This window comes from Sceloporus undulatus, chromosome 2, assembly GCF_019175285.1.
Source record: "Sceloporus undulatus isolate JIND9_A2432 ecotype Alabama chromosome 2, SceUnd_v1.1, whole genome shotgun sequence".
Taxonomy (NCBI): domain Eukaryota; kingdom Metazoa; phylum Chordata; class Lepidosauria; order Squamata; family Phrynosomatidae; genus Sceloporus; species Sceloporus undulatus.
The window spans coordinates 22,833,100-22,977,278 of NC_056523.1; the positions used below are offsets into that span (position 1 = coordinate 22,833,100).

At 43.2% G+C, this 144,179-nt stretch overlaps 2 protein-coding genes across 6 annotated transcripts in view; both read left to right on the forward strand.

Moving 5' to 3' along the window:
* Window positions 1-16,402: 16,402 nt before the first annotated feature.
* Window positions 16,403-114,040, forward strand: MTMR14 (myotubularin related protein 14). Of its 4 annotated transcripts, none has more exons than XM_042451509.1 (19): window positions 16,403-16,742; window positions 20,549-20,697; window positions 32,028-32,139; window positions 32,725-32,800; window positions 33,582-33,642; window positions 35,928-36,050; window positions 38,037-38,110; window positions 41,288-41,358; window positions 45,122-45,196; window positions 53,200-53,266; window positions 56,585-56,670; window positions 58,032-58,108; window positions 59,597-59,633; window positions 61,023-61,093; window positions 63,272-63,318; window positions 69,892-70,030; window positions 74,897-75,073; window positions 94,355-94,498; window positions 113,545-114,040. In XM_042451509.1, the coding sequence occupies exons 1-19, from the start codon at window positions 16,452-16,454 to the stop codon at window positions 113,720-113,722; spliced, it is 2,055 nt and encodes a 684-aa protein (XP_042307443.1). In that variant the 5' UTR covers window positions 16,403-16,451; the 3' UTR covers window positions 113,723-114,040. The 4 variants fall into 4 exon arrangements, with proteins under 4 accessions (XP_042307443.1, XP_042307446.1, XP_042307444.1 ...); XM_042451510.1 differs by having other exon boundaries at window positions 16,404-16,742; window positions 32,031-32,139; XM_042451512.1 differs by lacking the exon at window positions 94,355-94,498 and having other exon boundaries at window positions 32,031-32,139.
* A 4,088-nt stretch (window positions 114,041-118,128) lies between these two features.
* Window positions 118,129-144,179, forward strand: part of CPNE9 (copine family member 9) — an 86,410-nt gene continuing 60,359 nt past the window's right edge. For both annotated transcript variants that reach the window (XM_042454770.1, XM_042454771.1), the window contains exons 1-2: window positions 118,129-118,299; window positions 134,389-134,429. In XM_042454770.1, the coding sequence (XP_042310704.1) occupies window positions 118,211-118,299; window positions 134,389-134,429 (130 nt within the window). In that variant the 5' untranslated portion in view covers window positions 118,129-118,210. The remainder of the gene's footprint in view (window positions 118,300-134,388; window positions 134,430-144,179) is intronic.

The following is a 144,179-nucleotide window of genomic DNA, read 5'->3' on the forward strand; positions in this document are numbered from 1 at the left end:
TCATTTGAGATGAGGTGCTGGAGAAGAGTGCTGAGGATCCCATGGACAGCTAAAAGGACAAACAAATGGGTCCTGGAACAGATCAAGCCAGAAATCTCCCTAGAAGCCAAGCTGACAAGACTTAGACTAGGGGTAGGCAACCTGCGGCCCGCGGACCAGATGTGGCCCGGCAAGGCCTTGGGACCAGCCCCAGCCCGGTCCTGCTGCTGATTGCCGCCGGAGCCTTTGGCTTCTCGCATGAGGGTGTGGGGCCTTTGGCCTATCAGGAGGAGGCGGGCAAGGGGGGCAAGCAGCAGGCAAGGGGGGCAAGTGGCAGGCAAGGGGGGCAATTGTCTATAGAAGCCTCCAAAACATGCGTTTATATTAACTTTTTTTTTAAATCAGCAATTTTTTTGCGTGTCCTCCATGTTTTTAAAAAGTGTCCTCCATTTTAAAATTTTGCCCTACATTTGTCCCGGTTTATTTATTTATTTAATTTATTTAATTATTTATTTTTTTGCTTCAGCCCCCCAGTTGTCTGAGGGACAGCAACCCAGCCCCCGGCTCAAAAAGGTTGCCTACCCCTGATTTAGACTGTCATACTTTGGACACATCAGGAGAAGCTATGAATTGCTGGAAAAGACAGGAAGTCTTGAAGATGCCTCATCCATTGGGTTGCCATGGTTCAAGATCAATTCAAAGGTGGATAACAACAAAAAAGAAGCATGAATATATATTTATAGGAATGCTTTACCCTTTTATTTGGCCATGACCATTTTTTCCTTTAAGGTTCTAAATTTTCTGGTGCCTTGTTCTCCTTTGCAGTGAAGACATCTGGTCGCCCTGGCTCTGGTGCCTCACCAAACTACAAATCCTAGGGTTCTATAGGCTGGAGTCAATGGCAGTTAAAGTGGTGTCAAACCAGGCATCCTCCTTTTCCAAGACCTGCCCTCCATTTCAACCTTCTGTCCAGGGAAGCATTCCAAAATGTCCTCCATCTTAAGCATGACTAAGAAGCAGGAATTTACATTTATATTAGTGTTTTTGAGCTTTTATTTTTGTAATATCCTTGTTTTTCCCCTTGAATGTCCTAAATTTGGTGGTGCCTTGTCCTCCTTTGGTGATAGGACATCTGGTCACCCTGGGGTTGATGGCACTAGGGTGACCAGATGTCATAAAATTCTTCCAGGAGGAACAGGCATCTCAAATGTAGGATAGTCAAGGAAAAAAAGTAGGACAGGACCAAATAAAAGCTGCACTTATGTAACTATAAATTCATTTCATAGGGTTTATTTATAGCTCTATTTGTTGATGTTGTTGTGTGCCTTCAAGTCCTTTCTGACTTATGGTGACCCCATGGCAAACCTATCATAGGGATTTCTTGGCAAGATTTGTTCAGAGGAGGCTTGCCATGGTCTTCTCCTGAGGCTGAGATCCTCTGCCAGTGCCACTCTCCACTACTGCTGCTGTTTGGCCCATTTAGTCTGGCCCCTGAGCAAAAGCCTGTCTGACACAGAGACCCTACCAGCAGCACTGGTCATCATAGCCTCCTGCCTCATAGAAGCATGCAATCTCAGTGCCATGATGAGTCTCAATACAAATGAATAAATCATCATCATCAATGGCTTTCTCCATTGTCTTTCTTATGAGCTTCTTAAAGGCAATTGTCTGGCCACTGCTGATTAGTGATTGTTGGTGCATTACAAGCAAGTGAGGTGGTGAATTGGCTCCAGGGTTTAGTCTCCAGGTTTGAATGAACTATCCAAGAAGCTTAATCTTGGGTGAATATAGAGTTCAGTACCCTGCAGAGCTCCTTTAGGTGAGAGGGCAAATTGGCTTCCAGGTGTAAACTGAGGTTTAAATGAGCTATGTGCTGAACATATTGTGCAGGCTGGGGTTTAGCATCTTAGCTAGCTCCTTTAAAGTTTGCATTACAAGCTGAAGGGGATTCACTGTCCCATTGCTTTTGGGGAGTGGGAAATCATAGAGCCACCAGGTACCAGGGGTGCTGGAGTGGGGTAGGGGGACTTGGCCTGAGACTGAAGTTGTATGCACTCACATATGCCTGAAAGCAAGCCATAACAAGCTGCTTCCTATCAGGTCAGACCACTGGTCCACCTAGGCCAGTGGTACTCAAATTGTTTATCCTTGGGACCCCCCTTTGCATCCACACATGGATGTTATACACACACCCTACTCGACGTAGTATATGAATGCAAATATTTTGTTTGTTTAGTGTGCATATTTTCATTCCCACATTCATGCATGTTCATATGTTAACTTTTTATAAGGAAAGACTATCATTTCAATTAGAACAGTTTTATTTAAGTAAATTCAATAAATTTTACGCATTAAAAAGTTTGGGGAGAAGAAGAAGGGGAGGAGAGATCAGAGCCTCCAAGACTTGTGCCCCCTTTGAGCAACTCTCACATCTCCCTGGGGAGTCCCACCCCACCATTTTGAGAACCACTGATCTAGTCAATATCATCTACTCTGACTGGGAGTCTTTCACATTAATGCTAAGGTCTGTGACCTCCTAAATACAAAGCAGGTGTCTATCCATGAGTTACAGCTCCCATAAGGGCTGGCCCTGGCTTGAGGTGGAGGGAGGTGTCAAATCTGGGGTACCATGAAAGAACACCCAAATTGCTAGTTAATAATTTATTACAATGGGTCTTTCTTATCTGTGGGCTTGCCATCCACAGATTTTAAGCATCCACAGAATATGGCCACATAGCCCAAAAAACCCACAAAAACCCATCGACAGATGGCAAGCCCCCTTTGCCCCCAATGGTGGCATATGCATGCAGCTGCACTAGCAACCATGCACACATTGCGCTGCCATTAGGGAGAATGGAACTTGAAGTCCCACGTTTTTTGGTGTCTGTGAGGTGGTCCAGAACAGATCCCCCAGGGATACCAAGGTTTGACTGGATTATCATTTTGCCATGGAAATGGAGAGATATGGGACATTTATCACATGAAGCCTGTTCTCACCACGATCATGCTAGTAATGGGAACCAGATACATACTGGTTTGGAAGCATTCCCTCTCACACATCTTTGCAATAGCACAACTGCGATCTCATGCTCTCCTCCACATTCCTCCTTAACTGCTCCTTCCTGACTTATGCCCTACCCAGCATATATTTGGTTTTTTATTTTTGTTTTTTAATGCAATTCTAGAGGTATGCTAAAACAAAATTTTAAGAATAAAAGAAAAGAAAAAGAAAGGATTTTTTAAAAAAAAAGAAAAGGAAAAAGCTTGCTTGGGAATAGTGAGGGGGAGAGGAGGAGACACTGACACCATGTGACTACCAATATTATAACTGCCGCAGGAAGAACTTCACACTCGAGGACTAATGGAACAGCAGGGCATTTGGGGCTTATTGACAGGTTTTCCCATCAATTACAAGGAGCACTCTAACAATGCTTAGAGAGTAAGGCAGCAACGGAGACGGTGTTGTGTAATAAGTATCATCAAAGGTGACATTTTCAAACTTTAATGGCAGTTCAAACACTGCATGTGATAAAACCCTTGCTCTGCCTCAAATGCTAAAATAAATGGTTCAGACTTTGGATTTCAGGGGATGGACAACCATTTGCTCTCCTGCCTCAGGCAGCGAAATGATTTCAGCCACCCTGGAATCACTTTAAATTCTGTAGTACTTCACACAGTTCTGAGTAAGGAGACATACGATTGCGCTTGCATTGGACTTTCAGCCAGACCCCATAATGCAATCTTTATTATAATAAAGTCTCAGAATAATTCTTTTTTAAAAGAAAAGAACAAAGAGACAAATGTAATTTTTGCATTAGCTATTTCCATCTCCTGTTCTGAAAGGGAAAGATAAGATGGTTCAGGATTAACATATGTACACAAGAAAGGGGGGAGGGGGAAGAGTATTTAATTTATTAATCAATTATAATTTTATCCCGCTTTCTAGAGGGAAAAAAATGCCTCCCAAAGAGGCTCACAACAATTAGAATTCAATACGCAAAGCAAGCAGCAGACGCTATACATAACTGGGTGGAGGGGAGACACAAGCCTTGCCCTCAGCCTTACAAAATGAATGACAAGATACGTAAGGGTAGGCAAAAGAGCAAAGCAAAAGGAGGAGGAAGATCAGTCTGACAAACCCAAACTAAAGAGATTAGTTGTCAAATGGCATATTTGCATCCTACTCTTCCCTCAAGGAGTTCAAAGTGGTTTTATTTGGTTTACACCCATGACCCCATCTGTATTTTATTTTCACAAAAAATGCACAGTGCACTGTTTTTGCTGGTTTTAGGGGGAAAGTTCCTCCAAGCGTTAACTCTCTGTAGGACTATACAGGATGAAAATTTTAAAACTGGACAATTAACCAGAGTGACTCCAAATGATGTAAATGAACAAGCTTCTTTTGCAGCAAAAATAATTTCTTTATTATAAAGTCAGACAAAAGAGAGCAGTAGAACTCAACAGCTGCATACCATTGGACAGCATGAGGCAGTTGCTCTGGTGGCTGATCCTGGCAGTGTGTTGGAGAAGATTGCTGTATGACTGTCCAGCACTTTTAGGGGTGGGAGTGCAGGACAGCGTTCAGGTGTGGTTTTTCAGAATGATTCAACTGCCAGCCCAGTTGGCTTCTGTGCATGAAAGATTGGGGGATGCCATCTTGTTCTTTCCCCCAGACAGCAACATGTCTTAGGTTGGCCACAGGCAGTTGTAGCAGTGTTATTTCTGGTGGGGAGCAGGGAAGGCAGCTCATTTCTTACTCTCTTGCCAGTGCGTAGGAACATGGAGTCTGGAAGGGCTTCTCAGCATTGTCTATGTAGTTTGGCAAACCCCATTGCCACTAGCCAGAACATGCAGTTGGAATCTCACCTCAGTCTCATCTGTGAGCTGAATAGGAGAAAACACAAAATGAAACCCAGTGGGATCCTGCATATATGAAGTCTGAAGTTATCAGTCACCGGCACCTGGGATCTTCCTGTTAAAGATGAACCGGACTATCCTACCCTTGGAATGGCATCAGATCCCTGTGTTGGGTCAACAACACTTGGGCTGCAATCCAGCCTTCTCTAGACTTTCCCTCCCAGGTGTGTTGGACTGTATAGTTCCAAGCCACTAGGTTGGTGGGCTAGCAGTGAGGAATGTTGTAGTTGCACACAATTGGAGGGTACCAGGTTGGAGAAGGCTGCTATGCATATTTGGTTACTGCTATTTCCCATCAAGTCTTATGTCAACCCTATGAACAAAAGCTTTTCAAGAACCCCTGTCTTGCTCCACTTAGATCTTACAAATTTATAACTATGGCTTTCTTGATTAAATCAAACCACCTATAGCATGGTCTCCCTGCTATCCTACTGCCTTCCACTTTGCCAAGCATTATTGTCTTCTCCAGTGAGTAATGTCTTCTCATGATATGCCCGAAGTATGGCAGACTCATTTAGTCATCTTGGCTTCTTACATGGGAGAAATTCCTACTGAAACATTGCGTGATTATCATTTGCTATTTGATGTTCTTTTTTGTTGCCTGTTTTACTGAACCATTTCCTGTATTGCTATGTATTTTATATGTATTATCCTATTATTTCTTAGATTGTATGCCATAGGCAGGTTTGCTCTTATCTATTTATTGTTTGTATGTACAGCCCTGTGCAAATCTAAGGTGCTATATAAATAATAATAATAATAATAATAATAATAATAATAATCTCTCAATGGAAGTTATTTCTGAGCCGATATGCACTGTTAAACATCCTTCAGCTAGTGTGATTCCTGCAGTTGTAGCCCAAAAAGTTTAGCTTTTGTATACTGTACTCTACAACCCAGTGATGTGCAGAAGTGCCCCTCCCAATTACCCTAAAGGAAGACATTTCACCTCCCACTGCCAAACACCCTAATCAAGATAAAGCATGTTCAGTGGCCTTGTAGAATAACAGGATATTGGGAAAGGGGAACCTAAGTTCACAATTATGCAATGCCTTTATGTTATTGTTGTTTTTAGCTGCCCTCAAGTCAATCTCGACTCATGGCAACCCTATGTATGAGACGTCTCCGAGCCCCTCTGTCCTCCACTGCTCTGCTCAGGTCTTGTAGATTCAGGCCCGTGGCCTCTCTGATTGAGTCTAGCCATCTGGTATGTGGTCTTCCTTTCTTTCTGCTGCCTTCTACCTTCCCTAGTATTATTGTCTTTTCTAATGAGTCACATCCTCTCATGATGTGGCCAAAGCATGGCAGCGTCAGTTTAATAATCTTGACTTTCTCAGAATGTTCTGGCTTGATCTGTTCAAGGTCCCATTTGTTTGTCTTTTTGTCTGTCCACCGTATCCTCAGCACTCTTCTCCAGCCTTTATGAGGACCTTTATGAGGACCAGTCAAAAGAAAAGAAAAGAAAAGTGCACTAGCTTTCAAGATCTCCAGAATTCTTTTATGGGCTACATGGCACACACACAAAAAGAGCAGAGATTGAAGGAAAGGAACAGAACAAAACCCAAATTTGGCCAGATGTTTTGGCCATGAGTTCATTACTTTTAGATTCAGTCCCAATAATGGGATTGCAGACTGAATAGTGACCCACTGGTGGATCTAAGTATCTGAGCAGACATAACAACTCTCTATGGGATAGGAAAACAGTTGCTGAGATCCATTTCTCAAAACTTTAAACTTGGGACTGTAACTCAATAGTAGCAGCAGTACAATATAAATTTTGAACATCACCGCTAGTTGCAGCTGCTGCTCAGATCTGTCTCTTGCTTTGGGTAAAAGGCAGAGGTTTCTGACTCAGCCAAGAGCAAAAATACCCTAAAACATAACTATGTGTTCATTAGCAAACTGGAAAAGGAAAGCAGAAAATCAGGGAAGGAGAGAATGAATTAACCTATTAGAATTCTGTCTGATTGATAATATTCTGGCTGCCCCTTTCCATATATAGTGTGGCTTCAAGAGGAATACACCTGGTAGGAAACAGGGATACACACTGCAACATTTTGTTGCAATTCCCACTTATGAGCCATAACAATCCATTTCATTACTAAAATGAACAAATAATCAAAACTAACAAAATCACAAGAAAAACAATGTTAACAATCAACATTTGAGTCCCAATAATTCATTATGCCAAACAGAACAACAACAATTAACCATTAGTCATCATTCATTTACCCAGTCTAGCATTCTAAATAGTTTTAGACCAATATACTTAAACTCCCTAAGCATTCAGCGCTTAATGCCACCACTCAGAAATAAACGTTCGGAAACGATTACAAGTTTGGCCCCAGCAAACATTCACATCTGATTAATTCATATTTGCTTGAAGTACAAACACAGGTAGTTATTAGGATGCACAAAGATGAGTGCAAATAGTTGCTTGGCGTTTGTTAGGTCGAGGGCAAACAGCTATATGATTCAGTGCTCAACAAAACACTCAGGTTCTTAAAAAAACAGCTGGTGGCATAAGTTAGGAAGAATTTACAGTTCTCTCCTACTTCCTTCAGTGTACTTTAATAGTGTAATAGAAGAACACAATGAGGCTAATACATTCAGTGTTGGCTCCAGCTTTTAGGACCCTTGAGCAAGGATGCATCTACACTGTAGAAATAATGCAACTTGCTATCCCACAAAACTACAAATTCCAGGATTCTGTAGGATGGAGCCATGGCAGTAAAGTGGTGAGCCTGCATCATGTAATAGTTTGAGCACTTGGAACTATGACTCTGGAAACCTTAGTCTGAATCCCGGCTCAGCCACGTAAACCCCCTGAGTGACCTTGGGCAAGTCACACTCTCTCAGCCTCAAATGTTGGCAATGGCAAACCAACTCTGAAGAAACTTGCCAAGAAAAGCCCATTTTAATAAGCTTTAGGTTTGTCATAAGTTGGAAATGTCTTGAAAACACACAACAACAACAACAACAACAACAACAACAGACTGCATTATTTTAAACAGTGCACATGCGTCTCCAAACTGCTTACGCAAATTTTGACAAGATCTAGAAATATAATGCTATAAACTGGCATGGTCTAAAATCCATCACCAATATACCCAGGTGAAGGTATGACTCAGTCAGTGTGGTACAGTGGTTTGGATGTCACAGTTCAAATCCCCACTTCACCTGGAGACCCTTGAGACCACACTCTCTCAGCCTCAGAAGAAAGCAATGGCAAACCTGAACAAATCTTGCCAAGAAAACCTTGTGGTAAGTTTTCTTCACCATAAAGTGAACCTTATCAATGCCATAAGTCAGAAATGACTTGAAAGCACAACAACAAGCCATGACTAAGAGATTGAATTGTACTAATCCTGCAAAGTAGTGTAGATTTTTCCCCAATACTAATTACAATACTCTGTGGTACATGTTAGTTAAGACGTTGGTGGTAATTATATAGAGTGAAGGTGATTTGGGGTGGGAATGAGGGTATCAGCTGCCAGTGGCAATACGTATTTTGAACAACAAGCCAAGGCACTGGGAAAGAATAAGGAAGCAATTCTAAGCATTCTGGGGGTTTTAAAGTGTATGGTTTTTAAGGGCTTTTCTCTTTTTAAATTGTATTCTGTTTTTATACAGATTGTATGTTTTAATATTGTAATAGCTTAATTCCATTTTAATTGTCATTTTTCTAAGTTTTTAATTGTACTGTGTTTTTAGACTCTAAGCCACTTTGAGTCTCAAATTTGAGGGGAAAGTGGGGTAATAATAATAATAATAATAATAATAATAATATAGAGTTCTCACAGACCAGGTCTTCTTATTTTGGTGGCCAACTACCAGGATCTACCAGAAATGATAGCCTTATACTCTGAAACTATTAGGTCTTCTTTTCATATGCAAAATGTACACAGAGAACATCTCTATACAGTTTAAAAATCAGGCAAAGAAATACTACTACTACTACTACTAATACTAATAATAATAATAATAATTGTATGATAGCTGATATTAAAAATGGCTGATAACAGTATGAAAAGTAAAACAAGCATCCCGGGGGCCTTTAGAAGCCCTAACTATGATCAAGTATATAGTCATTTCTCTCTCTGTACTATCAAATATAATCTCTGCAGAACCCCTGCTATTCTGTAGTAGTCTGTTTACCAGTGTTTCCGAGATGAAAGAAATAATGCTAAATAATTGGATTATTTTCCCTTACAATCCTTGTGAAGTTGTCAGTGTTCGATAAAAGCAACAACACTCCCATATCCTCCAACATTTAATAGATGAAAAAGCAGGGCAAAATCAGAGTATGGTCAAGAAGGCAAGAGTTATTACAGAGGAAGAACAGACAAAGTAGGATAGGCTGCAGCAGCTGGCTTTGGCCTAAACCTACAGGGAAGGGCAAGACTCTGCCTACTCCTTTCCTCTCCCTGCAAACTACTTTATCTCTTTGAACTCACTTTGCAACAACTGAAGTAAGCTGAGGACAAAGGGAGAAAGGGGAAGGAGTAGAGACAAACTGGGATATTTTAAATGCAACTGAAAAAGTGGGACAAGAGGAGTAATCGGGATTGCCTCTATCAAATCAGGATAGTTGGAGAGTATGCACTCCTCAGTACAGTCTGAGTATCTCTTATCTGAAATGCTTGTTTTGGATTTTTTTTCCAGGTTTGTGAATATTTGCATATTCATAATGAGATATCTTGGAGATGGGACCCAATTCAAACATAAACTTAATCTATGTTTCACTTTATACACATAACCTGAAGGTAATTTTATACAATGTTTTAAATAATTTTGTGCATCAAAGTTTGTGTACATCGTATGACCTGAAACCAAGGAACTATCTCAGCCACCATGAAAAAAAGTTTAGGTTTTTGGAGTATTTTGGATTTTAGAATTCCACACAAGGGAGACTCAACCAGCACTGTGTTTGTTCATTAGGTTACTCCTTCTCTTTTAACTTCTTAGTTGCTACTCACAGAGCCTGAGGCTGCTAAAAAATCACAGTGGCCCTATCACATCCAGATGTCTGGAAATGAGGGAGGTTCCTTCCTCAGAGCCAGTACTGGGATAGATGACCTAGGAGATTGCTTGTGTCGCAAAGTAAGGCAGAAGGCAGGTGGCTTCTGGCTTACTCTGGGGAGATTCTCAGAGCTGTTACTCCAGGATCCAGCCCTTGTCACCCCTCATTGATTTAAGTCAAAAAGGGATGTTTTAGGCAGATATCACAAAAGGGGGCACCCCAGCACAGTAAACCAGCCATATCATATTAGGAATATGAATGGCTCAGCATGGGAGAAGGCAGGCACCTGGCTATGATGAGATCACCCAAGATCAGAATCCACATAATGCCTTTACCAAGGAGTGTGATGGTGGGTACTGGACCTGGAAATGGTTTGCATCCTATAGATAAAGGGAGTTTCCTTATGGGAATTAAACTCTTTTTGTTCGAGGACATGCATACCAATTGTCTGGTGGTTCTTGCATATCTCATTCCATTCTTCCCTCCTGGAAAAGTCATTTAACATCTGAAACACTGCTCCAGGACCCATTTCTTGCTATAAATACATGTGCCTAGATATTCGCAATTTAGTCTAGTTTGAAGCTGAACAAAATCTTTCTTCAATTTCAGCTTGACATCTCAGTAGCCAACCAGCTCATAAACTGCAGGCAGTTACTGAGCCATCTTCATTCCAGTAACCTTGGGAGTGGAGCTACTCAGGTTTGGTACAGTATTGTCTCTTTGCAACCTTGCAACTCGCTATTTTCTACTGCCTTTGCATCGTTAACTCTTGTGTATATGTGACAGAGTATATATACAGTTGGCCCTCCACATTTGCAGCTTTGACTTCTGCAGATGTGATTATTTGCAGTTTTGATTTATATGTTCTATCTAGGAATCTCTAGGTCCTCCAGCACAACTTTGCCAGAAGTTGACCATAGAGTTGTGCTGGAGAATATATTAATGCCTAGATAAAACATTTCCCTAGGCATTTGTAGGTCCTCCAACATGACTCTATGATCAATCTCTGGCGGATGTTGACCATAGAATTGCACTGGAGGACCTGGAGTTGCCTAGATAGCTAAAAATATAAATATTTTCTGTTTTCCCACATTCATGGGGGTCCTTCACCCCTAACCCCAGCAAATGTGGAGTGACCATTGTAGTGTGTGTGTTGATTCCCCTTTTTATAAATAAACTAAAACTAATTTAGAACCTGCTTCTTGAATTCTTTGGGTTCGGAAATGGTACACAAAGGCCTAAGATTCCAGCAAAATTGGAGAGAAGTGGCTACTCCAAGAAGCAGCTTCCAGCCACTCTCCTGTGGAGACAGTAAAAAAGCAGTCAGTGGTTTCTACTGCTCCTCTTTTTCACCATTAACCAGTGTCGAGGGCATGGTCCGGATATAGTCCTGCCAGGCTTAATCGCCATATCTGAGTATATGTTAATGCAGAATGCTGGGGTATGCTATCTTATTGGTGATGCTGAGAAAAGATTGTGTATCTATCCTGATCTGGGATAATGAAGAGATGTGTGGGGTTGGAAGTATGAGCTGCAAACTACCAATGTCATTCTTGTGGGAAGCTGTAGCTTGGGGAGGAGGGAGAAGGAGGAGGGATAAATCTGAGAAGGCAGCATATTTTGAGTTGCGGACAAATGGGATGAAGACTTCTGTAATGGTTGAATTGTTTGTAAACTGCCCAACTGGAAAAATTCTTCAGTCCTGACAACAACCATGTAAAGTGGTCTACTCTGCTTACTCAATAAAGCTTTTCTGAATCTGCTGATGTCAGTAAGATGTCTGCATTTTGTTGTTTCTGCCCTTAGTTAAGATGATATGGGGAGGGTACTTTAGCAGGCTGGCCTCTCTTCCTCTGGCCATGTGGCAACTGGGAAAAGTCCAGGAAATTTAAAGTCCATTTGCATCTCAATAAGGACTCCCCTTTTGCAATCCAGTATGTCTCCATTCCTGGGGTAAATAGCTGTGAGAATCTCCCCAGAGAAATGGAGGACAGGAAAAGGAGGAAGACACCTGGTCAGACTGTCCTAACCACAAATGAGGATAAGGTACAGTCAAACGTAGGACATTATAGGAAAACGGAGGACATAACCCAATAAAAGCTAACACACCCCTAGAAATGCTTCTTAGCCATGCTTAAAATAAAGGACCTTTTGGAATTTCTCCAGTACAGAAAACAAAAGCTGAAAACAGTTAATATAAATATAAATTCGTGCTTCTTAGTGATGCTCCAAATGGAGGACCTTTTGGAATTCCTCCTGGACAGAAGGCTGGAATGGAGGACGTGCCCTGGAAAAGGAGGACGCCTGGTGACCCTGCCTTGAGCGTGCACAAGAGGATGCATTTCGAGTGTGCCAATGAATAGTAGTTTCCAACAGCCTTGCAAAGGAGGAGGGCCAGCTAAAGAAGCCCACTGGATGTGTGCCAGGCGATGCCTTTTTCCCTGACCCAGGGAACTGCCTCTGGCTCAGCCTGCCTTGCTGCATCAGCCCTTCCTTCTGCAGCTAAACGCTCCAAGGAAACTATTGACAGAGCTGCGTCTTACAACCAGTAGTAAACCAAGCTTTCTGTTCCTGCCACTTTCTTAATTCTGCTGGAGCCAAGAGGCAAAGCAGGAAGAAAGCGGAGCTCCAGCGCCACCTGGTGGCTGCACAGCCCACAAACTTAGGCTGCAGCCACACTGCAGAAATAAACCAGGTTGACACCATATAGTAAAATCCAATCACATCCAAACAACAATACCTTTATCGGCCCAACCAAAATGCACAATTACCTGTTGCAAGCTTTCAAAGTCACTCTGGCTTCGAAAGCTTGCAATACTGTATGCAATTGTGCATTTTGGTTGGTCCAAGAAAGATATTGTTTGGATGTTACAGGTTGACACCTCTTTAACTCGGTGCTATGGGGATGCTGGGATTTGTAGTTTTGTGAGACATTTCGCCTTCTCGATCAGAGTGCTCTGGGACCACAAACAAACTACAAACCCCAGGAGCCCATAGCATTGGGCTATGGCAGCTAAAGTGGAATAACACTGGATTATCTCTACAGTGTGGATGCAGACTTGGGTGATTTGCAAAGGGACCTTTGAGACTTGGAGGTCAAAACACACTGCAGAAATAATCCAGTTTGAGACTGCTTTAAGTGCCCCAGCTCAATGCTAGGGAATTCTGGGGACTGTAATTTTGTGAGACATTCAGCCTTCTCTTGTCAGAAAGCTCTGGTGCAACGATCTACAGTTCCCAGGATTCCCTAGCACTGAGCGACGACAGTTAAAGCAGTCTCAAAATAGCTTGTTTTTGCAGTGTGTTTTGGACCTTAGCTCTTGCCTTGCCTTGCATTAAGGGCCCCTGGCTAGAACATAAAGTTGGCCAGGCATGAAAAAGGTTGACAAAATGGCTCCTGGTACTCTGCCTCCCTATGGGACCCTCTGGGAAGTTTTCTTGCTGCTAGATAGCCCTTCTGCATGTAGTGAAAAGGAAAAAACAGCTGGAACTGTCAAGTCACTGAGAATAGCTCAAGAGCACAATGTGTCAAAAGCTAGCTGCAGCTACTTGGGGAAGCACTGAGAGCATCCTGGCACTACAACCACCACTGTGCCAGGCTCAGGCGGTCAGGATAGCAAGGTGTCCCCTGGCTGCTGAGCCCCTTAGCTTGTAAACTGCTCCTTACAAGATGCCCTTTGGTATCAGCCACCAGTGGAGTAAAAGATGAGAAGGCTCTGTGCCAGGGATGGATACCAGCATCCTTCCAGATATTGCTGAAATCTGGCCCTTGTTGGTCTTCCCTTGCAAAGACAATGATTGAAGATGTTGGGAGCTGCAGAGCAATATGTCCTCATGTTGCTGAGTCATCTCTTTCCATGCATTCCCAGACCTTCCCTTTGCAGGGTCAACTTTTTCAGGAGGAATGAGAGAACGTAAGGAAGAGCAGACAAGGCTAAGTGTGCCTGTTTGGTGGTTATTTGTCTTTCAGCATCAGTCTTGAAAAAGCTGCTTATTTTTTTGGAATGCAACTCCCAGAATCCCCAGTTAGCACAGGCACTGGCCAGGCAGACTGGCAACGGAGTGGTTCTGGGAGGTACAGCAAACTCTGTTCTTTGCCCAGCATGTGATTCAGAGGCACAGGGTGCATTAGCACTGTAGAAATAATGCACTTTGACAGCGCTGACACTACATCCTATGGAATTCTGGGATCTGTAGTTTTACAAACTTCTGACAAAGAGTACTGTTGCCCCACAAAACTACAAATCCCAGGACTCAGTAGGATGGAATCATGGCAGTTCAAATAGTATCAAACTGCATTATTTCTACAGTGTAGATATATCCATAGTGCCTGTGCATTCGTTTTAATGTGTGCCTACTTTGCAGCTCTTCGTTAGTTGGTTGTATCTCAAATGTCTGGTTCATTTGCAGCAGGCTGGGAAATGTATGGTCTTCAGCTCTCATTAGACTGCAGTTCACCTCAGCCTGGTCAGTAGAATCTCTGCTGGGGGTGATGGGAACTGCAATATAACCACACATAGAAGCACATCCATGAAAAGCCCCAGGTTTTACAACTTGTTCTGAAACCCATTAGGCTGAGCTAAGCATATCAAGAGCCAATGTGGAATAGTGGTTTGAGCATTGGATGATGATTGTGTCCAGGGTTCAATTTCCGCTCAGCCATGAAACCCACTGGGTGACCCTGGGCAAATCACACACTCCCACACTCAAGGGAAGGCAATTGTAAACCTCCTCTGAACAAATCTTGCAAAGAAAACCCCATGAGTTGGAAACGACTTGAATGTGTGTAACACACAAGCCTATAAAGGGAGTCAGTGAATCCTGCTGTTGCTGGACTGCAAAAACTATGGGATTGTCAGGCACCTGGAAGGTTAGCATGCACTGAGCATGACAAGATGTTACAAATTTTGCAGACCTGCCTACTTGTATCTGGGTTGAGTTGCCTCTTTGGAAGTTGTCAGTGCAGCTGTGCTTTATCAGCAGCATAATGCTGCTCAGATGTCATTAGCTCTCTCTTCATGATGTTAACAGTCTCACCTGCTGGTTACTATACTTCAATGTGCTTTTAAAGGCACACCGATGTGGTGAGATGGAAACCCTCTCACTTGGCCATCATGGATTTTTGCATGCACTGGGCCCCACTGATTAAACTTTCCCCCTTGTATACCTGTGTCTAGATGTTCATATGTACACACATGCACATTTCATCTCATGGCGCTGGCAGAATCTTATAATTAAAAAACAAACTTTAAAGTCGTGACAGGAGTTTGTATAATTCTCCTGCAACAGAGGAGCATGTTATGCTCACATATACATGTATGTATGTGGCTCAATGCTAGGGAATTCTGGGAACTGTAATTTTGTCAGACATTGTCTGAAAAGTTTAGTGCCACAATAAAGTACAGTTAAAGCGGTCTCAAACTGGGCTACTTCTGCAGTGTGTTTTGGACCCGTAAGTCAGAAACGACTTGAAGGCACACAACAATGGTTCAGAACACACTGCAGAAATGATCCAGTTTGAGACCGCTTTAACTGTATTTTATTGTGGCACCAGACCTTTCAGACCATGTCTGACAAAATTATAGTTCCCAGAATTCCCTAGCATTAAGCCAGGGTAGTTAAAGCGGTCTCAAATCGGATAATCTCTGCAGTGTAGATGCAGCCCATAGTGACCTTAAAAGGTATATCTATAATGAGGTCGTTGTTGGCAAGATTTGTTCAGAAGTGGTCTGAGGTTAAGAGAGTGTGGCTCAGTGCTATGGAATCCTGGGAATTGTAGTTCATTGTGACCCCAGAGCGCTCACTCTCTCTCTGACAGAGAAATGTCAATGTCTCACAGAACTACAGTTTCCCAGAACTAGGGCCAAAACTGCAGAAACAATCCATCTTGACACTGCTTTAACTACCCTGGCTCAGTGCTATTAGGGAATCCTGGGAACTGTAGTTTGTTGTGGCACCAGAGCTCTCTCTCTCTCTCTTTCTCTGACAGAGAGAAGGCTCAATGTCTCTCACAAAACTACAGTTCCCAGAATTCCCTAGCATTGAGCCAGGGCAGTTAAAGCAGCCTCAAAGTGGATTATTCCTGCAGTGTGTTTTGAAGCAACAATCTCCTCAGCCCAGCTGTTGGTTATACTCAATATTATTATTATTGTTATTGTTATTATTATTATATTTAATTATCATTATATTTATTATTATCAATGATAAATATGTTTTATGCTTCTTGATAAGCTCATTTTGTCATGGCCTTTGGCTAATACAATAAACGTTAACTTGAACTATTATCAATTACAATTATAGTTTATTATTAATATTATTTATTGCTCAACAATCCCCTCAGCTTTGCTCAGAGGCTCCTGGCCCCGCCCACACAGTAGCCCCGCCCACCATCTCTCTCTCACACACACAGGCGCCCCCTCCCTCTCCTTTGGCGCATGCGCACTTCCCCATCCTTTTCCCTGCAAAGCCGGGAGGGGTTCCCTCCGGAGGGCGCTGCCTTGGGGAAGGGGTGGAAAAGCCGCGTCGCGCCCTGATGACGACATCGCCCGCCGCCTTTCCCGGAAGCGGAAGGCGCTGGGGATGGCGCTGCTGGGGAAAGCAGTGGAGGGCTCGGGCTTGCCCTGATTCGCGGCGGGCGGGGATGGCGGGCGCCCGGGGCCTCCAAGCAGCCGGCGCTGGGGAGCGGGCTTTGGCGGAGCTGCTGCTGGAGTTCTCCAGGGCCCAGTACCGCGCCAGGGATGGAGGAGGAGGAGGAGGCAGCGGTGCAGGAGGAGGAGGAGGCGGCGTCCCAGGAGGAGGAGGGGGGCCTGGCAGCAACACCAAGGTGAGCCTCAGCCTCTCTCTCTGGGTTTGTTGTTGCTTCCGGCCCTAACAACATTAGGAACCCTGTCATTGGGTTTCCTTGGCCAAGTTTCTTCTTCAGAGGCATTTTGAGGCTGAGAGAGTGTGACCTGCCCAAGGCCACTTAGTGGGTTTACATGGCTGAGCCGGGATTCGAAACCTGGTCTCAAGTCCAATTGCGGCTGTTGTGCTTTGGCCACATCATGAGAAAACAGGACTCATTAGAGAAGTCAGTAATGCTGGGAAAGGTAGAAGGTGGTGGAAAGAGAGGAAGACCAGGCGCCAGATGGCTGGACTCCATCAGGGAGGTCATGGGCCTGGATCTACAAGACCTGAGCAGATGGATGGAAAATAGGGAATCATGGAGATGCCCCACGAATCAGGGATGACTCCAGGGCAGTTAACAGCAGCTCCAGAGTCACAGTGAGAGGGGAATGGCCTTCATCCTGCCTTGGTCATCCCAGCTTTGCTGCACCAGGGAGCTGCCTCGGAGCCCCTCTCGCTATCCTTTTGCGCTGCTGCTCTTTTCTTGGTGGGGCCCCTATTGAATAACAGGCACAAGCCAACAAGGGAGGAATCTTTCCCTTGCGGTAGTGTTATTGTTGTTAGCTGCCTTCAAGTCAACCTCACTTCATGGTGACCCTGTGGATGAGAGATTTCCAAGCCCTCTTATCTCTCGTTGCTCTGCCCAGGTCCTGTAGATTCAGGTCCATGGCCTCCCTGATTGAGTCTGTCTATCTAGCATGTGGTCTTCCTCTATTTCTTTCATACTTATCTTCCCGATTCTCGTCTTTGTATGCCATGCTTTATCATGACAATGTGGTTATCCAAGTTAAGTCTTCCTTCTCTGAAATGCTTGGAACCAGATGTGTTTTTTGGAATACCTGTATTTGCCTGTAACAGAAATCCCCGTAATGAGATATTTTGGAGATGGAACCCAAGCCTATACAAGAAATTCATTTATGTTTCATAGACACTTTCTACATATATTATTTATTACATAGTCCAAAGGTACTTTTATACACAAGATTTAATTTTGTGCATCTGTTTATTTACATTGAACTATCAGAAAGCAAAGGTGTAATTATTTCAGTCACCCATGAAAAAAGTGTTATGTTTTGAAATATTTCAGGGTTGTGGACGTGGGAAACTTAACCTGTAGTTAAAGGCTGAGACCATCAGAGGGAATGGAGGGGATTGCAGCCACATACATCCACCTTGTGCTTAGAAACCCTTATTAGAGTTGTCAGCATGAAAATTGGAAAGGCTTCCTGTAGCTATCATGGTTGTTTACAAGAAGGGGTTTCAGCAGGTGCTGCTTTGTTATCTGATGGCCTGACAAGCAACACCTGTTGAAATTCCTTTTTATGCAGCCATTAAAAGTACAAGAGCCCTCTCCAATTGTCACTCTAGCAACCCAAACCCAGACTTCCAGCTGAGAATCTAAGCAGGGTTTTGTGTTTCATTAATTGACTTACAGAGGGGAGAGCATGCTGTTAGTCTGTTGTCCTGAAACACATGTATACACCCAACAAAAAGAGGCCTGTGGCATCAATGATACATCGCATACACTTTTGAAGACCAGAGTTTGCATTATCAAACGAGCAAAATCTTTTCCTTCGTTGGTGTATAGATTTTGATTGTTGCGAGCGACTTCATCAGTCAGCTTTTGCACAAATAAAGGAATAAAGAATAAGAGTGACATCCCTGTTTTCAGCGCTACCGATTACTGCTACTTCTGCAAAACTCCTGTCTTATTCTGGGGCAGTTTTTAAAAAGCTTGTTCTTGTTTTGTACTTGACTGCCAGAGTAGGAACACCAGGGAAGAATAGGGAAGTGGGTTTCAGATGAGAGGAAGATACATTATTCTGTAAAGAAATAGATATTTTCCTCTAATGTGGTCAGAAATACCCAATGAAGACATCCTAGTTCATGGGAAAATTCCAGATGTATCATCTGAGCATCTGCACTGCATAATTAATGCAGTTTGACACTGCTTTAATTGCTATGGCCCAATGCTATGGAATTTTAGGATTTGGAGTTTTGTGTGATATTTAGCTTTCTCAGTTGGAGGGCACAACGAACTACATTGATTCCATAACATTGAGCCATGACATTTAGAGCGGTGTCACACTGCATTATTTCTGCAGTGCAGACTGGACCTTATGGAGACTGTATAGGATAATAATAATAATAATAATAATAATAATAATAATAATAATAATAATAATAATAATATTAATAATAACTTTATTTTTAGCCCACCTTTCCGGAGATCAAGGATAACGTAATGCTAATGGTAAACACTTCTGGTTATATATCTTTCTTGTACAAAGATTACCAAACAATCAGTATTCAAGAGACGTAGAGCAGAAAATTTTCCAATGCTATATTTTTCCATGGTTTTTATTTTCACAGCATGTCTGTCAGTTTGTGTTTGTATTTAGTCCTAGTTTTCTGGGTTGTTGTACTGTAACCAATCCATGTTAGAAAGACTAAATAAGTGACCAGAAGTTCTAATTATTTCTATAAGGATACAGGCACTGGCAAACCTGCAAAACCCTGAACACACTGCAAAGCTTGTTTCATTTTCACAGTTTGACACTTCTTTAATTGCCATGACTCAGTGCTATGGAATTCTGGGGACTGTAGTTCATTGTGGCACCAGAGCGCTCTGACAGAGAAAGCTAAATATAACACAAAACTCCAGTTCTCAGATTTCCATAGCTTTGAGCCATGGCAGTTAAACTGGTGTCAACCTGGATTATTTCTGCAGTACGGATGCAACCTGAGTGAAGCTGAAGGTACTCTCGGCAAAAGAAAGTTAAACAGCTGATATAAGATATATCAAAAGCAATACTCCTTATGTTTGTGAACTTTTAAAAAGTGTTCTTTCAGGTTTAGTCATTTTTCTTAAATATAAAGGAGGTATATACTATTTACTTTACACTTCTACAAATACCACAATAAACTAATTTCCACATAAAAGTTTTGAATGTGTTTGAATATATTTCCACCAAATATGCTAGATCAGATGACATTTAAAGCCCTGGAAAATGTTCCACTTCTGCTTTTCCTGGAAAACCCATATGACTGCAGTATTCTGATTGATAGCATTTTAAATGTGTGCTAGTCTATCAAATTGTATTAATAGATAGCTATAAGTAGATGCTACTTGTGTGGAGTGTTTTGAATTTTTGACTGGCAAAATTTTCCTTTATTTCAAAAATTTCCGTTATTCTCTATAGCTACAACAACAGTAAGGGCTATTTGACAGTGGAACACACTCCTTCCTCGGAGTGTAGTGGAGTCTCCCTCCTTGGAGGTCTTTAAGCAGAGGCTGGATGGGCATCTGTTGGGGATGCTTTGACTGAGAGTTCCTGCATGGCATGGGATTGGACTGGATGGCCCTTCCAACTCTATGATTCTAAGTTTTTTGTAATGGGGAAATGTATTTTCTGTTTAATGCAAAGAGAATCTTACTTCTCTGATATTTCTTGGGATTATGTAGTACAGTCTGCCCTCCCCAATTGTGGACTTGCTATCGGCGGATTTGAGCATCAGCAGAAAACAAGCCCCAATGCTCTTAATGGCCATGCGTGCATGCGGATGCGGCAAAGTGGTCATACATGCATGCCACCTTTGAAAACTGCAGGACTTGAGGTTCTGTGGTTTTTTTCATCTGGGCGGGGGTCCAGAACGGAAACCATGTGGATAATAAGGGCCGACTGTACTTATGCAAAAGTTCTGTAATAACTGCTGTAGTAACTTTTTTCCTTACACATATAGGTAGAATGCATTGAGAAATGCTGCCTTGAGCTGTTCAGCAGGGACTATTGCTACAGCCTAATCCACAACATGAATGGTGAAATCTGCAGCCACTACCCCCGACTGATTGTCTTCTTAGAATATGAGAGCACTGATCAAGAAAGACACACGTGAGTTGTAATTGTCTTTGAGAGAATCATGTCTGTTCTCTGTTAAACCAGAGGTGTGTGCATATATGTTCCTTTGAGGGATGCTATTAGCAAGTCATCAGTTAGTTATCTTTTTCTCTCACCTGTAGGTGTCTTCGTGGCTTTTGTTGATTTATCGTGACCCCGTGAATTTCATAGAGTTTGCTTAGGCAAGAAATTTTGACAGTTTCTTCCTCTGAAATATAGCTTACAGTGCCTAAGATCTGTTGGCGATTTCCCATCCAAGTACTAACAAGAGCTGACCCTGCTGAGCTTCCAAGATCAGGCAGGATCTGGTGCCTTTAGGATCTACTAACTCTAAAATGTGAATAGTGAATAATAATAGTGAATACTGTTATGTGTGGCTATGATGTTTTCTCAAGACCAAGGCCCCATTCTCACTGGCACTTTTGTACTGGAAGAAACTGGGAAGATTCAGTCCCCCCGAATTCCTCCGGAAGCAAGTGCCCACTATAAAATACCTCAGTCGGGGTATTTAGCCCCGGAAGCCATTGCAGCTCATTAAACCAGTTTAAAAGGAAGAGTCCTCTGCTGTCAATCAAATTAATTCTGCTTTCATAAAAGGTGACGTTTCTTGCAGCCATTGGCTAAGCAGATGGGGGCTTCCCTCCTCCTTTTTAAAAAAAATCTGGCGTGCAAGGTGTGCAAATGTTGTCAAATTTAAAAACCTCCGGTGTGTGTCTTGTGTGTAGCAAAAGCATTCAGTTATCAAGTATCAATTTCCCAAATTGAAAGGGAAACATTTGTACCATTGGCATTGTAGCATTCGCATTTTAAACAAATGATTCCAGGAGCAAGAAGAAATGAAAGGGAAATGTCTCTGGCATTGCAGCATCCGCATATAACACTAATAATAATGGGTCTTAAATTCCAGGAACAAGAGGAAATGAAAGGGAAATGTCGCACAGGCATTCTAATTGTAGCATCCTCATATAACACTAATAATAATAATAATAATAATAATAATGGCGGCTCTTATAAGGTGCTGTTCCAGGAGCAAGAAGAAATGAAAGTAGCACAAGCACACACACATGCTATGTCACCCAAAAAATCATGCACATAGACTGTCAAAAATAAAAAAAGAGGCTCTTTCCTCCTGGCTTCACAGTCCGATTTCCTTTGGCAATCCTCCTCCTCCTCTTTCCTTCCGACCCTCCCTGAAGCAAAAACCACTGTCACTCTGATTCCCCTTTTTTGCAGCCTGTCACCCTGATTCCCCCTTTTTTTTGCAGCTTGTCACCCTTTGCCTCCTCTCACCCCGATTCCCCTTTTTTGCCTCCTGTCACCCTGATTACCCTTTTTTCAATCCTGAGGCTCCGTCCTCCTCCTCCTCCGAAGAGGGGAGGGAATGCGCTTCCCTCTGCCCTCCCTCTGACCTAAATCCCTCCCCTGAACTTGACCTGATCATGATCGGGGGCAAGTTCATATTTTGTGGAACCTGGGTTTTTTCAAATGAGATGGCTTTTAACCTGATTTTGAATGCCCCGGGCTAAGAGGTATTTGCCACGAAACCCTTGTGCATGCCTTGAAATGGATTGTGACAGATTCGGGGCAAATATAAACTTCATGTGCAAGAATCGATTCCTGATCCGGGGTAAAGTGTAGTCTGAATGGCCCCCAAGAGTGTTCTCTACTATGTATGTGAGCATTTTCTCCACCTCATTTTCACATGGGGCTAGGTTTGATGAAGCCACATGGAAACATATGAAGTCCATTTCCTGTACAGCATTCAAGAAGAGTAATAGTTTTTCCATTGGTCAACAGAAACACCATAATTAAGTTTTTGAGCAGTTTGATGTGGGACACATGGGCTTGCCCTGTCATACAGTAGTGTGAAGTGACCTGCTTCAGATCATGTGGGGGCAAGGTGGATAGGTGAAGACATGGTTTAGTGTCTGAATGATTCAGCAGGACTTCCATAAAAAATAGGGTGTGGTGAGGTGTTATAATTTGGATTTCGCTTCAGGTAGGACAATGTCTTGACCAGCATTGTGAACACTAAAGGGCCACCTCTCATGTCAATAACTTACCACATAATAGTGGATTATTTGTAGGCCACCATGTATACCTTATATATACACATTCACATGAGATAAGCAAATGTGCTTCTTACTGTGTATGCATGTGTCATGAAATCACCAGTGTACACTAAATTACTATTGCATAATTATGTAAAGAATTAGATCTGTTCCTTAAATAAGCCCCTGACATTAACTAGCTAAAATGATGACTTCCTGCTACTTGTGTCACACTCAGAGCTGAAAGTAAGAGGCTATGCAGACTGCCCCTAAGAGGCAGCCTACAGCCGCTTCCAGCTGCGCCAGATAGGAGCTGTGGCAACTGCATGCCGCGGCCCTGATTTGCCCTTTCCAGGACACAGAAGGGAGGCATAGTGGCTTTAACACGCTCCTTTGGCATTGCGTTGTGTAAACTTAGTGCCAGAGGAGCACCATGATGCTGCGCGCCGTATGGAGTGGTGCATGATGTCACACCATCATGGGGGCGGAGTCGGGGTGTGCATCATATGGACACCATGCCTCAACTCCACCCCCAGGCTGGCCTTAATGGCTCCTAAGTGTTTTTCTTATGAATGATAGCTTTTATTTGTTCCTGCCTAGGAGAAATTCTTACAGTGCAATCCTATGTGAGAGTAATCGTAAGTAACTACCACTGAGTTAAACAAAGCTTACTGCTAGGTAAATGGATTGCAGTTTACTTGTGATCAGGCAAGTAACTCTTCAGTAATTTCAGGCAGACTTAGCATGCATCACATTATCATGTCAATATCAGTATCTATATGCTCCCACTTATGAGAGTGATAGCTTTGTAGAAAATTAGTCAGGTGGTGTTTAACACAGGGTGCTCTGCTGCAGAGATCATTAGATCAAATTTCCTGCTCCTCCACCATTTTTTATGAAACACCTGTGCTTTGAATCTTTTTAGGGATGCTTCATACAACTTAGTTCTTGTACAGAAGTACCTTCTATATAGAAACTGCACCATACAGTATTTGGAATTATTCCTTGATAGCATACATTTACAACCCTTGTTCCATATACTCACTTATGAAATTACAGTTGGCCCTTCTTATACACGGATTTTTTATACACTGATTCAAGCATACACAGTTTGAATTTTTTTTAAAAAAAAGTATAAATTTAAAATATCAAACCTTGATATTCCATTTTTTGTAAGGGACACCATTTGCTATGCCATTATATTTAATAATTGCTATACCACGGATTTTGTTATACATGGGGGATCTTGGAACCAAACCCCAGCGTATAACAAGGGTCCACTATATGTATGGAATGAGGGCCAATTACACCTATACATCCTAATCTTACAGTGTGCTCACTGATAGCACTAAAGTTCAGCTTCCATGGAAAATCACAGTGATTCAGGTTGCTGACATTAGTGTTTCCCTGTTGAGATGTTGATAGAACACAAATCTGTCCAAGTCAGGATTTGGACCCAAGTTCCTGCTCCATTACTCAGTCCACGTAACTACCGGTACATTTTTCCAGGATTCTATCTGTGTGGACCATCTATTTTATCTGACTTCATGCTTCAAATAGTTCTCCTTGTTTTTCATATGTGTCTGGGTGAATGTCAGCTGTATGCCTTTCCCTTCCTTTTTTGCCTTCTGTGAATAAAGCGTTTGTGGATATTCCTGTACAGCAGTGCACAGCTGTGCTTCCTTTTAGTGTGTCTACAAAATGGAAGGTGCTGTTTGTATGCTTTCTATGCTTGTTTGCTTCAGCTTGGAACACAATAAGTTGCGTGGCAGGGGTGTGATGTATGCACTTTATATCAGGTAGACAGACACACTCCTGGTGTCACTTGGCTTATGTGTGAAAGGAAGATACACACACTTACAGTTCTCTGTCCCTGCTTCTGGGAAATTAGCCAGCTTCAAATAATTTTGTCCTGGCTTCTTTCCCTAAACCTCAGAGCATCCACACAACATATGCAGCACTTCCAATTTATTCCTTGAAAGTAACTAGGGACAGGATAGAGTGGAGAGAGAGCAAAGAGTACGTGACACTAAACCATAGTTTTGCATCATATCTGAACCGAGCTTATGACTTATTCCAGGGTTGGACACAATACAGTATGTGTCCATAGTTTTTTGTGGGGTTTTCGGGCTATGTGGCCATGTTCTAGAAGAGTTTATTCCTGATGTTTGGCAGCATCTGTGGCTGACATCTTCAGTCTGAAGATGCCAGCCACAGATGCTGGTGAAATGTGAGGAATAAACTCTTCTAGAACATGGCCACATAGCCCGAAAACCCCACAAAAAACTACAGTACAGTATGCTGGCTGCATGTGGCCCTTATACCCCATGTTTATGGGTCTTGAAGGCCTCCACTAGCTCCCCAAGCCCTCAAATCACCAGATGGATTTTAAAAAATGCCAGAAAATTATACAAAAAAATCCCTCAAACACACTCACACTATTCAGCCAGCATCCTGCACATTTCCAAATACCTTTATTTCTCCGTATAGTCCCTCTCCGAATGGAGATAGGAGGTGACAGGATTACACTTCTGATCAACACTTTGAGAAGGACTACAGAAGAAAATTGAGGCATTTACATTTGTGGCCTGTATATATGTGTGGTCTGTCGGCATTTTGAAAGGGCGATTGGTCCTTGACTCCTGACAGTTTCCCACCCTGTAGTATTCCAAGTCTGCCTTCTTGTAACCTAAAAAAGTTTGGTTAGCCTGTGTTGTCACAAGGCACAAGAGCTCACTTTATGTCTTCCAGGATTCTGTTGAACATTTTGAAAACTGTTATGGTTTATCTGTTGTGAAAGAAGATGGTAACATTTTAGAAAGGGAATGCTTTGGAAAGTTTTTTTTTACACATTCCCCTTTAATGCTTTGCCATCACTTTTCAGCCTTTCCCAGTTTGTGTAGAACTTAATATTATTCTCCTTGTGGTCCCTTCCAACTCTAAGATTCTATTATGAGTCTATTACGCTATTTTTTTATTCTGAATCATGTTTCTCTAGTTCAGAATGCGGCACGCTTATTACACCTTATGAATATGATCTTCAGACAGTGGTATTTTAATCCATAGCAGTGGAGCTGTAGTTGTATTTGTGTGTTGCAGAAAAAATGAAGCATCTTGTGGCACGTTAAAGACTAACAAAATTTATAAGGGGCCCGTACAGACAGGTCAAAATAAAGCTGCTTCAGGTCACTTTGGAGGTATGCTGTTTAAATGACACACACATCTTAAGAGGCCAGAAGCTGTGCCAAAGCTGTGCTCCAGTAGACACACTAATTTAAATATTTTGCAAATTCCAGCCCACTTCATCAGATGCTGCCAAATAAAACCTTCTCGTTTTTAAGTTGCACTGAGTTTCTGGCATGTCTAGTGCTTAAGTTAATATAAATTGCAATCCATTAGCTGATGTGCTACAGACTACTCATTTATCTGCCAAAGCCATTCTTGCACTTGATGTTCACTTGTGTTGTATATAATACAACATCTGTCTTTACTAACTTCAAGGTTATGTTTCCCCCCCCCCCCAAGTCTTCCTAGCTTTACAGTAGTTAAAGGTTGAAGGTGTTTATATGTGAGTAGCCTGGTGGTAAAAAGGGATGGCTTCCAGTGCTTGCTGCTTTCATCTACAGTGCCTTGTAAAATCAATATTCTCTTCTTGCCAACTGTTATAGGTCCCACTCTCTTTTCCATAACAGGGAATTTCTCAAGGAGAAGCGGCTGAAAGAATTGCTAGGATGATAATTGTTCCAGACCGACCAAGAAGGTTTTCTCTGTGTCATACTAGGGTTACTGCAGAGATGTTGGGTGAAGGTCAGTTTAGTTTGGAGTGGGAGAGAGGACTGAAGTAGGTAGGGCTCTAAGCATAAGGCATTTTACTGATTCGAGTGTGTCAAATTCAGTTTGGCTTCTTTGTTCTCCAAATCTAGATTAAGTGAACTTAAATATTGTCATGGGCATTGGCAGTCTGACAGCAGACACTTGAAACCATGATCAAACTCCTGACAGGCCTGTGATGGTAGCTTTGTCATTACTGTTCAAGAATTGCAGGCATGGCTGTTTGAATTCAGAACTGTCCAGGTTGCATAAAAATTAGCTAGTGGATTTCTGCCTTCAAAGAGTCAAATTCTCCTTCAAAGCTGACCAGTTCACTGTCTCATCTAAAATTCCTTTCTGTTACAATAAGCACAGAAGAGTGTATTGAATCCAGAGAGGATGTGGTGAATATGGGATAAGATGGACCTTTGTCTATGCTGGTTAGGGCTTATGGAACTTGCAGTGTGGTAACATTAGTAGGTCTTCATTATTCTCACCTGTAGTATTTAGGTTTCTGTGAACAAGGCTTTATAATACCACAGTGAAGAGAAAAGCTCTACATTTCTGTGTTTACAGATATATTAAATGAATCAGCATAGCCCTCTTCCAAGGCTGACCCCACCATTAGACAGCTGCCTCAGGCAGCAGATGCTGGGGGAGTGGGGGACAGCGTAATGTTAGGGGTTTAGGGCTGCTTCTGCTTTACAATCTGTTCTACATCCCCCAAATTAGCTTGCTGTCCTCAGGTGATGCCATCTTGTTGGCAGCATTGCAATAAAATTCAACTGTCAGTCTGGCTGTATTCTCTGTGTGGAATGAAAATGGTTGACATCATATTTTGGGCCAGCTGTAAACCCTGTTCTCATGTTCAGCGTGTATGTGTGTGAATTGATATAGGTATGGGGATGCATTAAGTTCTCACTATACTGTTAAAATTGGCCCTGAAGATAGGGATTGCTCCTGTTAGCTCACCGGGTAAAATAACTTCTCACTAGACTGTGTTGCCATGCTGGTTATAAAAAATGCACAGAGACCTAGAATATTCTATGGCAATGGACCTAGCTAACATTACTTGCTCATGTCTCAGATTTTAAAAATGGGAACTGCTATAACTTGATGTATTTTTCATAAGCAGGGTCTCAGGTTGCCATGACAACCTCTGGGCTTACAAAAGCTTTTAAAAGTGCCTAGGAAGTTTAATGGAATTGGTGCAAAATCATTGCACTTCAGGCACGCTTCAGGTTGATAGAATAATGGCAGTCCCCTCTGTGTCTGAGGAAGCCACAGTTGTAAGCTCAAAGTATTAGATTCTCTAGTACCAGTTAGTGCGTGTATCCCTGGGACCCCTCAACTCTTGTTTGTGGAGACAAGGTTAAAAACTGCAGATGCTTTCTGTGAAGTGCTGTGTGCCCAAGATCACCCAATGGGTTTCCATGCCCGAGCAAGGAGTCGGACCCTGTTCGCCAAGTCCAACACTCAAACCACAACAGCACACTTGCTCTCACTCTATATACCTTACATTCTGCCAAATCTGAAGGTGGTTTCTGTGCAGCAACCTATCTGTCCTTTTAGCTGTTAATTCTTTGTTTTCTCACAAAAGAATTAACAGTGAAGAGGATAGTTTGCTTCTGAGAAACCACCTGTGAATTTAGCAGACCATAGGGATGATATGTATAAACCAGCACATATCCTGAGGATATAGAGTGAGAGACAGTGTGGTGTAGTGGATTGAGTGCTGTAAGCTAGGGTTCAAATCCCTGCTTGGCCATGGAAACCCACTGGGTAATGTTGGACAAATTACACTCTTTCAACCTCAGAGGATGGAACAAACTTTGCCAAGAAAACCCCATGATAAGTTTGCCACAAGCTGGAAATGACTTGAAGACACCCAACGGATATAGAATTTTGCCAAAGGTTATATGTGTAAATAGATGGTTTTAAGGATACTCTGAGAGACTGTAGCAGTGTAGCTTATCTGCCAAAAAGCTTTATTTTAGCATGTCAAGGCAGTGTCTGTGCTATTGGAAGGTGATCTGTTTTGAAAAGGGTTGGTTGACATGGAGGTTTTGAGCCAGAAGTGGTATCTTGGAGATGGATATCTCAACTGATCTTGGTAGGGATGTTTCTAAGTTCATTTGGGGTTACAGAAGATAGTGCTTCATATTCCAGTTACTTTTTCAGTTCAGAAGTGCAGCCTATTTAAGTAGAACTAGTGTCAACTTCAGCCTCATTAAGGAAATGAGGATAAGGAGAGCACAGGTGGGGGCAAAACTTCTGATCTGACTTACAGAATAGGTTTGAAACTAGCAAGTACTAATTGGTATCCCTTGGGAATTTGCTATGCCCATCTGTCCTTTCCTCCTATCTCTGAGGCTTCAGATAGCTTCTCTCCTCCAAGCCACCCTATCTTGTTTCTCTTTCCACTTTTCTCTTCCAATTTTGCTTGTCCATTTAAGAAACTTAAGTATTTCCTGAGAGGAGATTTCAAGACTCTCTTGTGTTCTGTCATACAAGCCATGTTCAGGCAGTGATATTTCAGTTAATTAAGCAGAGGCAAGAAAGAACCTTGGGCCCATGCCCCACATATATGCAACCCCATCTCTTCTTCCTTCTCAGCATTCAGTTAAACTTAGAAGTCTTCAATTAAGCTGTCAATTGCTTTTCCCCCCATCCAAACCAGGCAACTGCCAAGTTTATAGCCCGCCAGAGTGTTTAACCAACTTCAAGACCCTTTTTAGAATCATAGAGTTGGAAGAGACCAAAAGGGCCATCCAGCCTCTCCTTAAAGATCTCCAAGGAAGAAGACTCCACCACACTCTGAGGGAGTGTGTTCCATTGTTGAACAGATCTTACTGTCAGGACGTTACTGTATTCTTAATGTTGAGATGGAATCTCTTTTCCTATAGCTTGCATCCATTGTTCCGTGTTCTAATAATAATAATAAATAATAAATTGTTTATTTGTTAACCGCTTTTCCTACGATCAAAGTGGTGTACAATATCGTTAAAAACAAACATTAAGAACAATTAAATATCCACATCTAAATACATATTAAAAAGTAAATTGAAACAAGATTAAAAACTCTAGTCTCTGGAGCAACAGAAAACAAGTTTGCTCCATCCTCAAATACTTAAACAGGGCTATCATATCACCTCTTAATCGTCTCTTTTCCATGCTAAGCATCCCCAGCTCCCTAAGTCCTCATAAGGCATAGTTTCCAGGCCCTTCACCATTTTGGTGGCCCTCGTTTGGATATGCTCCATTTTTTCAAGATCCTTTTTGAATTGTAGGGCCTAGAATTGGACATGGTATTCCAAGTGAGGTCTGACCAAGGCAGAATAGAGTGGCACTGTTACTTCCCTTGATCTAGATACAGTATTATACTCTAGTGATGCAGCCTAAAATAGCATTGACCTTTAAACATTGGTCTTGCTCTGAACTTGGAGACCGCCATTTCCAATTTTTTTGGCTTATGAAGAACCTGAGAAGGATTTGGGGCTTATGGGTGGAGTCTCTGGGGAGAAAAGACTCATTGGCACGATACAGACCGCCCCCAAAGGGGTAGCCTGCACCCGTCCCTTTTTCCACTGGATTGGGCCCAGGGCAGCCTCACTGGTAGCCTTGTGGCCCCAATCCGGCCACAACCTATTTCTGCTCCCTCCCTACTAGAATGCCAAGCTAACTGCTCATCCTGGTTTTTGATCTCATGCTTTTCATAGAGCTAATTGTAATTTGCTTTGCTTTTTCAAATGGGATGGAGCAACATTTAAATATGCTGCTGGTGTCAACATTGCTATCTTAGGCTCTGTTTGCCAGGCACATATGTCAGAATGTATTGAGAAGTTGGGGCTGAGACGGTGGTTTCTTTAGCTGGTAAGATCTGTAGGGTTTTTTCTTCTTCTTTCATTTAAGGCTTCCAAATGGCCCACCAGATTCTGCAGGAGAAACAAAAGTGTTTTATGCTGTAATGAATGGACATAAAAGCCCTGGACTGAGGTCATGCAAACATTTAGGCCAGACATCTAGATTCCAATGTTTCAACCATAATCAAAATGTTTGGAATACTTTCTTCATGTGAAACAAAAAAACAAAATCTTTGTACGAGAATTGGCTGCATTGTTGTCTATTACAGTAAAAAGTCAGTTATCCACAGGGCTTCTAGAAATATGCAAGTTCAGAAGCGAGCAGTGGGTTATAGACAATCACTTCTAGCCCCGAATTTGGAACCTGCTGCAAGAGTCAGAAAATATCTGCAATCTACCACCAGTATTCTTTTACTTAAAAGAAAGATTTCTAGACCTTGTGGCAAAATCAGAAAATAGAGCTTATGATAGATACTTAGAACTACTGTAGAGGGAAGCTTGGCTGGGAGTGCCATAAGGGGTGAGGAGCATTGCAGTGGTTTATGAATGCTATCAATATACACATCTCGGGGGGAGGGGAGCGAGGGGGATCTGTTTATAATCTTACCCACCTATATTGTTTAAGAAAAATAAAATCAGTGCCTATAGACTTGCACATAACTTGTTCTGGGGCTTTTATTACACAGTTTTAAATCCCAAGAGTGTCTGATCTCATTGAACTCATGGGATGATTAGAATTCCCTCTGTGTGTCAGCTCATTACCCTCTGTAAATAACTTGCCTGCTTATGCAGCCACCTGCTTAGTTGCTTTGAGGCTATTGATAAATGGGCAAGGTTTTTAAAACCATATGCTACAGGGCTCTTTTGAACAGTTAGATTTTACTTTTGTTTAGATGTATCATTCAAATGGCTTTTTATATTTTTTTCTTGGGAATTTTTTTTAAAAAATTAATTAATTTTAGGCAATCTGCATAGGTAGAGAGGCAGGATAAGGCAGAGTAGGCAACCTGATACCCTCCAAATGTCTTAGACAATCAATTACTATCAGACTGGCAGTGTCACACTGGCTGGGACATCTGGGAGTTGTAATCCAAAACATTTAGGGTATACTGGGTTTTAAGCTGCAATTTTGCCCTTGACATGAACAGTAATCTCCGGAATTGACTACATTCAAGGTCAGAATTGACCATATTCAAGGTCATTCAAGGTCCAAGCTACTGACCCAGCATTGTAAAACATTACATATATTTTGGCAATCTTTGTGGCCTCTAGAGGTCCCAGAAAGAGAAAATTGCCTCCTCCTGAGCAGCTGCAGTTGTCCTCCTCCACCATATGGTCTCCACTTCAGATAAAACCTTGTCAGAAAGAGGTGAGGGACAGCTTTCACAGACCCTAAGTTCACAGAATCAGTCTTTTCTCTCCTTTCCCTCTGCATAGGCTGCTAGCCTCAAAACAAACAGGAGCTTTCTGGCTGCTGTGGGCAGACTGTGCTTTGGCTGTATGCCCAGATGAGAATTTGCAGTCACTTGTAATATCTGAGCAATACCTCCCCGCCATCCTGTTGGTACACATTCAAAATAAGAAATTATTTTGTATCCAGTAGATTTGAGAGTACTGTCCAAGTTGGCAAGCTGCAAGACCTCATCCACCGAAGCAAAATGGCCAGGTGCAGGGGACGGTTTGTCTGCCCTGTTATCCTCTACAAGGGAAAGGTAAGGCTCTTTGTGTGTGCCTTGTGTCTTTCATGGCTTTCATCCTTCCTTGCTTACGGTTCTGTTGGATTTACTACTAGGTGGCTCCAGTCCATAGAAGTGGGAGGAAGGTCATTGGCCATCCTTTCTTGACATTCCAGTAGCATCTGAAGCCATCCTGTAACAGGCACACACCTCTATAGCTGGTGGCTGGGCCAGGAGATTAGCTGTCCTATGCATGCAGACTTATTTTAGCATTGCTGCAGAAGTTCTGTTCCTAAGAGTGAAATGCATGAATCAGGAAGCATCCTGCAGGGAGCAGTCTAATCCTCTTCATTAAGTGTTTGGGCATCAAAGAGCATGTTAATGAAACACACAGTTGATATTAATTTAAAAAGAATTGCAAATAGTTGAAGTGAAAGGGGTCGGGGGAAATGTAGCTGAGTGCTTAGTGTAGCAGCTGGGTAGTAATAAAACTTGACCTGTGCGCCATGCAAATATCCATCTGCAAGTCACAGTGCAAAGTTACTCATTGATTAGGGCTAGGAAAAGACCATGCTCCACTGCTTCTCTGTGTTATTATGACCATTCTTTGTATCTTTTCAGCATATATGCCGATCAGCCACCCTGGCCGGGTGGGGGGAACTTTATGGGCGCACAGGATACAATTACATTTTCTCAGGTAAGTGGGGACAAGAGAGTTTTATTCTGGTTGATAATACTAGCGGAAGGGGAAGAATCATCATTGAGAGCTGGTGTCCACAGCACACTTGAACTTGGATGTTACTTTCAAGATGGCAACCAAGCTTTTGTGCCCAATAGCAATAGCAAGTACATTTCTATACTGCTTATCAGTGCACTTAAGCGCTCCCTAAGCGGTTTACAACATGTAAGCTAATTGCCCCCAACAAGCTGTATATCATTTTGGTGACCTCGGAAGGATGCAAGCCTGAGTCAAGCTTGAGCCCTTGGTTGGTATTGAACTCGCAACCTTGCAATTTGTGAGTGAGTGGCTGCACTACAGGCATTTAACCACTGCAGCACCAGGGCTTGGCCCACAAAAGCTAATCCTGGTGAATTCTGCTGGGAGGAGAATATATTGGGAAAACTACTTTGGGCATACATTGAAAGAATTTTCTGTATGGAAAGCAGGCGCTTCTCGCTTATCCACTGGATACATTGAAATATCCAAGTGAATGGGGTTCAAGCATAGGCAGAATTCGCCTTACGTGGGGGGGGGGGGGGGCGCGGAACGGATCCTCCACATAAAGCAAGGGTCCACCGTATTATTAAACACATGGTGAGTCTGGAGCCATTATGTGTAGGAAAGCAAGCCAGGTGCTGACCAGTAGTTGTGGAACTTATCTGTTGTCATTCTGGTCGAGGAAATCAATTGCCACAAAGACCATTCCTGCTAACATGCTCTCCCCACCCCTACATCCATTTTTATCACTTTTCTGCAGGGGGCTCAGATGATGCCTGGGCAGATACAGAGGACCTGTCAGAAGAGGACTCTGCCTTCAGGTCTGTTGTCTTCTGTGTAGGTGCCTGGACAAAAAGTGCTAACAGCTTTCCTTAGAGCAGCATTTGGAATTGTGTGAACCCCCTCCACAAGGCCATTTTTTTGGCTCCTAAAGTCCCCCCCTACCCTCCTTTCCCTCCCCCCCCCTTTTTTTTTTGGTTGAAAAGAGAAACTACTGTTCCTAAAATCTCCAGTGTAACAGAAATTTCAGGAAACTTAGATTTCTAGGATTGGCAGATAAATAGGATTAGCAAGAGGACCTAGTAATTGAAAATCCATAAGTTTATTTCCAGTTGTCGACAAAGTGGAATTCAAGTTCCAAAAAGCTGAGAACCCCGAACAAGACAAAATGGCTCTTTTTATATTATTCAAGACAAAGAAGCTTCTTCAATACACCTGATTGGCTGATTACAATTTAAACATACAGAATTCTTACAATCAGAACAGAAATACATGCATACATTAAAACTGCATCATCACTCCTTACCCCCTCCTGTAGGAATTCAGTGGCTTTCCCTTCTAACCTTGCTTCTGAATGTCTACTATGTATCCTTATCTCAGTAGTTTATGTTATGTCTTTCTACTGGTGCCAGCTTCCATCTAGGTCAAGATGCACTCACTATTCCTTTGCTCTAGTAACTCCAAGCCTTTATTTCAAAAACCATCTCTCTGGCTGACAAAGGTTACTCCATCTTTCTATAGTTTTTATATTTCAACAAGGAATTTCCACCACACCAGGAGCAGCTTCTTTAATCTAGAACAGAATAAGGCCCTGTTTTAATCGATTTGTGTATTTTTGCCCCCCCCCCCCAAAAAAAAACCTCCTGAAAGTGAACTTCAAGTATTTGGGAAGAAAGTGAAAAAATTGGAAGTTGGGAGGGCATGCAACATGTCGGATGCCTAGGATGTAAAACGGACTTCTAGGCCTTCTGAAATCGTCCACTTTTTGGCATGGTAGGGAGAACAGTCAGCACTCCATATCCATGGGCTCTGCATCCACAGATTCAACCAACCACGGCTTGAAAATATATATTTTTTAAGTCTAAAAAGCAAATCTTGATTTTGCCGTTTTATATAAGTGACCCCATTTTACATATAATGGGACTTGGGCATCCATGAATTTTGATATCCACAGGGGGTCCTGGAACCAAACTCCAACAAATATCAAGGGTCCACTGTAATTTAAGAAGTGTCTTTTCTGCCAGCATTGAGTTCTGCTTCCAGCTTCACTTTTGATTATTTTCTGTTGTGACAATGTTAATGATACAGGAGTCTGGGGTGAGGAAATAGTTTAATTGTCATGTGGATGAAGTGAGAGACAGAACAATTCAACCATGTTTATTATATTGCTACGGAGGAAAGAAGATTTGGTGGCTGTGTGGTAACTAAAAGGAAGGCTCCTGTTGAAAATGTATTGAATATGAGGGAAACATGCTTTCCCTCTACTAATTTTTCTGTTTATGTGTTTTTTTATTTGAGGAATCTATAACCTTTTGATCTATAAGAAGCTAGTCAAAGTGCTTCAGGCCAAAACCTGAAAACCAATAACTGTCCTGAAATAGCACTAAAATTTCAACATTAAAAATTGTCTGTTGAAATAATGCTTTAGGGTGATTGCTGGCAATTTATAATACTGAAATCCATTTTCAGGGGCTTCTTTATTTCTTGCTTATAGGATAATATGGAATATGTCTGCATTGCAAACATTGCAGATTAAATTATTTGTCTTGTCTTATCTTTCAAGTTAATTATAAAGTGGGAGTGAAGAACCAATGACCCTCCAAATGCTGATGAACTACTGTTCCCAGCATCTCAATATTGGCCAGGCTAATACGGATTGAGGTCCAACAACATCTGGAGGGCTACAGGTTTCCCATTCCTGCTCTAAGGACTGTAACTTTGGGGAAGTGTTGGAGAACCTGTTAGGCTTCTCAACAGCATCTGCAAAACTTTCCCAGGAAAATAAGTGAATTGTGAAACAACAACATCTGAAACAATTTAAGTGTTCAGAATATGTATGCTTACCAATTCATCTGGAGCTTAATACAACTAACTTCCTGGACAACATTTCCAGATGTTTTTGTTCTTTCTGCTTTTAGGCAAATTTCAGTGAAATGACACTTCTACCATGTGTTTGTGCATGGCTGCTGTAGAGCATTTGGGCTGCTGCATTAAGGTGGGGTTTTGCTTTGGCATGTAAAACTTGCTTGTATCTTTGAGTCTCTTTGTCAGAACTTTACACTTTTCTTTCTTGGGCAAAGCCGTATAATTGTTTTCCACTTTTCAGAAATGCAGACTCTCAGCTGTTTGACAAGGTCCGTGGTCATGACATCAAATTACTGCGCTATCTGTCGGTTGCATACATCTGTGACTTGATGGTAGAAAACAAGAAAGTAAAGTTTGGCTTGAAGTAAGTACAGATAGATTTGTGGGTTTTATGTAATCTGCTTACTTGCAGCCAAGTTTCAAGTCATGTTCCGACTGTACTATTATTCTGAGAGTCAGTATAGTGTAGTGGTTACATCAGCCTTCACTAGCCTAATGTTCTCCAGATATGTTGTGGCTACAGTCCCCACTACAATTATGGGAGCTGTAGTCCAACTCAACTGGTGGATATCTGATTGGTGGAACACCTGGTTAAAATGTTGGATTTAGACCAGGGATTGCATCCACATCAAATTCCCTTTCCCATAAAGCTCACTAAGGCCCGTTCTGCACAGGCATATAGTATGTGCTCCGCGTGTACTAGGGTTAGAAAGGAGCATCACTTCCTGATGCTCCTAACCCTAATATGTGTGGAGCGCACAAAAAATGGCGGCGCCCGTTCCACACAGGTGCCACCATCTTGATGTAGCGGACGTGTTGCGTCTGCACGTCATGCAGCGCAAATGACGCCGCGAGTGCGCCATTTGCATCTCGCGACGTCATAAGCGCGCTGCAACAAGAAGCACCATTTGGAGGCTTCTTCTTGCAGCGCGGAGGAGCTGCACGGTTTGGGCGCTGGGGCTCCTCCATGCTGCAAATGACGGCAGCAGCAGACCGCCCATTTTGGGTGGTCTGTAACGCACCCAAGTAACCTAGGGAAAGTCACAGTTAGCCTAACCTACCTTCTGAAGTGCTGTGAGGACAAAGCATGAGAGAACCACACACACTTCCCTGAGCTTTGTGACAGAAGAGTGGGATACAAATGCAATGAAAAAAGTAGGCTTTTTTTTTAAGATAACCAGTTTGAACCACTCACTTGGATGTAGAAACTGGATTCCTTTTAGCAACTTTTGATAAATCTTGTGGGGTAGCACATGCCTAGGATTGATTCTTACCTTCCCACTTCTTTTTTCTGGCATGCTGCAGCTCCTTTTGAAAAGTCATCTACAAAGAGAAGAGTGAGTTGTGCCTACCCTTGTTTTTCACCTAGGTCTTGTTTATCATAGCATAGAGCACGCTGAACCATAGCTGTAGAGAACTTAGCCCTATCCTGTACATGGTACCAAACAAGGAGATAGAATTCTGAATTGTATCCCTTCAGACCACAGGCTACCTTGGAAGTTGACTTTTGTATGGTTTAATTGTATCATTTCAGTTTGTATGTTGCTTGAGTCCCAATCTTGGGGAAACGGTGGGATATAATTTAAGTTGTACATCATCACCATCATCATCATTTTTTTTTGCCTCCTGTAATTGTTTTCTGTATCCAGAGTGTGACTGATGTGAATTGAAACAGCACAGGAATACAACATTTCCCACCTACTGCAATATTATGGCTTGATTGGTTTTAATACTATGGCATAAGAACATTGCTTAGTTAAGAAGAGTATTTTGTAGAGCACTTTCAGCTTTTGGCAGGAGTTATCCAACCTAGTAACTGTTTCAGTTTCAACTTGGCTGACTTCATCAGTGAAATGTGGGTTCTTGGATTATGGCATTCTGTATCCAGTAGGGCACCATTTCTATTCTTCCTATCTTATATACCGTCTTTATTTAAAAGGCACTGCTCAGCTTGGCTAGACCATAAGAGCAATTGGGTAATATAGCAGGATGCTACTTATAATCTTTAAAAAGAACAGATGCTTGGGATAGCAGGTTTTTTTGGTCAAGATGAGTAGAGAACATTTCACCCTTCAGGCGTTTTGGCCTACCAATCTCACAGTTCCATACAGGGAGCCAAGCTGTGTAGGACTGGCAGGGCTTTTATGCTAAAATTTCTGGGAGGCCAAAGGTTTCCTGCCCTTGTGTTAAAAGATCCTCAGTGTGGAATCGTGCTCTAAATTTTAAGCACATTGATGGTGTGGACTATTGTGAGTCAAATTAGAGAGAAAGGTGGACCATGTGAGATTGTCATCTCTTGCCATCTGGTGCCAAAGGGCTCTGTGTGATGTGTTTCTCTTCTTTCCCTCAGTGTAACATCTTCTGAGAAGGTGGATAAAGCACAGCGCTATGCCGACTTCACTCTTCTCTCCATCCCATACCCAGGTATGGAAGGAATGTTATGGGAAGAAATGAAGCAGACCTTGTACTGGGAAAAGTTTAGTAGGGGTGGGCAGAACAGCTTTGGTTGGCTGCTGCTATGACAGGGCTGGGCAGCTGGTATATAATTCATCACACCCTTAGCCAAAGTTGAACCTTGTTTTGAAGGGAAAACCAATCTTGATGCTGCCACAAATTCAGTTGTATTTGTTGATGGGTGGCCACAGTTCTGAGGGTTTGCTAATGAAAGTAGCTTAACTAGTCTTAAAACAAAACAAAATGCAACCCCCAAAACACAAAGGAAGTGAAACTCAAAATGGTATTCTTTGGCCCAGTACAGATGGGCCTTTAAGCACGTAACGAATACGTGCTAAGGTTGTTCGAGACGTCGCTTATAGACGCCCTGCAACCCTAGTACGTATTCCGTACGTCAAAATGGCAGCGCCCCAGTCCATCTGCCTTGATCCAGGCCTTGGAGGTAGAGAGGAACTGCTGGACCTCTTACCGTTTCCCTCCACCACTCCCTTCTCCTTCTGTGTCATGTCTTTTTAGATTATAAGCCTGAGGGCAGGGATCTGTCTAACTAAAAAGATTGCATGTACAGCGCTGTGTAAATTTACAGCGCTTCATAAATAAAGGTTAATAATAATAATAAATGGGTGCTGCCATTTTGATGCGACGGACGCTCAACGTCCACACGTCATGGTGCACTTGTGATGTCACGAGTACGCCGTTGGAGCACTCGGGCGTCGCAAGTGTGCCAGAAAAAGAACCCGCTTTTTGCGGGTTCTTTTTTTTTTTGCTGGAGTGAAACCTCCGTTATTGGCCAGCATGTTCTAGCATTTACTCCCACCTAGTTATGTTTTGAAGCATAACATATTTATCAGAGACAGAAGCCCCCCCCCCAAAAAAAAATATCTTAGAGATTTACCATCAACTGGAAAAGGAGCACTAGCAGGGAGCTTGCTTCCCACTCTATGCCCAAGAAAATCCACTGTTCCAACAGCCGTAGGGACTGGAGAGCAAAACGGAACACTCTCTGGCTTCTGCTATCCTCTCACAGAGTTATGCCCTTTGGGACATTGTTCCCATTCCTTCAAGGCTGTGGAAGGGTGGGATACAAATGAATACCAAGGGAGAGACCAGCCTGGCCCATCAATCAGCTTAAGAGGAGCAGCTTGCAGGCAGCTCACTTCCTTCTCTACAGTAGGAAGAAAACACAGAAATACAGCAGAAAAAAACCCCACTGGCTCTCATCCATTGACCAAAGGAGTAAGTAAACCATGCTTATTAGGGAGTAGTGGAAGCTATATTCCAAAAAAAGCTAAGCCCTGAGCAAAATGGAAAGAATAGTGTTACTAGAATTGTGTTTCAGTGCCTGCTTACAGGACAACATCTTGTTTAAAGAACCAGTCTCCTTCCTTTACCCCTTTATTCTACTCTGTTTTTTTATGTTTTCTCTTTTTTGGTTTATCAGCCTGATAGCACTATTCATTTCTGGTTTTTCAGTTTATGTGAACCAATTTGGGAGGTAGTTTAGTCTAAAAAGAAGAATAAAACAGGACAAATACATAAACACATAACTTGGGAGTATTGTTCTAAAGATATCCACAAATATTTTTGGTCTGAGACTTGTGCCACTATCTTTCATCATTTGTGGGAGCAGAGGCAATACTGTATCATAAGTGGATGATGCTGAAAAAATTGATGTTGCACGCTGGGATAATATGACTGCCGCTACATCATGCTTCTTTGGACTTAACTTGGCTGCTTCCCTGCCATGCTGGGGTTCCTCCTTCTTTCTGTATCTAAACTTTACCTAGCTAAGGTAAAGCACTGCTGAAGGAGCCAAGTGCTGTGAGGAAAACTTTGGCTAGCAGGTGTTGACCTGGAAAGTCCATAAAGTCTTGAAACATTATGGGATGTTCCTTGAGAGGCGTTAAATGGGGGTGAAATGAGCACATAAGTACTCAACATCTTCTAATGGATGGGAACCCACAGTGGGAATGTTCTAATTAAAGTTGCATCAAGCTACGGATGAATGTTCACTTCCAGAACATTACTTTGAAATAGTGAAGTGGTCGGCGGGAAGAGGTGGGAGGGTTTTTTTTGCACAAGACATCTCCCCACTTTGATACAGTTGAAGCTGATGAGAATTCATTTTAAATTGAATTTGCACCAGGCTATAAATGTGTGCTCAAACCAGCGGGTCCTTCTCTTCCACATTGGGCTTTTCTGTTGCTGTTGGATCTGTGGTGTAGTTCTTCACGTTCTACCCCATGTGAAAGATAGGACGCTCTCCCCACCAGTCATCCAGAGTGTCCATTTTAAAAATAGGTTAATCTGTTGTATCCAAAAGTATTTATGATTTCCTGTACAGAGCCATTTTCTTATAGTTACATATGACTCATATGAACTTGTATTCATAAATAAATACTTCAGTTGAATACAACAGTCTGAAAGTATTGGTTTAATACAAGGTTGTTGTCCTAGTGTCCTCCAAGTGCATTAGCCTGCAAGTCCTATCAGCTCCAGCAGTCAGGGAATTATGGGAGTTGAAATTCAGAATGTCTTGAAGACATGAATGTCTATGCCTGTCTTAAAACATGGGTGAGGCCAATAATATGGCCTGGGTCTTTTATTCTGCTATATGTTCTCTCTTCTGCTACTTGTTTACATCAACAGCATATAGACTGTGGACCTCCACTCACATGCTGTACTCCTGCCAAGAAATCTTGCTTCAGAATATCTTCCTTTTTTGTGCCAGCTTGGGGAGAAATACTGGTGGCTTGGAGAGCATGTGCTGAGCTATGAATGTACTCTTGGGTAGAGTTGAGGACACAGACCCTTAAGCTCTCTGCTGGTTTGGGCTTCTGGTGACAAGCCTTGTCTGTTGGCAAACAAGAATTGCTCATCATTGCTTGCTTGCTATCAAGCTCTTTTGATGCCTTGCTGCCAGAGGGTGCTGTTGCTGCAGACCAGGCTGATTGCTGCTCTGACGCCTAATGACAGCCCAGCTCTGGCCATAACATGCTTTTTTCTTTATGGAGGAGGATTTTATTTCTGTGGAGAAAGTATGAGCTGTCTCTGTCTCAAAATGGATAGTTGAGTGGGATTTTGGTTCTGGGTAATCTCTCTCTAGGTTCCCTTATTCTCCACTTCCCTTTCTTCCTCTTTACACAGGCTGTGAATTCTTCAAGGAGTACAAGGAGAGAGATTACACCGCAGAAGGGCTTGTTTTTAACTGGAAGCAGGTACGGAAGACAGTGACACAGAGCATCTGCAATTTGTATTATTTCAAATGTTTCTGTACTAGTAGTTCATAAAAAGCATCATTCTTGCTTTTTGCTGAAGGCCTAAGGCTCTTGTGAATTAATCATAGGAACGGATATTCAGTGATGCATCTTGCCAGCCAAATCTTTTTATGGGCTTCTTTTGTGCTACCCTCAGTACTTCTATTTATTTATTTGTTTATTTTCTATGCCACCTTTCTCCCAGGAAGGGAATTTAAAAGACAATTAAAATCAGCTAGCTAAAAACAGCATAAAATTACATACATACAAAAATTAAAAATGCATCTAAAGCACACACCTTGTATAAAAGCCTTCCTGATGCAATTATACATTCTAAGCCTGCTTGAATAAAAAAGCCTGTTGACAAAAGGAAAGCAGGGAAGGGAGCAGCCTAGTCTCTGTGGAAGGGACTTCCAGAGGGTGGGAGCAGGCACTGAGAAGGCTCTCTCTTGTGTTTTCACCAAGTGAGCTTGTGATGGTGGTGGGACCAAGAGAAAGCCCTCACCTGAAGATCTGAGGGCGCTGGAAAGTTTTGATGCCTTGTATGGGGAAATAGGATCTTTCAGATAGTTTGGACTGTAACTGTGCAGGGCTTTATAGGTCATGAATTGTGCCTGGAAATGAACTGGTAGCCAATAGAGCTATTTCAACAAGGAAGTTATATGCTCCCTATAGCTGACCCCGAACAGCTGAAGTTTCTGAACGGTTTCCAAAGGAAGGCCCACATAGAGTGTATTGTAGTAGTTTAAATAGGATGTAATTAAGGCATGTGTCACTGTAGCCAGTTCCAATGTCTCAAGGAATGGGTACAGCATAGTTTTAACTATGCAAATGCACTCCTGCCCACTGCCGAAACCTGGAAGTTCTCCAGAAGAATACCTACACTGTAAACAGGGACGTAGCCGGGGGGGGGGTTCTTGGGGTCCGGACCCCCCTTCCATTAGATAATATGAATGGTGCGTGCTGCCGCGCCACCGCACCCAGGCCCCATTATAATGGTGGCACTTGGTCTGGACCCCCCCTTCCCAAAATCCTGGCTACGTCCCTGCTGTAAACCCGAGATTTCAGGGAAAGTGTAACAGTATCCAATACAGGCAAAGTCCCCATTCCCTGATCCACCTTATGATTGACCAGGAGCACCTCTGTTCTGTTTGGATTAAGTTTCAGTTTGTTTGCTTTCATCTAGTCCATTACTGACAGCAGACATTGGTTCGGCACAGAAACAGCTTCCATGGAGTCTGATAGAATGGAGAGATCGAGTTGTGTATCATCCACATAATGGTGGCACCGCAGCCCAAATCTCTGGATGACCTCTCCCAGAAGTTACATGTAGATGTTAAATAACATGGGGAGACAACAGAACCCTAAGGGACACCACAGACCAATGTCTAGGGGGGTCAAACAAGAGTCCTCAGCACCTCCAAGAAAGAGTGGATCCACTGTATAACAATGCCCCTAAGTCCCGTCTCAGAGAGGTGGCCATGGTTGATGGTATCAGAAGCTGCCAAAAAATCCAGCAGCACCAACAGGGACACACATCCCCTGTCCAGTTGCCTATGCAGGTCATCCACTGAGGCAACCAAAGCTATCTCCATCCCATAGGCAGCCCTAAAGCCAGATTGAAATGGATCTAAATAATCTGTTTCATCCAAAAACCCTTGGAGCTTGGAGGCCACCACTCATTCCAGAATCTTGCTCAAGAATGGAATATTAAAGACTAGCTGATAGTTATTCAAAATGGTGAGAGGCTTTTTCAGTAATGGCCTCACCACAGCCTCCTTTAGACAGAATGGAAATCTGCCTTGCTGCAGTGATGCATTCACTACTCCCTTTACCACTCTAGCCATTCCCCCTCTAGCTGCTTTCTGGAGCCAGGAAGGGCAAGGATCCAGTATGCGTGTTGTGTCCCTCATTTCTCCAAGGATCCTGTCTACATCCCCAAGCTGCACAAACTGAAACTTACCCAATAATACAGGACAAGCAGGTGGAGAAATTACATCCACTGGGCATATGTCAACTATAGCATCCAAATCAGAACAGATCTGAGCAATTTTGTCTGCAAAGTATCTTGCAGATTCTTCACAGCAAGCTGTCGAGTGATCTTTATTTTCTTCTTGTGGATCAGAGTGTAAAAGGCCCCTGACCACTCAAGACAGCTCTGCTGGATGACACTGTGTAAATGCAACGGCAGCACAGAAGTATAATTTCTTTGCTGCTGCCAAGCTGGCCTACCAATGAGGTCTAGCCCATGTTCGGTCAGATCCACTCTGAGTCTTCCACCATTGTTGCTGTAGTCTCCATCCCACTCGTTTCATCACCACCAGGTCCCTGTTAAACTAGCGTGCTTGCTTGGCTCCCCTTCATGGGAGGGGAAGCTTAAAGCCAATAGTGTCCACTGCTCCTGGAATTTTCCTATTCCAGGAATTAGCCAAAGCTTTGACAGGATTACCTACCACGGCAACTGGAAGCTCTCCAAGAGCCATCGGAAATCCATCTGGATCCATAAATCTGGAGTGGACCGTCTTAATTGGCTCCACACCCCTGCAGATGCTTTCACTCCCAGTGATTTTAATCTTCAGGTAAGGATCAGTCCATGACAATGGAACTACAGAGAGTTCCTCCACACCCAGATCACTGTCATCCTGCCCAGAACAGAAAACCAGGTCCAGAGTATGTCCTGTAGTGTGCGTGGCACCAGATATTACTTGGGACAGCTACATGGTTATCATAGCAGACATGAAATCCTGAACTGTTGCCTTGGATTTTGATGTCCCCCGGTACAACAAGTGGAGGGGGCTCCAACACCACTCTGGAGACCAGCTCAGACCAGCTAGTAAGCAAGCACCATGTTCCACAGTATCTTCCTCTGAAACGAAAGCTCAGGACCAGGGAGAATCTTTTAAAAGCCTCTTCTGGATAAACAGTTTTGATTTCTGTAGTAGTGGCTAAACTACATTCCCTGGAACCACTTTTAAATATGATTTGGAAACTCCAAATAGGGTAATATTGCATGCCATTCTCATGAGTAGCCAGACTCCATAATAAAGCTGGTGCCATCTAGCCAAAAGGACTTCTCAGTTGTGAAATACATGTACTTGGGCTTATAATTGTATTCTTGCTTCTTGTATGCTGTGTACAGAAACAAGGGGGAGGAGTGTAGCAATGTGTAGAATACTTCATGAGTAAGTGAAAGCGAGCTAACCATTTGGCATGGCTTGATAAGGTCACCAGGGGTTCAGCAAAATTGATCTAGTGTTTTGGCTTCAATAGCCATGTCAGATCAGAAAATTCAGTTCCAGTATTTCTGCTTGAGGTGTACCAATATCACTGCAGAAAAGAAGGTGGCATCATTATTAAGTGGAATGTGTGTTCTGCATGTTCTTTAGTTCAGGACAATAACTGGCATGTTGACAGGACAGAAATAAGGCTGCAAGTAATCTTGGAAGGAAATCCAATTGGCAAGTAAATATGCTAAGGATTTTTAGTTGGAAGACTTGGATTCTCTTTGAAGAAGTGGGTTGAAATGCACAAAAGCTCATGCTGAAATAAATAAGCTTTAGAGATGCTGCTAGATTTCTTCTTTCCCCTCCCAACATCCTTTTTTCCTCTGAAGCTGATATGAACTTTTAGATGCAGGAGCAAAACACTGTCTAATAATTTCTAGGAAATTTGAAGTTTTCCTTTTACACCATCCAGTGAATGATTTTGTGTTATCTGCTTTCAGGATTATGTAGATGCTCCTCTAAGCATCCCAGCCTCTCTCACACGGCCATTAAACATTGACTGGAGCGAGTATCAGGTAAGATGATCAGTTGATATCAACATTAAGTTTCTTCTTTTGCTAGTGGACATGCAGGCTAGGAAGATTCTGGGAACTTTAATAAAGACAAACTTTTCCACATGAGAGACATGAATGGAATAACTCTCCTACAACAGCTGGTATTCAGAGATATCTAAGTGCACTATTTCAGATGGTTGAGAGACAGAATCATGAAGGCTTATTGCATCAATTTATAACTCATTTTGCAACAAGCATTGTCCAGGATGAGTCTGTCTTAGCTGAAATGCTTGGAACCAAAAGTGTTTGGAATTTCAGGTTTTTGGGATTTTGGGATACCTGTATTTGCATATATTTACATAATGAGATATCTCGGAAATGGGACCCAAGTCTAAACACAAAATCCATGTATGTTTCATATACAGACAATAATGCTAGGAAAAGTAATAAAAGGTAGTACAAAGAGAGGAGGCCACATGCCAGATGGATAGACTTGAAGTCATGGGTATGAGTCTGCAAAACGTAAGCAGAGCAGTGGAAGACAGAGGGTCTTGGAGATGTCTCATCCATAGGATTGCTATGTGTTGAGGTTGACTTGACAGTTAACAAACACCTTATACACATAGCCTGAAAGTAATTTCATACAGTATTTTAAATAATTTTGTTCATGAAACAAAGTTTGTGTACACTGAACCATCAGAATGTGATAATCTCACTATCTCTAGTGGCACCACCCCAAAAGGAGGATGACACCTGGTTAGGCCCACCTCCTGCTGCAGGGTGAGTGAGGCAAGTGTGCTCCTCCTGGCTTCACGGCAACAGCCTCCACACCCCTTCCAAACTTGCTGCCATGACACCATTCCACTCATGAGGAGAATGAACCCTGGTAACATAGGAGAGGCCTAAGCGCAGCCCTCCCAATCTCTCATGAGTACAGCAATGGCACGGCAGCAACTAAGAAGGGGCAAACGCACCCCTTTAGCCGCTGCCCTCCCCAGAAGTGCTGCCACCACTGGCCCCCCAGAAGCCCCACCCGCCAGCCTGGGTGATACCAGAGGAGGGGACTGTACTAACTATCCCAGCCCTCTATGAAAAAAGTTTTGGCAAATATTTTTTTTTGAATATTTTTGATTTTGGAATTCTGGATAAGGGAGACTCAACCTGTATATCCAAAGCACCTTACAGTTTTAAAAATATCCAACATTCACCTTCTCTGAGGTAGAAGAAAAATTTTAGGAAGCAGCCAAGCCATAACAAACCCTTTTAAATATGTAGGATTTCTACCTTTTTTTCTGAATTGAGTTTAGGATACTATGCACTTGGAACCAAAGTGTAAAGTCAGAGAGAGGTGCTTAGGAAGGAGAAGGTAGTTCAGTAGTAGAACCCCTGTTTTGCATGTAGAAAGTCACTCATTCAGTCCCTGACATCACTAAGCACGGTTCCGGGGTTCCTACCTGAAATCCAGGTGAGCTGCTCCCATTCACTGTCTACAGTATTGAGCAACATGGGCTGATAGTCTTGTAGCATCCTGAAGCCTGGGATGCAAGTCCTGCTTTCTGTCTTTTTTAATTATTTTGCCACAGCATCTTTCAGAGTTTGGAAAAGTAATTTTTGGACTACAGTGCCCAGAATCCCTCAGCCCACATGCCCATTGGCTGTAGTGGCTGGGGATTCTGGGAGTTGTAGCTTAATTAGTTTTTTGTGAGTTTTTCAGGCCATGTGGCCATGTTCTAGAAGAGTTTATTCCTGACATTTCACCAGCATCTGTGGCTGGCATATGTTTCTGAAGATTCCAGCCACAGATGCTGGCAAAACATCAGGAATAAACTCTTCTAGAACATGGCCACATAGCCCAAAAACCCACAAAAAACTATGGATGCCAGCCATGAAAGCCTGCGACTTCACATTGTAGCTTAATTGTCAAGTCTATGGGATTAAAGAGGAGTTCATCTCCACAGGGTATTGTGACTTCTTCCTACATTCTTGAGCAGGAAGGCCTTAAAAATTCTCAGCAGGTTCTGCTAATCGTTCACTTTCTTTCTGTTTTTTTCTTAAAAGGATTAAAATACCATGGCATCTCATGCTCCTATATGACCATTTACCTTTCACTTAAAACCTCTCCCTACATTTTCTTATTTCTGTGCAGTTTTATTGGGTTGTGTTTTTTTGTTTTGTTTTGTTTTGTTTTGGTCACTCAGTTGGAAGTACCACACTTTTTCCAGGCTTCTCCACTTGCCTCCTGTACCTGGACATCCTTTCCAGCTGCCTTTTCTTCTGCCCTAGTCCTTGTCTTTAAAAACCTCTTTCCTTTACTTTGCCAACTCTAGAGTTCCCAAGCTTTACAACAGAAAATTTAATAATTCCTCCTTATTTGCTAAGATAGGGGATTGAGCTCCTTTTTGATAATGCCCATTTCTCAAAACTACAACCTCTTCTTGAAGGGAATGGGTCCCAGACAGAGGAAAATGTTAGGCAGCCTCAGTGCTTGGTGGATGTCGTCCCTGACCATGGATAACCTTTTTTAAAAAGTGTGCTATAACATGCAACAATCCCAGAATGGTGTTTCCCTATGAAGTACTGGAAATCTATGCTGCTGGTGACAAACGAACGGCCTGTAGCGTTTTGCTGGTGCCCTGCAATTTCACCTCAATTCTGCCAAGCGTAGTATGCTGTTAATTGCATTTTTGAGCACATCCTTGCCGCCAAGAGCTTTGCAGTGGACTGTCAGTCATTTCTTCTGATTCTTCAGCAACGAAGTGATGCTAATACTTGGTGGGGGAGGGAAGATAACCCATTTCTGCCTATGGCACGTCTTACCCTTAAAATGTTCAGATGCTGTAGATGGGATTGAATTAGCATAAACTATCATTGGTTTGAATATATGGCTTGTCATATGAGGCAGGGCCTATGCAGAACATGCTAGGAAAAGGAGATGTGATTTGTGGGAAATTGCTCATTTTCTTCTTCATCACTCTGCCCCCCCCCAACACACCTGCCCATGTTCTCTTTTATTGTTTTAAAATCAGGTAATATTATTGGTCTGGATTATATTATTTTTTATTCAATTATAATTCACCTCTTCTCCAAAATTGGGAATCAAGGCAGCTCACAAAAGTTGAAATAAATACCGGTATGAACAAACAAAATAGATAAAAGTATTCCAAATTATTTTTTAAATGCTTTTTAACCATATATAGAATTAAAACAAAATATATAAATCAATTAAAATGATACACTATTAACAGCTCTTGCAGTCAGTTCCTAAAAGTTTATAGAACCATAGAATCATAGAGTTGGAAGAGACCACAAGGGCCATCCAGTCCAACCCCCTGCCATGAAGGAACTCTCAATCAAAGCATACCTGACAGATGGCCATCCAGCCTCTGCTTAAAGACCTCCAAGGAAGGAGACTCCACTCCAAGGGAGTGTGTTCCACTGTCAAACAGCCCTTACTGTGAGGAAGGTCCTCCTAATGTTGAGAGGTGGAATCTCTATTCCTGTAGCTTTCATCCATTGTTCTGTGTTCCAGTCTCTGGAGCAGCAGAAAACAAGATTGCTCCTTTAAACAGGGCTATCGTATCACCCCTTAACCTTCTCTTTTCCAGGCTAAACATCCCCTGCTCCCTAAATCGTTCCTCATAGGGCATGGTTCCCAGACCCTTCACCATTTTAGTTACCCTCCTTTGGATACTCTCCAGTTTCTCAATATCCTTTCTAAATTGTGGTGCCCAGAACTGGACACAGTATTCCAGGTGAGGCCTGACCAAAGCAGAATAGAGTGGCACTGTTATTTCCCTTGAGACACTATACTTTTATTGATGCAGCCCAAAATCGCATTGGCCTTTTTAGCTGCCGCATTACACTGTTGACTCACGTTCAACTTGTGATCTACTTGGACTCCTAGATCCCTTTCACATGTAGTCTTGTTCAGCCAGGTATCCTCCATCCTATATATAGTAATAGACATTTTCACCATTTGATGGAAAGAGAGCAAGGAGGGAGCCATCCTAGGCCTTCTAGGAGGGAGTTCCGATGCTTGAGAACAGCCACCAAGAATGCCTCTCGAGGTCACATCAAATGGGCCTTTGAAAGTGGGGGGATTAAAAATAGGGTCTTCCTCAGAAATCTTACAGTTTTGGGAGGCTCATATGGAAAGACATAATCCTTCAGATCATATGTTTTATACTGGATAGTTAAATCAACACTTGAAATGCATGAACACATTTTTGAGGGGTGGGGTGGGATGGATAACTTGTACCAAACCCAGTCAGTACACAACCCCCTAAGAAGCTAGAGGCCCTAGTTCTCCACCTGGGCCTATCATTGGCCCCATACAGACAAGCCAAAATAAAGCTGCTTTGGGTCACTTTGGAGGTATGTTGTTTAAATGATGCATGCATACTAAGAGTCAGGAAGTTGCACCAAAGCTGCGCTCCAGTCCTTAGGACTGGATCTTGGCTTTGGCACGGATTCTGGACTCTTAGTATGCATGCATCATTTAAACAGCATACCTCCAAAGTGACCCGAAGCAGCTTTATTTTGGCCTGTCTGTATGGGGCCATTGTCACCTTTCCAGAGGCCCCTTTTTATGGTGCTCTGATAAATGGCAGGGAGTGCTTGAATTTAGATACCCCACAGTGGCCCCAAATACTATTGTTTTGGACTGCTCTGAGAAATATAAATAGTGGTAGCTACCTGGTGCAAAACAGACCATGGTAGCCGATGAATTCAGGAGATTGTCATCCAGAAACATTACTTTTCTGTGCTGCAATGCCACAGTAATCAGAGTGCTGCTGTTATTGATTTGCTGGTACCTCCAGGTAGGCCTGAGGCATCAGAAAGTGCTTTGCAGAGGGCCTTGTCAGTCCAAGGCAATAGCTTACATGCTAGGACAAGAAAACATGCAGCAAACAGCCTTCAGCCCTCAAGCACCATGTTGAAAAAAATTGCCATCCTAACTCAGCAGTAAGCTTCAGAATGGCTTTTGAAAACAGTTAAATTAGTGGTGGTAATGCCTAGTTCTCCAGATGCCCCAGATAGCCTGGCCAGTGATAAGGAATTATGGAGTTTGTAATCTATAGTTTCTGGAAGGCCAAAGATTCTAGGGTCCTGAATTAAATGGAAGGAGAAAATGGTGCACAAGATGACAGTCTATAGGGCCCTTATCAGATGAGTGTGGAACTGGGGGTCTTCTGCACTGGGCGATTCGAATTCGCGTCATAACGCAATGTACTGTCATACCTGGGAGTCCTTCCTCATTGGCAGGTTTCAAATTGGCCAATCCACATTCGTGCGAAGTGCATTCAGAATGTTTTGTCACACCGGTGCTCAACATGAGGATTGGCCTTTTACACTCTGATCCACAAGAAGAAAATAAAGATCACTCGACAGCTTGCTGTGAAGCATCTACAGATTGAAACGATTTTTAAAATAAAAATTCCAAAAAGCAGACCTTGCCTTTGCCATTTTATATAAGGGATACCATTTTACTATTCCATTGTACAGTCAGCCTTCCGTTTTCATGGGGGATCCATTCCGGGACATTTCCACCCCCGCAAAAATGTAATTTCTCACATATTCAAGCACCATAGGCTTGAATGGGGACGAATGCCCATTTTTATCCCCTCCGTTTGCTCCTCGCGAGTAAGCAAGGGTTGTGAATATGAAGTCCATGTAAACGGAGGGGCAACTGGATTTAATGGCACTTGAGCATCCATGGATTTTGGTATCCAAAGGGGTTCCTGGAACCAAACCCCAGTGGATACCAAGGACCCACTGTACATGAAAATTTTAGGGGTTAGTTGACAAGTTAACACAAGAAAAGTGTATCATCACTTTGTTCGAACGCACCTCTACCTCCAGTCTTGCCACTGCTGGAAACTGCAGGGCTGCAAAAACAGTCCCATCCCATGTCTGTTGCTGGAAGTGGGTTAAGACTTGGCAGGTAGCTTGGTGAGATCATGACAAAGTAAGTTTATTGTGCAACTTTTGTCCTTGCCAGTTCACTTAGTGTTTTCCCTGGGGAAGGGATTGGGCGAGTCTTCCTTTTGCCTACTATTATTTCCCAACCCCACCCTGTCATCTCTTGTATATGCACTGTGTGTTGTTTCTGCAGTAACTGAGCATCCCTGTTTGGGGGGCCTTGTAGAAATGGGTCGGAACCCAGCGGGATATTCATAGGCTTTAATCAGCCTTTCGGAATGTGCTCTGCTATTGGACTGCAGAATGATTTTTCTCTACTTCAGGGGTCCTGAACACACCCTGTGATTCCATGGAACCAAATTCTCTTGAACAATTCAGTAATGAATCAGAAATGGAAGTTGTGTCTCCTTCTCCTCTGCCGCAATTTCTTTTGAGATACTGTTTTATTAGAACAACTTACTGATCATTTCTACTTAAAATCCCTCCTGAATGAACTAGGAAACTTCAAATATTGTGATGGGAATAAAAGATTGTAGCAAGGGTTGGAATGTGTCCTACAGATGTTTCTGAATTTCACTTCTCATAATTCTTGGTAAAACTTGTGGGCGTTCAAGTCCAGCATCACTTGGAGGGCCACGAAGTTATAGTGTAATAAGGAGGATGTTGCACTAGGAGTGGGGAAAACTTTAATTCAGGTCCTGCTTCAATGTGAAAGGTTTGCTGGCTGTCCTTGGGCACATTGCTGTAGTTCACCCTAACCTACTGCAGTCTAAGTAAAATAAAATAATACCCACCACTACTCCCACCTGAAATCTGAAAAACATGGGGCTGCCGCACAAGTGATAGATGCAGTTGAAGTACTAAACTTGGACTCTGTTTTTGGAAAGGAAATAGAGTGGTGCATGGAGTTCTGGTTGGGTACATGTAAGAAATAATAATAATAATAATAATAATAATAATAATAATAATAATAATAATTATTATTATTATTATTATTATTATTATTATTATTTCTATCCCACCTCTTCCCATAGGATTGAGGTGGTTTACAAACACAATAAAAATATTATACAATAGTACAATAATAAAAACCAGTACACACATAAAATACAATACAACTCTGATACAATACAATACAATACAATACAATATAAATAATTCCCCCTCCCCTATATAAAAATGATATAAAATAAATATAAAATAAATCATTAAAACCATTAGTTAAAACAACAGAGACAGGAAGAAGCGGAAATGTTAGATAAGCAGTAGGGAGTGATTCAAATGGTGGTCAAATATTATTATTCAGGGAAGGCCTGTCGGAAGAGATCTGTCTCAATGGCCTTTTTAAAGGCATCAAGTGTAGTAATGTGTTGGATCTCCTCCGACAGGCCATTCCATAGTTTGGGAGCGACAGATTAAAAGGCCATCTGGGTAACTGCAGCCAGCCTAGTCGTCTTTAATACTTTGAACACTAGGAAAGTGTGAAGAATATATCTAGCCACTAGTAGTACTACTTGAACTAGTTCTTGAGAGGTTTGCAAGCCTTTGTCAATGGGATCTAGAAAAGTATTCATGCCTTTTTGGAGCACCAGTCATTCCCATATATAACACACACACGTGTGTGTGTGTGTTCATTTCCATAGCTGTTTTTAAGACACCTTTGGTTCACCTCTGCCCTGTCCAAAAGTAGCCTTTTTGTTCTTAACTTGTATGGTTATCTAAAGAGCCTTGTCCTCTCCTTCGTGACCTCATGGATGAAGGTGGTTGTTGCTGAACTCTTGCAAGTGGAGGGAGAGTTGGAGGCTGCCTCTGAAAGGAAAGCAGCAAAAACAAGAGGGCAGGAGCCTCTAAGGAAAAAGAAGGAATCTGTGCAAAATGCTGTGCAGTGACTGGTTTTCATGAGAGCTCAGATTTATTTCTATACTATTAGTCCTCTCTGCTTTTTCATAGGAGCACTAATGTGGAACTCAAGGCAGGTAGTAGGTAGTAGGTAGTGAATTGCTTTTGGGACTACATTTAGAACATGTTTATAGTAGGGCTTCAATTGGTTTTGCTTTATTTCTTTTGTTATCTTCTCCACACACCCCTTTCCTTCAACTCAGAGCTGGGACCTTGTTCAGCAGACACAAAACTACCTGAAGCTTCTGATCTCCATTATCAATGGTGACGGTGAGTTTCTCTTTTTGCTAAGGAGAGAGAGCGAGAACAAAAATAGTGGGGTGGCAGGAATTGCTCTATGGGATGGCCTCCTTAGCAACTGTTCCTGAGAAAAGGAAGGATAAAACTCAGCTAAAATGTTGGGCATGGCAAATATAGATTGCATTATGGTTGGAGTTGTTAGGAACTGTAGTCCAACACATCAAAGAGTGCAGCAGGTTGAAGAAAGCCGGCATAAATAGTGAGTGGATGCCATTTTCTGGATGCTGTAGAGGAGCAATCTGCAGCTCCTTCCCAGATCCACCCTGCACACCCACATGTTAAAGATGGGAAGTCAATCACATTGAACATGCTACACAGTTTTCTCTGTGTGGTGAAAGGACCGTACACATAGATTTTTAACTGCAGAACTGTGCAGTTTCTCAAACAGATGAAGAATTTTTGAAAACGGCACAGCTTATGGTGTGTTAGGAACAAAAAAAGTTCATGTAAAGTTGCAGAAGCTTTTGATGTGCCATTTTTCTTTGCATGCAAGTTTCCAAGGGGTAGGGAGCTCTAAACTTACCCCCAGTAGGGAAACTGACAAATTCCATGCCATCCCTGGTACAAGCACATTGTTTTCAAATGTTTATTTTAAAAGCAGTTTGTACTAGAACAGCTTTCTTCCTTGGGGGAAAAACACTTGGGTTCATACTGTGACAGACCTCCCAAGAGTGGTAGAAGGGTGTTCCATGGTTGTATCTCCATCAGCAAGTGTTTGTTTAAGGTACTTTTATCCTGCTTTTCAATCAACTATTGTCTCAAAACAGCATATATTATTTTTTAAATAAATCTGTCATCATGCCTAGAAACCAAAATACCCAAAGCCACAAAAGAAGGGGGAGAGAAGGAAAAACTAAAAGGAGGGGGGCAAAACAGTGGAATATAAGTAGCCATTTATATCCAGTTCAGGCCAGACTGATTTTCCCTTGCTGGTGGTCTTACACTGAATAACAGTGGATGGCTCTTGATCCTTTGGCCTGTTTGTGGGTCCAGAGTTGTTCTTCCCCCCATGCTTCTGTGGTCTCAGGCCAATGGGCAGAATCCAGAATCTACAGATAAGCAGGAGTTTGTTGGGACCTGAAGCAACTCCATGCTAGTATGTAGGCTTTAAAGACCTACAGAACTCTCGGTGGCAAAAAAAGGTGGGAAAGAACCATGGTATTTCAAAAACCTTTGCTAGTTTTCTTTTTAAAATCCATGAGATCTGCTACTGATTCTCAAGAGGGAGAGTGCAAACCTCATGACTCCCTGGTATGTGTGCAGGTGTGCTGCAATGAAGACAGAACACTTGGTCTTCAGTGCTGCAAACACAAGGCTGGCAGTAGGCCAAGATATTTACTTCTGGGGAACTGTAGTTGGTCCTGATGAATACATTGCCTTCCTGTGAATTCTGGATTTTGTTTTGTTCTTATGGATCATCAACATGGCTATCTTTATTTTTGTAACTGGAGGATCTGAGGTTTTTCTTTCCCCTTCAGTGGGTGAAAGGAGGGCAAACTTCCTGCAACTGCTTTTCCCCTGGCCAGTGGATGGACCAGGTCAATCTGCCCTTACCTTGACGTTATGCTTTGGAAGTAGGGGGTACAGCCTCCCAGAGGCATTCTGAGCCCTGTTGGCGCAGTGGTTAAATACCTGTACTGCAGCCACTTATAGAATCATAGAGACCGCAAGGGCCATCCAGTCCAACACCCTGCCGTGCAAGACATATCAATCAAAGCATACCCGACAGATGGCCATCCAGCCTCTGTTTAAAGACCTCCAAGGAGGGAGACTCCACTACACCCCGAGGGAGTGTGTTCCACTGTTGAACAGCTCTTACTGTCAGGAAGTTCCTCCTAATATTGAGGTGGAATCTCTTTTCCTGGAGCTTGCATCAATTGCTCCGGGTCCTAGTCTCTGGAGTAGCAGAAAACAAGCTAGCTTCTTCCACTCACTCAAAACCATAAGGTTGTGAGTTCAATCCTATCCAAGGGGGCTCAAGCTAGACTCAGGCTTGCATCCTTCCAAGGTTGCTAAAATGAGTACCCAGCTTGCTTACAGTTGTAAACTGCGTAGACACTGCTTTGTCAGTATGAAGTGGTATATAAATGAAGCTGGGTTTTTTTTGTTGTTGTTTGATGTGCTTCTTTCTTGCACCGAGGGCACATCATGGCATTAATGACCCCCCAGTGCATCTGAGGGTCTGGGGAAAGTATTGCCAGGGCTTGTCTTGTTTTGCTTTGTTTGTTAATTTCCCCTTCTGAGACCACTGTGGTCTGGCTTATATCCTAGGGCAGATGGGTATGCGATAAACTCTGTTCAGGAGAAGGATGGCTGAGTAATTAATTATAGTTCCAAGGCCTGAAAATGTAATTTAAGACTGCTCCCACTAGTGAGGAGGAAGTAAGTCTTCAAACAGCATTAATTAACTGGTTAAATTCCTTGCCACAAGATATAGTTGTGGCTGCCATGTTGGATGACTGTAAAAGAGGATTGGTTGACTTCATGCAGATGAGGCCATCCGTGGTTACTAGTCAGGGTGGGTGTTAAAGCAGCCACTGGGAAGTGTGAAATGGAGAGTTCTGCTGGTAGACATCTCATGGGCAACTACATGAACAGGATATTATTCACCAATATTGGTGAACAGAATAATGGTCTTTGGTCCAATGCAACATGGCTCTTATTATTATTGTTATTTATTATTAAGAAAATGTTTTTCTACTCACCAGGGCCTCTCAAGTGACATATAATAAAACATGTAAAAGTGTTCTTTAAGAAAATACTGAAATCTATTGTTATTGTTACATCTATGATTTTCTAAAAAACAAACCTTTAATTTCCAGGTTCTAAGAATCATTTAAAATAGTGACCTAGTATAACAGTATGCTGCAAGAGGAGTTAAAGTTATCTCTCATTAAGTTAGATTTGTAAAGTAGTGTAGCTGCATCTTAGAAAGGAAGTAACTAATTATTTGTAACTACTTCCACATTCTTAGGGGTGGATGCTAACTTCTCAGGTAGCTGAAATGTGTAACTGATTCTTTGTCTAGATTAGGACTCTTCCCCTGGTCTTATCCCCTGTTCCCTGGGCCTAGGCTTGGCATAGTCTCTTCTCTCAGCTGCTTTGCAGAAACTCTCCCTGGAGAATGCTCAGCCTTGTGCAGCTGGCTTAGCAGATGCCATGGCATCCCCTGGAGACTAACGGAGGCCTCAGTCCCATGGGGGTCTTTTCATCCTGAATGCCATACAAGTAACACAGCTCTTTTCCCCCCCTCGGCTTCTGCTTTCTCTTCCTGCTGGCTCAGCACAGATGACAGTGGACTCCTGGTACACTGTATATCCGGCTGGGACAGGACACCGCTCTTCATCTCCCTCCTGCGTCTCTCCCTGTGGGCTGTGAGTACCAATAATGCCTTGGCTATGGCAGATGTGTGTGGTGCTGCTGGGGCTGAGGAGGATGGGTCCAGTGTATGGGATGTGTCTGTCTTCCAACTAAATTGGCATGAATAGGAACCCTCCCTCTCCCCACAGCATTGTGCGTATGTGTATTTTTAGAAGATGCAAGGTTCTGCTAGCAGAAAATGCAAATCCCATATGTAAAATTAATGGGACACTGTCTATTCGCTTACAAAGTTTGGGGAAGGCAGCAGCTTTCATAATTGAAGAATTTTTCTATTTCATACTGGAATAAGGAGGGGTAGAGCATTAAATCTAGTTCTGGAAGTGGCAGCAGGAGTAAAGAAGAATCAAGGACAACTCTAGTTGCATTGAACTGAAACGTACAATTAGTTTTTTGGACCTCCCTATAGATGCAGTTTAGAGGGACAGGGAACATTTGCTTGGATCTCCAAGGTGGCAAAAAATCTCTCCTAAACACCAAAGCCCACTTTCTCAAAATACTACCACTTCTTATTTATGCAGAGCGTTCTCCAAAAGCCAATAGGCCAGACAGACTTAGGTGTCTGTTCCTGATTAAAGAGTTTTGTGAATCCTGATACTGAACTTTTTTTTACTTTCTAGCTTCTGATTTCTAGACTATGTCTATCATTCATTGCCTGATTTTCACTATCTCCTTCCCAAAGACCTTAGAGATTTTGTGTTTGACTGGTTGGCTCTGCCCATACTGTATTTCTACATCTTAGATTGCCCTTGTGGCACTTTCTATTAGTTGGATTCTGGTAGATCTATAACAGTGGCCTCCTGTCATTTGTGTTGGCTTCTTTTCTCTGCAGTTGGAATTCCATTTTGGTTCAGTCAGATTTCAGCACTACCTAGCCAAATAGAATTGCATTGGTTTTATTCTGTTTGTGTAAGTTAAATTAGTGCGCTAGAGAAGGTGATAAGGACTGGTGATGTCAGAGAACAAAGGAAGAGGTTCTGAGATGAGACAGAGTACAGCTTGGGCCGAGGAGCTGTAAAAAATGCAGACAGATTGCTTGTTGAGAACCTGTTGGTCTCAAATATATCTCATGCTGTTAGCAGACTTAGGTATTTCATCTTCAGTATGGGAACTAGAAACATCCTTTGTGAAATGAGTATTAAATGTGGATAATCACATTGGCCTGTGGCCAGCAATAAGCAAAGCTTTGGACAGAAAATAATGTACACGTCATGGGTAGATTTTGCACTGATTTATAGAACCAGCCCTGAATGCTCTGGGTTGTAACCTTTTTTGGGGTGTGGGAGTCTGATCGACAGGTAAGAAAGTGCTAGGCAAAGAATGATTGTAATGCACGATGTCATCTTTCCTTTCTTAGGATGGGCTGATCCACACATCCCTGGAACCTTCTGAGATTCTTTACCTGACAGTGGCTTACGATTGGTTCCTGTTCGGGTAAGTTCACTGAAGACTGGGCTTACTTTAATTGAGAATATAGGAAGCTGCCCTATACTGGGCCAAACTATTAGTCTGCCTTGCCAGGTGTTAACAGTTTCCAAGCCCTACCTGGACATCTCTTGATTTTCTCTGATGGTTACCCATCCAGGTAGAAATCAGCCTAGACCTGCTTAGCTTCCAAAATTAGGAGACAACAGGTATGTTTTGTCTAGTATGGTGATATAGAGAGGGTGTGGTCAGACTGTTTCTAGATCTGTTGAAAGAAGTGTTCCTTAATATGAACTTGAAGCCTCCTCCTACACATACTTAACCTACTGTTGGTCATCTCTTCTCTAGACAGAAAAGCAAATAGTGGTGCATAGAAAAGTGGAGCAGAGTGCTGCTCCAAGCAATGATTTGTGTATCAGGCCACTGATCAAACACTGCGGTAGGGAAAGAGAGATATCTCTGTCTTTCTCCTAAAGTTGCATACAGAGAAATTGTATTTAAAGTCACCATTGAGAGAATTGACCTTCCCAAACCAGTTGGTTTCCAGAGCCTTCTTACAGGTATTTGCATGTAGCGTATATGTATATCACACACACACATACTGTACAAGGTGAGTATTCCTTATCTGAAATGCTTGGGACCAGAAGAGTTTAGGAGGGCAGATTTTTGAGGGGGGGATTTTTGAATATTCTAGGTTTTGGGATGCAAGTAGTATAATAAGTACTATATTTGTGAGATGGGAGATGGTTTGAGGTGGTAGCTGTGGTACTTGTGCTTCTTTGTTCACAAGGTGGAAGCAGCCAACTGGCATGTTCCCTGAAAATTTGTACTTTATTCTTTATTTTTCATTTTTAGTGAGGCTGAAGAGAGACCAGAGGATCTCTAAAACAGCAGAAATCCAAGCATAGCACTTGGCATGAATCCATGCCTGCCCCCATTTCACAGATCCTCATGTGTCTCTGTAGCCTCACATCTCTTGCATTTCTCTCCAGCCTCACTGAAAAAAACAACAGTAGTACAGATCTCCAGGGAGCCCACCAGCCACCCATTTCCACCTTGTGAATGAATGAGCAGGAGTACTGCAGCTTTCTCCTCAAAGCGTCATGTTGACTGTCAGAAGGTTTCAGATTTTGAAGCATTTTGAATTGTGGATTTTCTGATAAGTGATTCTCAACCTGTATTAGGAGAGGATGATAGTGGTCAGAGCAGCAGCCCCTTTATAAATCCCTTGTTGATTAGTTTGAATCTTTTGACTAAGGGATTAGTAGGAAAGAGAAGCTCAGGGCTAGCCTTGTCTCTTGGCCTCTCTCCCCAAGGGCTTTCTGCACCTCCATTTGTCTTGCATTTTTCTGTGGGGTGGGCCACAAATTGAAAACCAAAGAGTTGATCTATCTCTGTGCCTGAAGCAGAGTCATATTATATAAAGTCTGCAGAAATGTTGTGGAGCAGTGTTAGAAACTGCTTAACTGATACTGAGTGTTCCTTTTTGCCTTGCAGTCACATGTTAGTGGATCGGCTCAGCAAAGGAGAGGAGGTGAGTGTACCTGGGGCAACCTGGAAGCAGTTCAAGTAGTTGTGGGGCCTGAAGCCCACTGTCGATACTGTGGTAGCCTTTGGGGAGGCAGGGAGTTAGTCAGTGATGTGTAGGTATTGTGTGCACCTGAGATATGAGCCAGATATGTACAAAAATATCCAGATCTTCTGCCAAGGAAAATTGAACATAAGAGTCCTGCTGGATCAAATAAAAAATCCATTTAATCCAGCATCTTGTTACCTACAGTGGCCATGCAGATGCCTTCAGGAAATACACAGGCAAGAACCTTCTCTGTGTTGTTGCCTTATATCTATAGGTATACCTCGGTGAATGAAGCAGATGTGTAGAAAATTTGGTAACTGAGCCAGAAATAACATGCAAAGAATAGAGATAGGCCCCTATACCATACAAAAAAAAGGAGCAGCTCAACATGCTGCAGCAAAATTTTTATTCAAAACTAACAGTATGCACATGTGAAAGGAAACCACTAAATCAGGTAAACTTTGAATAAGTAAATAGAACATTTTGAACCTTCTAGAGACCACTTGAAGGCTTCTTTCAAAATGCATCCAGAAATCACTTGCAATTTCTCCAGCTTCTGCTTTTCTTACAATTTCCATTTTGGTGGCTAAAAACATCTGTTTTTTTAAACCTACTGGGGAACCTGGTGAGGCAGCAACAGGACAGTTGACTCAGCTTGTCCACCTCTGCCTTATCACAACTATCTCTTCTCCTGTCTCATTGTTTTAATGGGAGGCTACTCCAAATTTGGCATTTTACCTACCATATTCTTGCAGCTGGACAGGTTTGTACATTTAATCTATGCAGGACAATGTAAGAATTAAACTTAAAAGAAACGTGCACGTTCTAAATACAGAATTAGGTCACATTGGCCACTGAATGTAAAACTGGCTGCCTACTGGCCCACTCAATACAGATTATGATAAAATAAAACCTTTGCTCCATAATCTGCCTCTAAATTCTAAAATGCCAATTTAAATTGAAGCCATAGGATTTTCTGCATCCTTCAGTGAAGGATTCTATTATTGGTTATGTGTGACACCTTGTCATGGCCATATCTAATCTTTGTGAAAATATACTGATGGGTTGAAAACGGGTGGGAGATTGTTATCAGTCATTTGCCTCCTGGTATGCAGTATCTAGACCTGGCCATCAGAAGGCTGAGACCCCAAAGGCTTCAGAAATATTAGATAATGAGGGGTTCTTGGGAAGACTGTGTAATAGTGACAGTCCCATCCCCTGGGCCTGCACCCTGCAGTGATGAAAGAAAGATGTATAGTATAGCAGCTCTCATTTACTGGTGCAGCCCCAGCCCCTTTTGTCCTGCTCTCTTTTAAGCTTCCTCCCTTTATTTCCTTTTGGCTCTAGATTTTCTTTTTCTGCTTCGATTTTCTGAAGCACATCACCTCTGAGGAGTTCTCTGCCGCCAAGCAGCTGAGGTAAGAGCCTGCGCTAGCAGGCTGCCAGCAAGAGCTGAGGAGAATCTCGTTAGTGCACGCTCTTTCTTCTGGGAAATGGGGGCCCTGGTGTCCTGGCCCAATTCGCTTTAATTTATTCTGTGCTCAGAAAGGAGCAGGAATGGGGCCATGAACAGCTTTCTCCAAAGCTGTTTGGCTTTGAAGTCCTACATAAGAAGAGAAGTGACTGCCAGTTTGGTCAGCCTGGGGGGTGGGTTAACAATAGGGACAGAACATATCCAGTCTCACTGTCTATGACTGGAATAGCTCTCGTGAGTAAGAATTGTCTAATGAATCAGATCCAGTTGCCAGAGCTTAGAAATTTTACTTTTTTGGACTACAGAGCCCAGCATCCTCCACCCACTGGTAGACCACAAGCAAGGCGATCCTTCTTGTTTGTCTTCCAACTACCACTTTTCTGGGAGTTTCTACCTATAGCTATCATAACTGGCATCCATCTGTGTAATGCTGACAAAATGGTTTTCCTGGAAGGAGGAGGATGGGTTTCTAAGTTGGGGTGAGATTCTTGTGGTTATTCAAATGCAATTGGATTGCAACTCCTACCACACTAGCTAGCATAGCTAGAATGCTGGGAGTTGCGTTCTGACAACATCTGCATGGCCACAAAAAATCCCAACCTGGATTTGGAGGCTTGCTTGAATGTAGTTTCAGTAAAAGGGCACTGGCTTGTTGTTCACTTATGAGGAGGCTTGTAGTTGTTGGGATGTGCCCTTGTTGCTCCTAACTTCTTCCTAGACATCAGGAGATGTGGAAAGCATATGATCTCATCCTGGGGTTTTGGTGGAAGAGCAATTACTAGCAGTACAAAACAAGTTTGGAACTGGTTGTCCAAGCATGGAATAGCAGGAGGAGGAGATCTATGAGGATGCTGGAGATAAAGACTTTTAAGACGTTAGGAGGAGATGGCTCAAACTGGATTCTGTCAAGAGGAAGCCAGTTTACTATACCCCAGTTGTCATATAACTATAGTTAACTTTGCTTTCAAAACCTTTCTTTTTGTTTATTTCATTTCCATGCTGCCTTTTCCCAGAAGGGGATCCAAGGTGTTTTTTAAAAACTATTTAAAAATGTTACAATAAAAAAATTTAAATTACAAAAAAAAAATTAAAAACATAACTAAAACACACACCCCGTATATAAAGCCTCCCTGACACGATTCTACATTAAAAACCTGCTTGGGAAAAAGTCTCTGTCTGCTGGTGAAAGGAAGGAAGGGAAATGACCAGCCTAGCCTCCTGTGGGTGAGCTTTCCATGGGGTAGGATCAGCTACCAAGAAGGCTGTCTCTCATGTCCTCACCAAGCGAGCTTATGATAGTGGCAGGACTGAGAGAAACCTTTCTCCATAGATCTTAGAACCCTTACCTTAGAAAGAGGGCCAAAAGATAAATAATTTGGATTGACAGAGGCCTAATGTTCTCTATTCCTCTCCAGTCCTTCCACAAAACCCACCATTTCTCTGAATCCTTTGGCATATTATTACAGGACCGTTGTACAAATAGGCAATCTGGTACCATCTAGACATTTTGGACTGCATCTCTCATTAGCTACAGTCAGCACAGCCAGTAGTCAAAACATTGTGAGAATTGCAATCTGAAATTTCTGAAGGGCACCAGGTTGCCAAACTCCACCTACTGTAACTCAGCCAAAGGACATGTTACTGAGGAAATTTCATGTTGCTTCCCTGTTTGTTTCTGTGTTTATTTCTCTGTTTCTGTTCTCTGTTCACTGTGTGGAATTTTGATAGCAAGTTGTTCAGTTGCCTTCACTGCTGGTCTCTAAGATGTCATGAACACTGATGCCTCTAGTGATAGAGAGTGATGCAGGTGGCCATGGTAATAATGATGATGGTAATAATTATATGATGAATACCCCACTTCTATAAATAGAACATAAAATAAAGTCTTTAACTGGTGTTGAGAAACTTAAATTCCAATTACCTTTCCTTCACATTTTCATTAATGCTCAGAGTAGTTCAAAAACAGGTTCTTTATTAAAGACTAACTCGCTTCCCGGTCAGTAATTCTAATCAATCAGATGTGAAAGAATACTTCTTCCATTCTAATTTCCCCAGCAGCAGTGCAATGGTGTGTGATAATGGTTATGTCTATATTTCTTTTTCTTTCCCTTTCCAACTCCAGGAAAAGTCTGCCCGCCGGATTCACTCTGGAAGAGATCTGTATGCTGAGTGAGTGCCATTTGCTATCTTCCACCCAGTCTCCTAATCTAACTTGGTTGTGTTTTGTAGGAAGTGGGGGTGATAGTATTTTACTCACCAGACGAATTTAGGAAAATCCAGAAATCAATAGTGCATAAAGTCACTTACAGATAGGCAAGACAGTAAAAGCTGGCAGGTTCAAATTCTACAAATGATCAGTGTCCCATTATAACTGGATGGAGCAGAAGGAGTAGAAGGTAGACTGCAGCAGAGCAATTCAAAATAAGATTGACAAGTGGAACCTGCAACACAATGTTGCAGCAGAGAGTACTGCTGTTTAACATTCTAGTCAGCCATGCCATCTTCCACAATATTCCATTTCCTTGCCACCTAATTTCCGATCTCTACTTTCATCTCAATAGTTAGCATTCTGGGGTCACACAGTACATTTAGTACAGCGGGCTTTGTTTTGGTTCACTTTTTTATTCTAAAACATATTTGTTGTTCTTGTTGTGTGCCCTGAAGTTGCTTGTGACTTATGGTCACCCTGAAGTGATTCTTATCACTGGATTTTCTTATCAAGAGTTGTTTAGGTTGACTTTTGCCTTCTTCTGAGGCTGAGAAATTATGATTTACCCAAGGTGTTTTTTGGTTCTTGTTCTTCTTCTGCAAACCAGAGAGTTTCCCTGAGTCCTTTGATAACCCTCTCTTGCCCATGGACCTGAGCAACACTTTTGAACATTGGCAACCAAGGTGATTGGCCAGTGCCATTCCAGGGCCTACAGGATAAACCCTTGGAATCTGTAAGGGGCAGCTTTCAGAGGAGTAACCATGATAGTCTGCTGCAGAAAAAACAACAAATAATTTTATGGCACTCAGAAACTAACACATTTTAAATGGTGCAAAAGCTTAACAATTCACTTCAAATACTCTTTGTTTGGAAGTGAGAGTGGGCACATGAACATGCCTGTTACTGGGGCAGGGGGAGTTTACTTTGCAAGGGAACACAACAGCTGTTAAATTTGATTTCCCAAGGTCTTTTATCAAGAACACATGCAATACTTCATGTTTCTGTCCCTCTTAGATGTGAAAGGATGCCTGTGTGAAGATTTCTAGCGGTAATAGCAGAGTTTCAGTGTCTTCTATGGTCCTTGTCTTTTCCCAGAACATACTGGAACAGTATTAAGCAAAATAAAAAAACCTCATGCAAATCTACATAATATGCGCAATTCATATGGATTGCAATTTTTGGGTCAGAAATCAATACTGAATACTCTTTCAGTATTCAGTATTCAGTATTCTGAATACTGAATACTGAAAGAAATGAATGTGGGAGAAAATTTTTTGACTTGGATTCAAAACATATATAAAAAGCAAGAGGCTAAATTAATTGTAAATGGGGAAAAAACAGGAACCTTTGACATACAAAAAGGCGTGCGGCAGGGGTGTCCCCTATCTCCTTTATTATTCTTAGTGGTAATAGAGACCTTACTAAAGCAACTAAGAGAAAAAAAACAAATTGAAGGAGTGAAGATCAAGGGATGGGAATATAAAACAATGGCCTTCGCAGACGATTTGGTTATTTCCTTAAGTAATCCTATGGAAGACATAGATTATTTGTTAACAGTTTTAAAGGACTATGGAGAATATTCAGGCTTTCAGGTTAATAAAGATAAAACCAAAATGTTAGCGATGAATATATTCAAAGAGGAACAAGAGAGAATTAAAGAAAAATCTAACTTTCAAATAGAAAAAAAAGTGAAGTACCTCGGAATTTGGCTTACAACAAAAAACTCAGACTTATTTAAGAACAATTATGAAAAGATTTGGTACGAAATCAGAAAAGATATAACAAGATGGGAAAAGTTGCAACTTTCCTGGTTGGGTCGAATATCCGCTATCAAGATGATGATATTACCAAGAATGGTGTTCTTATTTCAAAATGTACCGATTATTTATAATGAAACTCCCTTCAAAAAATGGAATAAAGAATTATCAAAATTTATATGGAATTCCAAAAAGCCTAGGATCAGATTTAAACTACTTCAAGATGCAAAAGAAAGAGGAGGCTTAGCACTTCCGGACTTAAAGTTATATTACTTTGCAGCTACCTTAACCTGGACTCTGGATTGGATCAGATTAAAAAAGAATAAAATACTAAATTTAGAAGGAGCTGGTCTGGTATATGGTTTGCATAGTTACCTATTCTATGGGAAAGACAAAGTGAATAAAGAATTTAGTAACCACTTTATAAGAAGAACGATTTACTATGTATGGCAGAAAATAAAGTGGAGATGGTTCCCAAAAATCCCACTATGGGTGTCTATTAATGAGGCTTTTTACGCAAGAGAAAAAATGTTATGTGAAAAAATGGCCAACATATGAAGACTTGACAAGATATGAAAATAACAAAAGGAGATTAAAAACCGAGGAAGAACTACAAGACGAGGGTTTTATTTGTAATTGGTTTTTATACAGAAGGATAAAAGAGCAATATAATCAAGATCAAAAATTATATGGAATAGCTAAGGGAGAAGCCGAATTTGAAAAGATAATATTGCAAGAAGGGACTAAAGAAACTTCCAAAATATATCAACTACTGCTGAGACAAGAACTTGAACAGGAAAATATAAAAGACTGTATGATAAAATGGGCTCAGGAATTGGGACAAAATATCCAATTAGTACAATGGGAAAAAAATTGGACAAGACGAATGAAGCTTACTAAAAGCTATGCCCTTCAAGAAAATTTGATCAAAATGCAATTTAGATGGTATTTAACTCCGGAATTATTAGCTAAAGTTTCTAAAGAGTGTAGTAACAAATGTTGGAAGTGCAAGGAAGAGACTGGGACATTGATACATTGCTGGTGGAGGTGTAAAATGGTCAATAAATTTTGGTCTGAAGTCCACCAACAAATACAAAATATTTTGAAAGTAAAATTCGGGAAAGATCCTAAGATGTATTTACTAAATATGGTGGAGGATAGTGAATTAGAAAGAAAACACGGAAAAATAATATTTTATATGATCTTAGCTGCAAGGACTCTGTTAGCTTCTATGTGGAAATTGGAAAAGGTACCAGATATAAAATCATGGGTAATTAAGGTATATGAGTATATGGATATGGACAAACTAACCTGTTGGATAAATAAGGGGTCAACGGATAAGTCTAAGAAACAATGGGAACCGTGGATAAGGTATATGAAACAAGAAGAGGGGGATTACTCTGTCATTATATATGAATAATCTATAAAGTTAACAGATTAAATGGATAAAGAGACCATTTCACTTGGTAATAGTAAGTAAGGTACAAAAAAAAAAAGCAAAACAAAATGTAATAAGAAATAAGAAAAGATGAATTGAACTTGGTAAAGAAGGTAGTGATGGATTTAAGAATAATACATATAAAGAACAATGAGGATTATAAAGAAGATGTCTAAAGTGACAATTGATAAAGAACTATTTATTTCACAATTTTGATGAGAAGTCATGGAAGGATAATAATGGATAATTCAAATATTATTGGAATGTAAGAACACAATAAGATGTATTTTATTTATAAAAAATTAATAAAAAAATACTAAAAAAAAAAAAAAATACTGAATACTCTTTATTGTGCAGAGTATATAAAACATGTTTAATGTGAAGTGTGCTCTTTGTTTCTGGGACAGATGGAGAAGAATAGAATATCTTCCTCTTACAGATGGAAACTGAGGCAAAGAGGTGGTGGTAACTTACCCATGGGCTGGGTTGAGATTTAAATGCAGGCCTAGGTCCACTATTGGTTTGCTGAAACTTCATTTTCCATGGGCAGAGGTCATCTTGAAAGCTTTTTTGTTGTTTATGAAAAATGGAAGCTGATTCTTTTCTCCAAGATACCAGGGAGCCAGCAGCTGTGATTCTAGCCTCATTGTGATCTTTGCAGACTGCAGCTCTAGTTTTGCTCCACAATGAATGGTATCACAAGATAGAGGGGAGAGGAGAAAGTGCTATAGTAGCAATCTCTTCGTCCTTCTGAGAAAATGGATGCTATTTCTGGGTAAAACGTGGCAACTCTTATGTTCACTACTATAGATATCCTTGATGTAGTTTATTGACAAAACACTTCACTTGTCATCTTAACTATCACCCACTTTAAAATAGTTTTAAATGATGCAAAGTAAGCATATTTATTTATTTTAGCGTGTACATATATAGTAGACCTTCTTAGTATTAATGTATATGCTGATTGTTCTGGGGGATGAAGCAAAAGCTATGAAGTTCCATGGCTGACAATTTGAAATCTCGTATTACAGTGTCGCTTGTCCCCTGTGTCTGCCAAACAAAAAAGCACTACTGGTTTCTGAGATTTTAGCAGCCACTGCTCACACTCTTTCAAGCTTCTCTCTGGAGACTAAAACTTGCTTTAGAAAACAAAAACAAACCACAAAACACCAAGACACACCTTTTGGAGCCTAGTGGCCATTTTTGTGCTGATGGAGTGTCATTTCACATCATTTGCAACTCTCTGCTGAATGTGTTTGTACTGAGTGGGTAGAACAAGTTACCATTCCAAAAACTACAATTAGACTTGCCTGTGCTTTGTGTAAGACATAAATTCCAAAATCTACACCTAAATTCTTTCCGTGCATCACAGTCTTCCCTTATCTGGTGTCCTCGAGATGTTTTGTACTACAGCTTCTGCCCACCTGTAGCCAAGACATGACTGTTGGCAAGGCACAATGAGAGTAGTAGTCCACCCCACTTAGAGAGCACTTGTTTGTAGGCTGCTGTAACATAAACTGTGTGGTACAAATAAACATACATGCATGTTTCTCTTTCCAGTTCCAGCAGTGCTTTTAAGGAAGAAAAAGATGGTAGTTGGCAAAAATCTTCTCATGTCCCAGTTTCAAAGACTTTGCCAACTGTTGTTCAATAACTTTTGGATGTAGTTATTGGATAGTAGCTGGGAAAGGCTTTGGTAAGAGTCAGGGGTTTCCCAGCAGACAATGAGCACTAATCAATCAGATGATAATCCTCCTTTACAGACCCTTCCACCTGGAGGCCTACCACATGCAAATCACTCCTGCCTTCCCAGAGTCACACAGTATATACATACCCAACTCCTTCCCAGGCAAGCATTCTCTTAAGATGCCAGCCATAGATGTTGGCGAAACATCAGGAAGAAACTCTTCTAGAACATCTATTCAACATCTTTATCAATGACCTGGATGACAGAATTGGGAGCATACTTATCAAATTTGCAGATGATACCAAATTAGGAGGAATAGCTAATACCCCAGAGGACAGAATCAAAATTCAAAATGACCTGAATAGACTAGAAAGCTGGGCCAAAGCTAACAAAATGAAATTCAACACGGAGAAATTTAAGGTGCTGCACTTAGGGCAGAAAAATAAAATGCACAGATATAGAATGGGGGACACCTGGCTGAATGAAACTACATGTGAAAGGGATCTGGGAGTCCAAGTAGACCACAAGTTGAACATGAGTCAACAGTGTGATGTGGCAGCTAAAAAGTCCAATGCAATTTTAGGCTGCATTAATAAAAGTATAGTGTCTAGATCAAGAGAAGTAATAATGCCACTGTATTCTGTTCTGGTCAGGCCCCACCTGGAATATTGTGTCCAATTCTGGGCACCACAATTTAAAAAGGACGTTGAGAAACTGGAGCATGTCCAAAGGAGGGCGACTAAAATGGTGAAAGGTCTGGAAACCATGCCCTATGAGGAACGACTCAGGGAGCTGGGGATGTTTAGCCTGGAGAAGAGAAGGTTAAGAGGTGATATGATAGCCCTGTTTAAATATTTGAAAGGATGTCATATTGAGGAGGGAGCAAGCTTGTTTTCTGCTGCTCCAGAGAACAGGACCCGGAACAATGGATGCAAGCTACAGGAAAAGAGATTCCACCAAAACATTAGGAAGAGCTTCCTGACAGTAAGGGCTGTTCGACAGTGGAACACACTCTTTCCTCGGAGTGTAGTGGAGTCTCCTTCCTTGAAGGTCTTTAAGCAGAGGCTAGATGGCCATCTGCCGGGGATGCTTTGATTTGGATTTCCTGCATGGCAGGGGGTTGGACTGGATGGCCCTTGCGGTCTCTTCCAACTCTATGATTCTGTGATTCTAGAACATGGCCTGAAAACCCCACAAAAAATATAAAAGCTTTGTAAGAGGTTTTTCCCACCAACTCTCAACCTATTATAACAAGTTATAACATCCCTGCTGCTAAAGGTACCAAGCAATTTCTCAAGGGGTAGCAATGTCAGTCTTTCAACAGAACCAACTGTTCTGTCAGACTTTATTGCTCTGTGGCATGTGACTCTCCAGAACTGCTGGAGAAAATGGATGTTGTATATGGGCCATGGTAGACAGTCTTGAGCCATGGCTGTTACTGTAGTAGTAGCACCAGTTTCCCCAACTGCAACATTCCACCCTAGCCCGCTGATGGGATTGTGGTCCATTCCACTCACTGCATCTGTGGTTTGGTGCTTTGTTTGTTGTGTTTCTCCATGTGGATTTGTTCATGAACATTGGGATTGTTACTTTGGAAGTGGAGTGGAATGGGTGGGAAGAGAGCTGATCCAGTCTTATTTTTGTGTTACAGAACAGAGAGACCGAGGCAGCACCACCAGCTTGAGCAGTGACTTCTCGCTTGTGATGGAAAACTCTCCTGGAGCTGCAGGGAGTTTCACCTATGAAGCTGTGGAGCTGATGCCAGCAGGATCTCAAACACAGGCTGCTTGGTAAGTTATTACATATATCCATCTCTGCTTATAGCCTTGGGTCATCTGTATAGGAACTGGATACAAGACTTGATGTTGTAGCTTAAAAAAGTAACAACAACAACAAAAAAATCCTACACAATTGCCTTCAGGTTGGTATCCAGGTCTTGCACCTTCCTTAGTTGGGAACTTTCACTGGTGGTAGATCGGCATTGAGAAGTTTCAGTCATGCTGTGCTTCTGAGATTGCATCCTAGTGTAAAATTAGATGTTAGCAATGTCCCAAAAGTGGCCTCTGGAGTATTTTGCATAGGTTACCTATCATAGTAGAAATGACCCAGTACACATTCTCTCTCCTCCAAAGTGAGAGGATCCAAAAACATGAGTGAAGGAATCCCTTTTCTCAATTGGTTCTCCTTCCATTGTTCCAATTAGAGTTGAGAGTTGTAGAGTTGAGGCTCCTCTCAAACCTTTGACCCTTCCAGTCTTGAAGTGCAGGGGTTGTCAGGAGAAAGCAGGCAGAAATATTGCCTTATCTCCCATTCCTGTCAACCAGAGGCCCCAGCCTTTCTCCCAGCATCTTGGCAGTAAGTAGCTCAGCTCCTTAGACTGAAGCTGTCTAACATACAATTTCCAGTGCCATTCTACCATCTTCTAATCCAGGACATACAAACATTGGAGGGAAGCCTCTCCCCCCACAGGAGACTCTTTATGTAGGAGGGACTCCTAAAACTGCAGACCATTGTCAAAAACCTAGCATTGAACTCAATAGGAGAATGATCTGTAGGATTGTTAGCAGTGAAAGCAAAAAGTAACCAGTGTCACCTGAGGGCTGATTTCCTCCCCAGCCCTTCTTTCTCCTGGCCTTGCAGTCTGTGCTAGAGCGGTCCTAGTCAGTTTTTTGCCTCTAGCAGCATTCCCACATGACATGAGGGGCGGGAGCTTAGGGCTGGGGATTTCACAGCCTTGTTGCGGGCTTGCCCTGCTCAGTTTAATTTTTCTGTCTTCTCCCCAAGCATGTGTGCTAATGATATTTTACAGTGCAATTATTCTGAGCTAAATCGGGTTTGTGCTGAGAGGCAGCTGGAAATCCTGTGGGTAACAGTGAACCCTCTGCTTGCAGTTGTCAGGCTGCTTCTTAAAGTACTCTGTGTGTGTGCATGTGTGTATCTCTGTGCATAGTATGGGAAGGATGGAAACAGGGTCCCTGCTAAGTTTGTTCAGCACCCCTCATGAAACTCTTGTGTGCACAATAGTGAATACTCAGAAACTGACCATGAGTACCATACAGGCAGCAGTGCTATCAAACTCCTCATTAGTAGCTGAAGAATGTTCTGGGTCACCTTAGTTGGCTGTAGGAGTATCTAGAATTTTGAACTAAGAGATAGTGATTCTGTAGCCAGAAGACTCAGATACTGTTACTAAGACAAATTGTTGGAATTGGGTAGCAAACTTTATTGATGGCCCTACTTCTGGTGATGCTCTTGAATGGGCAAAAATAGAGCACTCATAATTTAGCAGCTTATTTTGCACTATAAGTTGATTTTTAAATTCTTATATTCAAAAGAGAATCTCTGTGATACTTTATAGGTCCTTGCTTCTTTTTCTGTAAATGCCATCTTTCCATTTCTCCGTCTCTTATCATATGCATAGATGGTCCAGATCCAGTGGAGGCCTTGTGTGCTCTTTGTGGGTAGCTTAAATTAGGAAGTGATCGCTCGATGAATAGTAATAAAACCAGTGTGCATTGGGACAGTGGCTAGGGATTATCAGCAAAGGTTTCAGAGTTAAACCCAGGGTTGCAGGGAGAGACAATATATTGCCTATGGGCCATGTACAACACACCTGTTCTAATGGTCCTTAAAGGCCCCTCCTATCAGTACTGTTGTGATGCCAATAAAAAGCCCTTATTTTATTTTTTTTAAACAAAGGCAAAATTAGGTGCAGGGAAATGTGCTACCTTATTTGGGAGCCAATTAGATCCCCTGGAATCCTCCAGATGTGCCAGTTACTTCCCAAACAAGGTGACCCCACACAACTCATTTTAAGAGAGAGGTGTTTTTTTAAAAAGTGAAAACGTTTCCCCCCCATAGCATCAATGAAATTGAACAGCTTTGGAGTGAGTAGCTCCTGGTGGGTGGGGGTGGCACTGTTCCCTTGTAACACTGGCAATTACTTACCCCTAATATAAACTGAATAAAAACCCAGTGGAAGACCTGTATCTCACACCTACATGCTTAAAGAGCAATTGTTTAAAGACATTTATTTGCCTCTTCAGATTTCCATACTGGAAATATGAGGGCTAGAGCTTTGCTCTTAAAATGAAACCAGAGATTGCTAAACTCTGCAGTGGGACTTGTATCCTCAATTTCACATCATAATGGTAGTCTATGGTTTTTAAAGCCCTCAGTTTGACATGGATGTGGTGGCCAAAGTGTTGTAAGGCTGGCAGAGGCAGTGACTACCTCAGGCAACTTGGCACAGGTAGGATCAGGGGGAAGGTGGCACGTCCTCCAAGCAAGGAGACCATTTTTAGCTGCCAGTTCTGTTTGTGTTCTCTTTTTCTCACCTCCCCCTCCTGCTCAAGCTGGGACAGTTGCAGAAGCTGCGGGAAGCCCTGTTCTGTTTTTAAAAGCCTCCTTTTTTTTAATTGCCTCTCTTCCCTGCCTGCCTGCTTGAGTGCCTGTGGCTGTGTTATTAGGCACTTCATTAAGTCCCGCGCACAATGCAGCAATCACAAGGCAACGAGAGCAGAAAGGTTCTTGAAAGCTTGTCCCACTGTCTTACACTTTCTGAGAGCAAGTTGTTGAGGGTCTTCCGAGGAAATCCTGGGGTTTGCAGAGAGCCCTTATTATTGTGCACAGCCAGGGGTAATAAGCCAGCCTTCTGATAATCGCTCAGCATGCAGCTGGAGAATCGGGGGTGGCTGAAAGATTGGAGTAGGGCATGTATGGCTGCAGAGAGCAAGAGAGGCAGGTTCAAATCTCCTGGTTGTCAAGGGCTGGCTCATACAAAATGTACCCCCAGCCAAACTCAAGAGAAATCACACCCTCTCCTTAGTCCCATGCGTGTCTGCAACTGAACAGGGCTTCTGTTTGGGTGAACCTGGCTATATCTTGAGCCAGCCTAGAGATATTTCTGTGTTTGCAGCACCTGAAGCAAAGGGATCACTGTGCAGTCTGCTTCTAGACAATAGTCTCATTGACTCAGTCATCTCACTTTGTCTACATAACATGTACAGGTATAGGAGAACCTTTTCAGACAGCATTCGAAGGCTGTCTGATGGAATGATGTGGAAGGAAAGGAAGTCATTTTATGTGGCCTGTGTCACCATACTGTTTCTGCTCCTTCGCTTCCACCTTCTATGTGCCGGGAAACTAAATTTCTACCAGCAGAATTGATTATGCAAATTTTCACACTTTTACATTTTTATCTACTTTCAAAATGTAATCTACCTTTAACCTGTCATTTTTTAAAAAAAAGAAAATGCTTGGACTATAGAGGAGGAGAAAAAGAGATGGGGTAGGGATTTGTGGGTATGAGAAATGTGGAAATGGGGGTTATGAGGGGAATTAGAGGTCACTGAAATGTGCAGGGCATGGAGATGTCACTTCTGAGTGAGCCAGTGGAAGTTCAACCCAGTGTTGGATTGTCTTATCCACTCAAAAAACACTTTAAAGGTTTGCCTCACCACATCAGTGCTGGGAGATCAAAACAGTGAATCCCAGTAGCAGCCACAAAGGCCCTGCTGTCTTGGGAACATGAATGAAGGACCACAGAATATGCAGAGTTTGTCTTGTCTGGTCTCTAAGGAGCTGGGATAGCATACTTTAATGTCTAAGAACAAGAACTCTTAAGCTCAGGCTAACAAGGTACCTCTGGGTTCCCTCAGGCTCAGTCTTCTCATCTGCAAAATGGAGACAATAATACTGATCTTCCTTTGCAGACTGATATCCGCCTAATGTATTAGACTGTATACTAAAAATACTGCACAGTATGTTCTAGGGATTTTTTAAAGCACTGTATAAATACCCCCTTTGGTCATCTTAAAGCTGTGTGGCTAAAATCTTATATTTAGGAGGGCTTCTGTGATACAAATAGCTTTCAGCTCCTGTGTTGAATAGTGATTTGTGTGTTTAATGTGCAGCACTGAATTGTTATGTTACTGGAGGATGTTTTAATTGTTTTAGTGGCTGCCTGTCCTTCAGTATTCTGCTAATGTTTTTTTTAAATAATTTAGCAACTTTGGTTTAATTGTGTTTAACATATTTGTTCCCTTGAGCCTTTTTCGTGGAAAGTGCTGTTAGCTCTGGCTCTTAGTGAGTCAATCCTCAGCTCTAGTTGAATGCCTAAGCTTTTTGAAAATCCTGGGTGTGCCCTTTTGGTAAAGGGTCAAGGGATTTATTTGCCAGTTGAAATAGTATCCTGCCCAGCTCAGATCTTGGAAAATTACTTCTAAAAAAATTACTGCTGCAGTTAAATGGGGGGGGGGGGGCAACTTCCCCAGTCCTTAAAACTAAAGTTGTTATTTTTGAAAAACCATCTCATTGCTACAAACCATTAACCAGTAGTTCAGAATGAACCGTCCTGTCAGCCACTTCACTGTCATCTCAGTATCAATGGCAGCGCACAAGGTACCGCACAAGCCAACATGAGAACCATGATATTTCTCCTCTGCCATTGAGTGTGGCCATCCCCTGTAAACATAACTACTGTTCACCACAAAAGGAGTAAGATTATCTCTCAGTAAGATACAGTCGTAACTTGTATACAAATTATAATGTTGTATTCTTGGATAAAGGGGGTTAATTACAAGTAATGAGTTGTATGTAACTTTGTTACTTCCAGGCCCATCCCAACTCCCTGTGTGTATGTGTTGTCCTTACAGGAGGAAGAATTGTGCATCCTCCCCTCAAACAGTTCTGTGGAGCCGGGCACAACAGCCTGAAGACAAGCTGCCTCTCCAGGGAGTGCTTGAAGCAAGGTCCTCTAGTTCCTCCTCTTCCAACCATTCGGATAATTTCTCAAGACTGGGCAGCAGTCCACTGGAAGTACCCAAGGCCAGGTGAGGTGCGAGTAAGGCTTGTATTTTGTAACAGTAAGTGGTAAGGGGAAGCAAGAGGGTGGAGGAACTGGGAGGCCTGTGAAACAGCACAATCAGTATGAGCACAGCAGGTAAGTGGGACTACAGTGGAAGTGGCCATGTCGATATTTGAGAAGACCTCTGTATATTCCTGTCAGCAGATGAAATCCTGATTTTTTCATCTGAAAAAAAAATATGTACACTCAGAAGAAATCCATCCTTTAGATACAAATGTCCATTTATTTAAGGAATGGGGTGTGTGTGTGTGTGTGTGTGTCTTAGAAACTTATCACCAAGTGCTCCTGTTAGAAAACATGCTGGAAAAAGTGAATGGTGTGCACCTTCTTGTCTCTTGCATTACAAATACAGTTAAAGTGACAATTTGCTGCTCTACTAATGGCCAGATTTTGCTGCCTGGGGAGCTGTTTTCACTGCCTGATGGTACAGCTGGCTCCTGACTGATGAAAATTGGAATTAGAGTAAGGGTGCTAAGATTGGTGATTAGTGACTTTTATTGGCTGTGGGTCTGGAAACCATAACCATATGAGACGAGCACAGTATACTGAATTGAACCAGCTGCCCTAGTTAGTTTTACTCAACTCACTTTTTGTGCTTTGGAACTTCATATAATTCACAATTTTCAGAACTCCTTCTTTGACCATGAGGTCTAAAAGCCTAATTTTTTTTAAAAATAGATTTTTTTTGTGATGCTAAGTTCAGTTTCTAGATGTATGTGTCTGAAGTAAATCTATGGATACAGGGAAATGAATATCTAACATAGTTCCCAGCTTTTTACAAATCTTCCCATTACATGCCTGACTCTTACTTCTTCCACAGAAAGGGATGTTAAAGGACTATGTAGGTTATCTTGGACATAGTTAGGAAAGGACTGGGTGAAAGCATAAATATGTGTCTCTGCGTGATGTAAATGTGATATTTGGGCAGTTGGCAGAGTTGGTGGAGGAAAGGATCTCACACAAACTTGAGCAGGGTGGAGGAAGGGTTTTTTCTGTATGGCACAGGTAGAAGTTAGTGCCGAATTGCTGGGGACCCTTGCAGTGTTGGGCAGGCATGTTTCTCTTCTTCCCTACCCCATGGTGTTCAGTTCATTAAAAAATCCTTCAAATGCTTAAATGTGGTTAAAAAGGATAGAAAAGCCTGGAGAGGAAGCCAAAAATTACATAGTGTTTGCATCTAAAATGAGCTAAATTATGGGAGAGTTGCATAGGACATGATCATATAAACCAGTACTGTCTAGTTGTTTTCCTGTTGGAGCTTGGAAAAAGCTGGGTTCAAGACCCTGCAGACATAGTATACCCTCAGAAGAAAGCAGACAAAACTCAGTATAGAAGTCATAAAATTCAGAAGTTAGATAGGCAGTAACTACCTAAAATTGATGGATAAGATATGATGTGGAGGGCTAGCTCTGAGACTAATGGGAAATGGAGGGGTTTTTATAAGTGGCAGTAGAGAAGCAGATGCTGAAAGGGCCCTAATGCTGTGTAAGGTCTGACTTGTAGCTGTGAATGTGAGGTGAATGTCTCAGCTGCTCAGAATCCTCTGGAGGTATAAAGCATACATGATTGAATGCATTACTAAAAGTGCAAGGCTCTTGATTACAATAGGAACCAAAAACCACCTTGCATCAAATACCATTCTTTTGGAGGGAAGATGAATTTGGAAAGACAAAGCTATGAAAAATAAAAGCAGAAGAATAATAACCAAGTTTGAACTAAAAAGAATCTCCAATCAGTAAGAAGAAAAACCATGATTACAAAAAAATGAACCACATAGCAAAGGACAAATTAAACTGAAATCTCCTTAAAATACCAGTGGGAAAAATACAGCTTAGTGTGCAGTAATACTGTTTCAAGTTTAGGCTATCTGTTCAAGACTGTTCTCTCCTACCTGCTCATTGGTTTACTCTTCTAGGGGCAGATGTTGTCTTTTTGGCCGCCTTTTAATATTAGAATTTGGGGTGGGGAGGCAGAGTAGAAGGAAACAGTCCTCATGTCCCTTCCATTTGAAAAAGAAGGTAGTTTAGGATCCTATGCAGAAATTTTATTTTATTTTTTGTGGTAGTTCTGAATTTGGAGATTATCTGAACTACAGAAATCTTTCAAATTGGTTTTAGCTGCATTGTAAAAATTTTAAAATCAGGTTTGCATTTGACTGATCTGCACACATGTATGTATATGTGTATATGTGCATGCATCTTGGCGCTTATGAAGTCATGGTTTTTAGGGATTTTGTCTTGTGCAGGGGATTTTTGTATGCTGTTCAGAACTGTGCTTGGATTAGGTGTAGTGCATTTTAAAATAAAGTTATGCAACTAAGCTCTTGCTTCCTAAATCCATACTGGAAAGTGCATAAAAGGAATATTTCTTGTGGCTTTTCCCCAAGCATAGTAAGATACTATACTACAGCTCTTCTCAGCAGATCTGTAGTGAACTCACCTGGATGTTGCATTGTCTTTGATTATTTTAAAATTAGGGATCATTAACTTTTAAGTTTTCTAGTTCCATTGTTTCTTAGCTCAGGAACAGGCAAACGTTGTTTAACAAAGTTTGCTACTTAATAAAAGATTATAAAGTCATAGTTAACTTCTAGGCAAGTCTCCCCTGTTGTTACCTATGGAAAGAAAGAAAGAAAGAAAAAGGTAGTTGCATTGTTTGTTTGCTATTAGGTGGTGCTAATTCTTGTCTGAGAGCTAGCATGGTGTAGTGATTTGAGTGCTGGATTAAGACTCTGGAGAACAGGGTTTTAATCCCTGCTCAGTCATGGAAACCCACTGGGTGATCTTAGGCAAGTTACACTCTCTCAACCTCAGAAGAAGGCAAAAACAAACTCCTCCTGAACAAATGTTTCCCAGAAAATCACATGGTAGGGTTGCATAAGTCGGAAACAACTTGAAAGTATACACCAACAGATTCTTGGCCATTCATTCAGCTGTATTTTTTAAAAATCTATTGTTTTGTTTGTGTGTGTGTTTTGTGCTTGGTGATATCTAAAAGTGGTGAATGGGGAGAGATTTGTATGAGAGGAAGGCTCAAGTAAAGCCTTTCTCATAGAGTCTTGAGAGATCAATGAACTCCCAAAGCACAAGCTGGAAAATACGGTATGAGACACATCAGTGATTACCAGGCTGCACCTTGTCTCTTTCAACATGTAATCACAAAGGCTCAAAATCCGCTCCTTTTATAGGGAGGAAGCCAAGTATCCTCAGAGTATTTTAACAAGATCCCATACTTGCACACCAATACCACATAAAATTGCTATTCACAAATAGTTTGGAGTCACAAACATCTGACATAGATCAGAAATGACCACTTGGAAGCTCTGAGTTGATGGGGAGAGAGCCCTGGTGGCGCAGTGATTAAATGCCTGTACTACAGCCACACACTCACAAACCATAAGGTTGCGAGTTTAATCCCAGCCGAGGAAACCTTAAAGTGAACAAGGTTTGGCTAAAAGTCCTGAAGAGTGGCAAGATCAAGACTCAACAAATTGAAATGAGAAATCTCCCAGCAGACAATGAGCGCTATCAAGCAGACACTAATCCTCTTTTGCAGACCCTCCCACCTTGAGGCCTGCCATTAGCAACTAAACAATACACATGCAAATCACTCCTGCCTTTCCAGGTCACACAAAATATATACCCAAATCCTTTCTAGGCAAACATTCTCTGAAGATGCCAGCCACAGATGCTGGTGAAACGTCAGGAAGAACATGGCCACATAGCCCGAAAAACCCATGAGAAACTAAATTAGCTTACACTTTGTAAACTGCTTAGGGAGTGCTTATGTGCACTGATAAGCAGTACAGAAAAGTACTTGCTATTGCTATTGATACCTGCCTGGCTTCCATTGTTCTAAGTGGTAATAGAGCTGGGGACATTTCCTCAGCAGTGCTGATTCATCCAGTAGCCCTTCAGTGGTGGGAAGACACTCTAAAGACTATGGCACCTTTGGCATATCAGGTTTCAAAATGTGCTCCTCCTGCTCAAGAACTGTGCCTTGTACGCAGCTTGAGTGTGGCCCATGGAGTACCATTTCTTGAGCAAGTCAATAGGAAGTAGTTTTGTCCTCAGTTCCAGTTAGTATTCAGTGTGCCCCTTCTGAGCCAGCTAGCAACTCTCCCTCTATGGAAGTGGGGTGATATCCCGAAAATGGCAGCTTCTGTGACAGAAACCTAGTTGATGCCTTGTTATATCAGTCAAGGCATCATTTCTTCTCAATCTGCTTTTCTTTTCTTGTTGTTGTTTTAAATTGGAGCTGCTAGTGCCGAGAGGGAGATATCCAGCCTGTACAAAGCCTGCCATGGAGGTCAGTGGACCCCACCATGAGAACTGTTCTGAAAAGCATCCGAACTATCTTAGTTCACTGACTGGAGAGGGTGGGGGTTTCTTTCCTGGTTTGGGACCACCTCTCTCTTGCCCATGAGGAGGAAGAGGAAGGAAGGAAGGAAGTTGTTTACATTGGCGGGTTACAGACGGGCAGGGGAGGACGTCTTGGAGGTGTATTCAGCTGAATACGGAGCCTCCAGACGGCCCGCCCCGGGGGCGTGCTTCAGGTGTTGGGGCTTCCACACGGGGGGCAATGAAGACGCCTCACCTGGGTCCGTTTCGGACCCGTAGCTTCCATACCGCCGCCTCGGAGGACGCCGCAAAAAAAAAAGCAGCTTCCGCACGGGCGGCCCAAACCGTGGCTTTTTTTTTCTTTTGCCGGCTGGTGGATGCGCAGCTGCGCAGCTGCGGCGCTCAGCAGCAGCAAAAGAAAGCCTATGGGCACATTTAAAGCGCCCAAGCCCCTTTAAACTTTTTCCCCCGCCCTGGCCAAGAACAAAGGTGGTCTCCTGCCAGCTGGTGATCAGCTGGTGTTGGCATCCTTGTCCGCTTGCACAGTTGCCAATGTCACCAGCATCATGGATGCCTCCTCTCCTTTGTTCCCTGTGGTTTTCCTGAAGCTGCAATCCACAGCCGCGGCTGTCGCCGCTGCCACCGCCGTCTTCCCCGCCTCCTCCGCCCCCTCCGCCTCCATTGCCGCTGCAATGGAAGTCCCATCATCCACCACCATGACAGCTGCAGACTTGGATGACAGCAGCAGTGATGATGATGATGGCACAGAACAGCGAACGGCAGTGGCTGCCATAGTGCTTGATCAGGCTACTGTTGGCGGTGCTATGGCCCTGGCCAGAGTGGCACGTCTCCGCCGATGCTGGAAGGTCCCTGCATCTCAAGACTTGTGATGGCTAGTCTGTTGGGTCTGATGCTTCCATCACTTTTAATGAAAGCATGCAGCTCCTTGTAAAAGGGCAGGGGGGCGCCCTTCGTAGTACCTCTGGCCAGGGCATCTCTGTATTGTTTGTATTGAGATTTCAGCAAATTGCATTTTCGGCGACACTCCTCCAAAGTTCTGTTGTGGCCCTTGGCTCTCATGGCTTCTTCCACTTCTCGATATGTGTCAGCATTCAGGTAAGACTGCTCCAGTTTCTGCAAAATGTTTGGCTGGGACCATATAGCTATCAGGTCAGCCGTCTCAGTATGAGACCAAGACGTCCCCCTGCCTTTTTTCGGGGTGCTGGTGGATGGCTGAGCCATCCTGCCTGGTGACAAAGGGGAGCCGCCACACAGCTGTGCCAGGAGCAGCCGAACTGTGCCCGTTCCCAGGTGAAAATGGCGCAGGAATGTGTGTAGGGGGTCACTTTAAATTCCAAACTTTCCCTTATCACTTTCTACAACCAAAACATCCGCCGGCAAAACTTACAACTTCCCGCGATTCTAACAACGCATGCGCACAAGTGGCTCTAGGGTTAGGGTTACGAGACTTAAAATGCGCCGCAGCTGTGCCGCAGCTTCCACAGCTGCATGGCAGCGGACGCTGCAATTAAAGCCTGACTGCATACCGCACATGTCCCGGACCCCGACCCATTATGCGACGCAGCTGACATGGAGCTTTTAAACCGGCAGCTTATATTTGCGGCGTAGCAATTCTGACGTATCGGTGCAGCAGCTTACAGATGGAGATGTGCAGGTACGCCGCAAATCAAAAAGAAGCGGAAAAACCAGCACCTTTTTAATGCCGCTTCTTCCCGCTTGGGGCGTGCGGGGGGCGTGTTCATGACGGCATTCAGGTAAGGCCCGTCTGAAGGCTCTACCTTCATGACGTCATGAATACACCCCTTTTTGCCCGTCTGTAACCCGCCTTTGTCAACCAAGCACTGACTGAGAGTGCTTTCTTGTTCCTCCTCTTTACTCAGTCCCTAGTTTTGAAGAGTTCCACTTTGGTCAGAGACCATCAGAGTAGGCAAGCACACAACCTGATATCATCTGGGGTCCACAGAACTAGCAGTGTGAGATCTGTCCTGCTGTCTGTGATAGACATGATTACATCTGGGGGTTTTACTTCATGAGTAGCATGTGCTCTTCCAGTGACCTGTGGACCATCCTTCTCTTGTGTTGGGAAAGATGCTTTATAACATCTTCAGTGTCTGTGTGAGGAGCCCTGGATACTGCACCCTGAAATGATAGTCGTTTTTGGATGCTTTGTGAGGGGATTTTAAGCAGCTTGGCCGAAGATGGTTTTCCAGATTCAACAGTTTGACCACTGCTGATTTATTATGGAAAGCAAAGGAGCTACCCAGCTGGCATTCCCTCTTGGAGGAGCAGCCTGGTATGAGGGCAGGTCCTGGTCCCTACCATGTCAACCAATGTTGTGCCATGGTGCTAAAGTTTCCACTCAGAGCAAACAAAGCATGTCACCTTTGGAAGGGAGGAGATGGCTGTGTGTGGCTTTCCAATCTCCTGGACCCGTGGCCATGGCAACAAAACACTTAGCATCTGCTGCACTGCACTGGAGAAGCAGGCATTCCAGTAGGCCAGCAGCTACTACAATAGGTAACTTAATTGGATACCTGCCATTTTCTGTGCGTATTGACAGGCAGGAGGCAGGCAGGCAAGTCACGAAGGGTTGTTGGAAAAGGAAGCGTGTGGGAGACGGCTGTGTATCTTGGGAGAAGGAAAAGAAGCAGTTCCTTATTGGATTTCCTCCCAAATCCCAGGTCCCCAAGGGAAGGGTCTCCAATTTTACAGACAAACTAGCAGTCTCTGAGGATGGAAAACCCATGGTTATCTGTTTCTGCAAGCCAGAGCAGAGAACTTTAATTGAAGCCAATAAACATAGTTAAGCTGGCAAGCGCTTGCATCCCAGCATCCATGCTGCCTAAACTGTGAGTGAGTGCAAGGAAATGGCATTGCTCAATCTTGCCCTGTGGGAGTTTGTCTGCTTTCTGAACAGCAGGGATGAGGAAACCTTGAGTGCCCAGTAGATTAAACTCAGCCTCTTTCTTCTTCCCCACCTGGCCCTAAAGAACCCATTTAATGATCAGCCTTCCCACACACCCCTAACCTCATTATCTCCATTTAGTCGGCATGTCCCCTGATAGAAATGAACTGTTACACAAGAGCTTACTTACCTGTAAGTACATGGCTGCCTAACTGCTATATTTGTGGCATGGAAAATCTTGTTCCCCGCTTCCTGGTGGAAGCTTCATGTGTGTGCAGGATTTTTTCCCTTCATAAAGAGACATCTCCATTGTGGATAAAAAATACCTCTCACAAAAAAGTAATCCTAATAAGCAGCTAATCTGAAAATGCTCTGTAACACACACACACGACTGGTAATCACCCCGGGGCAAACAATCTTTTCTTAACTATGGATCATACTAAGCCAGTGTGGTACTGTTTGCATGTCATTATTGGCCAGACTATGAAAAATGGGCTTTCTGGGCAAGCTTGTGTTCCACAGTGGTAATTTGCTTAAGGAGCAAAAGGAGAAGAAGTGTTTGCGTCTAGGCAGTGGGATTAACACCATGGAAGATGCGCACAGGGCACTAATGCGGCTTTAACAAACTGGTTAAGCCGCATCTGAATGCACTTTTGCTAAACCTATTAAACAAAGCTGGTGCAATGTACTTGGATTTGCAGAGGAACTCTGGTTTCAGAAACAGCATTGCCAGAAGGTAAAGTGCAATGCTGCCTGGCAGAGCTTGGGAAAATTACTTTTTGCATTACAACTTACAGAATCCCTCAAATAGCCATACAACATAGGGGTTTTGTGGACTGTAGTCCAAACACTATAACTCTGGAGTTCAGTTCCTTGCTAGGCCATGAAACCCACTGGGTGATCTTGGGAAAGTGACGTTCTGACAACAACAGCAATAAAACTGTTCACGATAAGAACCACATTGCAAACATATGATGGCAAAGGACCCATGCAAAAGAATTCCAGAAAAAAATAATCACCATGTGCTTCATAGACTACAGCAAAGCATTTGACTGCACAGTTCACCAAAAGCTATGGATGGCTCTTAAGGTCATAGGAGTGCCACCACATCTGATAGGAGAAATCTGTACTTTGTTACGACCGAATTTGAAGAAACAGAATGGTTCCCAGTTAGAAAGGGGGTCAGGCAAGGCTGCATTCTATCTCCCTATTTGTTCATCATGTATGCAGAAAATATCATATGAAGAACAGGTTTAGACTCAGAAGAAGGAGAAGTGAAGATAGCAGGAAGGAATATCAACAATCTAAGATATGTGGACAATATCATACCACTAATAGAAAACATCACAGGCTTGGAACAATTACTAAGGAAGGTCAGAGATGAAAGTGCAAAGGCAGGCTTGTTAGTGAACGTAAAGAAAACAAAAATAATGACCACAGAATAAATACATAAATTCTGCCTAGCTGATGAAGAAACTGAAATAGTAAAAGAGTACCCTTACCTAGGATCAAGCATTGATTAGAAAGGAGACTGCAATCAAGAAATAAGAAGACTAATAATGGGAAGGGCAGCTATGAAAGAACTAGATAGGACCCTAAAGAGTAAATGAACACTAAAATTAGAATTGTCCAAGTCACTGTATTCCCAATCACCCTGTATACATGTAAGAGCTGGACAGTGAAAAAAGTGAATAAGAAGAAATCAACTCATTTGAGATGTGGTGCTGGAGAAAAGTGCTGAGGATACTGTGGACCAAAAAGACCTTGAACAGATCAAGTCTTAATTCTCCCTGGAAACCAAAATTGAGGCTGTCATACTTTGGCCACAACCTGAGAAAGCAGGACTCATTAGAAAAGACTTTAATGCTAGAAAAGGTAGAAGGAGGTAGAAAGATAGGAAGACTGCACACCAGATGGATCAACTCAAATCAAAGAGGTTACGGGCATGGATTTGCAAGAACTAATCAGGACAGTGGAGAATAGCAGGTCTTGTAGATGTCTCAATCCATCGTATCGCCTCAATTTGGGGCTGACTCAAGGACAGTTAACAACAAACTGGCCACCATCCTTGTCTATATAGTCTTTTTAAAAACCAGAACCTGAACTAAGTGGGGCCCTAGGAGGTGTGGGGCCTGCCAGGCTTACTCCAAAGTTCCCATTTGTGCAATTTGCTAATTTGTTGCAGTTTCCTACATCCTCCATGATGGATGGGGAACCTCAGGCCCTTGGATTGAATTAACCTTTCTGGGAGTTTGCACAAATGGCATGGACTGGATGAGGGAAAACAGACTCAAATTGAATCCAGGTAAGACGGAGGTACTTGCTGTAGGGACCCCAATCCGGGAATGGAGCTATGTTCTGGACGGGGTCACATCTCCCCTGAAGGACTCTGTTCGCAGCTTGGGGGTGCTCCTTGACTTGTAGCTTCACTTGACAGCTCAGGTGGATGTGACAGTCAGGAGCACCTGTCATCAGCTTCGGCCGATATGCCAGCTGCACCCCTTCCTTGAGCCAGGAGAACCAGAAAGAGTAGTACATGCGTTGGTAATCTCTCGACTTGACTTCTGTAACGCGCTCTACATGGGGCTACCCTTATGCCAAGTTCGGAAACTTCAGTTGGTACAAAATACGGCAGCCAGATTGGTCGCGGATCCATTGAGATGTGACCATATAGCACCTGTATTGAAATCCCTTCACTGGCTCCCAATCAGTTTCTGGGCATGGTACAAGGGGTTGGTTATTACCTTTAAAGCCCTACATAGCTTGGGTCCAGACCACTTGCGAGAACACCTTCTTCCATACAGTCCACCCCACACCCTTCAGTCCTCTGGGAAAAACTTATTACAGCTTTAAAAAAATCAAGATTATCTGCTATGACCCACAGGGCCTTTCCCACTACTGCTTCTAGACTATGGAATGACCTGCCGGAGGAGATCTGCCATCTTACCACCTTGATGGTCTTTAAGAAGGCCGTAAAGATGGATCTCTTCCGGCAGGCCTTTCCTAATTAGTCAACCCCCTCCCCCCAAGCAAGTCTCCTGTCTGCCCTGCAAATATAGACTATCCCGCCCCTCTTTGTCTTTTATTATATTTGTTCTAGAAGATGGCATTTATATACACTACTGTACTGATGGTAGCTTGTTTAACTTAAGCCGTCTGAGGGCTCGCACCAAGACTCTAAACTATCTAGTCCGTGAGCTGCTTTTTGCTGACGATGCTGCCCTCATTGCTCATACGGAAGCAGCTCTGCAGCGCCTAACATCTTGCTTTGCTACAGCTGCAGAGCTCTTTGGGCTGGAAGTCAGCCTGAAGAAAACGGAAGTTCTCTACCAGCCTGCACTACAGGAAGAACACTACCATCCTCATGTCACTGTAGGCAAATCTGTGCTTAAGTCTGTCCAGCAGTTCACCTAACTGGGAAGCATCATCTCCTCAGACGCTAAGATTGATAAAGAGATCGATCACAGATTAGCAAAGGCATATAGTGCATTCGGAAGGCTTCACAAGAGAGTCTGGAGTAACAAACACCTGCACAAAATCAGTGTGTATAGAGCCATTGTACTGTCTAGTCTCCTTTATGGGTCTGAAACATGGATCACCTATCGCCAACACCTACGACTCCTCGAACGCTTTCATCAGCACTGTTTACACACAATTCTAAATATACACTGGACTGACTATGTGACAAATGTTGCTGTCCTTGAGAGCAGGGATCACCAGCATTGAGGCCATGCTATTGAGAACGCAGCTGCACTGGGCAGGACATGTTTCTAGGCTGAAGGATCATCACTCCAAAATAATACTCTACGGTGAACTCGCCACAGGTCAGTGTAAGAGGGGTGGCCCAAGGACTCCCTGAAACAACATCTCAGGCTTGGCCAAATCAATCAATGGTCCGCCCTGGCCTCGCATAGGGAGGCATGGAGACGCACTATCCACGATGCTGCAGCCTTTTTTGAAAACTCACGCCAAATGAGTCTCGAACAGAAACGACAATGCAGAAAGAATCACAACCCAGAAACATCACCCAAGGAGACATTCTGCTGTGCTTTCTGCAACTGGACTTGTTTATCTCAAATCGGCCTTTTTAGTCATCAAAGCGCTTGTAGAAAGCGTGGGATGAGTCCTTCCTGAATCTTCATTCGCGAAGAAAAGCCAGAGAGAGAGAGAGTCATATTTACTCTTATTATTATTACTCTGGTTCCTTGATAGTAATTTTTTTTAATTGGGTTGGAGGGGACTTGTTTTAATAGTAACTGATATTTTACTCTATTGCATTGTATGGTTTGTAAAATGTTGTAACCCGCCTTGATTCCTTGAGAAAAGGCGGGCTATAAATAATAATAATTATTATTATTTTATATGCTCCTTTTTGAACAGAGGCTGGATGGCCATCTGCCGGGGGTGTTTTGACTGCATATTCCTGTACAGCAGAGGGTTGGACTGGATGGCCCTTGGGGTCTCTTCCAACTCTATGATTGGTAGTTTGCCAGCTTTTATACAGGTTTTTCCCCAATTGAGACATTTGAAATGCTTCTCTTGAAGGCTTAATTCCTGACAGCAAGAACTTTGAACTCAAATGTGTTATCTTGGGTCCTGTCTTGTTGTCTTTGAGTCCTCCACAAGATGGATATGTAGCCCCTAAGCCCTTCTCTGAAAGAGAATTTGGCCCTCAGGCTAAACATCAAGCTTAAGGAGGTCCACCATCCTTGCTCAAAGTCTTTAAGAGTTTATGCTTTGTGTACCTTTATGTCTCCCAGTCCCCCTTTGGGCTAGTTGTAAACATAGTCCAGATTCTGAGCCAGTAAATCCAGATTCTTTTTCTTTGTTTGTATATGCTTGTTTTGAAAAATGCCTATTGTTTTCTAGAATAGGTCTCTGGAACCCCTCTATGGCCAAGGAAGCCTGTAATCCCTGCGAACCATTGGTACTTATACTTTGCAGAGATGGCAGCAGCTGCAACCAAGAGCCCAAATCCTCTCCTGTGACTTCTGCAGCAAGTGGTTTGGCTCAGGGCCTTAATGGCTTTCTAATTATTACCTTGGGTCAGGCTGGTAAATGCTCTAATGTGACAGCAAATAGGCATGGTGGGAAAGCACTGCTGCTGCCAAGTGGTATTCACTTGCCAGCTGTGCTTTTGGAGTTGCCACAAAGACCTTCTGCCACCCAGCTGCTGTTAATAGAGTAATTGTTAGGTTTCTGGTCTTTATGGTTAAATATTTCTGTACTCTGCTTATTGCTGTGTCTGTTTACTGCAGTCAGATGCTTACACAAGACCAACGCTGGTCATATATCAAAGTAGCTGGTACAACACTCCTTAAAAACCAAAATCCAGGCTGTAATCAAGATCTTATGGATCAGGAAGGAAAAAAAGACATATTTTTCAACCTTTACAATTTATAGATATTGTAGGATTATTGTAAATAGAAATTATGCAAATGTATTCAACTTCTTAAAAATTGTGTTTACATGATATGATTCTAGCTTTGGTAGTTGTGAGGAGGGAATAATACTTAGGCAGCCAGCATGGTATAGTGATTTGAGCATTGGACTGCAACTCTGGAGACCAGAGTTCGAGTCCCAGTTCAGCTATGAAACCTACTGGGTGACCTTGGGCCTTAACAAAAGGCAGTGGCCAACCTCCTCAGAACAAATCTTGCCAAGAAAACCCCATGATAGGTTGCATTATGGTTGCCATAAGTCAGAAATGAAGGCACACAACAACAAACAACAAAAGCCCCATATATATATATATATATACACACGCACACGCACACACACACACACACTTTCCAAAGTGACATTCATTCAGCTTTATCTTGAACTAAACCCTGGCTCAAAACTTGAATACCATCCCTGGGCCCCAAGACTTTGGTTGCATCCACACTGCAGAATTAATGCAGTTTGACACCGTTTTAACTGCCATGGCTCACAGCTATGAAATTCTGAGACTTGTTTTGTGAGATAGTTAGCCTTCTGTGTGGCTGTAGTTTGTCATAACAAACTACAAATCCCAGGATCCCATTGGATGCAGCCAAGACAGCTAAAATAGTGTCAAACTGCATTAATTCTGAAGTGTGGGATCAGCCTAAGACGTTTGAGTGATTGAGACAGAGCATGAATGTGTGCTGGTGTGATTGAGAGAGTTTCTCCTCCCTCCTCCTTCCAGTTAACTTGGAGTGACCTAATTAAAGGAAGCCTTTTTCCCCAAAGCTTCAGCTTAGAGGCTATGGACTGCTTGAAGACCTAGCAGATCATAATGGTCTTCCTCCTAAGGGAAAGGGCAGCATTGTCATGGCCCACCTTGCCCTCATTAGCTTGCTTTCTCTTCAAAGGGTCCTGTTTACTGCTGTATAATCATACGGAGACATGGGGTGCGGAGACATGGGGTGGAGTGTTATCAGTACGCTGATTACACCCAGATTTGCTTCTCTGTGTCTCAGACTGCTGCAGTGACTAAGGAAGGCATCTCTCCTCTGAATGAATGTCTTGAGGCGGTAATGGACTGGATGGGGAAAAACAGACTTAAATTGAATCCTAATAAGATGGAGGTACTCACTATAGGGACTCCTAATCTGGGTATGGAGATATGTCAACCAGTTCTGGACGGAGTCACACGTTCCCTAAAGAACTGTGTTTGGAGCTTGGAGGTGCTCCTGGACTCGTCACTTCAATTGTCATCACAGCTGCGACCCTACCTGGAGCCAGGGACCTAGAAATTGTTGTTTACGCGCTGGTAACCTCTCATCTTGATTTCTGCAATGCGCTCTACATGGGGCTACCCTTGTGCCAAGTTCAGAAGCTTCAACTGGTCGCTGGTAAATCCAGGTTTGACCATATAACACCTATTTTAAAATCCCTCCACTGGCTGCCAATCAGCTTCCGGGCACAGTACAAGGTGTTGGTTATTACCATTAAAGACCTAAATGGCTTGGGTCCGGTTTACTTGTGGGAACGCCTCCTTCCATATAATCCATCCCGCACACTCAGGTCCTCTGGGAAGAATTTATTGCAGCCAAAGAGGACCAGGTTGACTGTGGAGGAGATCCATCGTATCACTTCTCTTGACACCTTTAAAAAGGTGGTCAAGACAGATCTCTTCCGGCAGGCCTTCTTAGACTGACCTCCCATTAAAAGGATACCCCTTCTGCCCCAAGTTGTCTCTCTCCTATTTGTTGTTTCATAAATTGTTTTTAAATTGTTTTTATCCATATTATTATTTAACTTGTTTTGACTGCATTGTTGAGGGTAGAGGGTTGGGAGATTGAGTAATGTTGATGATGGATGTATTATGTATTTTATTTTTTTCACTGTAACCTGCCTCAATCCATAGGGAGTGGTGGGATATAAATAAATATTATTATTATTATTATTATTATTATTAAGAAGTATCCTGCTCCCTTCCATTTGGGGAGCAGGGTGGCACTCATTGACAGCCAGCATCTGAATGACTGTGACCGAATCTGTAAAAGCACAAACAGCAGTCTTCAGTTCGGCTTACAATTGAGCTGCATCGCATGTGTTCATAACTAACATATCACATTGTTGATTTTCATTGACCTGGTGTTTAGACTTTGACATCTTAGGCTTTTAGGGTGTGGGTGTATAATTCTTGCTCTTAATTTTAAGAACAGTAACAACTCAGTTCCCATGGCCATCAAAATGATGCTTTATTGCTTTATTTTATACTTTAATATTTATATTCTGCCCTATATCGTAGGACCTCAGGGTGGTGTACAAGTAGAATCAATTAAATAGTTTAAAACTGTTTTTAATTGCTTGTATTTTGTGTGTGTGTGCTTGCTTCTGTTTTGCTGCAGGAACTTTGAGGGTGTGGGAAGCAGCATTGGGATAAAGATGCCAAAGAAAGTCTCTTGAAATTAATGGACACAATCCACTTAGGTTGTGTATTGGACAGTGCAGGAGATGGGACCGCAAACCCAGTTCTTCAGCCTTTTCCCCATAGAGCAATATACCATTGTCTTTTGATTAACAACAAAAGTGGCAGCCACAAGCATGCTGTGGACCACATTTTACATGTCTTTCTCAGCTTTATTATTCCAAAACCTCTCCCGCTTTTTCTGGAGTTTCAGTCCAGAAGGAACACTTAAGTGGAAGACTGAGAGCTTCTGTAAGTAAGCCTCTCCCACCCAGCTCTGCTTTCCTACTCACAGAAACTCTCAGTTTTCCACTCAAGTGTTCTTTCTGGGCTGAAACTCCAGAAAAAGTTAAGCACAGAGAGAAAAACATAAAAGTAAAAAGTCTGTGTTGCCTGGGTTGAGGGATGAGAGCCAAGGGGTTTCTGAATATTACCCAGCAAAAGGGATGTGATTTCTTTGGAATATATTGTGCTATTCTTTGTATATTCAGACTGTTGATATTGCCTTCTATGATGAGGAGTTGCTGTCTAGGACCATGGGCTAATGAGGTTTTGATATATGCAAATTACTGAGCTGTGAGCCCTTTACAAAAGGATTTAAGGGTGGGGAGTTTCTGGAACATTTTCCAGCTACTCAAGTTGAGCAGTTTTTAACAAAACTTAGTTCTAGGATCTACTAGAACTCAATTTGAAAGGTAAAAAGAAATGAAAACAATATTTGACACTTTGTTTTGTCCTCCATTTCTTGGCAACTGGGCTTAAATTCCTGATCTCTGTACATCTTGGTAAACTGTCATAGCAAAATATCTCGCCTGCCTTTTCAACTGTTTGAGAGGTGGAGATATTTGACATTTGAAGCATAATCCAGTTTCACTGATGAGATTACTGCAATGCTGTGATAATAGAAATTGTGTCATTTTTACCCTTAAAAGAATGGCTTGGTTTGCATAACTGAGATTGGGTTTTTATGGAATTCAGATGCCTTTAAGGGAAAAAGTGAGAGAACAAGGCAAGAAGATGTACAGTAATTTGAAGAGTGAAGCCAGAGACCCTGGGAGGATGGACTGAGCACACAAACCCTGTATTCTGGGTAGCCTGCTCAAATTACCTTGTTGGCAACATTATTTCCCCCCTGGCCCGCACACACACACACACACACACACACACACACTTTTCTCTGCAACAGTGAGGACTAGAATTTTCTGTTTCTTATGAAAACAAAAGATTCTGCTGCACTAAACTGAGCAACAATCAACATTTACCAGCACAGATGGGTAAAAAAACTGCTATCAATTAAGCAGTTGATACTGGATCTTTGTCTGATTCTGTAAATTTTTGTATCCGACCTTGTGTTTCTGTAGACATGTCAGAATGGACATTTACTCTCTTTGGCTTCTTTTTCATAATTCTGCTTTGTTGACCAAGAAATCAATATTTTCTCCATTGGGTCTCCTTCCTGCACTCCTCTCTGAGCAGCTGGTATTCAGCAGATTCCAGTTCTCAGTTTGACTATTTTACTGGCAGACTGAGCTCTGTGAACTTTGCCTGAGTGTTTAAGAATCCCAGGCCCTCAAATATCTGAAAAGCATGAAAATATTCAAAACAATATACAGAAGGAAAGATTACATCTTTGGAATTTGAATTCCTAGATCAATTTCCCCCTCATGGAACAATTCTACTGTTTTCTCCATCAAGTTTATTCGTGTGTTTAGGATGGAAAATCTTCTGCGATCCATAAAAATCATGGATCACATTTATCATTCACTTCTTTGCGGGCAGTTCCTCTCTTTGCACAATCTTTCCTATCAATTAGCATGGCAGAAGGCGGCTTCTTCATTACCCGAACCCTACTGTGGCACTCTGTCTCCCCTACCCCCACCTGCTGCCTTTATCTCTACACTAACGTTGGTGAGTCATTATCAAGGATATTCTCACTTTTCCTTGGCAAGCCATTTGCCATGTCCTTTCTTATATTTACATAGAGACTTTATTCAACCATGTTCCCCACCAGATATCCACTGCAAACGGTGAGAGAATGATTGCTGTGATGGCAGTAGGGAAAGGATCTATGCTGGTTGCTTCAGGAGACACTTAATGCGTAATCCCAGTAGATATATCTGTCGCTCCCTCCATTTTACTTGTGCATATAACACACATTGCTCTTCCTTTTTTCTGCATCCTTATAAGCCTGTCTTGCTGGCTTCCTTATAACAAGAGATTTGAAGCACTTTCTATAAACACCTTCACGATAGAGTCAGGTGGACTTCTGGATATTCCTTTTGTTCCCTTCCCCCATCTTTGCTTCATTATGCTGTACTCGGAAAAGCAGCAAGTCCATAGCCAAATCCCTCCCCAGCTGAGGATTGCAGTGAAGATGTATCCTGGTGTTTATCACGTTATTGCCTGCATCTTTTTCTGTAGTTCAAATTCAGTTCTCTTTACCACTACCTGAAAGTTGTCAGTAGAAAGGAAAGAGAAAAGAGCAGTCAAAACATCCCTATATTCGGCATACAGAAAGTTAGATTGATAGTTGCCTGTATATTGATACCCACCATCACCAACTAGTAGTTGGTGATTATGTGACAGGTCTTATTGCTAGTGAACAAATGCAGGGAAGACTTATTGCCAACCAAACCTGCTGGTGTGTTTTGTGAAGGCATCTGATTGGTCACTGGTGGTATGCAGTTTGTCATTGTGGGTTACTGGTGGTATGCATTTGGCCATTGTGCCAAGCAAGATGCCTGAATTTTATCCTGAGAAAGGAGGGCTGTTCTTATGTTGGCTAAGTATCCCATCTTCTGTGCTGTTGGGTTAGTTATTAAAACAGAGAGTTCTGTATGCTGGATTATAATGTTCTGTGGAAAGTTTACGAGCAATAAATGTGTTTTAAGATGTAGAGCCTCTGGAGGAACCAATGGCCCGCTTGCCCTGTTGATGGTCTGGTTCTGGTATAAGGAACTGGAAATCTAGCCTCTTTTCTTCATCTTTTCTGTTCTCAAAGGTGGCAACCACCCACCTATGATGACTTTGGGGAGGTAGAGAGAGGAAAGGTGGTATTTGCCAAGAGTTGAAAGTAGCCTTTTCAAACTAAAAATCTGGATTTTCCCCTGAACATCCAAATGACCTTTCAGGTAAGGAGGGCTGTTGCTACTGCAAAATGTCAGCAGCTGTTGGGGTGCCAATTGAAAGCAATAGCCTAAAAGGTCTTTTATTTTTTTTAAAAAAATCCTTTCCTCACGAGCTTGCTGCTGCAGAACTGATGCTGCTTTGCTCCTGGCAGCTTTGTTACTTCCAAATCACCCAGCTTGTACCACTGCTTAATGCTTAGCATTATGTGTCAGCCTTGAGCCACCAACTGCACATTATCAGATGAAAGAAAAGACATGAATATGGTGTGGAGCTTGAAAAGTGGCTTATTTTTGGAGGAAGATGAGATTGGTACTAACACTCTTTGAGGTGAGATTTTCTCTCTGTTCTGCTCTTCTGGGATCACTCCTTGTATTAAATGCCTGGTTTCACAAGCTCCCTTCCTGTGTGGTCTACTGTGTCTCTTTTGGGGGCACCACCTCCATCATCTGGGAAAACTACATTAGGGACATTGCTTCAGGACACAAGCTTTCATCAGGCTGGGATGGACGGGGAAGAGAAGATCCTGAACTTCCTCCAGAAGCCCCAGCCACACCAAGCTCTTGTTTGTTTCCATGCTCCTTTGCACACTTGTGTTGGATCAGCTTGCTAGCTTGCATGGCATGGCAGAAGGGCTTCTATTTGGGAATAGCATCAGCTCTCCTGGGTTCTTCAGGCAGGATTGCTCTTGGCTTTTGTGGCCCCTGCATGACTGATTTCCAGTTTGGTCCAGTTCAGCCTGCCTTGCGAATTCAGATCTCTTCTCCTTTCATCAAGCTCATCATCTCTTCACTATAGAGGGAATCAGCGTGAGCTCTGCAACCTGACACAGCTTTGCATCCTTAATGCTGACAATGGAGATACACTAGCAATGCAACTCTGAGGTGCCAGAGATCAGTGGGGGCTGTAGCAGAAGGGCCAGAAGTTGCTGAATGAAGCCACTGACTTGCACCGTCTCCTCTCTTCCTGCCCCAGATCAGCCGACCACTCTCTGCCTGGATCTTCCATCTCTACCGACTTTGGCAGCTGGCAGCTGGTAACGGGGAGTGGCAGTATACAGGAGCAGACAGATTCATCCCTTCCTTGCAGCTTCCCGGATGAGCTCCCTAACAGTGCCTTGTAAGTGTGGGCAGGACTTCATGGGGATGGGGCCATGCCTTGCTCAACTGAGGCTTCTGATTCAGTCCCTAGCATTAAAAAAAAAATCAGACTAGCCTGTGTGGAAAATGCCTCTGCCCAAGACCCTCAAGGGTCATTACTGGTTGAGCTTGATTTGATCATATGAGGCTAGCTGATCTATTGGTCTAACTCAGTGTGACATTCCTTTATGAGGCCTCTGCCTAGGCAGGACATGCTTTCTTCATGCACTTGCTACTACAGAACTGATGGCAGGCCATGGAAATGACTTTCTTCCAAGCCTGAGGGGTGCAGCCCTATCTAGTATAGAGCTGGATGTCTTAGGAGTTTACGTTTGATTTACTGGAAATAGTTCTTTTTCATGAACATATGTCCTATCTTGAAGTGCATATATCTTTCTTATTGATAAGTTCACTTGTTCTGTAGATGGCGAGTTGGTCCCCCTAGAAAAGTGTGTGCTTATTTCTAAATCTTATGTATCCCTTTATTAGCTTGTGTTACCTGCCCATTTTTGGTCTTCTCAACGGAATACATGAAGCTGTCAGATACAGCCATTGATTTGCAGGTTGATTCTCCCTTATCTGAAATGCTTGGGGCCAGCAGTGTTTTTCATTTTGGATATTTTTTATTATTATCATTTTGGAATACCTATATTTGCATATACGTAACTACATAATGAGATATCATGTAGATTGCCCTGAATCTAGGTAAACGTAAAATTCATTTATTTTTATTTTTAATTTTTTGGATAAATTTTCTGCCCAAAACGGGATTTATGTTTTATATACACCATATACACATAGCCTCAAGGTAATTTTATACAATATTTTTAATAATTTTGTGCATGAAACATAGTCTGTGTAGATTGAAATGTCAGAAAGCAAAGGTGTAACTAATTCAGCCATCCATGAAAAAAGTTTTGGTTATTGGAATATTTCGGATTTTAGAATTGTGGATAAAAAAGACTTGACCTGTAATTTGTGCTGAGTTCCTTGAGACAACCTGTATATTGTGCATGTGTGTTCCTTAGCTAAACCTTTTTTCCTTGGCCTCTGCTTCCAAAGTCTATATTTTTCTTCCAACCCCATTTACTTCCCAGCCCAGGATACAAACAAACTCTGATTGTTGATTCATCCAAGCTTTCTATTCATACACCTAAATCTCATGCATTCTGCCAAGGTCTAACATTACACCCACTGAGCTGTAAAAAGATCAGAGTGACGAATGGCCTTAATTTACTCTCCTTGTTTTGAATGGCAGGGTCACAATGATGAGTGAGAGAGATGCACTACCTGTGAGCTGCTATGGGGCAAGCCCTATTTCAGGGATGGTTGGAGGACCTTGGACCTTCCTGATGTGGTGAAATACTAGTCCAGGCATGGCTCTCTAGTAGCTAGGCAGATAGAAATAGGAAATCAATGCCAATACACCTGTGAGGCCACAGGTTTTCTTCCGTCCTGCTTCATATCCCTCAAATGAGTGGCCAGAAATGGTAGTGCCTTGCTGGGAATAGTGTCACTCCAGCTGCATTAGTTAGACTCCTTTAGGCCTCAATACTGTACCTGGCTGGCTCAAGTGACTGTTTTGGACTATGGACCAGAGTTTTTTTAGTTGACCATATTGATTGGTTGGTTGATTTTTAATTGTTTATTCTATTTCCCACATTCCTCCCAGCATGGGATTGCTATTCTAGTGATAGCAATCTGTGAGTCCCAGCTGAATCCTTGGCACACATACACACCATAACATTGTGATTGTATTGTCACTTTGGTACCTGTTGCACATCCTAATCACTCTTCTCTGCCCCAGGAAGAATCAGTCACACAGATTTGAAATTGCCATATTGATGGCAACAACCTTGAAATGATGGTCCCCTGGAACAACACTAATAGTCTCTATCCTAACATTGGTACAAGGGCCATCCTGAACAGTGAGTGATCAGTTGGATGGTTTGGATAAATGAGAAGCTTTGAGTTGGTATTCCTTTCACTTTGAGAGGTTTGTCCTCACCAGATACTTGAGACTAAAGCTAAATGAGGAAATTGATTATTTAATTATTTCAAGGATTTATATCCTGCCTTTCTCCCACAATGGCTAGGCCAGGAATGGGGATTCTAATGTTATCCAGATATTTTGAATCAGTGATGGTTTACCTTATCCACTCCAGGGCTGCATCTGCACTGCAGAAACAATCCAGGTTGACATGACTTTAATACCATGCCCCAGTGCTATAGAATTCTGGGAATTTTGTGAGACATTTAGCCTTCTCTGTCAAAGAGCTCTAATACCACAACAAACGACAAACCCCAGGATTCGATAGGATTGAGCCATGGCAGTTAAAGTGGTATCAGCCTAGATTATTTCTGCAGTGTGGATGAAGCCCCAGTGGGGCTGATGGGAGTTGGCCCAAAATATTTGCAGAACCGGAGTTTACCCACCTCTGAACTAAACTCACAATGTAGGGTAGAAAATACTGGTTCAGAAGGGTGTCAAAGCTAAGTCATCTGGCATATAGCACTGAAGCCTCACTGAAGTAGCCTCCTTTCACATGTGTCCATCTGTCTGCTTAAATCAGCATTAAGATAGATTTGAGAACTGGGGAGCTGGCATTGCAGTGATTTACCAGAATTCTGTCTTCCTCTCCTAGCTTCCTGTCCCATCTGGGTTCCAGTTCTGTGTGTTTGCATTTTGTGTTGGGCACTTGGACTAGATTCTGCTGATGTGCTGGCCTGCATGTATTGATAGAGGATATGTTGGTGATTCCTAGTTTGCCAGTCTGATGTGAAACTTGAATGTAGCTGCCTTCCCAAGGAGACAGTCATTTGCTTAACCTTGAGTGGATTCTCATATCTGGACGGGAAGATGGTAGTCTGGGAGCACAGGGATTGAATCCCTTGCCATGGGCAGGACACATCATGTTGAAATTTAGCCTCATAGTAGCTAAACATGTGCTCTGGAGGGTTGGGGTATCAGTTGCAATGGCATCTCCCAAGTAGGCTTATGTAATCCATAAGATTTCAACAGATCTTATGGGGAGTTTCCAGGTAGGATGGTTGCACACTCTATAAAATGTGGAGATAATTTAGGTAGCTCCAAAGTGCCCACCCCTTTTTTTCTCTTTTTTTACTGTGGAGAGCCCAGGTGATCCCCTAGTTGGTATTCTGGGCAAGCTGTGGAAGACTTGCTATGAATCTTATTTAGCAATAGTCGAGTTTTTTGCTGAACCTAGTTGGTGGCTGAGCGGTAGGCAGGCAAACAGGTTTCTTCTTGAGTCCTGTTGTACTCTGTATAGCTTTTGTGGCTAGTTCAGAGCCTTCTAGCTTAACCTAGGGGCCATTCAGACTACCTTTTACCCCGGATCAGGAACCAAATTATGCACGTGAAGTTCATATTCGCCTCAAATCTCCCACAAACAAATCTGAGGCTTTCACACCAGTTCAGGGGCAAATGCCCCTTAGTGCAGGTCTTTTCAAAGTGGAGTAAAAGCTGTAACTTTTTTTTAAAAAACGGGTCCAGCGAACATGAACTTGACCCCAATCATGATCGGGTCAAGTTCATGGGAGGGGTTTAGGTTAGCAGGAGGGCAGAGGGCGGAACTGGAGAAAGGGTGCCAAGAGAGACGAGGAGGAGGAGGAGGAGGAAGGAGCCGGGGGGAAAAAGGGGGCCATGGAGGGCAATCAGGGTAATGGAGCAGGAGGAGAAGGAGCAACACGAAGGGTCAAGTTCAAGGTAGGTCAGAGGGAGGGCACAGAACGGAGCAAGCCTCCACTCTCACACCAGGCGGCTTTCTCTCTTTTTAATTTTTTAAAATTATTTTTGACATACTATGTGCATGTTTTTTGCTACAGGTAGATAGATATATAGATAGAATGTGGCTGCCTGCCTGTTCACTTTCCCTTTCATTTCCTTGCTTCCAGCAGCAGGGCACTTTGCAGGAGGCTTTTTTCCTTTGCGAATGCTACAATGTGAATGTTACAAACGTTTCTCTTTCCAATTTGGCAAATTGATACAGAATGCTTTTGCTACTGTCTGTAAGGAATTCAGGGTAGCTGAGGAAAAGCAAAGGATGCATGGCATCCTTTTCTGGCAATCCGAGGTGAGGAATTTATTGTTGTTGTTGTTGTTGTTGTTGTTATTATTATTATTATTATTATTATTATTATTATTATATGTGTATGAGGCATTCTGGGGTGGCAAGGAGGGAGGTTGCAGGATGCAGAGATGGCATTAGATTGCATTTTGGGTTTGAAAACGGGGTCAAGGGAAGATCCATAACCTGCAGTGATTAAGCAAATACCCACAACACACACACACAGAGGAGGTTTTTAAATTTGACAAAATATGTGCATACTGGCGCCTGTTGGTTTTTTTTTTAAAAAGGAGGGGGGAAGGGGGAAATCACCCATCCGGTTGCCAGTCGCTGTAAGAAACGTCACCTTGACGAAAGCGGAAGAGAATTTGATTGACAGCAATGGAGCCTTTTTTTAAACCGATAACCGCAAATGTGAACTCTCTGCTAAGAACTGCAATGGCATTCAGGGGTAAATAACCCCAAATAAGGTATTTCATAGTGGGTACTTGCTTCCGGAGGGATTCGGGGGGAGGGGGCCAGATTCTGCCCAGTTCCATCCAGCGCAAATAGCTGAGTCTGAATGGGGCCCTAGTAATTTTAACCCGGGGAGTGGGCATTTGTGGCTGTCCATGCATTTTTGGACTGCAGTGCTCATCACTCTCAGCCAACATAGCCTGTGGTGGAGTATCATAGCAGCTGCATAGCCAAAAACATCTGGAAGGCTACCATTCCCATTAATGCTCTGAGGAAAGCTCAGAGGGCTGTTGTGACATATTTTCAAAGAACTCACAGAGTTAGCATAGCTGTCTCTGCATAGATAAAGGATGGGGGATACCTGGCTTAACAAGACTACATGTCAAAGGGATCTAGGAGTCGTAGTAGACCAGAAGTTGAACATGAGTTAACAATGTGATGTGGCAGCTAAAAAGGCCAATGTGATACTAGGCTACATTCATTGAAGTATAGAGTCTAGATCAAAGGAAGTAATAATGCCACTCTATTCTGCTTTGGTCAGGCCTCCCCTGGAATACTGTGTCCAGTTCTGGGCAGCACAGTTCAAAAAGGATAAGAGAAGCTGGAGCATGTCCAGAGGAGGGTGACCAGAATGGTGAAGGGTCTGGAAACCATGTCCTTTGCAGAGAGACTTAGGGAGCTGGGTATTTTTAGCCTGGGGAAAAGATGGTTAAGAGGTAGCCCTGTTTAAATATTTGAAGGGGTGTCACATTGAGGATGGAGCAAGCTTTTTTCTCTAGAGAATAGGACCCGGAACCATGGATGCAAGCTACAGGAAAAGAGATTCCACCTCAGCATTAGGAGGAACTTCCTGACGGTAAGAACTGTTGGACAGTTGGAACACACTCCCTCGGAGAATGGTGGAGTCTCCTCCTTTGGAGGTCTTTAAACAGAAGCTGGATGGCCAATTGTCAGGAGTGTTTTGATTGTGAGTTCCTGCATGGCAGGGGGTTCGACTGGATAGCCCTTGTGGTCTCTTCCAACTCTATGATTCTATGGAGTGGGGGGTTCTCTGCAAGCTTAGAGCATATCCAGGGAATAGTCTGTCCTGGGATAACTGGAAGGGGGAATTGTGCAGTTCCAAATGCTTTTGGGGGTGCTTTTTAAACAGCAAGCAGAGTAATATTTAACCTCTTCACTCCTGCCTTCCAGACTGCTCCTAAAACAGGCTATGCTGGTTTTTTTCTCTTCCCTTATTCCCAAACCAAAAATAAACTGCTGCGGTGGGGGTGAGGTGGGGTATTTGCAAAGAAGAAATGGCACACATGCAGGAGAATAAGCACCCCTCTTCCTTCCCCCTGCCCCTATGTCTGCTCTTATCTCCTGATTTGGAAGCAAAATCCTACTAAGGACATGGAACTTCTATACCTCTATACAGTGAGGGGAAAGTCAGACCCAGAGGCTGTTTGGGGTCCCTGGGGTCCCACGGGTCCAACAAAGATTGACATATTATTAGCTGTTAGACATATCATTAACTGTTTCCTATATTAGAGGGTTTTATCCAAGCTTGTCCATTAAGAATTCAGAGTAATGGCTTTTTCAGTTTAGAGTTTTCTGATGTATGTTTTTTGTTGGTTATAGTAAGTCTACGTAAGTTCTAGTGGTGAGAACAATAATGGATGATAGATACAGAATTTGTTTTTAGGTTTTTATTATGTCAAATAACAACAATAATATAACCTTTTATATATTTCATTAAGGTTCAAATATAGCTACACCAGATATTCAGTAGCTCCAAGTTTTGTTGTTGTTGTTTTGCAGTATTTTGGGGGTGGGTTCTGGGGTTTATGCCTTTCTTCTAATAGGGAAAAGTAAGGCCTAGGGACTGTTTTGTGGCCCCAGGGGTCCAAAAAGAAGACATATGAGTCATTTCCCAGCAGAGAGGGTCCTGTCCTCCTGTAATCTGGTTTAGCTCCTCCTATTTGCTCCTGTAGGCAGGGACAATAAGCAAAAGACCAGCCCCTATATAGGGAGGAGCTAGCCCCCCTGAGCCCCAGTCTTGCTCCTGCCTATGCTCCTAGCAGGATGTTCTCTTCGAGCCAGCGAAGTTTTTCCTTTCTGCGAAAGCAGTTTGAGAGTTTTCTTGGTCTTCCCTTCTTCTCCTCTCTCCTGCCTTTCCCCCCTTCTTTGGTGGTGGCTATGGCAGAGGACCCTGAGAGCATGGGTGAAGGGCCATCCTTAACCCAGGCTTCCCTAGCTCAGGGTCTGCCAGCTCAACAGAGGGAGCTGGCTTCAGAGGGAGACCCTTTGGGATGTGTTTGCTGTTGCTCTGCAGCTTCTTTACTACAGCCTTGGAAGCATGAAGAAGACTTAAAATGGCAAGGGCTCCCAGGATTGGAGAAAGGTCTTGGCTTTGCCAATGACTCTCCCTCTCCTCCAAAGCTGCCCCCTTTCATGGTGGGAGCACAGGAGATTTCTGCAAACAGCATTGCAGCACATGGGAGCCATGGGAAGAGATGGTGAGGGGTATCCCCTCCATGTCTCTGTTTCTCCACATCACCTCTACCCAGCCTGTTAAGGCCAGGGATCAGTGAGGAAACTGGCCAGGAGTCATGGAAACTTCCTTCCTCAGCATCTCTGCCTAGCCAGAGTTCAGAGGACAGGCCAGCCAAAAGCCATGGCAAAGGATTTCTCTGCATCACCTCTGCCCAGCCTGTTTAAGGCCAGGGATCTGTGAGGAAACTGGCCAGAAGTCATGGAAACTTCCCTCCTCAGCATCTCTGCCCAGCCAGAGTTCAGAGGACAGGCCAGCCAAAAGCCATGGCAAGGATTTCTCTGCATCACCTCTGCACAGCCTGAAATGGCCAAGGTCAGAGAGGCAAGCCAGCCAGAAGTCACAGGAGAACGGTGAGTACCAGGGGCCCTCTCTCTCTAGCCACCAAAAAACCTTTGCCAGATCTAATGCCCTCGCTCAGGGCAGGCATTGCCATGAGGCCTCTGCCATGGCCATTGCAGGCACTATGCCTAGCATAAGGTTTGGGACTCTGCCAGGAGGGCAGATGGGGGCATTAACCCTTGGTCTCCCCCCTTCCTTCCCATCTCTGGCCCCAATGGCACCCAGGACCCTAACAGGTGTGGGGGATCCTTTTGCAGTCTGGGAAACACATGGTGGTGTTGCCAGGGCTCCTACACATTCCTCTTATAATGAGATGGTGTGTAAGAAGGCAGAGGATTCCTCCTCTGTGTTGCACAGACACATGGCTGTAAAGGAAGCTAGAATTGGCCCAGCAGGAGCTGAAGCTTCCAACTCTAAAATGGTCTTTTTTGGCTGCCACAGAGCATCCCACAACAAAGCACGAAGTGGCTTCATGTCCTCCCCAGAGAGAGCATGGTCTCTGCCACCCACTTCTAAACAGAGGCTGGAGGGCCATCTATCGGGTATGCTTTGATTGAGAGTTCCTGCATGGCAGAATGGGGTTGGGCTGGATGGCCCTTGGGATCTCTTCCAACCCAAGGATTCTTGGAGAGACCACATGGATACAAATCCTCCTGTGTTCCCTCCCCAAAAATTACAACAACAAAAAGGGGTAAACCATTTGTGGATATCATGGGTGGAGAGTTCCCTTCACCCCCAATTGTTTGGCTGCCCCAAAGCGTGGCACTCTTGAGAGAGCAGCTTGAGTGCTTGGCCTCTCCTTTCCATCAGAGATTATCCTTTCTCAGGGCACAGACTTACCTCAGGTAAATGTAGAGCCATGTCCCACAGCAGTCCCTCTGCCCTTCCCAGCTACCTATGCAAGTGGGAGGGAGTTGAGGACCAAGCTAGCTTCTATAATGCAGCCAGGTTACTATAAAGCCTGCTTGAAATTAAAAGGGCTAAGCTGTAAACCCCAGCTTGAAGTTGGGGCTGTTTTAAACATAAATAAAACAAAGTGCCCTGTGAGTATCAGGGCTACACTACAGGCCATATGCAGCTATCTACCCATGATTAGCAATGGTCTTCAGTCACTGCTAACCCAGGAGCAGTTTCCTCAGTGCCTGGAAGAAGCCACTGCCCAGGCAGCCTCCCTTGATGGGGCAAAGCATGGAGGGGAGAGCCCCCACAGCAACAGGGCTGGGGGCTCAGATTTACAAGAGATACTGGTTAACCCTTCTGGTGTTCATTTTATTACTGTTAGCACATGAGGTTTGAGTTGTGCTGTTTCTGCTCACCCCCCTCTCCTTTTTCCAGGCCAGAGAAGATGCCTGGAAACTAATTCTTCAAGGGAGGGGCTAGCCATAAAGCCACTTGATGACCCTTCTTGCCTCCTCATGGGCCTCCATCACTGTCTCCATTAGGTCCAGAACCTTTTTTGCCTTAGGTAGAACAGCCAAAGACATAGGATGAGCACATGGTTCTACCTCCTTTGTACAAACTGTTGTCAGCCATAGCACTTCTCATTAAGAGCATAAGCTTTAACAATACAGATTCATTTAAATGCTTATAAACAGGGTGACTCAAGCAAGGAGAAGGTCTCTGGTCACTCAGCAAACCTCTAATGCTTACATGCATTGAGGATCTTTGGTAAAAACATCTCATATGAGGTGAGAGATATATTGGATTAAGGTGACCAACCAAACTCCTTTTTAGTGGCAAAAGGATTATGTTCCTGTTATAAAACAGTGCACCTCAGTCAGCTAGCCTCAAAAGATGTGGCTCCCCTTGCCTTCCCTTCTTTCTTGGAGAGATGTCTGTTAAAGGGAAGAAACTAAAGAAACAAAAAAACAACACAGTTTCTTCCATGAGATGGTTCTCACTAATACATGAGGTTAAGAAAAACTCTTTATCAAAAACAAACAGACAAACAGACTCCATGGGGGGAGAAACCCCCCCTTCCTCCATGAGTGTTTTAAAACAATATAGTCAGTTTTTTCTGCTAAGAGGTTGCTTCAAATCCTATTCAGACATCCTGCAGAGCCCTGAGGACTCTGCCACAAAGACCACAATTGCCTCTTACCTTGTCTAGATAGTTACATTTTAAATAAGAATGCCTGCTGATGGGCTTGCCATTCTACTGCTCCCTGCCCTGGATAGGCCTATTGTAACAAGGTCTATCTTGCATATGATGAATTGGGCTCAAGGCCATGAAGGGTCAGGCTGCCAATCCTTTTCTTTTAGTGGTCTCAGGAAGCTACAAATTCCTTTGCATATTGTTGGGCATGCTTTGATTGTGATTTCCTGCATGGCAAGGGGTTGGACTTGATGGTCCTTGTGGTCTCATCCAACTCCATGATTCTATGGTTTTATGGTCATAAGGTTAGCTGCTGTGTGGGTGAGTGTCTTATCCCTGATTGGGTTTTCATGGCATGGTCTGGTCCAAACAACACCATTGTTTACTACCTTTGGGGCTGGAAAAACGGATTTCCTAGTGCCTATGCCTTGTTTTCTGCTAGCAAAAATGCTCAGATTTAATATACCATACAGCTCCATATAGAGACTTACACCAGCCACCTATATGCCCACAGCTTGTAAATGTGTGTGTGTGTGTGTGTGTGTGTGTGTGTGTGTGTGTATTCCAAAAAACAAACAAAAATATGACACAGCAAACTATGATTTTACTATTTATATAGGAGACTCCATTTTACTATGTGATTATATTTTATGTGCCTTGAGCTTCCATGGATTTGGTATCCATGCAAAGTCCTAAATCCAACTCCAGTACATATTGAGGGCCCACTATACTATTTTAAATTTAGGTTTGTGTTCCTTTGACAGATCCCTTTTGTGGAGAAAACTCTCTCCTCAAAATTAGATACCAGAGGGCTATCCTTGCCAAGCCCCCTGTTCCCATTTCATGTCTCCTTAATCAGCAGTTCATTTAGCCGAGAGACCCCTCAGCCTTCATACAGGTTGAGGATAGTCTGCTACATGGAGTTGGGGTGATTTTTGAAGCCTCTAGACTAGTTCATCCTCAGATGAAATCAGACTTAATTCTGACCACATGCCCTGTTAACACAGAGTGCATCTATGCTTCTGCATGGACTCACCAATGTCTGCGAGATAAAGGTTAATCCAATGTCTTCTGTGCCTAACCATGGGATTAGTCTTACAGTGGTGCCTCGGGATACGAAATTAATTCGTTCCGCCATTCCTTTCGTAACCCGAAAATTTCGTAACCCGAAATACTCCGTTAGCACTGGAAAGCCTATAGCAGCATTTGAATTTCGCGCCGAAATGAATTTTGTAACCCGAAAAATATTTCGTAACCCGAAACAGTTTTTGCCAATCCGACTTTTTCGTATCCCGGAAATTTCGTAACGCGATCATTTCATATCCCAAGGCACCACTGTATTTTACACAGGTTCACAGATGTTCCAGTAAAGAACTGCACATTGTTTTGAAATTTTAATTGTAAGTCAGACATTAACATTCCTCTTTCAGAATGGTAAGTCTTAATTACTACAAATGAAATCACCCTAATATCACCTTCATTGCTATAAACAGTTGACAAGGTGATCAGTGGTGGGCTGGAAGCTGCCATAGGTCCAGATTAGATCAGGTTCTATTCTGATTGATCACATAATCCACTGCTTAGGCAAGTTCTCATCAACTGCTTCAGGTTTTCAGTGGCTGACCTGCTATAGTCCATCCAAGATGACATTAAGAAGGGACTTGACCTACATGGTTATAAGGCAGGTGTCTGCCATCACGTCGTTTCTGCTCCATACGAGAGCAGCTAGAATGGCAGCCATCCTCACATTAAGAGGCTGTTGAGGGGAGTTTTCCAACAGGGCCTGCCCACCAGACATCGTTTTCTATCTTGGGATGTGAACACGGTCTTAGAGGCTCTGATGGTTGGGCCGATCAAGTCCCTTTGGGAGGCCTTCCTCAAACACCTCTCCCTCAAGGTCATCTTCCTCGTGGCCATTCCCTCCGCCAGATGGGTGTCAGAGCTGGGGCCCTGTCGGTACGTAAAGACTTGTTTATTTTTAGGCCTGTCTCAGTGTGCCTTCGTCCAGACCCTACCTTTGTGCCTGGGGTCAACTCAGCCTTTCAGGTGTCACAGGACATTCTCCTGCCTTCATTCTGCCCCAATCCTAAGAAGGACTTGGAAAAGACCTGGCACACATTGGATGTGTGCAGAGCCCTCAAAATCTACATCAAGAGGACTTCAACCTTAGGTCATCTGAGATGTTCCTTTCCTTTTGCCTGGGCTCTTTGGGGTGCAAGGTACCAGTCTCAACTCTGAGTAAGTGAATCAGGTCTTGAATTCAAAAGAGCTACTGAACTCTTGACCTCACTCCACCCGAGGGGTTGATGGTGCACTCAACCAGGAGTGCATCTACCCCTGTGGCCTTGACCACTAGCACCTCCCTGTCAGATATTTGCAGGGTGGCCACATGGAAGTCGCCTTCGACCTTCATAAGACATTACAAACTGGACGTGTCTCAGTCCGCAGAGGCGTCATTTGAAAGGAGGATCCTCCAACAGATTGGGTCGGGGGCCACAGTCTCCTAGCAGCACCTCCCTCCCAGTTCAAGAGGGCTTTTGTAAATCCCAGATTACAGGAGGACAGGACCCTCTCTGCTGGGAAAAGGAACATTGGGTACTTACCGTGACACGTTCATTTCCTGCAGAGAAGGGTCCTGGCATCCTGCCCACCCGGGTGCTGCCTGCGGCCTCCGACCCTGCCTGCCTGTTGGTGGACCTGCCTGGTTCTTCTTGTTGTTGCTGGATTGGTATTCTGAGTTCTTTTTTGTTCTTGGACTAGTTTTTTCTAAGGTGTTCTAGTTAACCCTTAGCTGAGGTTACTGAAGTTCAGTTCCTTGATTACCTTACTAGTCGCTTGGCTTGTTATTGACTGAGGCTCAGGGGGGCTAGCTCCTCCCTATATAGGGGCCGGTCTTTTGTTTATTGTCCCTGCCTACAGGAGCAAATAGGAGGAGCTAAACCAGATTACAGGATGCCAGGACCCTTCTCTGCAGGAAATGAACGTGTCATGGTAAGTACCCAACGTTCCTCTTTCTAGAATCATAGAGTTGGAAGAGACCACAAGGGCCATCCAGTCCAACCCCCTGCCTTGCAGAAAATCTAAATCAAAGCATCCCCGACAGATGGCCACCCAGCCTCTGTTTGAAGACCTCTAAGGAAGGAGACTCCACCACACTCCGAGGAAGTTTGTTCCACTGTAGAACAGCCCTTACTGTCAGGAGATTCCTCCAAATGTTTTGGTGAAATCTCTTTTCCTGCAGTTTGCATCCATTGCTCCGGGTCCTAGTCTCTGGAGCAGCAGAAAACAAGCTTGCTCCCTCCTCAATATGACATCCTTTCAAACATTTAAACAGGGCTATCATATCACCTCTTAATCTTCTCTTCTCCAAGCTAAACATACCTAACTTCTAGTGTAACAAAAAGGCTTCCAATGGACCCAAAATGGCTGCAGAGAGACAAAGGCATTGTGAAATTGCCCTCAACAGATCCCTAGAGCTCATTTTGGGCAATTATTTTGTTTTGTTTTGTTTTGTTTTATCCCAGATGCTCTCTTCCAAGGTCTCCTGGGGGAGGGGGCACTGTGGTCCCTGACCCTTGAACTGCCCACCCTTGCTCTGTATAGAATTGCATTCTGGGATCTCACATTTCTGGTTCATAAAACCAGCCAACTCCTTCCCCACCACACATATCTAGGGGCAGCATACTGCCTTATCTCTTTCTCCCCTCGCTTTACATCACCCCTCCCCTAAAAAAATCTCTTCTGTAGCTTTTCAGGCTGCCAGTGTTCCAGTTCTCCTACAGCTGGGCAAATGGCCACAGCCTGGGTCTTGCAATGAGGGAAACAGCTGCTGTGTTCTGAACAGCAAGGATTTTTAAAGGAGCCAGCAAGTTCAGGGAGCAGCATCTTCTTCTTTTCGAAATGGCAGAATATAAAGCCTTACACTATTTAATACTAGATCTGGGAGGGAGGTGCTCTGTTTATTTCTGTCAGACTTTAATGGGAAGGCTGTATGTAGGCCAAGTCAGGAATGTGGCTGGTGTGTTTTAATGCATTGGAAATCCTGTCCCTGGAAGAAAGAGTAGGACTGATGGCTGGGGATGGTGTGAATTGCAATTTGACAGTTGTTCCAAGGACATCAGGTTGAGGAAGCTGCAGGTAGGTTGTAGCAGTTGATATTGTCCTGTCCTTAGAAATGAGGTGTAATATCAGAACAAGAAGTATGATGGACTCTGAACTGGGGCAAAAGGCCAAAAGGGTGGGACCAAAAATGCCAGCAAATTTTAGCTGCAAGTAACTAAACCTTAGGAGAATTATTTCTGCTTTTTAAAATGTGGAGAGGAGAAACCATACAAAAGATGGCATTGTGGGGAAGAGAGCTATATGGGAACATTTAGGAGGGATAAAGTTAATTCCCAAGGCTGAGATTTCCCACCGCTGGTGTATAAGCATTCTGCTTATAAGTGAACATATTTGGTTTACATCTGCCCCCCCCCTTCTTGTTTGATGGGAAGTCGAAGGCTTTCACGGCTGGCATCCATAGTTTTTTGTGGGTTTTTTGGGCTATGAGGCCTTGTTCTAGAAGATGATTTTTCTCCAGCAGCCATTGCTGGCATCTTCAGAGAAGCCTTGGTGGCTTGCTTACCACCAGCTTTTGAATGGCACCCCTCTCCCAGTGACCACCATCCACTGTTCAGAAATATACTTTCTCTAGAGGTGGGGATTCTATTTGGCTCTTATGGCTAAATGACTGTTAACATGACATGAATGGGTATAAATCCTTTAAGAAACCATCTGAGCTGCCAGCCATCACTTTAAATGCTGAATTTTGTGAAGTGAGGAGACGCACACCTGCGTCTTAGTAAAATCAAAAACAGTGTCACTTGGCTTCTTTGAAGATCAGCAGATAGAGTATGGCACAAGGTTCTGTGGGGCTGGACTGTCAGTCAGATGCATGAAATGGCCTTATTAGGAGGGATGTGGTTATGTATATGTACATATAGCCAGTTACAAGGTAGAGAAGGTGGGACTTTTATAGATGCCATCCAAGGAGGGGGGGGAAAGAGAAAGCAAGTGGAAGCAAATGTTATGATGTTAAAGTTTTCTTTTCAGCCCTAAACCCTGCTGCAGATTAATTTCATTGGTTATCCTGAGTTCCAGTATCATGCCCGAGACATATTTGGGGCAGTGCTTTTAAAAAAACAAACTCTAGGAGCGGTGCTTGTTATGATCTCTAATTGCTATGAATTTTTTTTCCTATGAAACAAGAATGAAAAAGGCAGAAGAAGGGGATTCTATGAATATTTTGGCAAATTCAAAAACCCCACCACTAGCAGTAGCAAAGAAACCTATTATCCCAAGATAACATGGATGCAAGGTCTTTGGGTTTCTTCCAAGCACCATACAAGGACTTCTGCTACTGTGTTGTGACCCCCCTCGACTCCTACCAGAGACACACCATCTAGTTTGGATAGCTGCAGTGTCAATTATTTGGTAATTTCACTGAGGAAATAGCATGTTGCTGCAGCTGAGGCTTACGCCAAAATCTTGTGTAATCTCCTGAGAGCACTGTTTGCGTCTTGGGAGTTTCTAAGGAAGAGCCGCTGGCTCATCTGTAGTGACATAAGTAAGCAGGGATCACTCCTTCCCCACCAGATGATTTTGAGTGTATGAGTGTGTGTGTGCACATGTGTGTAGCTGGAATTAAATGATATATAGTGAAGGAGGAACATTAGCCCTTTCCCTTTTTTGTTTGTGTATACACACATGCCTGAGTGCATTCACCTTATATTCAGTGGAGAGCCCTGCCTCAACATGCATGGTAAGCTTTGATTCTTCCAATGACAGCCTCTGAAGTTTTATATACTGGGAAGAAGGGATGAAGTGAATATAACGTAAAACCATAGGTAGGCCATGGCCCTGGGCAAGCACTTATAACTACAGGGCAAGTCAGAGTAAACTCTGCAGTTACTTGGAAAGGTTCTCCAGACAGATTCTCAGGAGTGCAGATTTAGCATTAGAGCTGAAGAAGTCCAGTCCCTCACCCTGGTTCTCTCTGGTATTTATCCATTCTATGCCCACTGATCATGCTCAGTCATCAGCTACTATAGCCCCCCCCCCCAGCCCCTATTTGTGAGATTTGAGAGGTGTCCCATTCCAGCTACATTAAAACATTTGGGGGAAGCTCTCACTTCTGCCTATGTAGCATTTAGAAATACCTTCTCAGTATGAACCATGACTTACCCAGACAGTAAGCTGATTGTTTGTACCCTTACACACCTCAACCTCTCTCGTCCTGTTCCTTCCTCTCAACCAAATTATCTCTGACTCCCCCTCCCAATCAGTATTCTGTGCCTCTGAATCCTTATCAGGCTGTTTTGTGTAGAAAGATTACCCCTTGGGGTTCTCTTTTAAACCCTCTGTCTGCAAACCTCATGCCTGCAGGTGCCTGTGGTGAGTGGTATGGTTTCAGCTGTAACTTTACCAGCACAAGAAGACTTAAATCAGTATTAGTGTACATGGTGATGATGATAGCCTTGCTGATCAAGCCAAGTTTCATCTATTCCAGGATTCAATTTCTCTGCATGTTGCCAGGTGGAATCACAGGAGAGTCACAGCTCTGTTTACTGGGCAGCTAGGATGAAGGGTGGTAACTGGATGCCATAGACAAAGTGATGGGCATCTCAAGCCTACACACACACACACACACACACACACACACACACACAGTCCCACTGTGTTCAGTAGAGCTTAATCTGAAGTAAATAGGATAAGACTGCAATCCTAGTTTCATTTGTTAGCCTTTAGTCCAGCACTCTCTTGGTTCATTTGGAATTAGTGTGGAGTTTCTTTTTATAAATACAAATGGCTTTTATAGAATCAGCGTTGGAAGAGACCCCAAGGGCTAACCACAATTAAAGCACCCCCAAGAGATGGCCATGCACCCTCTAGCTTTTGGTGGGTTTTTTGGGCTATGTGGCCAGTTCTAGAAGAGTTTGTTTCTGACATTTTGCCAGCGTCTGTGAAAAGTCAGAAACAAGCTCTTCCAGAACATGGACACATAGCCCGAAAAACCCACAAAAAGCTATGGGTGCCGACCATGAAAGCCTTCAACTTCACATCCAGTCTCTGTTTAACAACCCCCAAAGGAGGAGACCCCACCACCCTCCAAGGCAGCATGTTCCACTGTGAAGCAGCTCCTACTGTCAGGAACTTCTTCCTAACCTTTCCTTAGGTGGAATCTTACCCCCTGTTGTTTGATTCCATTTTGGTCTTAGAACATTATGATATTTTGGAGGAAGACTCAAATAGAATGCTTGAAGTTTCACTGTGTGGCTTGTGAGTCCGCTGTAGTGTCACAACATGGCTGCCGTTTCTGGCTTTGCGAAGTTTCACATTCAAACAAGGAGGCCCCGTCCTTTTTTTTTTTAATGTCAGAGATTCAGTCATGTGACAATGAGTTCCATCTGCCTATGGTGTGGCAGAGGGAGAGGTTGGAAAGTCCATTTTTCCTCCTTGTTGGTCCTCCTGACGCTCACCAGTCCCAAGGCGGGCAAGGTACCTCTGCAGCCCAGTTGGTCGGCTGGCTGTCTTTCTGTTGGGGCGTATGTTTTTGTTTTTCATCCCATGCCTTTCTGCCACATCCCCTTGCTGCTCTTTCCGGACTCGAAGCTGATGGCGGTGGGTGGCTTTCTCCCACTTCCATTCAAATTAACAGTGCCAATTTCCAGTCTGTGAAACACTGGGGAGATGAAAGGGAATTCTTGATGGGCAGGTTTGTGCCGTGCCCTTGGGATGACCTTTTTGAAGGAATGTCTTATTCTCTTTGAGAGAAATGGCAGAGAGAGAAGGAGGGTGAGAGAAAGAGAGCGATGCGTGCATGCACGAGAAAGATTGTTTTTCTTAAGACGCTCAGAACAGATGCCTTTGAACTGTAATCTCCCTCCGTGCTGCTCTCATCTGGAATGTCTTGTTTGCTTCTTTGCCTCTCCCCCTCCCCTGCAAATACATAGATCAGATGGAAAAGAAGTAGATCACAGGGGATACCGTGGCCTACTCTACATGAAGCATCTCCCTTGTACCTCCCCATCTTCACAGAATAGAGATGGAAATGGAGATGGGTGTGTGTGAAATGGCTTTATGCTAAGAGGCACAGTTGGAGGGTTCTCTTCTTCTGCCCCCACTCCATCACTCTGGAAATTATGCTCTCAGCTTGGGTCCTGTGGATGGATGGGAGGTGGGAGCTGGAGGAAGAGAAAATGGACAAGGAGGCGGGAAGTTGGCTTGGGTAATGGAGCCAGAGGAGCATCACTAATATGGACATTCCTGGCCAGAAGGCTTTATCCCAAAAGCACTTATTGAGAGCTCAGCCAGCAGAACACAGCAGCCTGCAAAGTACCCTGAAGTGGCCTGTAGGGTGGAGAGGAAGGCTTCTCGGCTTCAGCTACACAGGGGTGGAGAGGGGGGATTGGAATCATTCCCTCTTTTTTGTTACAGTGCTGACTTTTGAGTTTCTTTCTTGACACAGGAACAAGCCAGGTATGGGATGCAATCTTAAGTGCTGCGAGGAAGAGAAAATAGTGGCAGGATGGAGTCCCTTGTCCTCCTTGGACCGTAGTGTGTAAGGCTGTAGCCCTTGGACCATAGGGCTGTTCAGCTGCTGACTCCATAAGGGACACAGTTTCTTGAAGGCCTTTCATGGCTGTGATTCTGCTATGATGCCATTGCCACATTTCCCAAAAGAATTAATTGTATAGCTAAGGACTCTATTTGGTCCTCCCCCACCTTTGTTGTGATTCCCTTTGCCCTATGGCCACACCCTTAATCTGAGCCATAAAAACTCAGTGGGGCTTGAGGTGGGGCCAGAAGCCATGCAACTGGTGTGGCGTTTAAAACAGTCCCAGAAGCATCTACAATGAGCAGCTCCACTTGTCATCTGAGGCCTTGTGGATGGCTGAGGGAGTGCTACAGCCAGCTGGCTTCAAGGCCTAATTTATGAGCACAAAGTACTATGTCAAGGGGTAGAGGATGATAAAAATTGGGGAGGTATGCTGCATCTGAGGCAAAGTGGTGACATGTTTTTCCTCCCCCCCTCTGTGCCCCAAGAGGAAAGGGAAGCCAGCTGGCAATGAAGTGTTAATTGACCTTGGTGTGACATAAATCCTATCCTTTACCTGTCACTTAAAACTTCGTGGCTAAAGAGTCAAGCTGCAGGCAACAAAGTCCTTAGCATCAAATCTGACATCTCCTAGGCAAGTATTTCTTACCACAGGGGGTAGAAACCTTTGCCCATCCAAGTGTTTTGAACTCTCACATTCCTATGCTGGCTGAGGCTTTTGAGAGTTGAGGTCCAACAACATCTAGTGAGACAAAGGACCCTTCCTGTTCCTGTCTACAATATGATATTGTCACAGTGGTGTTTTTTTTTAAAGGTTAATACTCAGAATTTTATATAAAGCTCTTTGAACATCTTAAAATTTTATTGGTGATTATGATGATGGTATGAATCACCATTATTCTTTATGCCCTTACAGGCTGGTGACACTGACAGAGAGGGAATCCCGGCTGGAAGAAGTGCGTTCAAATTTTTTGGCTGCCTACAACAGCACCGTGGCCCTGAAGACTGTCTCACCTAGCCCATCAGGAGCCATTGGTGGCCTTCTGGAGCAGTTTGCCCGGGGTGTTGGACTCAGAGGAAGCAGTGTCCTTTGACGCCTCCTTGTTGTCGCCACCACCACCACCTCAACTAGGTTGCTTTCTAGTCCGAAAGATGAAGGAACCTAAAAGCCATGCGAGCCCTAGGGCCAGCTTCCGTTCTGGGCCAAAATCTCTGGCCCTTTTCTCCTCTGAGGCTGCTGGCTGCACTGCCTGACTGCCAAGTCTTCTGGGTCCACCTGACTGTGATCATAGCCTCAGCTGCCTTGGGCTGAGCTGGTTTCCACTGAAAACTGGGAAGGGGGTTCTCCCCCATTCATGCAGGTCTTGGCGAGCTCTGACAAATCACCACAGTAAAATGTGTCAAAATACCTAGTCCTGTTTCTGTCTTTGTGTATGTGTGTGTATATGTGTTTTCTTCACTTTGGGTTACAAAATGTCTCCCCCTCTACTTGGTGAATAAGGAAAGGCTTTGGCTAGGAATCCTGTACATAGTGTCCTGGTTCTTAAAGTGGGAGCCCTTAAGGGGGACCTTGTACTTGCCAAGGGAAGTCTGAGCTCTCATTCCAACTCTTCCACAGATCTAAAGCAAAAACTCTCTCGGCCTTAATCAGTCTGTGTGCTCAAAACTAAAGTTCTGGCCCCAGGCAGTCCAAATCCTGTACCAAAAATATCTGAATTTTGTGACCTCTTTAATTCATGCAAATTGATCAAGCTTGTGCACTTTTCTATAATTTGACATCTCATGTCATTTTACTTAATTTATTTTGGGGACCCTAAGTGATAGGGTCAAGAGAGTCCCTAACTCAACCAGGGAACAACTTTCCTAGCTGCTACTCTGCTTTCTGCTTACAATGTCTCTGTACTTTAAAATAATTTTCTTTTCTTTGAAGTGAAAACTAAGGCAAATTCTCTGTCCCATCTCATTTTCACTTGGTGGTGGGATTTTGACTGTAGGAATGGCTTGCTGCATGTGTAGTGGTATGAGTGTAGGACTACAACTCTAGAAAACAGACTTCGAATCTTGGGTCGGCTATGTAAACTCATTGGGTGACCTTGGGCAAGTTACACTCTCTCAGCCTCAGAGGATGGCAATGGCAAACCGGCTCTGAGGAAACATGCAGAGTAAACCCTGATAGGATTGCCTTAGGGTCACCATAAATCAGAAATGGTTTGAAGGCACACAACAAGAACAACAGCTTGCTATAGAGGTTCAAACCAGCCAGAATATAAGGCATTATCTCTTCTTGTGCTTTGGTGGCTCCTATATGTGGCCCCCAAAGATGTGGATAGGGCAATATACAAGCCTCTTCTGCATGATAATGGGTGGTTGTAATGGTGGCTCATATTCTTCATGACCCATGAGTCTTTTCTGCCAATTTTAAATCTGCTTTCTTTTGTATCAAACTAGTTTCTAGATTGTTTGTGTGTGACTGTATACTGACAGTAGTTTTCCATGGTATAACTTCACAAAAACTAGGATGAGGTGGGTCAGCAAAAGCAGTGGTTTTCAGGGTGCCTGTGTATGACGGGACAGAGAGAGAGAAAACAGACTATTTACAGCTGGAGACTATATTCTACTTTATAACAGCAGACTTGATTTCTTTCTGTCTTAAGAGCAAAAACTTGATAATTTTAAGTCAACTGGTTCATGGAAGTTAGAGTAGATGGAGTGGTGCAGGAGGTGGGAAAAGCAAGGACTAGCTTGCCAGAAAAGTCCACAGAAAGGGCCGTGAGGGAATAAAATATTGACTGGCTAAATGGGAGTGTTATATTGGCTTTCCATGCACTAGTGGCACTTTGCCTTGGAAACCAGTAATACAATTTTATTTTATTGAATTTCATACATATTCCCCCTCCCTCCAGTCAGTACAAAGTGGCAGAGGTAGCTCCTCTTCTCACCTTTTACCATCACAGCAAGCCATTGATGAAATAATAGTAATAATAATAATAATATGATGATGATGATGATGATGTCAGGCAGCCTTGAGGTAGTCAAAAGTGAAGGATTCCATTCCTCCTCTCCCCTTTTTGGGATTCTTGGAGAAACAAAACAGGAACCAATGTGAAGTTGAAGGCTTTCAAGGCTGGCATCTATAGTTTTTTGTGGGTTTTTTGGGCTATGGGGCCATGTTCTAGAAGAGTTTATTCCTTTTGCCAGCATCTGGCTGCCATCTTCAGCTGCTGGCAAAACGTCAGGAATAAAATCTTCTAGAACATGGCCCCATTGCCCGAAAAACCCACAAGAAACTATGAAACAGGAACCCCTTTTGGAGTCCTTTGTGCATCACAATGCTGAGTTGTAGACTTACACTCCTGGGCAGCTTGCTTAAAAGTGGTTTATGAAGTCCAATGACTGGATGGACCATCCTCTCCTTGACCACAGTAGCTAACTGAGAAAGAGCAATTTGGCAACTGGAGTTTGGGGGGGGGGGGGGTCCTTAAAGCAGGCAGGTCTTGACTACCAGAGTGAAGCCTCCCAGGTTGACTCAACCTTCCATCCTTTCATAGGTCACTTAAATGAGTACCCAGTTTGTTGGGGGCAATTTGCTAACACATTGTAAACTGCTTAGTGAGTGTTGAGTTCACTATGAAGTGGTGTATAAATATAAAGGCTAAATGCTGCCAAATGCTTTCAGCCTCACAATAAAAGAAAATAAATGTAAACAGATGTTTTGATAGCAGATAGCATAATGAAGGTTCTGCAGAGGCAACGATACAAGATTTCACGTCAGCCCTGCTATTTCCACTGATTGAATTTCTGGCTGAACTTTGACAAGCCGGAATCTCTTTTCCTGTACTTTGCATCCATTCACTCCATGTCCTAGACTCTGGAGCAGCAGAAAAGAAGCTTGCCCTATCTGTGTGCCTTCAAGTCCTTTCTAATTTACGGCAATCCTATCACGGGGTTTTCTTGGCAAGATTTGTTCAGAGGAGGTTTGCCACAACAGAACAATACTACACAGATTAACACAGAAACCACTCCTCCCTACCCAGGGTCACACAATATGCCAGCATTCTCTGAAGATGCCAGCCTCAGATGCTGGTGAAACGTCAGGAATAAACTCTTCTAGAACATGGCCACATAGCCCAAAACCCCCACAAAAATTGATGGATACCAGCCTTGAAAGCCTTCGACTTCACACAGGTTTGCCATTGCCTTCCCCTGAGGCTGAGAGGGGGGCTTGTCAAAGTTCAGCCAGTGGGGTTCCTGGTCAAGTGAGGAATCAAACCTTGGTCTCCAGAGTCATAGTTCAGCACTCAAACCATGCCAGGCTGGCTCTCATAGGACACCCTTCCAAATGTTGAAACATGGCTATCATGTCATCTTTCAACCTTCTCTCCTCCAGGCTAAACATACCCAGCTCCCCAGGTTTCTCCTCGTAGGGCATGGTTTCCAGACCTTCCACTCTCCTCTGTACAAGAACCATGGAAGGAGTGGGTAGGAAGGGCAGGATAGCAGGGGCTCCTTCTGAGGGGCATCTCCAGTCCCACAGAGGAACTTCCTGACAGTAAGACATAGAGTTGGAAGAGACCCCAAGAAGGGCCATCCAGTCCAAGCCCATTCTGCCATGCAGGAACTCTCACTCAAAGCATCCCCATGGACTGATGGCCATCCAGCCTCTGCTTAAAGACCTCCAAGGAAGGAGACTCCACTCCACTCTGAGGAAAGAGTGTGTTCCACTGTCGAACAGCCCTTACTCTCAGGAAGTTCTTCCTAATGTTGAGGTGGAATCTCTTTTCCTGGAGCTTGCATCCATTGCTCTGGGTCCTGTTCTCTGGAGCAGCAGAAAACAAGCTTGTTCCCTGTCCTCAGTATGACATCCCTTCAAATATTTAAACAGGGCTATCCTATCCCCTCTTAACCTTCTCTTCTCCAGATAAACACCCCCAGCTCCCTGAGTCTCTCTTCTGGTTTCTAGAGTCTTCACCATTTCGGTTGCCCTCCTTTGGAGATGCTCCCTTTTCTCCCCATCCTTAGTTTCTCCGCGTCTCAATGACGGGGGGGGTGTCCTTGTTTGGGGGTCTTTATAGCTGGGCATCTGCCCCGGGGGGAGGGGGGCATGGCAGAAGGGGGCTGGACTGGATCAGGGCCCTTGGGGGTCTCTTCTTCCCTCGGAGTGTTGGACTGTAACTTGGGAGGGTCCCTTGGGGCTCCTTCCGCCTGGCTCTGAGGAGGAGGAGGCGGGGAGGGTCCTGGCTGCTCTGCTCTCCCTCCTCCTCCTTCTCTCTCTGGGGCTATAAATAGGGCGCCCACGCCTCGGAAGAGCGAGCGGCGGAGCTTTCAAACTCGCCCGCTTGGCAGACGGAGAAGGCGAGAGCGGAGGCCCCGACGGAGCTGCGAGAAGGAAGGAAGGAAGGAAAGAAAGAAGAGAGGAAAGAAGGAACGAGAGAAAGAGAGAGAGAGAAGACCCCCCCCCGCCCTGCCCTGCCTTCTGCGGGGTCTGCGAAGCAAGGGGCGTCGGGGAAAAGGCTGGAGACTGAGCCCCCTGCCTCTCCCCGATGGAGGCTGTCCCCCCGCGGCGCCCTTAGAGGAGGAGGAGGATGGCCTCCTGGCAAGAGCAGGGGGAGCTGGAGCCCGAGCCCGAGAGCAGGGTGGCCGGCACCAAAGTGGAGCTCACCGTCTCCTGCAGGTGGGTCTCTCAAGGGAGGGAAGGAAGGAAAGAAAGAAGCAAGGGAGTAAAGAAAAAAGAAGGGAAAGACGAAGGAAAACGAAAGAGAGAAGGAAAAGGAAGAAAGGAAAGAACGAAAGAAAGAAGGAGGGATGGAAAGAAGGAAGGAAAGAACGGAAAAAAGAAGGAGGGAAGGAAGGAAAGAAAGATCGAAAGAATGGAGGGAGGGAGTGAGCGAAGGAGGAAAGCCAAAGGAAAGAGAAAAGGAAGGGAGGAAAGAACGTAGGGGAAGGAAGGAGAGAGAGAGGGAAGGAAGGAAGGAAGGAAAAGGAAAGATGGGGAGAAAGGAGGGCGGAAGGAGAAGGCGAGGACGACGGAGGGAGGGAAGAGGGGAAGGGGCTGGGTTGTTGTCTGGCTGTGCCCTCCAGCCCCTTCCACTCCTGGCGACCCTCTCCCGGGCTCTTCTTGGCCAGGGGGGGTCTTCAGAGGGGGGTTGCCTTTGCCATCCCTTTGAGGCTGAGAGAGTGTGACTCGCCCCCCAGGGGCTAAGATGGCCCTCAGCTAGGCTTAAACGGACCTGTTGTTGTTGTTGTTGTTGTTGTGTGTCTTCACTGTGTCCCTACAGTGTCCCTCAGCTAGGTTTAAACCTGGGATGCATCCACACTGGAGAGATAACCCGGTTTGGCAGCGCTTTAACACTTTGTCTGTCTCTTTGCTATGGAATTCTGGGAGTTGGAGTTTATTGTGGGGCCCAGAGCGGAGCTCCGCTCCGCTCTGGGCCCCACAACAAACTCCAACTCCCAGAATTCCATAGCAAATCCAGACAATCTCAGCCAGTGAGTTCCATGTTTGAACCAGCATTCGAACCCTTGTCCCCAGAGTCCTAGTCCAGCAACGCCCAAATGGCAACTGTAAGGGCGCTTCTTGGTTCCCATGGGCATCCCTCTGAGGCCGAGAGAGTGTGGCTCACCCAAGGTCACCCAATGGGTTTCCATGGCCAAGCTGGGGTTCAAACCCTGGTCTCCAGAGTCAACAGTCCAAGGCTCAAACCACTAGGCCACAACGGAGCCTTGAAACCCTGCGGTTTTGATATTTGTGGGTTTGATTATTCATGGCTTTGATTAATATGTTCTCTCTAGGAATATCTAGGTCCTCCAGTGAAACTCTATGGTCAACTTTGACTAAAAGTTGCACTGAAAGACCTAGAGATCCCTAGAGAGGAGTCCTCTCAGGTAAAAACACACCATTTTTGTTATTTGTGTTTTTTCCATATTCACAGGGGTCTTGTGCCCCTAACCTTAGCAAATACGGAGAGACAAGTGTATTTATTTGTATCCCGCTGTTTTCCCAGAACTGGCTCACCATATTAAAAGAACGGTACAATTAAGAACACAGGAACAACAGTAAATCATTAAACAGAATTGTTACAGTTGTTGAATGGCTGGAAGCAGCACCAGGCCGAGCGAGAAGAAGACCTGGCCAGAGAAGCCCCCTCCTCTCTCCGCTTGGTCCTGCAGGGAAGGGCTTACAGAGAAACAACAGGCATGTTTCATGAGATGCTCCATAACACAGCAGCTTTCATAAAAAAGTACACCAAGCATGTTCCAATGGACGAGGGATCCCATTAAATTCTGTAGCTATAGCTGTGGAAACGACTGTAGGGTCAGAGGAACTGAACTGAATGCTTTAGGGTTTGCAAATGGCACCAAAGGTTTGATAGAGAGGAGACACTGCTTCCCAAACATCTCCCTTTGGGCTGAAATGGGCTGTGGCCTTCGCCTTTCTTGTCGTCGTTGTGTGCCTTCATTTCTGACATACGGCGACCCTATTCTGGGGTTTTCTTGGCAAGTTTCTTCGGAAGGGGTTTCCCGTCGACATCCTCTGAGGCTGAGAGAGAGTGACTTGCACAAGGTCACCCAGTGGGTTTTCATGGCAGAGCAGGGACTCAAACCCAGGTCTCCAGAGTCCTAGTCCAACATTCAAACCACTCGGCCACATCCCCTTTAAAATGCGATGGTTTGAGTTGGGCAAGGCACAGGAAACGGAGAAAGGAGAGATACCAGCGTTTGTTTTTTAATTAATTAAAAATTAAATTACAAGTTTAAAAAAATTAAAAGGAATATACTCTGTGTGTGTGTGTGTGTGTGTGTATACACACACCCACACACACGTGCGCGCGCGCATACTTATTACATTTTATTTAGCAACGTGTTACCAAATTTTCACTTTACCCACAGGAATATATTCTGTAAAATTAGTCTGTTAAGAGGGTCCAGAACACACTAAAGAAATAAGCTAGTTTCAGACCACTTTAAGTGCTCTGGATCAGTGCTAGGGAATCATGGGAATTGTAGTTTATTGTGGCACCAGAGCTCTCTGACAAAGAAGGTTAAATGTCTCAGAAAACTACACTTTCCAGGTTTCCTTAGTATTGAGCCAGGGCAGTTAAAGCGCTCTCAACCTGGATTATTTCTGCAGTGTGTTTTGGCCCAAAGAAATCTCAGTGCATCAGTATGTAAAGAGGAAGCCAAATGCATCTGAGGAAGTAGACTTAAGTCTATAAAAGCTCATGCTGTCAAGTTCGATCTTTCAGTTAGTCTCAAAGGTGCTACATTCAGGCTGTGCGTATGATATTGTAATAAAAGGTATACATTTAACTTTGCTAGTTGTCTGTGTCACAACTGTCAGAACAGTTCAGGGATGTACGGGAATTATGATTTATGAATAACATTAGTACAAAAAACATTTCTAAGTATTCTGTATGGTGTAGTATGGGAGGTGGTCAATGAAGGGGGTGACACCATGAATTATCACACCGGGTGATGCCAACCCCAGTGGCACCACTAGGCAGGTTGCAAACAGTATTGGTCATACCCCTTGGAAGTAGCAGTAAGGATGCTACCTTTATTTATGGGTGTGTGTGTGTGTGTACAGTTCTCCCCTGCTTTTGCGTGTCAGTTTATTTTATTCAATTTCTATGCCACCTTCCTCCCAGAGAAGGATCCAAGGCGGCTCACAGATAAATTTGTTTCAAAACTTTAGAATAAAAATTGAGCAATGATGAAAATCAACTAGCTAAAAATGGCATAAAATTACATAAAATCTACGAAAGTTAAAAATATAAACACAGCTCACACCCCAATAAGAAGCCTCCCTGGGAGTGATTAAATATTAAAAGCCTGCTTAAATAGAAACATCTTTGCCCGCCAGTGAAAGGGAAGCAGGAAAGGGGTCAGCTTAGCCTCCCATAGAAGGGAGTTCCAGAGGTTGGGAGCAGCTACTGAGAAGGCTTTCTCTCCACTCCTCACCAAGGGAGCCTGTGGTCTTGGGGCCAAGAGAAAGCTTTCCCCTGTAGATGCTAGAACCCTTGCAGATTCATATGGGGAGATATGGTCTTTCAGATAGACTGGACCTAAACCGTATAGGGCTTTATAGGTCATGACCAGCACTTTGAATCAGCTACATTTGCATGTGTACATGTAGCTTTAGCATGGGTCACTCTCTGCCTTTCCACGGTGTATGTACACCTGCAGCATTCATACATTTTCTCTGCCATTTTAGGACTGCACTTGTCTTCATTTATGCATCGAACATGTGGGTGCCTTTGCTTGCTTGTTTTTCATCTTCATGTTGATACAGAAACAACCATCAACCCATAGGCATGTTGTATCATCCTTTAGGAATGCATTGTAAACATTATTTGCGTACAACCTTCAGAGGATTGTTCACATTTTCTGACAGACTGTATGCACCCATTTCCATATCTGTTTAAATTGCCTTCCTGGTGCATGTTGCACTCACTCTGTACAGGTGTTGTTGTGTAAATGCAATGTACAGTACTTCTGCCACAGGATCAGAAGAAACCAGAAGAAATTACTGACTCTTGCTCTTTGCCCTAACAAGCTACACACAGAGAGAATATTCTTTATTGTAGAAGAATTACAAACACCCCCAAAGCTAGTTAATATCATCATGTGGTTTTGTGCCAACTTTGATCCTTGTTTGAATTGATATTACTCTGTACAGCTTTCTTAGAGCATGGCATAAAGTGATTTTATGGCAAAGTTCTGAATTTTGCTCATAAATGCAGTACATTTTGTAGAATCCTAAGATTCCCATAGCCAAAAGCAAAACAAAAAAATGCTTATCAAGTTTCTAGCCCTCATGATCACAGAGTAGCTCTTGGGTTTTGCTACAGGTCTAAGAAATTATGACTATTGAGCCAGGTTTCTGATACACATTCCCTCTTTATTGCAATCCCCAACAATTCCTTCTTATGTACTTCATCTTTTCCTCCTTGTCTGCATTTTTAATGTCTCAGTTCTCTTTCCCTACTCACTATTTTACCTGAACACTATATTGCATGTCGATGCCAAAAACATGTGTGACAGATTAAGGTGTGTGTTGCTGTTGTTGTTTTTAATTTAGTAAAGTTGTCCGATTAGCATATTTTATTCTAATGACAAAATATAAGTTTTGTTTCCGCTTGGCAGAATGTTATACAGAAAGGAAGAGTGAGAAAGAGAGATTGAAAGAGAAGATAAATATGCACAGACATTAATTTGGGTGGAAGGTAGCCTTTTCCTCCAGTCCCTCTTCTTAGTCCTGCATGATGGGAGCCTGGTTCGAAGTGAAGGATGGAGGATTAGAGAGAAAAGGAGAACCTGGGCTGCAGGGAGAAGGCCTGTACCGCAGCAGTGCCTGTAAGCCAATCAATCCTGGCCCCTGGAGGCAGTGTTTAAAAATAGATCTGAATGGACAGAGAAAAAGAAGCCTTCCTCCAGTCACGGAGAGAAGAGTGGTTACCACCGGAGATAAGCATCACCCACTTTGCTAGGAGAAGCACAAGGTGGAGGGGGGGGGGATCCATGCCCCATGATGAACAGAAGGGATGTGCATCTCTCTTTGCAACAAGCCTGGGCTGTGTCATTGTTAAGAGTGCCAAGTGTGTTGCAGGGGGAGGTGAGTAGCGGGCAGACATAAAGCCAGAGATGCTGTACCAAGGAGGATACGTAGGTGTAGGGAAACCACCTAGGTTCATGAGCCAGAAGGACTAAATGGAGACTTCTGTGTTCAGGGCACAGCTGGGCATAATTAGAATAGAATCTTCATGGCCAAAGACCATACTAGTTAGGGGATTCTGGAAGCTATCATTCACAACAGTAACTTTCCCCAGCTCTGGTTCAGGGACAGTGTGGTGGAGACACCAGATGCCATTAACTTCCCAGAGAGGCAGCTGGTTGATCACAGAATAGGACTATGGGCTTTTGGTCCAGTATAACAGTCCTCTTAAATGCCTTCAGAAAATCGAAAAAGCTCATTTATACTTACTATATATACTCATGTACAAGTATAGAAATTTTAGTCCAAAAACCAACCCCAAAAACCTGAGTCAATTTATCCATGGGTCAGTGTACGTACTGTACTTACATTATTTAAAAAGGAACCCTGTTGAAAAACAAGAGTGTAATCTCCCCTGGAATAAGTGACACACACACACACCCTTTGCTTTCTCATCCAGCCAGCCTTTAGTTATGTAGGCTGGAATTTTGTCAGTTCCTTGACATTGTTTTCCTTTATTTCATCATTTACATCATTTGTTACATGCCCCTAAATTTTACCCTTGACTTATCCACGGGTCATATCAAAATCCATAATTAAAACCTGCCCTCGTATATACGGTAACTTGTCTTTAAATTGTGTGTCACAAAACCCTTGTTATTTTTTTAGCTAAATCTTGCTCCCCATCTACTTTTCTTAGGCAGATTTTAGTAATCTGCTCCTTGCCAACTCATGCTGGCGGAGGATGAAGGGAGCCACAGTCTTGGTCAAGGGTGAATTCTAAAGGGCAATTTGCTCCAAAAGAATGTTTTCCCACTTCAGTTGTGACTCTGTGGGGTTTCCATACATTTTAATTTGGAAAAAAATAATTAAATTTGATATTTAAATATCATTTTAATTTTTGTAAACCTAGTTCCTTACCAACATGCAGGGGAGGGGTTGTACTTTTTGCTTGGATGTCTTTAATAAAAAAAATGCTCACAAACTCCATCTTCCTTTTGTCCTGAGCTGAAGTGTCCATGTTAGTTAAATCATCTGTCTCCAAAGAGGAGATTCTTTGCCCAGTCCTGACCAAGTTACCTCCATATAGGACTTCCCTTCCCAGTGAAGAATTGTCTGTTCTGCTTGATTTTGTCATTTTATATAAGAGTCACCATATTACTATCCATTGTATTTAATGGAACTTGAACATCAATGGATTTTGATAACCACAGGGGATCCTAGAACCAAACCCCAGCAAATAGCAAGGGCCCTCTGTAGTCTAGTGTATGGGAATTATGACACGGAGGCACATACCTCGGTGAAACATTACTGAACTGATGCAGAAGCGCGAAGGTGGGATTGTCCAGTGCACTTCTAAAATGTAATTGAGGCTTCCTGCTTTCCTTCCATCAATTAAGCGTTCGCAGAGAAGCCATTTTTTGAATAACGGGATATCCTATTATTCAAAAAATGGCTTCTCCTGACTTCTCCATGAACGCTTCATCAACAGAAGGAAAACAGGAAGCCTCAATTACGTTTTAGCAGTGCAACGGGAGATCCCACCTTTGTGCTTCTGCAACAGTTCAGCGACGTTTTGCCCACATAAGTGCCTCCGTGTGATGAGGTCTTATGAAATGTTTCTAGACTGGGGTGCATGTACACTGTGGAAATAATGTAGTTAACACCACTTTAAGTGATGTAATTCCATCCTATGAAATACTGGGGTTTGTAGTTGTACAAGGTCTTTAGCCTTCTCTGCCAAAGAGTGCTGGTGCCTCACAAAACTACAAACCACAGGATTAAGATTTCATCCTGGAGAGAAGTGACCAGTGGGGTCCCACAGGGCTCTGTCCTGGACCCAGTGCTACTCAACATCTTTATCAATGACTTGGATAACAGAATTGGGGGCATACTCATCATATTTGCAGATGACACCAAATTAGGAGGAATCGCTAATACTCCAGAGGACAGGATCAAAATTCAAAATGACCTGAATAGACTAGAAAGCTGGGCCAAAGCTAACAAAATGAAATTCAACACAGAGAAATGTAAGGTACTGCACTTAGGGCAGAAAAATGAAATGCACAGATATAGGATGGGGGACACCTGGCTGAATGAAACTACATGTGAAAGGGATCTAGGAGTCCAAGTGGACCACAAGTTGAACATGAGTCAACAGTGTGATGCGGCAGCTAAAAAGGCCAATGCAATTTTAGGCTGCATCAACAGAAGTATAGTGTCTAGATCAAGGGAAGTAATAGTGCCACTATATTCTGTTCTGGTAAGGTCCCACCTGGAATATTGTGTCCAGTTCTGACAGGATGTTGAGAAACTGGAGCGTATCCAAAGGAGGGCGACTAAAATGGTGAAGGGTCTGGAAACCTTGTCCTATGAGGAACAACTAAGGGAGCTGAGGATGTTTAGCCTGGAGAAGAGAAGGTTAATCGGTGATATGATAGCCCTGTTTAATTATTTGAAGGGATGTCATATTGAGGAGGGAACAAGCTTTTTTTCTGCTGCTCCAGAGAACAGGACCCGGAACAATGGATGCAAGCTCCAAGAAAAGAGATTCCACCAAAACATTAGGAGGAACTTCCTGACAGTAAGGGCTGTTTGACAGTGGAACATACTCCCTCGTAGTGTGGTGGAGTCTACTCCCTTGGAGGTCTTTAAGCAAAGGCTAGATGGCCATCTTTCGGGGATGCTTTGATTGAGATTTCCTGCATGGCAGGGGGTTGGACTGGATGGCCCTTGTGGTCTCTTCCAACTCTACCATTCTATGATTCTATGACACTTCTCTCTGGCTTTACTTCGCGAACGAAGATTCAGGAAGGACTCATCCTGCGCTTTCTACAAGCGTGTTGATGACTAAAAAGGCCAATCCAAGATAAACAAATCTGGTTGCAGAAAGCACAGCAGAATGTCTCCTTGGGCGATGTTTCTGGGTTGTGTTTCTTTCTGCGTTGTCGTTTCCCTTCGAGACTCGTTTGGCGTGAGCTTTCAAAGAAGGCTGCAGCATCATGGATAGTGCGTTTCCATGCCTCTCGATGCAAGGCCAGGGCAGACCAAAGTGCTATCAAACTGCATTATTTCTACAATGCAGAGGAAGGTTGAGGCACATGCATCTCCTTCAATGACCCATTGCCATGTTGTAGTGAAAGATGAGGTAGGCAGATCAGAATCTATTGTTAGACCACTGAGTGATCTCCAAGAGTTTCTGACACCCAATACTTTAATTAAAGGAATCAAAATTGGAACAAAAAGAAAACTGGTGTAGCTGGCCTTGTGTTGATTGCTCTAAAACAGGCATACTAGATGACTGCTCTTGACCAAGTCTTTCTTCAGCTCTGTTGACCAGTAGTTCTGAGTGAAATGAATGACAATCTTTTGTCTCTGCAATGCACAGTTACATTTATATAAGTTGGTGTGTAGTTCATAGATAATTGAATCCACCCTTGAGCCATCTCTTTGTGTCTGTTTCTGGCTGGCAGACCTCAGCAGCCTAGTTTTAAAAAAAAAGAACTTGTAGAAGCCTGCAGTCAGCCTAGAATTGGATTGGAGTGTCACTGGGTTGAAAAGACCCATGTTCAAAAATATATCCTGCCAGGGAGCTCAGAAGATGATTTTAGGCCTAGCCCCTATTGAACCTACTCACAAGGTTGTTGCCAAGATAAAAATGAGTGAGGGCTGTTCTTTTCAGGACAAAAGGGAAAGCTGGATCTAACTGCGCTGAAATAAATGAGTTGAGTTCTAAGTCTTCTTGCTGGTTCTAATGAAAGGAAGGCAAAGGACTCAGAAGTAGCTGATTTTGGAAGGAAAACAGGCATGTCCCGTTTCACCTATTTCTTCTCTCCCAAGTGGAACTAAAAAAGGAAGGAGTGTGCAGGTTTCCACTCAAAGCCATTGTGGGATGAGATGTTTATCTTCTAGAACACCTGTGTCTAGAACAGGTTTAAACTCTGGTCTGGATCTAGATCCTCGAGTTGCCTATCTGTGCTCTATAGTTTGGAAAAGTTACTTTTTTGTACCATAGCTCCCAAAATCCCTAGCCAAGATGGCCAGTATGTGGTGCAACACCCCATGTTCTCCCCCCCCCCCCCCTTTTTATATTTTAAATTAATACTTTATATTACATTTTTAACAAAAGTAACACAGTCTATACAGGGAAAGTATCAAATGCAGTGGGCCCCAGGTATCCACTGGGATTTGATTCCAGGAACCCCTGCCCATGGGTACTTAAATCTATGGATGTTCATGTCACATTATATACAATGGCACAGTAAATGGTGTTCCTTTATGAAAGGGCAAGACCCTCAAAGATGAGGATGCATGGGAAAAGCATGTTACAGCAGAGAATGCAAAACCCTTCCTCATCCAATGGCCAAATGGACTCCAGCCAAACAGGTCAAGTGAGGATGGGGGAAACCACATTCCAGCCATGGATGGGGCCTCATTCCAAGCATTTGGGGTATCCCACTGCTGCCATCAATATTTGGTTTTATTATTTAATTATTTATTTCATTTCTATGCCGTCTTTCTCCCAGAAAGGGACCCAAGATGGTTCACAAGATAAAAAAAAAATCAGTCCTCCCATCATGAATGCCTAGGCTCCATTTAAATATATGTGCACACTTTCCCATTGATCTGTACCTGCTAACTCACCCTCAAAACATTTTCACACATACCAGTGCTTAGTAAAATCATCTTTTGGACTACAGCTCCCAAAATCCCCAGAAGAGTCTGGGAGCTGTAGTCCAAAAAGCGATTTTGCTACTCTTTGCACACATACATAGAAGAGACACAGACAGGATGTGCAACACACATTCCTTGCTCTCTTCCCTTGGTGCTCTATTTTGATTTTAAACAGCTTCCAGCTTCAACTGACCGCAGGGCATGCTTTTGAAAAGCCCAGTTACAACACTGGGGCTGTTCTAGCATTCAAGAAGGGAAAGCTTTCCTTTTCTTTTCCCCTTTCCCTTTCCTTTTTTTTTTCAGTAGCAGCTTCTTCCCAGAAATTTCCTCCTTGTAGCCAATAAGCTTTTTAAAAGTTTTGCACTGTCACCTGCAGAAACCTTTCAAAAGGCTCAGTGCGGCAGATCAAATCTCTTATCTCCAATTAGATGATTATTGAAGGTAAGATATTTTCACTGTGGGTGAGTGGAGCTATTATTTCCAATTAGCTTCTGGTCTCCTCTGCCGAGGGAGAGCAGCCTAGGGAAGGAGCTGATAGGTGGCTGGGGAATTCTTGCAGGTTGCATGTGTTTCCTGCAAAACGCGCATCACCATTTGGGTTAAAACATAAGTGGAAATGACCACATAGAGTTTCTAAGAATTCCTGACACTGGTGCGTCAGTGCCTAATCCCATCTGGGAATGCTCAGATTGTGCTACAGTTCAGTTTAGAACCAGTGTGGTGTAATGGTTTTTGAGTATTGGACTAGGACCTCACAAGATGAAGGTTTCGATCCCAACTCTGCCACTGAAATCCACTGGGTGACCTTGGGCAAATCACATTTTCTCAGTTTGAGAGAATGGTAAAGCAAACCCCCTCTGAACAAATTTTGCCAAGAAAACCTCATAATAGGGTTACTTTGGGGTCTCCATAACTTGAAGACACACAGCCACCACCACCAAGTGATTCCGTTTGTTGGCCTAGAAGAGGGTGTTTAGGTGATGAACGAGTTAAAAGTAGATGTTGAATCAATTAAACTTTCATACATTTATGTATTACCAAAATCTGGGCAGAGGTACTTTTTGGAGTTCCAAAGCAGCATTTTTCATAACTTGCAGTTTAACAACTGAGCTCTATCACTTCTGAAAGAAGGAAAAGTGCTGTTCGGTATTTTCTTTTTTATTTGATATTGCAGTTAAATACTAGTATTAAAACATCCTGGAAAAAAATACCATGCATGTCCACACCTCTGCCTCACTGAATAAAATTTGGGCCATGGCTAAAAATGTAAAGAGTATCCCAGAGTTATTGAAATGTACTTTTTAAAAAACCCACACATCTCCCAGAATCTCCAAGTCAGCAGCCATGCTAGCTAGGGATTATGGGATCGGTAGTCCAAAACTGACTTTCCCAAGCTCTGCAATTCTAGAAATATATGCTTAGACATAAATCTCTCATCCTTATGCCCACAGGCTCCATTCCAGATTTTGATGATACCAGAAGCTACCAATATTGGCTCAACAAGCTAGATTAAAAGGCTGTAATTAATGTACAGTACATATTAAGAGTGCTTTCTAAAACAATGATTGCATAATGATGATTTAATTTTAAACCTTGCCAGAGCCACCAAGTGGTCTTGTAGAGCAGCCTTGGGGAATGTGTGGTCTTTTAGTCACTGTTGGATTGCATCTCCCATGATGTTCAACATTAGTAATATTGGTTATGTGTGATGCAACATCTAGAGCACTACACATACCCCACCCCTGGTATCTAAATATTTGGATAACTTGTAGATCAGCAAGGAACTTTTTTATTTCCAAATGTTTAAGAACAGGAACAAAATGACATCCCTCTGCTAAATTTTATTACCAGAATGAATACAGTTTAAGACAGCCAGAAGAAGTGTTTTGTTTTGTTTTCCGATGTACAGAGATAGGTAGTTCCATTGAAATTCCACAGCTCAAAATCCTTAAACTGAAAGTTTATGTCTTTTGCATCAGGCTACATTTGGTGAATCTTAGGGTTCCACTAAAAACAAAGTAGACCCCACAAACCTGGTGCACTCAGTTCCTACTGTAGAGAACACAGCAGGAAGGGAGGAAGGCTAGTCTAGTCTCTGCAAACAAATGGGTGCAGCAACAGGAAGCATTCTTTGTCTGAGCCTGGGACTTCTGGAACCATGTCTTTCCATCCAGAATAATCATCCCTGGGATCTCCCTGTTTGCTTCTAGAATAAATATAAACATTTTTAAAAGAGCTCATTTTATGTCCTAGCATATGCTGTAGCCTAGAAAACATTATGTCTGCATCGACTTTCCCTTATTAAACATGTTGGATTGTAAGTCCCATTGGTTATGGTGTCTGGGGATGATGGACGTGTTAATTCAATATATCTGGAGGGCAGAGGGTTTGGGGAAGGCTGAGTAGTCTACAGCTCAGAATGAGAGCATTATTGCGGAACCTGGATTTTCAGCTTCATTTAGCAGCAGTAAAGAAAACGCCTCTGACAGTCCCAGATCTGCAGAGAGAAGCTGTTTGGTGTAAGTGCCGCAGATTAATTTGATCTGAGCTGCTGTTAAAGAGCAGAGAGTTAGTAAGGGGGGGATGTTAGATTGGCCAAAGAGAGGACTTGGTAGGCTTAGTTGCTTTCAATCAGGTTGGAAGTCGGGCATGACAATCTCCAGGGTTTTCTGCCTTGCCCTGCTGCATGCTTTTACCATGCGTTGTGTGCGTTGGGCCTAAGGGACAGAGCCCCAATTAATCAAAAATACAACCAGATTAAATGGGGGAGGACAACAGAATTGCAAGTGTGCAAAAGAGAATAAGAACAGGTGACTGAAAGCACAGAATGAGAACAGCAAACAAGCAAATAAAAATGTCTTCATTTAAATTTGTATAGCACTTTTCTTAAGCAAGAACCAAGATGGGATTCTATTATGCAGACTTCCCCAAGTCTCTTGGGATTTTAAAGTATTTTACCATGTCTCAGAGATTTCACTAAAGTCTCTCAATTTCACAAGTCTGTTCACCAAGACTTTGACTGAATGTACACTACATAAATAATGCAGTTTGATAGTGCTTTAACTGTTATGGCTCAGTACTGTGGAATCCTGGGATTTGTAGTTTATTGCGGCACCAGATCCCTCTGCCAGAGAAGACTAAATATCTCACAAAACAACAAAGCCCAGAATTCCACAGCTTGGAGCCATGGCAGTTAAAGCAGTGTCAAACTGCTTTAATTCAACAGTACAGATTCAGCCTGAGTGAAATACTTGGTGGTTTCCATAAGGAGTCTCATGGCCCAGTTTCAGTGGGTAGGTAGTCTCTGCCAGGCTTGGTGCCTGAGCCAAGGAGAGGGGCACAATACCCCATGCAACATCTCTTATCTTGTACCACCTCTTGGTGTCTCTGGAAAGGCAAAGCTTCTGCCTGAAAGTGTCATAATAGCATGCCTCATTTAGTACATATGGAGAGGCAGGATAGGTGGTGAAAAGAAGGCAGCACTGAAAGAAACATAGTTCCAGGCTGAGCTGGGAATATTCTGCCTTGAAAAATGTCCGTGCCTTTTTCTAAGGGAATCCCAGATCCGTGCACAGAATGAATTATGCAACTTGAGTACATCTGGATATAGATGATCTGTGTGTAATTTATTTGGTTTCTAAGATTAAAGTTTTCAAAGAACCAGGATGTTTTGGGCAGGGTCAGGGGTGGCAGAGGGCAAGGGGATGAGAAAGCATGGCAGATGGCAAAAGGCATGGACAGTATTGCTGACAGGTTGTTGATAACTGAGAAAAGTATCTGTGAAAGCCATTAACCGTCACTGTCCTGTGATCACTACGGGCTTTATTATGCTCCCTCTGGTTTGTCAAACTACACCGCACATAGCTGAAAGTTCTAAGATTTTAAAGGTAGCCACAAGGGCTAGTAACATGGAGTTTTGAAATGAAAATTATGCCCAGTGTTGTGCTTGATATCTGGTTTTCTGTAGGGAGGGAAATGTGGTACTTACTGTATATACCCAACTATATGTCAACCTCATGTGTAAGCTGAGGCCATGTTTGGGGGCCATAATTATGGATTTTTCCATGCCCCGTGGATAAGTCGAGGGTAAAACTTGGAGGCTTCTTCAGTGTGTGTATGTGTGCATCCGGCAAGAGGGACTCTAATTGATGCTTTGTGCTTCAGCGTTTCAGGTTTCAGCGGCAGCGTGGGTGGGAGAGGGACTGTTCAAAAGCAATCAGTCACCCAGGACTCTTTCTGTTTGGCTCAAGAGAGAAATAAACGACTCTTCTCACCGCAAGGGAAAATCTGAAAGAGCTGCTATCACATTACTGTGAAATAAGTCGACCTGGGATTTTGGAGTCAATTTCTGGGTATAAAATTCTTGACTTATAGCCGAGTATATAGGGTAGTTATCACAGAGAGTATGATCTGTCCTGCTGACCCACAGATACGAAAGGCAGAAAATATATGAAACTATTTGCCTCAAAAATTCCTATTTGCAGTTTGGAAATACTACCTATTTTTGGAGATCATTACCCCCAGAATCTTCCAGCTAGCATGGCCATACTAACTGCAGGATCTTAAGAGCTTGTAGAGCCCTCCTCAGTGTTTTCATGTTCTTAAGGTATTTCAGTAATTTGGCTTGCAGCTGAAATACTGTCATCATGTGCACACTTACTGAGAAATAAATCCCATTGAAATACCCTTGGGACTTACCTTTGAGTAAAGACTGTGCTGAGTGAGACTGGGAGCCACTTGCAAGCGAAGGCAGGGACAGAGCAGGAACCAGATAGGGAAGGCTGTGAGCTCAGCTTGGTGTGATATGATCTGCAGTGTGGAGACATGGAGGAATTCCTTGCTTAGATGATGATTCAACATGACAGGAAGCCCATTTAAGGGATGAAAATTTTACCAGCCACATGCTGGGTAATGGCAGGGCAGCAGTTATACCCATGTAGATAGATCCATCCTTAACAGAGAAGCTTGAGGGAGTGGGTGACAGCTGGGTGGCATATCAGAAAGAAGAAGGGTAAAACAGGAATCATTTAGCAGAGCCTGGAGGGATAGGAGGAAGGGAAAGTGACAGCAAGTGGGCAGTTGTAAAGCTTGGAAAAGTTGCACTCTGGGGTCCATAACCTTCCTAATATCTTACCTAACATGTCACAGCTATGTCTTCAGCAGTTGGGAGACAAAGGACCTGTCTGCATGGGCCAGAATACTCTGGGGGCAGCCCAAAGTATCTGGCCACAGAGCTGCCCTGACTTCCCCAGTTACTATTCCAATTCCAGGTGATTATTCGCACCCGCATCCTGTTCTGCCGCTGCCATCTGAGGTCAAAAGGAGGCACCCAGTGACAGCTATATTTCAGAGGAAGGCAAAGAAAACTACCTTTGAGTATTCCTTACTTAAGAATACTCTATGAAATTCATAGTCAGCAGGTGGCTTCAAGGCTTGGTGTACCTGCTTGACAATGTAGCTGTTAAAGATGAGGAGTCTTATGTGAAGTCGAAGGCTTTCACGGCATGCATCTGTGGCTGGCATCTTCAGAAGATGCCAGCCACAGATGCAGGTGAAACATCAGGAATAAATTCTTTTAGAAAATGACCACATAGCCTGAAAACCACAAAAAACGATGAGGAGTCTGTCAGGAAAGAAAGGCAGAAAGAGAAACTGAGCACTACAAACATGGTGGAATGCACCAGAATTTGAAGCTACATTCTTAAACTAAGCATTCAAAACCCTCTCCGTAATGGGCAAATCTGTCTTGCTTTTTCTACATTTTCAATTTCCCCCCCCTTTAAATACTAAAAAAAAGTTTCCCATCAAATTGGTGACTTGTGTTTTTAAAAAAAATGAAAAAAGTTTCCAATGGTTTTATTAAAAAGGTACCACAAGAAATTTTCACTCATCTCTACCTCTGCAGAGACATCCTTCCCCAAGGACTTTGTGGTGAGAATGGAGCAGTGATGAATTTGCCCTTTCCTCTTATCTGCAGTATGAAGCTGACTCTTAGCTGTGGATTTGATTGCTTCCTTTAATGGACTTAATTCGGATGCATTAATAAACCGCACAACAGAAGGCCTTTTAGTTGAAGAACTGAAGCAACTCAGAAGGGTCGGAGTGACTTTGCCGTAGGGCAACGCCGAGTTTGGAAACGTTACATTTTTGTTCTACAACTCCCAGAATTCTCCACTGACTATTCTGGCTGGGGGAAACTCTGAGAATTGTAGTTTAAAAAGAATTTTTTCCTAAACTGGAGCACAGAATGGAAGCAAACAAATCCTAGGCATATCGTTTTTATATATACACATAAACAACTCCCCTGTCTTTCTCAATTTTCAAACTTACACTCTGCATCTTTCTTTCTACCCCTCTGCTTATCACTCTCTCTAGGAACCTTTTGGACCTGGACACTTTCTCCAAGTCTGATCCAAGTAAGTGTGCCAATCTGGCAAACATCGGTGCGGGGGGTGGCTGGGGAGAAGAGGGCACTGTGTATGTCAGGAGTCAAGGAATATACCTGTAAAAGGCAAGAGGAGAAGGATAAATTATGTTGGCATCATTTTGTCTGCTATCATACCATCTGTTTTACCACCTGGCCAGCATTAAGGGACATGAAGCTCTTGTGGTCCAGTGCCAGGGGTTGGAGAAGTTACTCTTTTGAAATTCAACTCTGTCCAGTACAACCCACTGCCAGAAGGCATTCACTCAAAGTCATTTAATTCATACAGCCTCCATCAACTAGGTTACACAGGACAGGGAAGAGAATCCTGTTTCCAATGCTATGCTGTTTTTCTGCAGCAGTACACCAACACAAGGCCTTGTAGCACATTAAGGACAAAACAATTCACTCACAGCATGAGAATTCGGAAATACACACCAATTCATCAGATGCAGGAACTATTAGACAAAATTTATTGTGTATATTAACCCTACACATTGTTTGCAGTGAGATTGTAGGTAGCAAGGTTAGAAGGAAATTATATTTAGGAGGTTCCACCAGTGACAATTGCATTATTAATACTGTGTTGCTCATAACACAAACATCTTGACACTAGGGGTAAATAAACACTGTAGAAATAATGCATTTTGAAACCACTTTAAATGCTGTAGCTCCATTCTATGGAATATTCAGATTTGTAGTTTTACAGGGTCTTTAGGCTTCTGTGCCAAAGAATGCTGGTTCCTCACAAAACTACAAATCCCAGGAATGTCAGGATGAAGTAGGAACACTGTATGATCAATGGTGAACCTGTAAGAAAATCAAAAAAATATTGGAATGCCATGCATAAAGTGATTGAGAAAATTTTGAATTTGGAAAAAAAAAACACCAACCCATAATTATATCTATTGGGAATGACAGATGAAAGAAATAAAATTAGAATTTTGCATTATATAGCGGCAGCAAGAATTGATATCGCTCAGAAATGGAGAGAGAGTTGAAAACCTTTGTTACAAGATTGGTTATTAAAAATGCCTGAGATGGCAGAATTAGATAAATTGACATGTTTAATGAAGTACAAAAGTCTAGGAAGATTTGTAGAAAATTGGAATCCAGACATGACATATTTAAGTAACATATGGGGAGAAATGTCAGTTATTGGTTTCAAAGACTAATGAAAAATAATTATTATATGTATATTTATTATATATATTTATTATATAAAGCCATCTGGGAACCTTTAGGGCTGAAGGGCGGGGTATAAATACCGCAAATAATAATAATAATAATAATAATAATAATAATAATATATGTATTGGAAAACAGATTGATTGAATTATTGAAGATAGAATCAAGAAGGTGTAACAATAGGAACAAAGGATGTATGAGTAATATATACAAACACCAAGCATTGATAGAATTGGAAGATGTAGTGCCAACCTACATTATTTCTACAGTGTAGACACACCCTAGTAAGCCACTTAATACATGTAGTATGGGTTCAAAAATCTATCCTGATCTGGAGCCATTCTATGCTACACAATTATAATGGAAATGGAAAGACCCAGGAATAAACAGAAAAAATCAGGGGAATGGGGTTTCATTCCTTTCTTACCCATTTTCATCCATTTTCATTGATTATTTTTTTCTCAAAAGCTTTTTTTAATGGAAAAATTGGGGGAAAGTTTGGGATATCTTCTTTTAGAATGATCAATAAAATGTTTAAGACTGCTTAAATCCTTTCTAGAAACTATGTAAGAGGTGGATGTTTTTTATGTAGGATCATGTTAGAATATTACAATTTCTGGTCTTTTCTTGGTTCTTTCTATGGGAATGAATGTCTTATGTCTTCTTGACCCTATGGATGCTATTTGATACAAATGGGGACAAAATAATTTTCTATGTTTTACTAATACCGATTATTTGTTTTGTTCCTATTGGGGGTGTTTTTACTTGTTCCTCAAACTGGAAAAAACAAAAAAGTTCCTTATAATTCAGATGTTCTTAAAAGCTCAGGAGCTTGTAGTTCCCCTTGTAACAAAAAATAAAATTGAAAAAAATAATAAATTTGAAATCATGTTATATATATTTAAACTCAAAAAGCATTTCTCCTCTGTGGCTTTCCTCCCAAGAACACATAATAGAGTTTTAAATTGGTGTACCATAGGTTGGGGTCTATTAGTATGGTAAATCATGGTAATGTATGGTTGCCTTTTCTGCCAAGCCTTGTACAGTATTTGCAAAATGACTTTGATTCAGTGCAAAGTGAGATGAGGAAGTCACTTACCCATCTAACTTCATGATACTAAATTAACACATTTCAAAGGGGTAGATGTGTTAATCTGTTGTAACAGAGAGAACAAAGAATCCCATGAAAAGGAAAAGAGTGCGGGGGGGGGCTGGTTTTGTATCTGTGATTTCACAGTTGAAATTTCTCTCTAGATGGCTTTTTTTATGTTTGCTGTACAAAATGCTGAGGAAGATTCTAGGGAAACCTTTAAAAGTGAACACTTTTTGAAAAAGAGAATTCAAGAAGTGAATTAAAGTAGTAGTAAAGAGGGTAAAAGGATGTTGAAGAGGGTGTGTGAAAGTAGACTTAAGTATAGGTGGGACAGGGAAGATGTTGTGATGTGAGAAAGGAGAAGGGAGAATGTTTACATTAGGACAAATGGAAGGATTTGGGTTTAGAGAGATTGTGGGAGGATTTGGCATGGATTTGTAGAAGGAAGGGTAAAGAAAGAGGATAAGGTTGGAGTGAGGAAGATGGAAATGAAGTGTGACTATAGTCCTCTATTATGGAGGGCTATAGTTGAAATGCAATAACGGAAGAAACTTCTTTGATCCTGGTATCGTTTTATGTTATATTTTCTTGTTTTTTTCCCTTTTCACCTGTGTTTTTTCTCTTTGGTGACATTGTGTTACTGTATATTGATGTAGAAAATGTATTTAAAATGTGATGGAATGGATGTAGTATTTTTAAATTTTAATTTGTTTTAATATAATTTATTTTTAAAATGAACACATTCATTATAATATCAGCTTTCTTCCACTCCAGTTCATTCCATCAGATGCACAAAGTGTTATCCAGCACATATCCTCCATTTAGTCCCAATTAACCCTTTACCCCACTTTTTTCAGCCTCAGAAATGTGACAATTGTCCCATCCATCAAATAAAAGGATCCAAGGAAAGTGGCAATAAACCTTGCTTATAGATTAGCGTAAGAGTGAGCAATTTGTGGCCCTCCAGACACGGTTAGACTGCAGCTTCATTGTGCCCTAATTGGTATAAGCATTGGTGAGAGATAATGGGATTTGCAGTCCACCAGCATCTGGAAAGGCACAAACTACTCACCCCTCCTATTGAGGCTGGAGGCTGAGACCTTGGCCCACTTCTTATCGCTTGCCTCTGAAACTGGTGCTCCAGAAAAAGTAGCAAGCTGACCTTGATAGAATGATTTGAGGAGAAATCAGAATTTGACCCTAGTAGGAGAGATACTGGGAACTAGGTTTGCGTACCTTCTAATAGTACTGATGCAAGGACAGCCCCAGTTAATCTTCTGTCATCACACTTTTTCAGTTGTATTTAAATATCCCAATTTAAATATTCTCTCTTCTCCTTTTGTTTTCCCCTTTGTCCAGAGCTTAATTCTAGTTGCTGCAAACTGAATGAAACTACATGCAAAAGGGATCTAGGAGTCCAAGTAGACCACAAGTTGAACATGAGTCAACAGTGTGATGCGGCAGCTAAAATGCAATTTTAGGCTGCACCAATAGAAGTACATGCCCCTCGGGTTACGAAATTAATTCTTTCCGCGGCCGCTTTCGTAACCCGAAAAGCCTTCGAAGCCGAAGCCTTGCCATAGCGCTAATGGGGAAAAGCGCGTTTCGTGCGAAAAAGCGCCGAAAAGCACCAAAAATTTTTTTCGTAACCCGAAAACATTGCTAACCGGAACATTATTTCCAATGGGATTTTTTTCGTATCCCGGAAATTTCGTAACCCGGGTATTTCGTATCCGAGGTACCACTGTATAGTGTCTAGATCAAGGGAAGTAATAGTGCCACTCTATTCTGCTCTGGTAAGACCCCATCTGGAATATTGTGTCGTTCTGGGCACACCAATTCAAAAAGGATGTTGAGGAAACTGGAGCATGTTAAAAGGGGGCGACTAAATAGTGAAGGGTCTAGAAAACCATGTCCTATGGAATAGCGTTGCCATATGGAGGACCTCCGACCGGGACAAATGTAGGACCAGGTTTGAAAATGTAGGACTTTTTTAAAAAAAAATTCTGGCTAGGAATTAAAAAAAAAGGCCTACATTTTCAAACCTGTCCTCCTCCTACCTCCTGGCTTCGGGAGGACGCCTAGGCCGGCTCCCAGCGGGAGAGGAACGGGGGCCGTTGGAATCGCGCCGATTGCCGCAGTGCCAGCAGCCTCCCCTCCTCCCGGCCTGAGAGGGAGCCTGGCCGGCTCCCAGGCCTGAGGGCGAGGGAGCTTGCATCGTGGCGATTGCCGCGGTGCCGGGTTCCTCCCCTCCTCCCGGCCTGAGAGGGAGGCAGGCCGGCTTTCAGGCCGGGAGGGCGGGGGGAAGCTTGGCATTGCGGGCGGTCGCCACGTGCCGGGCTTCCTCCCCTCCTCCCGGCCTGAGGGGAGCCTAGGTCGGTTCTCAGGCCGGGAAGGGCGGGGGAAGCTTGGCATCGCGGCGATTGCCGCGTGCCGGGCTTCCTCCCCCCCTCCCGGCCTGAGGGAAGCCTAGGCCGGCTCTCAGCCGGGAGGGCGGGGGGAAGCTTGGCATCGCGGCGATCGCCACGGTGCCGGGCTTCCTCCCCCTCCTCCGGCTGAGAGGGAGCCTAGGCCGGCTCTCAGGCCGGGAAGGGCGGGGGGAAGCTTGGCATCGCGGCGTCGCCGTGGTGCCAGGCTTCCTCCCCCTCCTCCCGGCCTGAGAGGGAGGCTAGGCCGGCCCCAGGCCGGGAAAGAGGCGGAGGCTGTTCCTCATCGCGGCGATCGCCGCGGTTGAGAAGCGGCCTCCTCCTCCTCCCGGCCTGAGGAGAAGCCTCGGCCGGCTCCCAGGCTGGGAAGGAGCGGGGGCCGCCCCTATCGCGGCGATGGCTCGCGTGGGAAGCGGACTCCTCCTCCTCCCTGGCCTCGCGAGGCCTTGGAGGCCCCCGCGGCTGGAGCTCCGACCGCGGAGGCGCCTCAAAGGCCTCGCTGGGGCCCCGGAGGGAGCTCTCCGCGGCTGGAGCTCCAACCGCGGAGACCTTCCCAGGCCTCAGCAAGGCCTTGGAGCTGCCGCGGGGGCCGCGGTGGCCGCGGCGGGCGGGGCCGTCCCGGTTTGGGCGCCAAACCGGACCGGGACGGACAGCACCGCCCAAACCGGGACTGTCCCGCCGGGGGGCGGGATATGGCAACCCTATATGAGAAACAACTTGGGAGCTGGGGATGTTTAGCCTGGAGAAAAGATGGTTAAGAGGGTGATATGGTAGCCCTGTTTAAAATTTGAAGGAATGTCATATTGAAGAGGGAGCAAGCTTGTTTTCTGCTGCTCCGAGAGACTAGACCGGGCATGGATACAGCTCCCGGAAGAGATTCCACCTCAATTAGGAGGAACTTCCTGACAGTAAGGGCTGTTCAACAGTGGAACACACTCATCATGGAGAGTGGTGGAGTCTCCTTCCTTGGAGGTCTTTAAACAGAGACCGGATGGCCATCTGTCAGTGGGGATGCTTTGATTGAGAGTTCCTGCATGGCAGGGGTGGTTGAACTGGATGGCCCTTGCGGTCTCTTCCAACTCTATGATTCTATAATCTACGTGCAAAAGTAGTTTGCATTCAATTCATCAACATTAAACAGGACAGAGGAGAGGAAAGTACATTACTCTCCCAGTTGCTCACGTGCTGCAGCCTCCCCTAGCTTATGTGTCTTCCTTTTTCCATCTTGACCACACTCAGATATTGCTGGCTAGATGTGTCCCTGTTTTCATTTGTGAAATGTGGAGAGTATGCCAGAATTTCAGGAAAAAAACACGTATACACTTATTTTGTTGTACAGCCCCTCTTCCTCATTGTATATACTGTATTATAGCTGAATTCTGCGTAAGACTTCCTGCCTCTGATGAGGTGGGCTGTAGTCCAAAGGCTGATGTGATCATCATTTTTTGGTCTTCCGATGTCCAAGGATTCCTCATTATATTTTTCAATCAGTTTTTAAAAATTAAATGGCATCCTTACAGGGTGAGGAGAGAGATACAAGCTGGCTGGCAAGGTTCAAAGGACGTGGGGGAGATATAGTAGCACATATATGAGTGTGTTGTATCTTTGCATGTGCATGATAGAGATACAGAGAAAACCGAATGGAAGAGAGAATGCCTGGATGAGGAGAGGGAGGAAGAGGACAGAGAGTTGGGGTACATCTACACTGTAGAAATACAGTTTGACACCATTTTAAGTGCTGGCTCCATCCTATGGAATCCTGGTTTGTTTGGCAAGGTCTTTACTTCTCTACCAAAGTGTGCTGGTGCCTCACAAAACTACAAATCCTAGGATTCTGTAGTCATGCCAATTAAGTGATGTCAAACTGCATTATTTGTACAGTGTAGATGTATCCTATGACTGAGGGTGTTCTTCACCCCTTTTTTCAACCATGCTTCATGCACCCAGTAGAAACCTAAAGAGGACTGACTTCCAGCTGTCTTAATAAGCACTTGAGAGATAGATTCCCTTAGAATGGAGGACCTGTCTGGCCAGTTTAGTCTTTAGTAGACACCCAGCACCCTTCTTTGTACCTACAGTACGGCCAACAAGGAACCTTCCTAACTGTTTTTAGTATAAAAGAGCGGAGAAGTGAGGGAAAGCGTTGAAAAGTTTGATTGAAACATTTGTGGCACCTTTAAGAGTACAGTAACCATTTATTTCAGCATAAGCTTTCAGGGCTCCAGGGGCTTCACTGCATCATAAGTGAGCTTAGTCCACTACAGCTGTACTGAATAAATGGTTAGTCTTAAATGCACCATAGACTTCTTCCCCCCCCCCCGACTTTTCCTCATCGTTTAAACTGTTGCATGAATTCTGGAATACTGAACTCTACAAAGTCTGTTTGGACGTGTTATAGTGGTGGACTCTGAATCAGCCAAGAAAGGGCATACTTAACAAATTAAATCAAGGGGGCCCACCCAAAGGTAGTATGGACCCTCCAAGCTTGTCATTAACAAGAGGGACCACTTTATTGATTGCAGCAAAGGTTTTATAATTCCAATCAGTTTGAGCTCATGGGTATTCAGCCACACATGAGCAAAAACAAGCTGATTGGCAATTAATGTGGATACAAGCAGCATTCTGCTCAGCAAAAAGAATACAGGCTGTGTGTGAGACATGAGAGGTGCAGCTATACGATCAGAAGAGGAACAGAACACATGACCATGATGAAATTAAAAGAAAAGATGGAAACAACACATAGAAGAGCTATATAAAAATGTGAAAGGATGAATGACACATGCGATGAAGAAACTTATGAAGATCAACTCCAAATTTTGGAAAGTGAAATTAAATCCATACTCAAAGCAATTGGAAAGAACAAATCCCCAGGAACAGATGACATATCAATAGAACTGCTACAATCCAAAGAGAAAGAGTCAAGTTTAGTCAACTCAAATCTGCCAACAAATATGGAAAATAAAGCAGTGGCCCATGCACTGGAATTGATCAATATATATTCCCATCCACAACAAAGGAGACACAAAAGACTGCAGCAGTTATAGAACTATTGCACTAATTTCCAATGAAGCAAAGTCATGCTCAAAATTCTGCCACAAAGATTCCTAACATATACGGAGTGTGAAATCCTTGAGGTAGAAGCTCAATTCAGGAAAGTAAGAGGCATGAGGGATCACATTGCAAACATATGCTGAATAATGGAACACACCAGGGAATTCGAGAAGAAAATCTCATGTGCTTGGTTGAGTACAGGAGAGCCTTTGACTGCATAGATCACAAAAAGCTATGGCTTAGAGCAGGGCAGCACAAGATGTAGTCTGGGAGCCGGATGCTGCCCGCCAAAGGATTTCTGGAGGCCCGGGGAACTCCTTCAGAGTGTAGTGGAGTCTCCTTCCTTAGAGGCTGGATGGCCATCTGTCAGGGATGCTTTGATTGAGAGTTCCTGCATGGCAGAATGGGGTTGGACTGGATGGCCCTTGTGGTTTCTTCCAACTCTTATGATTCTATGATTCTAAGGCGCATTTGCAACATTCAGGTACAGTAGATTCTTTCCCACAGCTATTTTCTGCTTAACACTTGTATTATCTTGAAAGCTTTGCAGGATAAGAACTAGGGAAGGAGGGCAAGTTTAAAAGCTGCTTTCATTATGGTATTACATTTGCTCTCTTTATATTTGTTCTGTGAGTCTATAAATCGAAGTTGAACCAGCCTACTCAAGCTAGAGCTCAATTCAGTTTCCAGGTTACCTGTCCATGGTCCTGATTCTCTGCCATAGACTAGCATGGAGAAGGGTGTCTTTAAATTCGGTACTTCTTCTCACCCTTCACTGCTTCAGAGGTGAGCAACTGTGGAAGGGATTTAAATCCAGGAAAAATCCTGCAAAAGCCGGATCGTTTTCACACTCATGAGGGGCACTGAGCATTAACATGAAAGTAAACTGCACAGAAAGTGGACAATATCGACCGTTATTTACTTTAGGGAGAATTGTCTAACTAAAAAATTGTATGTACAGCGCTGTATAAATTTACAGCGCTTTATAAATAAAGGATAATAATAATAATAATAATAATAATGAGTCCATTTTGTCCACTTTCTGTGCAGTTTATTTTCACGTTAATGCTCATTGCCCACAACATCATGTGAAAACGATCCCACTTTTGCAGGATTTTTTCACTTTCTGTATGCGTTAATAATCGAGGTCATGTGAAAATGACCCCACTTTTGTGGGATTTCCCTGTTTTAAATCCCACTTCTGCATGGGAAAAATGCCATGTAATAAACTCCTAGGACATTTTAAAAGCAGCTGGGAAAGCAGGATGACAGAGGAGAAATCAGGACTCTCCCTGCCAAATTGTACCCTGCTGGAGAGTATGGTTATTTTTATATATCAGTTAAAAAATTAACTTACTAAGTATTTAGCCATACATTCTTTGTTCAGTTTCTGTAAACTGGGAATGGGCAATTTACGACCTGGAAGTTGTGTGATTCCACTTATCCTAGCTAGTCTAGTCAATGTTGAGAGATTATGGGAGCTGCAGTCCAACAACATTTGTAGTGCTATAAGTTACCATCCTAATATAACAGCATTGTTGATTTTATACATGTAATATTTCCATAAAACATACCTGGGTGATTGCAGCAACATATTCAGACATGCTGGATTTAAAAAGTGGCTACTGGATAAGTAACTGTGTCCTTACCTGGTGCCCTCTAGATCTGTTACACTATAACTACCATTATCCATAGTCAACGTGGCCCATTATGAGAGTAGTACCACAACATATCTAAAAGGTACTAGGTTGGTTAAGGCTGGGACTGATTTAGAGCTTGGAAATGTTTTGCCTTTCAACCTCAACTCCCATATTCCCCTCACCATTGCAGCCAAGGAGGAGCCTGGGATCTGTAGCCGAAACAAGGGGTGTTTCTAAGATCTGCAGCTTTTGCCACCTCATGTAATTCATAACTGAAAGACATTTTTTAAAAGCGTACTTTAAAAAACCACAGCAATATATCTTATCTTTTTTTGGACACGTGT

Bases quoted from the DNA above. Each gene is read 5' to 3' on its own strand.
- MTMR14 (XM_042451509.1), top strand. From the start codon at position 16,452: ATGACGACATCGCCCGCCGCCTTTCCCGGAAGCGGAAGGCGCTGGGGA. The intron at 53,267-56,584 runs GTGAGTTTCTCT...GGCTCAGCACAG, and splicing joins CTCCATTATCAATGGTGACG to ATGACAGTGGACTCCTGGTA. The intron at 56,671-58,031 runs GTGAGTACCAAT...TTCCTTTCTTAG, and splicing joins TGCGTCTCTCCCTGTGGGCT to GATGGGCTGATCCACACATC.